Source organism: Thamnophis elegans, chromosome 8, assembly GCF_009769535.1.
Source record: "Thamnophis elegans isolate rThaEle1 chromosome 8, rThaEle1.pri, whole genome shotgun sequence".
In the NCBI taxonomy this organism is placed as follows: Eukaryota; Metazoa; Chordata; class Lepidosauria; order Squamata; family Colubridae; genus Thamnophis; species Thamnophis elegans.
In genome coordinates, this window is record NC_045548.1 from 64,894,570 (window position 1) to 65,022,135 (window position 127,566).

The 127,566-nt window shown below is 40.7% G+C and overlaps 3 protein-coding genes and 1 long non-coding RNA gene across 4 annotated transcripts in view; all 4 read right to left on the reverse strand.

Annotated features, from left to right (window-relative positions):
- The window catches only part of ENPP2 (ectonucleotide pyrophosphatase/phosphodiesterase 2), a 68,828-nt gene extending 68,021 nt beyond the window's left edge, over positions 1 to 807 (reverse strand). Inside the window, 1 exon segment of the mRNA XM_032223046.1 lies at positions 686 to 807. Coding sequence (XP_032078937.1) covers positions 686 to 751 — 66 coding nt within the window. The 5' untranslated portion in view covers positions 752 to 807.
- Positions 808 to 29,381: 28,574 nt separating this feature from the next.
- Positions 29,382 to 38,184, reverse strand: LOC116512514. The gene is made up of 3 exons (XR_004255890.1): positions 37,753 to 38,184; positions 34,937 to 34,977; positions 29,382 to 29,705 (listed from the first exon to the last, which is right to left on the reverse strand). It is a non-coding gene; the product is annotated as an uncharacterized LOC116512514 (long non-coding RNA).
- A 16,150-nt stretch (positions 38,185 to 54,334) lies between these two features.
- Positions 54,335 to 121,373, reverse strand: TAF2 (TATA-box binding protein associated factor 2). The gene is made up of 26 exons (XM_032222733.1): positions 120,046 to 121,373; positions 118,670 to 118,724; positions 116,920 to 117,080; positions 115,202 to 115,320; positions 114,330 to 114,471; positions 112,271 to 112,502; positions 111,588 to 111,772; positions 110,504 to 110,617; positions 109,729 to 109,828; positions 107,812 to 107,897; positions 106,494 to 106,629; positions 104,656 to 104,810; positions 102,974 to 103,088; positions 100,595 to 100,704; positions 99,869 to 99,934; positions 97,073 to 97,325; positions 90,577 to 90,717; positions 89,307 to 89,417; positions 87,521 to 87,714; positions 84,583 to 84,722; positions 83,492 to 83,561; positions 82,231 to 82,340; positions 73,700 to 73,929; positions 72,708 to 72,860; positions 71,573 to 71,678; positions 54,335 to 54,829 (listed from the first exon to the last, which is right to left on the reverse strand). The coding sequence occupies exons 1-26, from the start codon at positions 120,096 to 120,098 to the stop codon at positions 54,564 to 54,566; spliced, it is 3,603 nt and encodes a 1,200-aa protein (XP_032078624.1). The 5' UTR covers positions 120,099 to 121,373; the 3' UTR covers positions 54,335 to 54,563.
- A 2,265-nt stretch (positions 121,374 to 123,638) lies between these two features.
- Positions 123,639 to 127,566, reverse strand: part of DSCC1 (DNA replication and sister chromatid cohesion 1) — an 8,303-nt gene continuing 4,375 nt past the window's right edge. The window contains exons 6-9 of the mRNA XM_032222223.1: positions 126,226 to 126,278; positions 125,810 to 125,964; positions 124,961 to 125,109; positions 123,639 to 124,211 (exon numbers count right to left, since the gene is read on the reverse strand). Coding sequence (XP_032078114.1) covers positions 124,103 to 124,211; positions 124,961 to 125,109; positions 125,810 to 125,964; positions 126,226 to 126,278 — 466 coding nt within the window. The 3' untranslated portion in view covers positions 123,639 to 124,102. The remainder of the gene's footprint in view (positions 124,212 to 124,960; positions 125,110 to 125,809; positions 125,965 to 126,225; positions 126,279 to 127,566) is intronic.

The window sequence follows — 127,566 nt, forward strand, 5'->3', positions numbered from 1 at the left end:
TTTCTCTTTCCTTCCTTCCTTCTCTTCCTTTCATTCCTTCCTTCTTTTTCTCTTTCCTTCTTTCCTTCCTCCCTTCTTTCTTTTTCTTTCTTCCATTCCTTCTTCCTTCCTTTTTATTAAGGACTTTTCTACGATTTTGCAGCATAGGAAAACAGTGGTTCCAAACGGCACATCCCGTCTCCTCGCCGAAAGAGTAAAAAGCCACGCTAAGCGGGGGACCCATGAATCCGCCCCCAGCCTGGAGTTCTAACATCCGACCCCCATTTCTTGCCTCGCATCAGGGTGGGTCGGGGATGGGGGAAGAGCCCCGATCCCGTCTTCTTGGGGCACCGGCATCTCGCCCGCCTGCCATCCCGCTATCCCGGGCCGCCCAAAGCCCAAGGGGGCTCCTCCCGTACCTGACAGAGCCGCCACCCGCTTGCCTTGGCCATCCTCCTCTCGGTGCCCGGCCGAGGAGCCTCCTTGGGGCAGGAAACGGAGCGCGGCGCTCTTGTTTGCACAGACTATCGGCTACAACTAATCCCACCTGGGGAGGTCGATCCGCTTCCCCGTGATTTGTCCAGGGGGAGGTTTCATCACGTCCCGCTTCACAAATCGCAGCGCGCCAGGGCCCGAAGCCGCCTGCAAGGCATCGCCCGCCCGCCCGTTTGCCCTCCCACTCGCCCCCCTCCGACCTCTCACGCACCCGTTTCGGGGCTCCCGTCCGGGCCGGGCCGCCAGGAGCTCGCCTGGTGGGGGCCCCCGATGTCATGATCGCCCGGATCCTTCGTGCCAACGTGAAGCGGGATGGCGAGAGAGAGGGCGCCGGGGCTGTGCGCGCGCACTCCCATCGCTGCCCCTCCGAGCGGCGGCGGCGGCGGCGGCGGGAGGATGGTTTCCTCGGGCGCCGAGGGAAGGCGAGAGAGAGCGAGCGAGGCAGCCGCGGTGGGTTGAACGAGGGGGCGAGGGCCGCGCTTCGGCTGGGAGCGGACCCACCAGGACTAGGGGAGCGGGGGATAGGATAGAAAAGACTGGAAAGCCATGTAAGAAAAGACTGGTCGGCAACCTTAAACACTTAAAGAGCCATTTGGACCCGTTTCCCACACCGGGAGCCACAAAACCCTTCCCGTTCCTGACTATTTCCTGAGCAAAACTAGCATATGTCGTTGAATTAAACATTCTATTTTCTCCTGAAAGTTTTCTTTTCTTCGATTTATCCACGGTTGACCAACCGGGGGTCGAAAGGCTCAATAAATTGTGTGCCACATTAGTGATTGAGATGCATATTTTGAGCAACAGGGAGCTGCAGCGGATGAAAGAGCCACATGCAGCTCAAGAGCCACATGCGGCTCCAGAGCCCCGGGTTGCTGACCCCTAGACTGGATAGTCAGTTGTCTGAAATAGGATAGGGTCTCCTGCTTCAGCAGGGGGCTAGACTAGAAGACCTCCAGGGTCCCTTCCAGCTCTATTCTTATAGCAGTCTTACTAGTAAAGGAGAATATTTGTAGCTCAGGGTTGACATGAGTGTGGGCTTGGGGCTCTCTGAGCTTGCTTCTTTTCTTGAAGAGGTTTCATTACCCAAGCTGGGTAATACCACATCAGTGCTATTGGAAGATAGCAGTCTTGCAGTATCTGAGAGCCTCCACAAAGAAGAGGAGGGGACAAACCTGTTCTCCAAAACCCTTGAAGGCAGAACAACAGTGCTACTCATCCACGGAGCCCTACTTCTAGATGTGGGAGCACACATTTGTATTCTCTGTTGCAAGACAGCTGCCGCCTTCTTTTTTTAATCAAGTTTTTTTTTTAATTTTTTGTTACACATACATATTTATGAACAAAGTGTTGTCCGTTGTTTTTTTCTTTTCTTTTTACATCTTCCCATGTACATCATAATTCATTTTACATCATAATTCTGTTCCAATTTCAGCTCTATTGTTCTCTTTCCATATTTCCCATTTTGCCCTTATTTTCTTTTTAATATATCTACAATGTCATTAATATCCCCTTCAAAGTTAATTCAAATTATCATTCCCTATTTCATCTATTAGTCTATTTTACTCCAGTGAAAACCTCTAGCTGTTTTCCATTTTCCATCCCCCCCCCCCATATTCTTCTTCTTCAGTTAAACCCTGTATTATTCTCTTCTCTCCTATTCCCTGGTCTGAGTTATCCATCTATTTTTCTTATTTTCTTCTTGCCATTTAAGGTTTCACACACATTTGTAGTGTAATTCACTGTACATCCATGATCTCAATTTAACTAATTTAACATTTTTTAAAAATAACTTTTACGTTATATCACAATAATCTTTAAGACAGCTGCCTTCTGATTAAAGAAGCAACACACCACTTTTGACACAAGGGCTAGACAACAGACTCAGAGGTTGAATCTGGGACCTTGCAAAGATCCCCAAACTACAATGCCCAATGTCTCTATGGAGACTCTCAGTCATCCAGGTCATAGTTGACACAAAGGAGCTTCCCCCATCCCTTGCAAGACAACTGGATGGTTTATTATTTGAAGAGGAAGAAGATATTTTGCTTCTCACCCAAGAAGCTTCATCAGTTTTAACTACAACTCCTAATATCTCAAAGGTGTTAATGTCCCATCCCCCCCCAAAAAAATCCAGTTGCCTTTTGGGGGGGAAAATGACTGAGAATTTCTATAGATGCAACTCCTAAGGTCTCTCCTCATTGAGCGGGTAGCTGTGGGTGCTGCTGGAAGTTGTAGTTCCCCATCTCTGATTTACAAGTCCCCACTTTGAAATGTAACCTCTGTAAGGTACACAGCTGGAAGGTTAATATATGTTGTTGGTGCTGAGAAGTGAAACGCTTAATGAGATCTCAGGAGAAGAATCGAGGGTCTGTGGTGCTGACTTGGATTGAGTTCCCTATCTCCGTGATGGTGACTTTATGGCATGCGTGCCACAGGTGGCACATGGAGCTATTTCTAAGGGCACGCGAGGCGTTGCCCTATTGGCTCCAGCGTGCATGCGTGCACTTGCCAGCTGATTTTGGCCTTCATTTTCGGCTGTTTTTTGCCCTCCGGAGGCTTCTCTGAAACCTACGGAGGGCAAAGAACAACCCAATGTGTAAACCGGAAGTTCGGGAACAGACTTCCAGTTTGCGTGTTGAGCCACTTTCCGCCCTCCTGGAGGCTTCAGGAGGCTTCCCTGAAGCCTCCGGAGAGAGAGAAAAGGCCCTATGGGCAACCCGGAAGTTCATTCCCGAACTTCCTGTTTGCGTGTTGGGCCATTGTTTGCCCTCCAGAGGCGTCAGGGAAGCCTCCTGAAGCCTCTGGAGGACAAAAAACGGCTCAAGGCACAAAGTCAGAAAGCAGGCTGAAAGAGGGCCTCTCGGGGAGGCAGGGGAGGCCATTTTCACCCAGTCTCCAAGAAAGCCATGTGACCATGCATGGGGCAGCAGGGCGGGGGGGAGGGTGTTCATGCACACATGCACAGGGGTCACAGCACGGGTGAGATTAAGTTATGGTGTGGGCATCTGAGCAAGCACGATAGGGTGCATGCTCGTGGATTTGGCACCCGAGGTGAAAAAGGTTCGCCATCACTGCCCAATGTTTTAAATGTGTAGTGCTGAATGCTTTACATTTGGCCAAGAGAGAAATAGGTCGAAACAGGGCCTTCTCTACAGAGAAGTTCCCTGAAAAAGAGATCTCACATGAGTCCAGAAGCTCGGAAGATGAAACGTCTGGTCCTGGTGACCAACCCACATTGGATCCTGCAACATTATCTTGGGACACACATATTCACTTTCATCCGTGAAGGTCAAAACAATATATAATATAGGGGTCTATATTGGGTCCAAGATACGCGATGGCTCAGGGGATAAAACACTGAGCTTGTCTCTAAGAAAGGTCGGCAGTTCACCGGTTCGAATCCCTAGGGCCGCGTAATAGAGTGAGCGCCCGTGACTTGTCCCAGCTTCTGCCAACCTAGCAGTTTGAAAGCACGTAAAAATGCAAGTAGAAAAATAGGAACCACCTTTGGTGTTCCATGTGTCTTCAGCATTAGTCATGCTGGCCACATGACCAGGGAGACATCTTCAAACAGCGCTGGCTCCTCGGCTTTGAAACGGAGATGAGCACCACCCCCTAGAGTCGGGAACGACTAGCACATATGTGCTAGAGGAAACTTTACCTATATTGGGTCCAGATGCAACCATGCCTCATTGCAATCAATAAGATTTAAGTCTATAATGGCTAACTCAAGCATCCATCAGTTCAAGAGGCTCTGCTTTGAACCCAACTAAGTGCTCACAATCTAAGGTGAAAACTAATCCTTAGCATTTGTGATAAGGTGCATGTTTCATGCTCCAAGCTCGGTTTGCTATTCAGAGATGTCAGTTTTAGAAGTTGCTGGCTCCTCCTGAACTCTGTATCAGGGACAACATCTGTACCAACAAAACATTTGATTGCTACCCGCACCAGTCTGATTTGCAAAGCCACGTGGGTTGAAAATGATGGCTCCCCCTGAACTCTGTATCAGGGACAACATCTGTACCAACAAAACATTTGATTGCTACCCGCACCAGTCTGATTTGCAAAGCCATGTGGGTTGAAAATGATGGGTTGTAACTGGATAGTTGATCCCCTTCCAGGTACTCTGGAAGGCAGTCTTGATTATGGGGCTTAAGGCTAGAGATAAGCCTTGATTTTCAATCACTTATTTCACAACTGTCTGAAGGTACGGCAACACTGAAAAAGTGAGTTATGATTGTCACAGGGTTCCTAGAGTCTCTAATCAAAATTTAGGCCCTTGGGAACTGGCCAAGATTTATGAGCGTTGCAATATTCCAGGGTCATGTGATTGCTACTTGCAGCCTTCTCAGCCAGCTTCCGACAAGCAAAAACCAATAGGGGAAACCAGTTTTGCTTAATGACTCCATGCTTCATTTAATGAACATGGTGGTTCCTTAAAAAACCATGGCAGATGTCGTAAATGGGACAAGAGACACTTAACTACTGCATCACTCAAGCCCCCTTTTTGTTGTTGTTAGTTGCAAAGTTGTGTCCGAACCATCGTGACCCCATGGACAACATTACTCCAGGCCTTCCTGTCCTCTACCATCCCCTGGAGTCCATTTAAGCTCACGCCGACTGCTTCGGTGACTCCATCCAGCCAACTCATTCTCTGTCATCCCCTTCTTCTTTTGCCCTCAATATTTCCCAGCATTCGGCTATTCTCCAGTGAGTTCTTCCTTCTCATTAGGTGGCCAAAGTATTTGAGTTTCATCTTCAGGATATGGCCTTCTAAAGAGCAGTCAGGGTTGATCTCCTCTAGGACTGACTGGTTTGATAGCCTTGCAGTCCAAGAGACTAGCAGGAGTCTTCTCCAGCACCATACTTCAAAGGCCTCAATTCTTTAGCTCTCAACCTTTCTTATGGTCCATCCTTCACAGCATACATTGCAACTGGGAAAACCATAGCCTTGACTACATACACTTTTATACTTTAGTCTGTATTTAACTGACATAATTTTTATTTGCCTTTTTATTTAGGCTTTCACTGTAAGCTTCTCACAGTCGCTTTGGATGGTGAGATGGGCATCATAGAAATTAAATAACTAAAATAAACAGCCACCTCACTTAGCAATGGAATGGTTATGGTCTTAAGTTAAGGTCACCCCCTTGTACTTGGTAGCTATAGTTGGTCCAGAATGCCGAGGCTGAAAAAGCATGTTTCATTTTTCCTGGATAGCATCCCTAGTTTGGGAACTATATATTCTGACCGAGACTTTCCGAGAGCATGAAGCAAACTCCTTGTCCCGACAAAAAAAAACCTTTTATTAATTTACTGTGAATTCTGCTCATTCACATTCAGCAAAGTCTTTCAAGGGAGGATTTACAGCCACAGATCTTATCTGGCTTGGAGAGCTGCCAGGCCAATATCTGCAAAACTTGGCAAGGAGTCTCAGAGAGTCACAAACCAATTAAGTGAATTAATTGTCTCCTGCAAACTCCACTCCCCTTTCACTCCTCTTTTATTTCTTCTGGGAGGGGCCATTCATCATCCACCTGTGGCCTTACTCTCGAGTCGGCCCTTGTTCCTTAGCTGTTTCCTTTGTCTGGCAACTCTGTGCATGCGCACACTGGGAACAGGTTCCAGCTGTTCGTCTGCCTCACTGATATCTGACTCCGAAGGCAGCTCATATGGCTCTGGCCCCCTCTCTGCCTCCGACACAGAGGCCTCATCAGAGCCTTCCCCAGACTCCGGGACTGGCCCATGTTCCTTCCCAATCTCCTCACAGTCCGAATCTGCTGCCAGCTCTGCTTGCTGCTGGTGGGCCACAACACTATATTGGTTACAAGTTGACTTCTCAGCCCAATTTAAGGTATTGATTGTCACCTTTAAAGCCTTTTATGATTCAGGACTAGAGATCTTGCTCTCTGTTCATTCAAAAAGGTCTGTAAAGACAAGCTGCCTTTGAATTCCCACTCAGAGAGTGTTATCACTCAAAGGACCATGAAAACAGTCAAAGGACCTTTTTCAATGCCTGTTGGCTCATGATACGTAGAAGCAAAAACTCCAGCTTTTGATCAATCACTCTCATAATCTTGGGGGGGGGGAGAGAAACAGGGACCACCTTTGATAAATAGTCCTATTTACAGAGTAGATTATCATAGTGGAGAGAGTTATGGTTACAAACTGAGGGTTAAAATTTATTTGCTCAGGCAAATTATTTACTAAGGTGGTGGCCACTTTTTTCCCAGTCTAATGAAAGCACTTTACACTGAATATTTACCAACAGCCACCATTTGCCAACATCTTATTTTAAAAGGTAACAAATTTTTAGATCCTTCAATAATAATCTTAGATGTTATTATTATTAGATTTCAGCACTTCGTGCATCTACAGTTCACTTCAACGTCTCCAGCTTCCTGATATAAACTTCCTAAGACACCTTACTTCCAATGGTACGTTGATCATTATTGCAGACGCTCAAAATCAGGATGATATCATGTGGCTTCATTCAACTAGCTTCTCTTACTCAATTGACTGTCTTTCCTTATTAAATGATAAACTGCCTTCCCACGCAAAAGAGGAGATGGAATGGCACTATATATAAGAAATAACTACATCTCTACAGAAATAGAGCACAACAATGATGAAAACTATCTTGAATGCATTTGGGTCAATATTAAAGGTTGGGGGGGTGGGAATGACATTGCCATAGGTCTATACTACAGGCCACCCAACCAAGCAGAGGAAGTAGATGAACTTTTTGCTAGTCAACTAACTAAGGTATGTGGGAAGCACACCACAATAGTAATGGGGGATTTTAACTACCCTGACATCAACTGGGAAACAAACTCTGCACCAAGTGGAAGATCCAACAGGTTCCTAACGAACCTAGCAGACAACTTTGTTTCCTAAAAAGTAGAGAAGGGAACAAGGGGATCGGCCATATTAGACTTAATTCTCACTAATAGAGAGGAAATGATAGAAGGTGTTGAAGCCACAGGAACCCTGGGGGCAAGTGACCATGAAATATTGGAATTCAACATTATGCAAACACAAGTAGTAGAACAAAGTCAAACTAGAGTCTTGGATTTTAAGAGAGCTAATTTCAATAAACTTAGAGAGAGCTTGGGAAGAATTCCATGGATGAGAATCCTCAAGGGGAAAACAACTCAAGAAGCTTGGGAAATTTTGAAAAATGAGATTACAAAAGCTCAGTCTAGCACAATACCAATGAAGAAGAAAAATAACAGCTCCCAAAAGAAACTAGCATGGCTGCATAACGAACTCTCTGACAAATTGAAAGACAAAAAAGTTAAGTATAAAAAGTGGAAATGGGGGGGGGGGACATAACTAAGGCAGAATATCAGCAAATAGCCCGAGCCTGTAAAGATGAAGTAAGAAAAGCTAAGGCTCACAATGAAGAAAGGCTTGCCACTAAAGTAAAAAATAACAAAAAAAGCTTCTTCCAACATGTTAAAAACAAGAAAAGAGTCAAGGAAACAATTGGTCCATTGCTGGGAGAAGGTGACAAGCAATAGGGAGAAAGCAGAATTATTTAACTCATTTTTTGCATCTGTCTTTACACAAAGGTATAAAACAGTCCAACCTATCAAAAACAACATCACAAAAATCAGATTAGGAACACAAATTCAAATAGGGGAGACAATGGTAAGTGAGCATCTGTCTACCCTAGATGAGTTCAAATCACCAGGACCAGATGGATTACACCCCAGGGTTCTGAAGGAACTGGCAGATGAGATCTCAGAACCACTGAACTATATCTTTCAGAGATCCTGGAGCACCGGGGAACTGCCAGAGGACTGGAAAAGAGCTGATGTGGTTCTCATCTCCAAATAAAGAAAAAAAATAGATCCAGGAAACTATAGACCTATCAGCCTGACCTCAATACCAAGAAAGATTCTGGAAAAGATAATCAAGCAACAAATTAGCGAACACCTAGAAGTAAACAAAGTAATAGCCGAAAGCCAAGATGGGTTTGTCAAAAACAGATCATGCCAAACTAATCTTATTGCATTCTTTGACAAAGTGACAAAATTAGTGGACCAGAGGAATGCCATTGATGTAGTTTACTTGGACTTCATTAAGGCATTTGATAAGGTAGACCATAACCTACTACTAAATAAAGTAGAAGAATGTGGGTTGGTTAGCATCACCACCAGATAGATTTGTAACTGGCTGACCAACTGCACTTAACGTGTAGTCCTCAATGGAACTGCATCTACATGGAGGGAAGTATGCAGTTGAGTACCCCAAGGCTCTGTTTTAGGCCCAGTACTGTTCAACATCTTCATCAATGATTTGGAGAAGGGAATAAATGGGGAACTCATCAAATTTGCAGATGACACCAAGCTGGCAGAAATAGCCAACACTCCAGAAGACAGGCTTAAGAAACATACATATGAAGAACGGTTGCAGGACTGGGTATGTCTAGTTTAATGAAAAGAAGGACTGGGGAGACAGTAATCAACCATATTATACCACAAAGCAATGTGAATGCAATAACAAAAATGTTAGAAGATACTGTAAATTAAGGGTCATCTAGTCCAATCCTCATATTAGGAATTCAGTTTTCTCTTTTTAAAATTTATTTGTGTGTGTCTGTGTGTGTGTGTGTGTGTGTGAGTGTTTCTGTGTGTGGGTGTGTATGTGTGTTCCAGCATAACTCTGGAACGCCTTGAGCAATTTCAACCAGACTTGGTACATAAATGATTTACTCTCTGGAAGCAAATACTGGGGTGGGGGGGGGGGGAAGATACCCCTAACATCCCTTGGGGGATGTTCTGTTAAGATACAGTTTGTTGTGCCTTAAAATGGCTTCTACTGTACTGCCGTAAAATGGCTTCTACTGTACAGCGCAGTGGAGTTGCCATGGTAATGGCTTCACAGTACTCCACAAGGAGGCTCCCTCTGATAAGGGGGAAAATCCAACATTAGAAATTACGTTTGGTCTGGACTCCAGATATTTTTCCCCGTTATAAATAAATACCTGGGCAATGCCAGGTTATCAACTAGTAAAATATAAAGAAGAAAATAGGAAATTAAGAGAATTCACCATTTTCTTTTTAAAAAATTCCTCAGTATGTTTCTTCCACACAGCTGAGCACAACTTGAATGGGGAACACTTCTCAAATCTCAATTGGCATTATTAGAAGTTGCACCCTTTCGACAATTTTTCTAGGCATCTGATCTTTACACACACACACACACACACACACACACACTCACACACACACACACAGACACACACACACGTACCCTATCATGATGTTGTCCTTTCCTGCGGTTTACGTGGCAAAGCAATTCCATCTCAGCAGAAGCCTTGGTTTTTCAGCAAAATTATATGTTACATTCTCCAGAGAGATGCTCGGTTTAATTCTAAAGCAGAGCCCTATTTGCTTGCCCTGCACTGCATTGCCTGAAGAACATAGAACTGAGCATTTCTACAGAACTACAAAAATGTACAGGAACTACACAATGGCAAGGCATAAAATATTTTCACAAATCGCAGTGAAGCATTTCCTCTCTCTCTCTCTTTCTGCTGGGCTGTTTACACTTACTACCAGCCCTCAGAGCAAAAGGGAATCATATTAAAAATCAGTTTTGTGCTCTGGCTAATAATTTAATGTTTATTCCATGCTAGGAGGGCATGTAAAACAGTGTAAAGCCTACACACTTGAAATTTGGCATGTATGTTCCTCTTGCCTTTTAGGTGTTTACCAAGAAAGGATTTTTAAAAAAAATGACTATCAGATCATTAGTATTTCTTATATTATTAATAACAAGCTTGGATGTTAAGGAGTCAGATGGTCTATTCCCCCTCCCCACCTGAAAAGAACTCTATTCCAACTGCCACTTGGGTGTGGGCATGGCCAACGTGCAACTCATCCGGCCCGTGAGTTGGGAGTTTAGACATTCTATGCACACACACACCCGCTCCCTACCTGAAAGGGACAGAAGGGGATAAGATAGGAGAGGCCTCTGTGTGGCAAGCCTGAGGAAGAGAAGGGGATAGGAGAGGAACAATGGGGCCAGCCTGATGGAGAGAAGGGGATAGGAGAGGATCAATGGGGCCAGAAATTGGGTGACTATATGCATTTGACAAAAAGAAAGGAGGGAAGGGAGGGAGGGAGGGAGGGAGGGAGGGAGGAAGGAAGGAAGGAAGGAAGGAAGGAAGGAAGGAAGGAAGGAAGGAAGGAAGGGAGACATATTGCATGAATGCATAAGTAAGCAAGTAAGTAGAAATCCATATGAGATTATAAATCCATATGAGATTCCCAGGCTGATAAATGGGAATGAACAAATTACTTCCTTTATAAAGCATGGATGTCAAACCTTGACAACTTTATGACTGGTAGGCTTTAACTCTCCTGGAATTCTGGGAGTTGAAATCCACAAGTCTTAAAGTTGCCAAAGTAGAATGCCCTTGCTTTAAAGGGTATTAAACCAAAAGAACCTATCTGTGTAATAGTAAGGCTAAGCTTTAGAAAAGGTTTACCAACATCCTTCAGGTATGTTCCAAGTAATCATCACCATCATTCCAAGCAATAGGCAAACTCTCTACTACAGAAAGGGCGGCAGGAACGAGAGAGAAAGGCTGAAAGAGAAGTTATTAGTCTGTGTCTGTTGGAAGAGTTTGCAACCACGCAGAGCTTTGAAACGGGGCCTTCCAGATTTACCGCTCAAAGCCTTAGCTATTCCCCAGCCTTTTCCAACACTCAAAAGCGAGTCAAATGCCTGTTTGGCAAACTGATCATACATCGCTGCACCTTGGCAGAAAATGCTGTTTACTTTCAGATGTCTCATTACAGGCACTCTCGTGTTAAACAAAGGCCTTATTTCAGGATGAGACATGCTTTATGGGGCTGGCAGAGAGAAATCAAGGATGTTGTCATCGAGAATGGAGCTGGACTCATGGTCAGCTTTACCTTTGAGCAAGTTGCAAAAACTACAGCATTTGAAGCAGTGATGGGATTCAATTTTATTTCTACTACCCTTTCTGTGGGCATGACTGGGTGGGCATGGCGTGGTTGGGTGGGCGTGGCTTGGTGGGCATGGCAGGGGAAGGTTACTGAAAAATCCCCATTTCCTCCCAATCAGCTTGGACTCGGAAGGCAGAGAATAGATGGGGGCGGGGCCAGCCAGAGGTGGTATTTACCAGTTCTCTAAATGACCCAAAATTTCCGCTACCGGATCTCCAGAACTGGTCAGAACCTGTTGAATACCACCTCTGATTTGAATCCAGTAACAAATTTATGTGGGAGTTCAAAATCAGTGAAGAGGTTGCTAGGCCTGATGGTCTCATATGAACCAGACAATATAAGCATTAATAAAAAAGAAGTGGACATCAGTGGCTAGGATAATATGTGGGTCAATTTTTCTTGCCTTAGCTGAAAACAAGCCATTTTGACAGAAGGAGCTGGGGGGGGGGAACAACCCCACCTTCTTACAAACATCAGAAACTGTTTTTCAGCAATGGCATTCAACATTAGATAAAGCCACAATTTGCTTAACCAATTTGGATAAGGCACAGCTGGCTACCTTCATACATTATACTAGAGCTACCTCTACAAGGACATCTAACGGTGACCTTTGAAACAAGTGCATTTACCTGAAAATCAGGTAAATTCATGCTGAGGAATGTAGGCATTCCAGTAGATTAGCATTCAAGGATACATTTGGAAGCCTATCAGATTTATACCATAGGGGCTAATTCCAATGGCATGGAGACTAGACAACACATGCAGATCTCTATACAGACTAATCAGGCATGCGGATCTAAAGCAAAAGGGTCAAGAACAACAAGATCTAGACCTGAAGACATGATTTTGCCATCAGGCCAGAGACCCCAGGGTACTACGGAGCCCACCAAGTGGTTGGTCCGATTGTGTTAATTCCACTCTATAATCCCTTGGTAAGGCCACACTTGGAATACTGCATTCAGGTTTGGTCACCACGATGTAGAAAAGATGTGGAGACTCTAGAAAGAGTGCAGAGGAGAGCAACAGAGATGATTAGGAGACTGAAGAATGGTTGCAGGAACTGGGTATGTCTTAATGAAAAGAAGGACTAGGGGAGACATGATAGCAGTGTTCCAATATCTCAGGGGTTGCCACAAAGAAGAGGGAGTCAAGCTATTCTACAAGGCACCTGAGGGTAGCAATAGCAATAGCAGTTAGACTTATATACCACTTCATAGGGCTTTCAGCCCTCTCTAAGCAGTTTACAGAGTCAGCATATTGCCCCCAACAATCTGGGTCCTCATTTTACCCACCTCGGAAGGATGGAAGGCTGAGTCAACCTTGAGCCAGTGAGATTTGAACAGCCAAACTGCAGAACTGCAGTCAGCTGAAGTAGCCTGCAGTGCTGCATTTAACCACTGCGCCACCTCGGCTCTAGAACAAGGAGCAATGGGTGGAAACTAATCAAGGAGAGAAGCAACTCAGAACTGAGGAGAAATTTCCTGACAGTTAGAACAATTAATCAGTGGAACAACTTGCCTCCAGAAGTTGTGAATGCCCCAACATTGGAAGTCTTTAAGAAGATGTTGGATAGCCATTTATCTGAAATGGAATAGGGTTTTCTGCCTAGACAGGGGGTTGGACTAGAAGATCTCCAAGGTCCCTTCCAACTCTGCTATCATATTGTTGTCGTCAGGAGTATCATTATGCTTTGTCAACCATGAAAGACAGGGAAGGGCTTTTTACTATACTGGTAGTTCTCATTTAGTGACTTCTTGTTCATTCAAAGTTACAACAGTGCTCAACAAGACGACTTATGGCCGGTCCTTGAAGTTGTGGCTGTCACAGTGTCCCCACAGTCACAGGATCATGATTGGGGCGCTTGGCAATCGGCAGACAGTTACAATGGTCACAGCTTCCCATAGTCACATCATCACCACTTGTGATCTTCACTGCCAGCTTCCAATAAGTCAAGTCAATGGGGAAACCAGCCACAACCTGATGTTGCGCTTAATGACTCCACATCATTGCTTAACAACCACAACCTGAACTGTCATTGTACACTGAAGCTTGCATTTAATTTCATTGTGCAAGGTTCAATGACAATAAAGTATACTAAACTAAACTAAACTCTGTAACTTCCGGGAATGATCTCCCCATAAATTATGATCCCAGCCAAAAATCCATGCCATGTCAAAAATAGATTCAGCGATAGATTACCTAATGCTCTCTAGGTGTTTCAGACTGCCGTTTGCTCTAACCAGCTCCAGCACCATGGCTGACGATTAGGAATTTGGGACAATACAGTCGGCCACATCTGGATGATACTGTTCATTTTAGGAATGAGCAACCTGGTACCTGTGAGATAGAGCATGTGATCCATTGACCACCTGCTCGCAGCAACTCTGGCCATTCAGTACCTTGCGTGGATGAACTCCTGGAGGATAAAAGTGATCTACGAGTAGCAGCAAAAATATGAAGAGCTTTCCGGCCCTTTAAAGATGTTCTAAGGCAGTGATAGCAAACCTTTTTATTGTTGTGTGCCGAAAGCGTGCACACATGCGCAACAGTGTGCATGCCTACACCCAATATGCAATGCATATGTGACATCCCCGTGTGCCCCATGTGTGCAACCCCCTTGCACTTTCTCCACCCCACCCCGTGCATGCACATGCTCCCCCGTGCCCCAGCAGGACCCCATGAAGACTCCTGGGACCAAAAATGGGGTATGGGGGGCTGCACTCCTCAGCGCTTCCCTGCCCCCTGCACATGTGCACATGATCCCCCCCCACTCTTGTGCATGTACATGCATCTTTCGCATGTGCCCCGCTCACCCCTCACACGTGCGGCAGAGACTCAAAAATCAGCTGGCTGGTGAGAGGAAGGCATGCATGCACAGTGGAGCTGAACTGGGGCAACAGCTCGCGTGCCCACAGAGAGGGCTCCGTGTGCCATCTGTGGCACATATGTCATAGATTCACCATCACTGTTCTATGACATAACAATTGCCCTTTATGAGATGCCTAAGTAAACGGCCCAGTTTTGTTTCAGGTGGTATAGAATTATCTCAGTCCCGCAGGCAAGATTTAGATGGATTATCTAAATAGGATAATAATAAGCATGTCCAGATTAGTGACTCAGGCAGAACACAAAATATTTTGTTCTGACAGCCAAAGCGTCAGAAGTACGGCACTTCCCAAGAACGACCTTTTCAAGGGTGATTGCACATCTCTGGAATTCGTTCTCCCAGGGGTTGCTGATGGCCCCATCCTTGATGTTCCCTAGATTGGTTTGCAAAAGACATTTAGTTCTTTTCGGTTTACTGATAAATATGAGAGCTTGAGGTCTTAGGTGCTGCACTTTACTCTTTCTGAAAATAAAGCACTGTCCAGCTTTGCCTCATTAGAAATAAACCCAAGAACTACTGCAGCCAGAAACTCAAGAAGCGTGAAGCAAAACTAAGATGCTTAATTGTAATTAAGCTGGCTATGAGTCAACAGGGATCACATGGTTGCAAACAATGGCAAATAGCAACTCTAGACTGCATTGGTAGAAGAGTGCTACCCTTTGCTTCCCTAGTCATTGTCCAACGACGTGAGATGATATTTTTAAATGTTTAAGCAAAATGGGAGAAGGAAAGGAACAAAGATAATAGGGCCAAGAGAATTATCTATGAGGAAAGAAAGAAGAGGAGAGGAGGGAAGGGGAGGGGAGGGGAGGAGAGGAGAGGAGAGAAGTCAGTGTGGTTCAAAGTGATTCTGAGAAACTTACAAGATGATAAAACATATGGATGTAAAAACAATTATAAGTATAAAACAGTGGTGGGTTGCAGGCAGTACGCCCCGGTACGGGTGTACCGGTGCCTGCCCGGAGCACTGGGTACCATTCCGGTACAGTGCTCTAGAGGGCCCACCCACCTGCCCAAGCTTCTTACCTGTATTTGAGCTCTTTGGCGCTTCTGCACATGCGCATGGAGCAGAGCGCACGGTGCCTGCGCAACGCTCCCCTGAGCAGCTGGAGTGTCATGGAGACTTGTGGAGGCGTCACAAGAGGTAGGTATGAGTGTGCGCGTGCGCTGCATGCGTTCATGTGGTGCACGCTGGGCCCTGTTGCAACTGAACCAGTTGCAATGGGATCCGGAACCCACCACTGGTATAAAAGCATAGGAGCACAGTGGCTCACATGATTAGGAAGCTGGCTTGACAAGCAGCAAGCCCATGTTTGAAACCCGAGTGCTGCTGTGGGGTGGGGTGAGCTCCTGTCCTTTGCTCCAGCTCCTGCCGGGGACATTTATTGTTTGTTTGTTTGTTTGTTTGTTTGTTTGTTTGTTTGTTTATTTATTTATTTATTTATTTATTTATTTATTTATTTATTTATTTATTTATTTATTTATTTATTTATTTATTTATTTATTTGTTGAATTTATAGGCCGCCCAATTCCGAAGGACTCCGGGAGGCTTATAATGTGAAAGAAAGGAAAAAAAGAAAAGAAAAATAAAAAGAATAGTTTAAAATTCCCAACACTCATTCGATCTAATCGGGGCTGGACCTTTACAACAAGGTCAACATGAAAGGACAACGGTGATGTCACCAGTTAATCCTTTCAACTTGGAAGCTGGACAACTCCAGCCAACAGGTTCTCCTTCAGACGCCCATTCCAACCAGCATAACCAGGCTTTTCCAGAAGGCTAAAAGAGAGGGGGAAGATCTCAGCTCCTGTGGTAAGATATTCCGAAGGGTTGGGGCCATGGCAGAAAAGGCTCTTCTCATGGACCCTGCAAGCTGCAATGCCTTAGCTGATGGAGTTTACAGTAGGTTCCTTCTGCCAGCACAAGTGGGGTAGATCATGTACCATTCTAAGCAGAGGTGGTATTCAGCAGGTTCTGACCAGTTCCGTGGAACCGGTAGGGGAAATTTTGAATAGTTTGGAGAACCGGCAAATACCACCTCTGGCTGGCCTCACCCCCCATCTATTCTCTGCCTCCCAAGTCCCAGCTGATCGGGAGGAAATGAGGATTTTGCAGGATCCTTCCCCTGCCATGTCCACCAAACCACACCCGCCAAGTCATGCCACGCCTACCAAGCTGGGCCACACCTACCAAGCTAAGCCCACAGAACCTGTAGTAAAAAAGCTTGAATCCCACCACTGATTCTAAGCGACCTCAAAACTGTACACATTACTGCATTCTGAACCAAATGTAGCTTCTAAATACTCTTCAAGAGTAGCTCTATTTTTTACTATTTGCACTTCATAACTTGACGGGTCCCTGCAATAAAGCTCTCTAAATACAATTATTTCTGTTTGTGTAGTCAAAGAATCTGTTCAGATTAGATTCGTTAACTGACTTCAGGTTCCTTTTACAACGCTGTATTGTCAGCCTGAATGCAAAACTCTTTATTTTCTCTGTAATTTCTACATTTGATGAAAGGTTACTGGCAAAGCATGCCTTACTTCAGATGCAAGCTAGAAGTAGGTCACTGCTTGGGAATTTATTCTTTAAGAGTCCCACAACTACCAAGAACCTCACTCTATAGTAGAGAGATCTATAATTTTGACCAAATTCAAAATGACAGAGTAAGAAAGCTGACATTTGGGCTGATGGGTTTTTTATGTTGCCTGTTAGCATTGATTTTTTAAATATATATATATAACAAATGTTTGCAGAGCTGCATTTGTTTAACAAGTCAAAACTTTGCTGTATTTTTCTTTTTTATCTGTTGAGCCAGGTCATGTGTTGTTTTTGTTTTTGTTAGTTGTGAAGTTGTGTCTGACCCATTGCGACCCCATGGACAACGGTTTACGGTTTACGGTTTATTAGGATTTGTATGCTGCCCACTCCCTAGAGACTCTGGGCGGCTTACAGATAAAAACGGGGGGGAGGGGGCATATAAAAATTAAATATAAAAATTAAAAGAACAGACATTAAAAGAACAGCAACATTCCTCCAGGCCTCTCTGGAGTCCATTTAAGCTCACGCCTACTGCTTCAGTGACTCCATCCAGCCACCACATTCTCTGTCGTCGCCTTCTTCTTTTGCCCTCAATCTTTCCCAGCATTGGGCTCTTCTCCAGTGAGTCCTTCCTTCTCATTAGATGGCCAAAGTATTTGAGTTTCATCTTCAGGATCTGGCCTTCTAAAGAGCAGTCAGGGTTGATCTCCTCTAGGACTGACCGGTTTGATCGCCTTGCAGTCCAAGGGACTCGCAGGAGTCTTCTCCAGCACCATAGTTCAAAGGCCTCAATTCTTTGGCACTCAGCCTTTCTTATTGTCCAACTTTCACAGCCATACATTGCAACTGGGAAAACCATGGCCTGGTCATGTCATGTATAAGTCATGTGTAATGTCATGCTTCTTTTTTGTGAGATCATATTTTCAATCTGCTTGTGAACAATGCCATTATACAATGTATAATAGTCTGGAATTAATGAAATTTGAGTAAAGGACTTTATTTCCTGCTTTAAGATGCCATGTTGCCCCAAAATACAATCTATCCCCAAAATAAGTCCAAGCCTGTTTTTTATGTGGACACTTTTTATAAGCCCTACCTCAAAAATTAGCCCTAGTGAAGGAGGACGGGCGTGGCCAGCATAGGTAGTGGTGAGCACACCCAGGGCGACAGTGTCTGGCAGCAGCTGCAGCCAGCATAGTACAGGTGAGCTGAGTACCTGTGCAAGCAGAAGGCAGAGGAATTAAGCTCTTCTATTCTTAATTTCTTCTGTAAGAGATCTGTAATACTACATGAAACAAAATCAAATGCACTGAGATAGAATACAATAGCAGAGTTGGAAGGGACCTTGGATGTCTTCTGGTCCAACCCCATGCCTAGGCAGGAAACCCTATACCGTACCAGACAAATGGCTATCCAACATCTTCTTAAAGACTTCCAGTGTTGCACCATTCACAACTTATGGAGGCAAGTTTTTCCACTGGTTAATTGTTCCAACTGTCAGGAAATTTCTCCTCAGTTCTAAGTTGCTTCTCTACTTGACCACTTTCCACCCATTGTTTCTTGTTCTGCCCTCAGGTGCCTTGGAGAATAGCTTGACTCCCTCTTCTTTGTGGCAACCCCTGAGATATTGGAACACGGCTATCATGTCTCCCCTAGTCCTTCTTTTCATTAAACTAGACATACCCAGTTCCTGCAACTATTCTTCAGTCTCCTAATCATTTCTGTTGCTCTCCTCTGCATTCTTTCTAGAGTCTCGACATCTTTTTTACATCATGGCGACCAAAACTGAATAGAATATTCCAAGTGTGGCCTTACTCAGTCATTATAAAATAGTATTAATACTTCACGTGATCTTGATTCTATCCCTCTGTTTCGGTAGCCTAGAACTGTGTTGGCTTTTTTAGCAGCTGCTGCACACTGCTGGCTCATATTTAAATGGTTGTCCACTAGGAGTCCAAGATCCCTTTCACAGTTACTACTATTGAGCAAGGTACCACCTACACTGTACCTATGCATTTCGTTTTTCTTGCCTAAATGTAGAACCTTACTCTTTTTTACCATTGGATTTCATTGTATTAGATGTTCAAGTTTGTCAAGATCCTTCTGTATCTTAAGCCTGTCTTCTGGAGTGTTGGCTATTCCTGCCAGCTTTATGTCATCTGCAATCCAATCATAAAACCCAACAGGAAATACTGAAAACAGTAAAACATACAACTTGGTAGTAAGAACAGTACTTTCTGTTTCTTTCAGAGGGAAAAAAGAGGACAAATGCTGTTTCAACTAAAAACAATACATCACAATTTTTGTTTTTGTTATTCAGGTTCAAACCAAGTCGGTATCAGAGCCTCTACTATGTTGCATTTCAAATCCTACAGAAGAGCAACAGCCTGCATAGAAATTACTCAGAGGAAAAAGCCATGTGGTTTTTATCATAGCACACCCCCTTGGAGTTTACCCTCAAGGACATCAGAGATGGTTGAAATTAAGAAATTGTACTTGTTCAACATTGCGTAATCCCACCAATTAAAAAAACAAGACGTTCAGCTTTCTTGGGGGGGAAACTGAAAATTATTCCTCCAGCATCTGACTCAAATGCAGATTTATTTATACTATCGTGTTTCCTGAGCAGATATTTCTATTAGAGTCGGTGCCCCAAAACCACATCAGATGACAATATTCTAACCAGCACGGTAGCTAATAATAACCCAGCCTTAGGAACAGCAAATTTCATGTATCCAAATGTGCAGCCGAGAGTGCCATCATTCTATCCCTGTGTATTTTGGTGGTTCCAGAGGTCGGTGGTTGCTTGCCTGTGGCTGGCTCAAGGATACAGAGCACAACAGAGAAACACAAAATTAAAATAAACTCATGAATAAATGCTTATGGATCGTATTCAAACATGTGGGAATTTCGGCTGTGTTGCTGAAGGAGCAAATAACAAGTAGATGTTACTCCGATTATCCTGCCACACTTTACAGAGACTGATGGGAAAAGCTGTTTCTCATATTTATTTATTGTTTTAGCATATGGTGTATCATACATGGATTAGGAATATATATTAACATTCCATCTAGATTGGTAGACCCTAATAAAATGTAAATGTTAAAAAGATCTGCATTCAAATACCAATGTCTAGGCCAGAGGTTGGCAAGTTTAAACACTCAAAGAGCCACAAAGGTCCTAACCGGAAGCTCCCTGTTCAATTCTGGAGCCGACAGGAAGTCTGGTTCCCCCATCATAGAGTCTCCTCCTAGCACAGCGTCCTTTTTCCTCTACCTGTCCTACTGAAAGCCCTATCAACTGTGGAGCCAACTGGCAACAGGGAGCTGCAGCAGAGGGAAGAAAGAGCCACATGAGGCTCCAGAGCCACAAGTTGCCGATCCCTTGTCTAAGCCATCTAACCACCGAATTGCAGGATTGTTTATAGGGGGAAAAAACAGATGCTGGGCTGGTATATGCCCTCATCTTAAAGCCGGTCATGATATGATCTACAGTTTGATGTGGGACCCCACTGTTATACTGAGAGGAAGGTACCATGCCCCATTTATAGAGAGATCCTGGCAGACGGCGTGCGAGGTGCGAATCCTATTCAGGATTGCCCATTGCTGACATGGTAGTTCAAAGCCTGGTACCTTTTTGTGAGGACATTTTTATGTCTCTCTATGTCTGGGCGTTCAGCAACCCATTTGGCTTCCTATTGGAAATCAGTGTTAAAGTTGTTGGCCAGATGTTGTGCCAGTGCCAGTGGAAGTTTCCTGGATTTAAGACTTCCTGTTGATATGTTTCCCATAGTGCACTAGGCAATTCATACAAAGATTGGTGGCAATAGCTTCAACAGCAGACATTGGCCAAGGAGATAATGAATTTTCCTATGTGTAGTACCCTTTCTATTGGTCACCCATTTGGTTACTCTTGTCCCAAAAAGATTACTGGGACTGGGGGGGGGAATCAACCTCTCATTACCAAATCATTTATGTTAATTTTTAAAAGGAAAAAGTATTTAAGAATCACCATCATTTCGAAAGTTTTTTCCATTCTAGAAGTCAACCACATCAGCCACTGAGGTACAATGAGCTAAAGAATCTTGATCGTTAATGGCTAGAATGCAGGTTTACTCTGCCTACAGACGGGAATTCGATCCTGATGGGCTCAAGGTTGACTCAGTCTTCCATCCTTCCCAAGTCAGTAAAGTGAGGACTCAGATTGTTGGGGATAATATGTTGACAATGTAAGCCACCTAGAGAGTGCTGCAAAGCATTATGGGACAATATCAGTGGTGGGTTGCAGGCGGTACGCCCCAGTACAGGCGTACCAGTGCCTGCCGGGAGCACCGGGTACCACTCCGGTACGGTGTTCCAGAGGGCCCACCTGCCCAACTGCCATCCTTACCTATATTTGAGCTGTTTGGCACTTCCGTACACACGCACGTAGCGTATGGCACCCGCGTGATGCTCCGCCAAGCAGCTGGAGCGTGATGCAGGCATTGCGGAGCATTGCAGGAGGTAAGGATGTGTGCGCACATTTATGTAGGTGGGCGCCGGGCCCCGTGGCACTGTACCGGTTGCACGGGGATCCAGAACACTGGACAATATGTATAAGTCAAAGTACTATTACTATTGCTATTCTTATTGTAAATATTTCCTGACCGTCATCCATATGTAGATAGTCCTCATCTCATGACCACAATTGAGCCCAATATGTCCATTGCTCACCAAGACAGTTGTTGTGTGAGTTTCACCCCATTTTATAACCTTCCTTGCCACTGCGGTTAAGTAAATAGCTGCAGTTGTTAAGTTAGTAACACGGTCGTTAAGCGAATCTTGACTTTGCTTATTAGGTCAGAAAAGGTGAACACACAACCCCGGGACACTGCAACTGTCATAAATATATGACAGTCTCATCTTGAAAGTCTCAAGTGATGAAGCCCCCATAACTTCTGAAGTCATCGGTTGATTGTTCTCACTGTCAGAAAGTTCCTCCTTATTTCTAGCTTGAATCTCTCCTTGATTAGTTTCCATCCATTATTCCTTGCCTGGCCTTTAGGTGCTTTGGGAAATAGCTTGACACCCTCCTCTCTGTGGCAGCCCCTCAAATATTAGAACACTGCTATCATGTCTCCCCTGGTCCTTTTCTTCACTAGACTAGCCATGCCCAGTTCCTGTAACTATTCTTCATATGTTTTTGCCTCCAGTCCCCTAATCATCCTGGTTGCTCTATTCTGCACTTTTTCTAGAGTCTCAACATCTTTTTTTTTACAGTGTGGTGATCAAAACTGGATGCAGTACTCTAGGTGTGGTTTTACTAGGGCTTTATAGAGTGGTATTAGTGCCACTAATTGGGTCAAGTGGTATTAGTACCACTTGACCCAAGCTGCCATGAAGCAAGATGTGACATCACCCACTAAGGTTAATTGTTGGCTCTTTGTACAACTGCAAGTGATACCAAACCCAAAACTCAGCTTAATTTTGGCAGGTTAAAATCATTTGGAGTTTTGGTTCTTGCTCCAGGAAAAAGAAAAAGAAATCAGACAAGAATTAGTTTACTCAGTTGCAAAACTCCCTGGGTCAAAGAATATAGCTTTCTATTTGGTCTGGGTAAACACTATTCTTCAGTACTGGTAAGACTAAGAGAGAATTCCTTTTTTCAAAAATTAACAGATGCTTTAGGTTATTGAAATCTCAGTGTAACTAAATAATACATTTAAAATTTGAATTCTGGATGCCTGACTAGAAATAATATTTGCGGGGGGGGAGGGGGGAGTATTCATATTTAAATCCAAATTAAATTCTTAATTTGATCAAGAATTTAAATATTAAATCTTACTATGTTTTTTTAAAAATAAGCCATTTACCTTATCTCAATAAGAATAGGATATTCTTTTATCGAAACTTTAGTTTTCACTTTTAACTTGTAAATTTTTACTTTATTCTTAATTCTGGTTTTAACTGTGCTTTTAGTCATGCATTTATATTGTTTTTATTAAACTGTCCAGAGTCACTTTGGTGAGATGGGTCGTGTGGACATTTAATACGTAGATAAACGATTGTTTGTTTGTTTTTTTGCAAACTCAGCTAAATTGCAGCAAAACTTTATTTGAGCCAAGAAAGTGGCTAGTCTAATTAGTCAAAATAATTAGTCGAAAGAATCTGACCAGTTAGATGCACTAATAGCACATTAAATTTCCACTGAAAGTGTGGTCTCATAATGTTTGCTTTACCTTGCCCAGGTTTTACAAAAATTGGGTTCCCATCATATGGATCCTCCTGCAAAAAAGGATTCCTTCTGCCAACTCAGCTGCCACCTGAAAATTATCTAGTGCCGTGATGGCAAACCTATGGCACCTATGCCCTCTCTGGGGGCATGTGAGCCATCAACCCACTGCACATGAGCCTCCTGCTAGCCAGCTGGTTTTCAGGTCTCTACAGTGGGGCGCACACAGGGGGTCACATGTGCATGTGCAAGGGTTGCATGCACATGCATGGGGAGTGGGGCACATGTGGGTGGTGGTGGTGTCACAAGTGCATTGCATTATGGGTGCATGAGCACACACTTTGGGCATACAGTGACGAAAAGGTTACCCATCACTGGTGTAGTCTGTAGATGTTCCACCTGTCTCCCAAGGTCATTTGCACATACCATGATGGTATTAGTACTGGGGCTTGAACTCATAATCACGACCATGGGAAGGACTCTATTTGAATGAGTTCATAGTAAGTACAAGAAGGTGGATCCTTTTGCTGGCAGGAAGCTTTCAAATAATATAGAAAAGAAATTTCGAGGAGGTCCCAAAACATCACAACATTCCTTCCAATGTGGGAGCATCTGCCACACAGTTCTTACTATTGTCTATAAACCTCTCTGATCTTTTAAGTTTTACATAAACTCCCTTGTTAGTTGTTCCATGACTCACTGGAGTTCATTTAGGAATAGTGCAGATAAAGGGACTATATACTTAATGCTACAAGTATCGACAGCAGCGAGAATTGTATTCGCACAATATTGGAAAAATGAGAACACCCCACCAGATGAGAATATATTTTGGAAAATACTGGACTGTGCAGAAATTGATAGATTGACATTGAAAATAAAAGATAAAGGAGATACAGAGTACTACTCAACGTGGAATAAATTGTATCAATGATTAGAGAGATAAGAGATAGAAATTAGATGAAGAAAGATCATTGTTATGTGTAAGTAAAATATGAATGTTGTTTATAAGTATGCTAGTGTAATTAATATAATCATAAATAAGCTAACATAATTATAAATATGGCTATAATTATTATATGTATTATCATTATCACTACCAATATACTATCTTTTCTTTTTTTTATTCTGTAAAATGAAATGCCCGGACAATACACTGTCTTCAAAATACTTATATATAAATTAAAAACATGACTTAAAAAACCCAAAAGAATAGTGTGGAAAAAGCATTTCCAAGTACTCCATGTATAAACCATCTCTCTCTCCACTGAGATCAGCTGAGCTTCCAGAAATAGAGCATTTCTATTTTTAAAAGTGCTGTTTCACTAGGTAATCCTTGACTTATTATGACAGTTGAGCCCAAATTTCTGTTTGCTAAATGAGACGGTCGTTAAGGGAATGATGCCCATTTTATGACCTCCCTTGCCACCATTGTTAAGTGAAACAGTGCAGTTGTTAAGTTAGTAACATGGTCGTTAAATGAATCCGGCCAGCCCTTTGACTTTGCTTGCCAGAAGGTCACAAAAGGTGATTACGTGACCCAGGGACATTATAGCTGTCATAAATATGAGTCACTTGCAAAGCGTATGAATTTTGTTCACCTGACCATGGGAGTAATGCAACGGTTGTATGAAAAATGGTCATAAGTCACTTTTCAATGCCTTTGTAAGTTCAAATGGTCACTAAGTGAACTACCATAAGAGGGCTTCCTGTATTCACATTATCCACAGCTAGAAAACCCCAATATGTTACCGAGGTTTTTTTCCCCCTTTTTTATTGATGGATGTTTTAACCCCAGTAATAAGTAGATATCAACATGATCAGAGTGCCAATTTGGTGTTGTAATGATTAAGTCATCGGACTAGAAACCAGGAGACTGAATTTTAGCCCTGTTTAGGACCCAAAGCCATCGAGCTGACCTTGAACCAATCACTCACTCTTAGCCCTGGGAATCAGGCAAGGGCAAACCATTTCTGAAATCTTGCCAAGAAAACTACAGGGATTAGTCCAAGTAGTTGCCAGGAGTCAACAGTGACACTAAGGAACAGAGAAAAGAGAGGAGAGGAGAGGAGAGGTGAGGTGAAGAGAGGAGAGGAGACGAGAAGAGAGATGGGAGAGGAGAGGAGACGAGTCGAGAGGAGAGAGGAGAGGACCGACAAGAGAGGAGACAAGAGAAGAGGTGAGGAGAGGAGAGGAGAGATGGGAGAGGAGAGATGGGAGAGGAGAGGAGGGACAAGAGAGGAGAAGAGAGGAGAGGAGGGAGAGGAGAGGAAAGATGGGAGAGAAAAAGAAAGGAGACGAGGGATGTGAGAGGCGGGGAGAGGAGGGAGAGGAGAGGAGAGATGGGAGAGAAGAGGTGAGGAGAGGAGAGATGGGAGAGGAGAGATGGGAGAGGAGAGGAGGGACAAGAGAGGAGAAGAGAGGAGAGGAGGGAGAGGAGAGGAAAGATGGGAGAGAAAAAGAAAGGAGACGAGGGATGTGAGAGGCGGGGAGAGGAGGGAGAGGAGAGGAGAGATGGGAGAGAAGAGGTGAGGAGAGGAGAGATGGGAGAGGAGAGGAGAGATGGGAGAGGAGAGGAGGGACAAGAGAGGAGAAGAGAGGAGAGGAGGGAGAGGAGAGGAAAGATGGGAGAGAAAAAGAAAGGAGACGAGGGATGTGAGAGGCGGGGAGAGGAGGGAGAGGAGAGGAGAGATGGGAGAGAAGAGGTGAGGAGAGGAGAGATGGGAGAGGAGAGGAGGGACAAGAGAGGAGAAGAGAGGAGAGGAGGGAGAGGAGAGGAAAGATGGGAGAGGAAAAGAAAGGAGACGAGGGATGTGAGAGGCGGGGAGAGGAGGGAGAGGAGAGGAGAGATGGGAGAGAAGAGGTGAGGAGAGGAGAGATGGGAGAGGAGAGGAGAGATGGAAGAGGAGAGGAGGTACAAGAGAGGAGAAGAGAGGAGAGGAGGGAGAGGAGAGGAGAGGAAAGATGGGAGAGAAAAAGAAAGGAGATGAGGGATGTGAGAGGCGGGGAGAGGAGGGAGAGGAGAGGAGAGATGGGAGAGAAGAGGTGAGGAGAGGAGAGATGGGAGAGGAGAGGAGAGATGGGAGAGGAGAGGAGGGACAAGAGAGGAGAAGAGAGGAGAGGAGGGAGAGGAGAGGAAAGATGGGAGAGAAAAAGAAAGGAGACGAGGGATGTGAGAGGCGGGGAGAGGAGGGAGAGGAGGAAAGATAGGAGAGAAGAAAGGAGATGAGAGATGGGAGAGGAGAGGAGAGGAGAGGAAAGATAGGAGAGAAAAAGAAAGGAGACAAGAGATGGGAGAGGAGGGGGGAGGAGAGGAGGGAGAAGAAAGGAGAGGAAAATTAACATGATTAACAAACAAATGGACTAAAGGAGATTTCACTGAATCTATCTTGATAATCTGGTTGTTACTTCTGCTGCACTATAACACTGGACTGAAAGCCTGCAGCCTTGTACATCACATCTAAAATGCCAGCATTGCTTTTCAATGCGCTCTACATGGGGCAGCCCTTGAAGAGCATTTGGAGACTTCAGCTCATCCAGAATGCAGCCGCGCGAGCGATTGTGGGTGCACCTTGGTACACCCACGTTACACCAATTCTCCGCGAGCTGCACTGGTTACCGATTGGTCTCCCGATATGCTTCAAGGTGCTAGTCGTCACTTATAAAGCCCTTCATGGTATTGGACCTGGGTACTTGAGAGACCGCCTGCTGCCAATTACCTCCCAAAGACCCATTAGATCACACAGAGCAGGCCTCCTCCGGGTTCCATCTACCAGCCAATGTCATCTGGCTACTACCCGGGGGAGGGCCTTCTCTGTGGCGGCTCCGGCCCTTTGGAACTCCCGGCAGAGATTCGGACCCTCACCTCTCTCCAGGCCTTCCGAAAAGCCGTTAAAACCTGGCTGTGTTGGCAGGCCTGGGGTCGATGAGTTCCCTTCCCCTCTCGAATCGTGTGGCTATTGGTTGTTTTTAAATGCCCTGTATATTTGTAGTTTTTGTGTTTTCCCCTTCCCCTCCTTGGGTTTGTGCACCGCCCTGAGTCCCGCAGGGAATAGGGCGGCATATAAATAAAATGAAACTCGAACTCAAGTTGCCCAAATGAAAGGCTGCTGGTGCAGAGGTGTTCCAACCCTCGGATAGTTCTGAATACATGTCTGGTGTTGTTCTAAGAGAGCCATAAACACATATCTAACAAACTACACATCAGGATTGAGATGCTGGTGGCATGTTAGCTAGCTGATCTGGGGCATAAAGAAGGAATGAATGAGCCATTAAGGAAGACACTCTTGAGAAAGAGGAAGAAAGAAACTTAACCCGTGCACACAATTTTGTTGCAAAAAGGCGGAAAGCCATTTGGGCAACCTTTCAAGTTTCTCTTATTCTATATCACTGCAATAAATAGCATTCCTTGGATGCCTGACATACCTACTTCATGAACTACCTTACTTCAAAGAGATGTCATCAATTTGGAAATCCTCTCCAAGTCTCTCTCTGTGGCTGCTCCCTTCCTGCATTGGCTGCTCTTCAACAGGTGTCAAGCCCTTCAAACTTAGGAAACTAACTTTAGAGGTTGGGAAAAGGAAAGTCCTACACTAAGGTAAGAAAAGGACACATATTGACTGGGTGAAACCAGGCTCAATAGCAGTAACTCTGAGAGGGATCTTGGAGTCTTAGTGGACAACCAGCTAAATATGAGCCAGCAGTGTGCAGCGGCAGCCTAAAAAATCAATGCAATACTAAGTTGCATTAACAGAGGGATACAATCAAGATCAAGTGATGTACTAATACCACTCTATAAAGCCTTAGTAACACTACACCTAGACCCTGAGCTTGTTGATCAGAAAGGTTGACAGTTCAGTGGTTCGAATGCCTAGTGCCATTTAACGGAGTGAACTCCCGTTACTTGTCCCAGCTTCTGCCAACCTAGCAGTTTGAAAGCACGTAAAAAATGCAAGTAGAAAAATAGGAACCACCTTTGGTGGGAAGGTAACAGCATTCTATGTGCCTTCACCATTCAGTCATGCCGGCCACATGACCATGAAGATGTCTTTAGACAGTGCTGGTTCTTCAGCTTCATAATGGAGATCAGCACCACGCCCTAGAGTTGGGAACAACTAGCACATATCTGCGAGGGGAACCTTTACTTTTACCTTTAGAGTACTGCATCCAGTTTTGGTCACCACACTATAAAAAAGATGTTGAGCCTCCAGAAAAAGTGCAGTGGAGAGCAACCAGGATGATTAGGGGACTGGAGACTAAAACATATGAAGAAGTGTTACAGGAACTGGGCATGGCTAGTCTAGTGAAGAGAAGAACCAGGGGAGTCATGATAGCAGTGTTCCAATAGTTGAGGGGCTGCCACAGAGAGAAGGGGGTCAAGCTATTTTCCAAAGCACCCATAGGACAGACAAGGAATAATGGATGGAAACTGAACAAGGAGAGGTTCAACCTAGAAATAAGGAGAAATTTTCTGGCAGTGAGAGCAATCAACCAATGGGACAGATGTTACCTTCAGAAGTTGTGGGAGCTTCATCCCTGGAGGCTTTCAAGAGAAGACTGGACAGCCATCTGTCAGAAATGGTGCATGGTCTCCTTGGGCGGAGGGTTGAACTAGATGACCTGTAAGGTCCCTTCCACGTCTAATAATCTGCATCTATCTGTATTTCTGGAAATATCTTTATTGCTAATAAGCTAATGCAACAGAATTTTGAAAGCCTATCAAAGCCAGTCTCACATTCAAGTTGTACCTGCTGTGTCTTTCATTCTTCTGCAAGACTGATGAGAATGTGTGAATAAGAGCCTTTAAAACCTGATTTGCTCTTTCAAAAGTACCAACCATATGCTTGGCTCTTGAAGCCAGATATCATGGCAATCGAACAACAGAAATCAATTTTGGGAAGAAGGCAGGGCTTAGCAGTGAGAAGATGGAGTTTCAGGCTATTCCTGAAATTCCTCTATTCCGAAGGATTTTTGGATGGGTCGTTGGACCCTAGCTGTCCCGTAGAAGACAGTGAAAGGTGAGGGGAGATCCAGTGACCTCAGAGACGATCGCAAAGTCTCTGGGGGGCGTGGAATTAACCCCTCCTGCCAACTCCTTTCTGGATTAGCTGTATGCTAATCAAAACTGCAGGTTGCCCCTAAGAATGGTCTGAGTGGATTCACCTGGTAAGCTGATTTTATTACTCAAAGAGAGATGGTCCGCACTAAAATCTAAGCTAATTGAAACCAAAGAACAGAAGAATCCAGCGGCGAATTGGCTTTTTTTTTTTAATGGATTTATGGTTGGTGGTTACCCTATTTCTTAAATGTTTTGAATGCTGTTTACGTGGATAAAGAAAAATTTACTTTATTTCAACACCCCCTCGGGCTTCCCTTAAGTGGGCTGTAAACCAATCTACTATAATTTGGCTTCTTATAACTTGACACTTTTATTGCTTGGCTGTGTTGGTCTAAGATCAGATAAGATTGCATAGCTCTCAGCGTGTCTTCACTTGTGAATATCTTCTGCGTCACATCATGGCGTCTGTACTTGCTTCAAGTGATTCATTTCAAAAGATTTTTTCCACTTTTCAAAGGTTGCTTGATACGTATGAAAAATCTGAAAAAGAATCTGAAAAAAAAATAGACTATTTGTTGTTTTTAACACTAAAATATGAAGGAAAGAGTCAGAGCGTTGAATGTTTGAATGCTCCTGAAATTCAAATGAAGAATGGTAGAAAGGAAGTCTTTCAACTTGCTGACAAGCTGGGCGTCTGGTTCACTTCGGAGGCAGAAAGAGAAAGAGATGCAAGAGGGGGAGCCATACAGAAAATTTATTTCAAAAGACAGAGCGTAGAAGGAATGAGAAACATTAAAGAATCTGTACTTTATGAAACATTATCTGCAGAATTTTTGACACCACCCTTGAAGATTCAGGACAAATTGAGTGGAATAAACCAAGGACAACATTATTACATCAGAAGCATCCTAAGCAAAAAGGTGTGAAGATATTTCTGTTTGGACTTGCCTATAAAAACGTTTGGGGAACTTGTTTTAAGAATGGTAAGAGGACTTTGCTATTGGAGAGACATAGGCTGATAGATTGAAGAATACAATTGAAAATTAGCTAAATCTAATTACTCTTATTTGTAATAGATATAGCTGAATAATAATTGATATTGATAGTAATGTATATAATGTGGAGTTGATATGATAAATAATAATTGGATATGAGAAAGGAAGGTTGGAAATATTTTTGGATTATATATAAAGGGTTTTAATTACAATAATTATCACTATTATAAAATAAAATATATACAGTTAAATGTTAACTAATATGGGGAAAATGTTATGATATAACTATATAAAGAAGGGAGAATGATAATAAATTATACTGCATGGAAGATGGAATTTCTGGTATTAAATATTATGGATGTTCAGCTAAAATAGGATATGAGGATTTGATGTTAATAGAGGATTTTACAAACAAGTAATGAAATGTCAGCATGTGGCTATGGATTAATTCTTTGGCATAGTTAAGGATGAAGGATGTTTAAACAACTATAGTCAACTAAAAGTGGAGGTATAATGATGTTAATATGGTAAACATTTGAGTTAAGATATTTGAATTAATATGAAATAATGGAAGAGATGCACCAAAACATGTTGTAACCAGCTGATATACTTTTTCTTTTTGATAATATATACCTGTGTTCGTTTTTTCTTTTTTTTTTTTATTTCCTGCCTTGTCTTTTGTTCTTTTTGTCTTTTTTGCTCTTTTTTTTTGTGTTTTCTTTTCTTTTTTTTGTGATTTTTTTCTTTTCCCACTGGTGTGGGTATGTATTGTTTAAGAATATTATTATTATCAATATCTTTAAATAATAATTACAGTCAAATGAAAATGGATATATGATGATGGTGATATGTATGAATATCTGAGTTAAAATGCTTGAGTTATGTTTGTTGACTGTGGAAGAGATGTACCAAAGTTTATTTGTGACCGACTGATACACTTTTTATAGCATGTAAAGAAAGATGTTGTACTTGTTTCAAATTAAAAATTAAAAAATTTTAATAAAAAAAAAAGAAATCAATTTTGGAAGGAAATGCTCAGGGACTGGAGGGAAGAGGCTGTCACTGATGCAGCCTAAAGTAGCCAACAGATATTCAGAAGATCCCAAGCACATGGACCATGTCATCACTGCATTCAATGCTGAAGTGCCAAAAGTCACAACACTTGTGTTGGGAGAAAATGGAGAACACCACAGACTTTGAAACAGCTAGACGGAAGTCAGGCAGCCTCACATATAGGCGAAGGGGGGAAAGATAGCAACATTGCAAGCACATGTCCTTGAAGAATAGGATGTCCTGTCCATAATGTCCTTGATAAGACTATACAGTTGAGGATTGCATTCATTTAGTTGCCACAATATAAATAAAGATGTTGAGACTCTAGAAAGAGTGCAGGGAAAAGCAACAAAGATGATTAGGGGACTGGACGCTAAAATGTATGAAGAGTAAATATGTCTAGTCTAATGAAGAGAAGGACTAGGGATAACATGATAGCAGTGTTACAATATCTAAATGGGCTGCCACAAGGAAGGGGGGGGGTCAACCTATTCTCCAAAGCACCTGAAGGCATGACAAGAATCAATGGATGGGAATTAATCAAGGAGAGAAGCAACCTAGAACAAAGGAAAAATTTCCCGACAGTGAGAATAATTTATTTATTTATTTATTTATTTATTTATTTATTTATTAGACTTATATACCACTTTATAGGGCTTTCATAATTAATCTGTGGAACAACTTGCCTCCAGAAGTTATGGGTGCTCCATCACTGGAGATTTTTTAAGAAAAGACTGGACACCATTTGACTGAAGTGGTAAAGGGTTTCCTACTTGAGCAGAGGGTTGGACTAGAAGACCTCCAAGTTCCCTTCCAACTCTGTCATCCTGTTATTCCAAGCTGCAGTTAGGGGTATGGATGAGCCCAAGGTCTGCTTCATTCTCTTCCTTATCTAATCCAAAGCACCTGCTCTTCAAATTTCCAACATACATATCATGTAAGGGCTGCACAATGCAATAAATACTTCAAACTTCCCAAAAATGCATTTTTAAAGACGATCCTCCAATTAAAGCCGCAGCTGGTTTACAGTAGAATTTTTTAAATTACCCTTTGCGGATCTGACTTGTGTTTATTGTGAAACATAATCTGCTTTTGAGGGTAACTAGGAGTTTCCTGGGTATGAATCATAGCATTTCACTGAAAAGCTTACATTGCTCCCTTCTGGAAAGCCATTGTTCTCCAAAGGAATAATAGAGGAAACAATATTTGAGAGTGGGTACACATTCCACAAAGTGGAATTTCTCTTCTTATGCAAAATTCTAACTGTGTAGGGAAGAAAAGCATAAAAATGAGGGAAAATACATCAATTTGGCATCTTAAATGAAAAGGAACAACCAAGAAATTGTGAACATTAAAATGGAGAGTAATGCCAACTCTAGCCTTTCTCCCTGTTCTATTTTATTTTGCCTTCATTTTCCTTCCATTAAACCTCTGGGGTATGGTAGTGTTAGCAGGTCACACAAAACCATAAAATTCGTTTACCAAAACCAGGCAAGCATACTGGCATATAACCCTTCTTTGCTATGCATAATTATTTCATGGAAATATATGGTTTGTTGTATCTGAAATAGATGTCAGTCTGAGTCTGACATTGCAACAAATCTAGGCTAAAAAGTCCAATTGCCAGTGATTCAAAATAGGACCTACTTCAAGTCCAAGGTGAGACTTTAGATTGATATCATAAGCTGATGCTCAGGTGGCAAATTTGTTGGGAGGTAGCTTAGAATCATAGAATAGAATCATAGATTCATAGGGCTGGAAGCAGGGATGGGTTGCTGCTGGCATTACTGCTGGTTCGGTGCGCGCACATTTTTTGCGCACATTTTTGTGTGCACATGTGCATTTGCCCATAAATGCAATTACAATTGTTCTGTGCATGTGCAGAACTGAAAGACAAGATGGTGGCGCCCCCGGGGAACCAGTTCGGGGTATGGCATGCCTGGGTCGCTGCCGGTTCCAGCAACCCAGGCCACCAAACCACTACCGGTTCAGTTGAACCGGTCCAAACTGGTAAAACCCACCACTGGCTGGAAGGACCTTGCAGGTCTTCTAGTCTTGGCAGCGTATACTTGTTAACTGATCTTTACGACTTACAAATTGTTCTCAGACTAGACTTCTGGATGGGTTTACAGTGTAAATCAGAGGGTCCACAGATTTAATTTTGCTGCTTTCTCCTGGATCACAATAGGTAAGGTAAAGGTTCCCATCGCACATATGTGCTAGTTGTTACCGACTCTAGGGAGCCGTGCTCATCTCTGTTTCAAAGCCGAAGAGCCAGCGCTGTCCGAAGACGTCTCCATGGTCATGTGGCCGGCATGACTAAATGCTGAAGGCACAGGGAACGCTGTTACCTTCCCACCAAAGGTGGTTCCTATTCTCCTACTTGCATTTTTACATGCTTTCGAACTGCTAGGTTGGCAGAAGCTGGGGCAAGTAACAGGAGCTCACTCTGGTACGTGGCACTAGGGATTCGAACCGCTGAACTGCTAACCTTTCTGATCGACAAACTCAGCATCTTAGCCACTGAGTCACCACGTCCTTCATATTAGATTGATTCTTTGGTAGTATCAATCTAATATCTTCGAGGAAGGGCTATAATATTTGAAAGGGCTTGTTTTGGGATGGCAGCAAGTACATTTTGCTGGTTTAAGATCTTTGAGAATTTTATTCAATGTTCTGGTAGAAAGCTCTATAACAGTGGTTCTCAACCTGTGGGTCGGGACCCTTTTGGGAATGACCCTTTCACAGGGGCCGCCTAAGACCATTGGAAAACACATATTTTTGATGGTCTTAGGAACTGAGACACCAAGTTTATGGTTGGGGGTCATCACAACATGAGGAACTGTATTAAAGGGTCGCGGCATTGGGAAGGTTGAGAACCACTGCTCTATAAAGTCAAGCACAGTGGTGAGTTATCCGCAACCCTCTTCCATGTGTCATTATGCATTTGTAAATCCCAGTTTTCTAGATGTGATTCAAAAACATCCTTCCAGGAGAGAAAAGGAAGGAGAGAGGGTAGGAAGGGAAAGAGGAAGAGCAGGAGCAAAGGAGAGGTAAGGGAAGAAGGAAGGGGAAGGAGAGAAGGAAGGAAGGAAGTAGAGAAGGGAGAGAGGGTGAAAAGAAAGAGGTAAGGAGAGGAGGATGGAAAGGAGGAGGAGAGAGGGTAGGAAGGGGAAGAGGAAGAGCGGGAGTAGGAGAAAGGTACAAGAAGAAGGAAGGGAAAGGAGAGGAGGAAGGAAGGAAGGAAGTAGAGAAGGGAGGGAGGGAGAAAAGAAAGGGAAAATAAGGTGGTGTTACAACAGGAGGAAGGGATGACAAATAAAGCAACCCAAACAGTATATTATAACTTATTAAATGAAATAATAAATGTATAAGAATGATAAATGTTAAAACACCTGTAACCAAACAACATGCTGTATGTGATGATGGTTTTTTTTTGTCTGTGTGTGTGTGTGTGTGTGTGTTTTATTTTATTATTGTGTGTATGTGTGGTCTATGTAATAAAAAAAACATCCTTCCAGATGTTCAAAGTAACTCTCACAATGCCATTTCAGAACCACTCTATCTGGAATGACTGGAGCTGCAGTCCAAAGCATATGGAGGTCACCAGGATTATCTACTTAATTATCAAGGTTGTTATATATCTTTCTTGTCTACGTCTCTGATCTCAGGCTTCTGACCCACGCCCACTTCATTCAATTTAAGAGCTTTCTCTTTATTCTTTCTTTCATCTACCTGATGAAGATCACCAAAGCTTGTCTTCAATCTCATTGTCCCTGCCAAGACAATAAGAGAATGAACAATTTTTGTACGTCATCTTTCCTGTATTATCAACACAGACTGCTACTTAAATCTCTGGATAAAAAAGAACTAGCCATTATGCCTTCTTGCTTGCATCATGGATGGCATTCAGTAATACAAAGCAACTGATATGACAATACAAAGCAAGGTCATTTAGCAGGCCAGCTCAGAGTGTTGTTATGTATACAGTGAACAAAAGAAACTTCTGACAATATTTCTGAGGATTATGTTTCCTCCTGAGATGAAGCTGGACTCTGTTTATAGCTTTTTAACAGATTAGCTACTGCTGATGTTGCTCAAAGGGAAATAAGTATCCAGGGGTGTCTACAATAGTCAAAATGATGGCCACAGTCATGTGATCAAAGCCTTTCCCTTGTAATGTATGTAAAGAGAAAAGGCTAGTTCAATTTTGTAGTTATGGCCTCCATCTTGATGTTTTGACTCCCTCCCTCCACTCGCTTCTGGCAGCATCCATTCATTGTGAAAAGAACATTTGCTAAAACCTGCTAACAGAATCCATGAAATAGATTAGGTAAAGGTAAAGGTTCCCCTCGCACATATATGCTAGTTGTTCCCGACTCTAGGGGGCGGTGCTCATCTCCGTTTCAAAGCCAAAGAACCAGTGCTGTCCGAAGACGTCTCCGTGGTCATGTGATTAAATGCTGAAGGCACACGGAATACTATTACCTTCCCACCAAAGTGGTCCCTATTTTTCTACTTGCATTTTTACTTGCTTTCGAACTGCTAGGTTGGCAGAAGCCGGGACAAATAAAGGGAGCTCACTCCGTTATGCGGCGCTAGGGATTTGAACCACTGAACTGCTGTCCTTTCTGATCGACAAGACACTGAGCTACCACATCCCTATAGATTAGGTAGGCTCTGCTAAAGACTGAGTTAATGGTCAAGTCCTGGATGTCAGTATTTCTGGAGTACAACCAGTTTCACTTCAAAGAGCCCCAGATCTTTTGGGGATAATCTGCTGTTATTTGAGGAAAGAAAGGTGACATTACCCTATTTCTCCCTTCTGAGTGTGAATGGACAGTCACTTATGCTTTTTGGAAGGGAGGTTTTTTTGCAAAAAGAAAAGAGAAGGAAGGAATAGAATTAACTAGTTTGCAATAGTGCCTTCAGACAGAAAATAATAAGATCTGCTGAGTTTCTGACCACTATAATATCAGCATTTCTCATTTGTAAGCATCTATAAAGAAGCTTAGCAGTTCTTTGAAGGTATTATCATGGTGGGGGAAGAAATTCCTCCTCACCATAATAATACTTGGAAATTCCCAATTTCTCTTAGAACTTAAGTTTAACTGCTAGATGAATCCCGGTTCAGAAACTGGTAGGCCAACCACATCTCCAGATCTCTTTATCTCTTGTTGAGTGTGCCCAAGAAGCCTCTGTGCAGCTAAACAAATCTTATCAAAAAGTTGAGAATGAACCAATATTCTTGCTAATGTTAGATAGCCATTAAAATTGAACAGATCTTTTAGGGCATAGGGCTCAGAATTCTTAATCCATTGCTTGGGACTTACTGTCTAAGTAGCACGCATAGGTTGAGTTCATATTGTAGGACAGTGGTTCCCAAACTTGGCAACTTTAAGACTTGTGGACTTCAACTCCCAGAATTCTCCAGCCAGTCCACAAGTCTTAAAGTTGCCAAGTTTGGGAACCACTGCTGTAGGAAGTTAACCCCCACCCCCCTTCCTAGAAAAATGAAATGTCTTGGGAAATATTGAAAAGGCAGAATATTATATTTTCCTGGATCAGAAATGGAGAAATATGTTTTTAGGCAGGAAGGGGACTCACTCTTAATATAGCCCCCACCTTTGTCAATGGGCCATTAAAATGCCTGAGCCAGTCTATTCTACGTAACAAAGCCCCCCGCCTTCAGTTCAGGGTGATGGGATTAAGGTATGATAGTATTAGCCCTTTACCCATCTCACCACAGGGTACCTGGGAAGAAGCAATGCTCAACCAAAGTTGGATTCAAACACACCTTAAAGAGTTGCCCCCTTCATGGCCCTATGGGACAACCAATCAGAATACAAGTTCTGGTTCAAAACCCAGAGAAGGCATAAAACCAGGGACTTTCAGCATCTCTGCCTCTTTTTCTTCTTTACCAAACATCTGGAAGCATGTGATACCCCTTTTCGGTTCAAGAGCTCAAGCCATGTGATCCTGTCCACCATTAAACCATCTTTCCAAGCAGCCTCCATGTTTCCAATGTCTTTTTCCCCACTTGGAACGGAAGCCAGAAGGACATTTCTTCCAACAATACGACACCCTAATCCAGGAGTTTGGATTGCTTCTTCACCGCATTTTATTCATCCAACCTCAACTTTGGAGGTACAATGTCAGAAGCATTCAGGTGGCATTGCATTCACCCTTGCTGTTTTCCAGTGGTGTTACAACCAGAAAGGATTAGTGTTAAGCCATTGATGGAGCAGTAAAAAGTTCTCCCTGCTTTATATATGGTTGTCTTCAACCCGATTCTGATATTCTGGCTAGAGATGATAGATGATTAGTTGAAAGGAACTGAAGCTCCGTTGTGGGAGAATGATCTCCAAGCCAATACAGAAGCCTATTTCGTATTCAAACATTACTTAGAAAGCTAACTATTGAACGTACACTTCTGCCCCCGTTGTTCACAGTAAACAGACATACAAAAGAGCAATGAATAATAATAAAAATAAACTCAAGTGCAACACAGATAACAAATTAAAGAGGTAGGAGGCAGTGTGTTTTCTTACCAGCCAGCTTTTCTTATCCATGTTGTGGAAGGGTCTTCCAAGACCTTTTTAGCTTTCTGCTCTCCTGCAGAAGTGTTTTCCCTCCTTTCACATGGAATACACAATCTTTGTGTTGTTTTGTCCCCTGGGTTGTGTTTTTTTTGAGCGGGATCCAATGCAGCTGAAGTCCTGGTGCCAGCTGCGCTCAGAAGACAATGGTTCAATTGGAAGTTGTCTTCTAAACAAAGGAGCTCTTCCTAGGAACGACTGATTCTCCCCACCACAGAACATCAAGAACCTCAAGACCATATGCGACATATATCCTTTCCCTGAAATATATGATCACTTCCCCCAAATTCTGCCAGGCAAGCTTAATTAGTTTAACCTCCAGCCTCTATGCTTAGGGGAGCCTCTTCTGTCCCAAGGTAACCAAGCACTGTCAGCCAGAGTCCAGCAAAATGACCTTTGGAAGATTGCTCTAAACCAGTGTTTTTCAACCTTTTTTGTGCAAAGGCACACTTTTTTCATGAAAAAAATCACAAGGCACACCACCATTAGAAAATGTTAAAAAAATTTAACTCTGTGCCTATATTGACTATATATAAAGTAATTCTCTTGAATAGGAATCAAATAAACAAAAAGAAATTATTTTATAATTGTTCATATTTCTGTTTACTTACTCAGTGCGAAACCTGGGCCTGTTTTTCTGAACACAAAGCTCAGTACTTACTGCACTGTAGTTCCCCAACATTAGGTTGTAATTCCCTGTGTACTGCCCCACTTCGGTGCTCGGAACACCGAAGGAGACACGCCGCTGGTAACACTTACCAAGTTGACAGCGCGCGTTCTCCTCGCTGCTCCGGTCCTCCGCGATTGTTGCTATGGGCGCACACATGGGACGTCAGTGACGTCCCTGCGTGCGCTACCTCCCGGCAGTCCCCGCGTTTTTAAAGTAAACACGGGGCCGCAGGGACTTAATAGAGGCATCCCTGGGTCCCGAAAGCAACTTTCGGGACACAGAGATATCCTGAGGCAAAAACACCCGGTGGGTGTTTTTCCCACGGCACACCTTACACTATGTCACGGCACACTAGTGTGCCGCGGCACAGTGGTTGAAAAACACTGCTCTAAGCAATTGCCGAAACTCATCAACAGCCTCAACCGGAAAAAAAAGTGCAAATGCTACATTTCTGCATGTTTCAGCCTTACAACAAGCAAAGATGCCTCAGAGTCTCTAATCCAGTGTCTCTCAACCTTGCCCACCTGCAGAAGTGTGGACTTCAATTCCCAGAATTCCCCTGCCAGCATTGCTTGGTTGGGGAATTCTGGGGGTTGAAGTCCACACCTCTTGAGGTGGCCAAGGTTAAGAAACACAGCTGTAATCTAATTCATTGCACATTCATACATGTACTCCTTCAAATGCCAGCCTTATTTTTTTTGGAATGGCCTGTTTAAAACTGCAGACAATGTATACTTGCTGGAAGATCAATCACTCTCGATGAAATATGTGAGCTTTATTTAGTCCGCAAGCAGCACACAGAGTTATTACCCTGTGGCTGTTTTCATAAACATGTTAACTCATGGTTTATTGAATTAAATCAGTTGGCTAGACTTCTCCTACAGAGAAGGTTTGCATGCCTCACCGAATGTGCAATAGAGAGTCACAAAATAACCACATTTTAGCCTAGTGCAGTATGGGAATGTAACTTATAAATCAATGCTTGGGAGTTAGCTCTCGCAACACAGTGTCAAGCCCTCTGGCACCTAAAGCTGCATTAATGCTAGACCATGATCAAAATAAAAGGTGGTTTTATTTTATTTGAGGCTACCTCTACCTCCTGAGCACCAAGATCCCCCCCCCAAATAACATTTAGGAGTGATATAGGGCAACAAAGTGCTTCAGAGGAATTTCCTTGGACTGAACAGTTAGTGTGGAAAGTTAGTTGGAAAGAGGCATCTTCTTTAAGGAGATGTTAACAATGCAGAAGACATGCCACATCTGCTCCAAAATCCTTTTTCAGCTTCTGATGTCCAACAATGCAAACAATTCCGAAAACGGACACTGGTATGGGAGATTCTTGGGAGTTAAGGTTCCCCAGGGGAGTCAGTCATTCAGAGAACATCAACAAACAATTGTGGCTTAGCACGGATCATAAGCAAGATCATAATCCTAAAGCAAGAGTTTTCATGAAACGGAGGTAAAGGCAGGGGTGAAATCCAGCAGGTTCTGACAGGTTCCGGAGAATCGGTAGCAGAAAACGTGAGTAGTTCAGAGAACCAGCCAAGGCCACCTCTGGCTGGCCCCAGAGTGCAGAGGGAATGAAGATTTTGCAGTATCCTTCTCCTGCCACGCGCACCAAACCACGCCCATCAAGCCACGCCCACAGAACTGGTAGTTTAAAAAATTGAATTTCACCACTGGGTAAAGGTACCAAAAATTAAATTCAAGAGGTTGGATGGTACAACACTTTTTGACTTGAGATCTGCAGGACTGCACAACCCCTTCACAGGAGCCATGTGGTGTGGTATGAGAGCATCTATGGATTGTAGAAGACTGGGGGTTTCTGGCCGAGCATATTGTGTAGAGCCAGCTTCAATGGACTGGCAAGCTATGAGGTGTCCTTGGGGCTCTCTGAGCTTGGTTGTTTTCTTGGAGAAATTTTATCCCTACACTAGGCAACATTAGCAGTACCTACAGGTAGTTTAGATAATGAAATGCCTGCAAGAAAACAACCGAGTTCAGAGACCATCCCGTCATTTCAACGCTAAAGTACAAATAGTCTTCTTTGTTGATTGGCATAGCTGAACCTTAAGAGCAGTAGGTTGACTGTCTTGGTGGCGCAGTGGTTGGAGTGCAGTACTGCAGGCTACTTCTGCTGAGTGCCATCTGCCTGCAATTTGGCAGTTGAAATCTCATCAGGCTCAAAGTTGACTCAGCCTTTTGTTGTTCCGAGGTCAGTAAAATGAGGACCCAGATTGTTGTGGGCAATATGATGACTCTGTAAACCGCTTAGAGAGGGCTGTAAAGCATTGTGAAGCGGTATCTAAGTGCTATTGCTATTATTAGAACTCCATGTTGACATCCCAAAGCAAGGAAGGATCTCTATATCCTTTAGCAAAACGTCTATGTTCTGTCTGAGATTTGGGGTCTGTGCTGAAGTGCCGTATTGTGCTTTCTCAAGTCTGCAACTGATTGTAAGTGGTTGGGTGAGGTGCACAGTGCATGGTAGGTGGGACATGGGTGAAGAGTTCATGACATTGAGCAAATGTCCTTCATTTGTCATTGACAGTTACAGAGAATGTCTTGACTAAGAAACCATTGCAAACTCTGAATCAAGGGGACTCATATAGATTAGTTGAGAAACAAGGGAAAAGGTTAGATAAGACTGACTCTGTTTTTCCTGGAACTATCTGAAGCCAGTATTATTCCACTCTCTCTAGGTGGGCCTCCTCCTTCCTTGACCTGGGATGCACTGGCAAAATTTTGCACAATAAAACTCATACTTGAGATCCAGGCTGTGTAAGAAAATTCCAATCTAGAGAAGAGCCCTTAAGCTATAACTTGCCTTGAGGGCAGCTGTAATGCTTATGAGAAATGCATTCCTTGGCCCAAACCATAATTTCAGAATGTCCAGGGTTACCAACACAGTTTCCCCAGAATTCATGCTAACTCTGCAACAAGGACCTGTGAGATTATGGAAAGAAGAACAAGATTCTGTTTGCAGTTATATGCAAGGAAGAAACAATGAAATGAAATCATGGTTGCGTTTTTCATGCTAAGCTAAAAGAAAGAGAGAGAGGGAGAGAGAGAGGGAGGGAGGGAGGGAGGGAGGGAGGGAGAGAGAGAGGGAGAGAGAGAGAGAGCACAAAACAGAATCCTTCAACTGAACATGCCCAAGCCTTCTCATCCTTTAAACTGAACATAACTCTTCAACCAAGCTTAGCTGCAAAATATGATTGCCATGTGTAGTTTCTAGATTTGGGGCTCATAAAATAAGATAAAGTCTCTTTCAAGTCACGTTTCCTTTCTACCAATTCCCTTGTGCTGTGAACACAGCCAAAGAAAGCGAGCAATTAAAAGAATGAGTCACATTCAAGTGGGTCCCTCCCATGTTAATATTACTCTATAAGCATTATTGGAACCGTATGAGTAGGTTCTTCCAAGGCTGTCTAATTAGTATATAGAGCAGGACAACAATGTGAGACCTCTAGTAGATTAATGGAGAACCTATGACACATGGGTCAAACGGGACACACCACAATGCTTTGAGTGACACACAGGCATTCACCAACACTCAATAACAATTATTCTCAAAGTATGCCCTGTACTTGCACGATTTTCAGGGGCTGCAGAGGTCTATAGCCTCTGAAAATCACAAGGAAGCAGGTCCTGCTTTCGAATGGTTTTTTTAGAAGGTGCAGAGAGCATGGAAGAGCCAGGTGGCACCAGGCTACAAAGCGAGAATCCATAGATTCAAGTCCCACCTCAGGTATGAAAGACAGCTGGATGACTTTGGGCCAGGAGACTATGAGTTCTAGTCCTGCCTTAAGGCATGAAAAACCAGCTGGGTGACTTTGGGCCAGTCATTCTCTCTCTCTCTCTCTCTCTCTCTCTCTCTCTCTCTCTCTCTCTCTCTTTCTCTCTCTCTCTCTCTCTCTCTCTCTCTCTCTCCCTCCCTCCCTCCCTCCCTCTCTCTCTCTCTCTCTCTCTCAGCTCAACCCACCTCACAGGGTTGTTGTTTGGAGGAAAGTGTATTGGATATGTTCGCCATCTTGAGTTATTTTTAGAAATAAAAAAATGAGATATAAGTAAATAAAAATTAAAAGATAGCTAGCTAGCTATATAGATAGATAGATCAGTGGTGGGTTCCGGATCCTGGTGCAACCGGTACGGTGAAACTGGGCCTGGTGTCCTCCACATGAACACGTGCAGCGCAAGCATGAATCCTTACCCACTGCGACGCTTCCGAACACCTCCGTGATGCTCCAGCTGCTCAGCGGAGCATCACTCAGGCGCCTTACACTTCGTGCGCGTAAGCCCCGAAGAGCTCAAATACAGGTAAGGATAGCAGGCGGGCAGGTGGGCCCTCCAGAGCACCGTACCAGAACGGGGTGTACCTGTTAGATCGGGTAAAGGAGGCACAAAAGGCTAAGTAACAACAGCTCTTTATTGCAAGTCAAGTACACATCCGGCTGAAGAATGGTCGGGCAGCATCCCCTTTTAAAGGGATCTGTCAGACCTCTTAGCCAATGAGATTCAACCTTGTTCCTGTCGGAACAGAGGACCTTGGTAGAAACCTCTTGCAGTCTGTCAGCGGGGGGGAATATCTAACAGTACCAGTCATAGCCCACCACTGAGATAGATGGATGGATGGATGGATGGATGGATGGATAAAAAACGAAGGCCTCATGTGATCCAAAGCAGTTTTCTCTTTCTGGAGCTTTGAAGAATAGTTTGACTCCCTCTTCTTTGAGGCAGCCCCTGAGATATTGGAACACTGCTATCATGTCTCCCCTAGTCCTTCTTTCTATTAAACTAGACATACCCAGTTCCTGCAACTGTTCTTCATATGTTTTAGTCTCCAGTCCCCTAATCATCTTTGTTGCTCTTCTCTGCACTCTTTCTAGAGTCTCCACATCTTTTCTACATCGTGGCGACCAAAACTGAATGCCGTATTCCAAGTGTGGCCTTACGAAGGCATTATAAAGTGGTATTAACACTTCATGTGATCTTGATTCTGTTCCTCTGTTTATGCAGCCTAGAACTGGGTTGACTTTTTTGGCAGCTGATGCACACTGCTGGCTCATATTTTAATGGTTGTCCACTAGGACTCCAAGATCCCTTTCACAGTTACTACTGTTCAGCAAGATACCACCTATATTGTATCTGTGCATTTCATTTTTGTTGCCTAAATGTAGAACCTTACTCTTTTCACCATTGAATTTCATTTTATTAGATAGTGCCCAATGTTCAAGTTTCTCAAAATTCTTCTGTATCTTTAGTCTCTCTTCTGGAGTGTTGGCTATTCCTGCCAGCTTGGTGTCATCTGCAAATTTGATGAGTTCCCTATTTATTCCCTCATCCAAATCATTGATGAAGATGTTGAAGAGTACTGGGCCTTATAGGACCATGTTATTTTCTTAAATAAATCTTTGATGTTGGGGGCTTTAAAAAAAGAACTCCCTCAATTTGCAGTATAGCCATGTGTGTTTCTCTGGAAATAAGCCTCAATTAATTCAACGGGCTTACTTTCAAGTAAACAGAATTCTTGACAGGCCTGTACCTCAGTCCTAAGCAAAGCTGAAATAGATAGGAGTAAATGTACCTTAGTATAAGACTGGATGATCTTTAAGAATTATGAGCTAATTACATTTGATTTGATTTTTGATTTTACTTTATTTGTATGCCGCCCTTTTCCCTGGGGGGACTTAGGGCGGCTCACAATTCAAGGGAAGGGAGGAATAGACAAGTTACAAACATGAAGACAATACACCGTTAAAAAGCACAACAGTCATACCATTCGAGTATTATTAGGGCAACAAGAATGGTCTTTACCCAAAACTGGAAAAACACAGAAATTCCACAAGAGGAGGAAGTAATTAGGAAAATTCTGGTTTGTGCTGAAATGGATAAATTGACGTGGGAATTGAAGAACAATGATGAATCAGAATTTTATAAGATCTGGGATAAATTTAATCAATGGTTGGAACAAAAAAGGAAAGACCCAAAATAAGCAATGATTAGAATTATAGAATGAAGATTAGAATTACGTATGAAATCATAACAGTGAAAATGTATAAGACAAGAACAAAACAACATGGATGGAAATACGATATCCTTATATTTGTAAATGCTGAATAGACCAATTGTAAATAAGCATTGTGGTTATAATATTTAACTATATTCTAGTATGTATGGCAAAGACATTGTCAGGACGATTACACTGTGTCCAATATTTTAATGTGTGTTTAATAAAAAAAATGTTTTAATAATAATAAAAAAAGAATTACGAGCTAGAAGCAACTTTATTCTCTTGTTTTTCCCTTTTAACTTTCTTTGGCTGATGACCAAGAAAACTGTCAGGGGGGGGGAAATCAAGATGCTGCAGAGCTGATGATTAAAAATATGAAAAATAAAACATAGAAACAAAGGAAAACTCCATGTCTCCTGCAAGTGAACTTGGGAAAGCCATTCCCAGAAAGTTAAATTACAGATGTGGCTTAAAAGCTTGCCTCTGGATTGTGGAGATGAGTCCTCTCAAATACAGCTCGCAGTAAACTTTTTGGCTAATTGAACCTTTTAGACTCAGCAAGGATTACAGCAGGGCTCTGCAGTTCAAGCCACATTAATCTAAGGCAACAATCATCTAATGATGGGTTGGAAGCCATGTGAGTCACAAGTGGATGTCAGTAGCGAGTGTCTTAGGATTTCAGAGGTGGACAGGATAGGCCCAGAAAAGTTGATCTCACCTAGTTCAATGCATGAGCAACCCTTCCCTCGCTTTTGCAGAACTCATTTGGACAGGTAGGAACATTCTAAAATAGACTCGGGTCAGAAGAAAATAATATTAATAGTAAGACAAAGGCAGGGCAACAAAATAAATGAAATAAAAATGCAGAGTTCCATCCCAAATTTCAATTTCCATTCATGCAATTTATCGATGAGAATGCAAGCGAGATAGATACAAAGATCTAGCCCTCTGCTCTACTGTGTTCACTCAATAACATTTATCATTTATTTATATCCCACTTTTAGTATTTTTATGAAAAACTCAAGTGGCAAACATACCCAGCACACATCCCTCTTCTTTTCGCCCCCAACAACAACAACCATGTGAGATGGATTGGGCCGAGTGAGTGTGACTAGCCCAAGATCACAGTGGTGCAGTAGTTAGAGTGCAGTACTGAAGGCTACTTCTGCTGCCTGCCAGCTGCCTACAATTTGGCAGTTCGAATCTCACCAGGCTCAAGATTGACTCAGCCTTCCATCCTTCCAAGTAGGGTAAAATGAGGACCCGGATTGTTGAGGGCAATATGCTGACTCTGTAAACCAATTAGAGAGGGCTGTAAAGCAGCATATAAGTCAGAGGTGGGTTCCTACCAGTTCGCACCTATTCGGTAGAACCGGTTCGTCAAAATTACCAAACCGGTTAGAAGAGGTTCCACCAGTGGACCCGGAAAGCAGGCCACACCTGCAGAAGAGGTTCCAAAATTTTTTGAAACCTACCACTGACTATCATGCTCATATTTATAAAACTCCGTGCCTCTGTGAAAGGTAAGGATGACTACTGCGTTTGTGGTGCAATCAAAACATTGTGTGTGTTGAAGTTGTTTTAATGCAAACCAAAGATGCCTTTTAAAAAACAAGTTTACATCATATTCTTATGCATGCCAGTGCTGTGTGTGAGGTAATTTAAGGTGTGTGAGGTAATTTAAGGTGTCGTCGGCATCTTCATATCCGGTCACATGGGTGGCAAGCCACTCCCATCCGGCCACATGGGTGGTAAGCCACTCCCACAAAGGAGGCCACACCCATGGAGTAGGTTCAAACAATTTTTGAAACCCACCACTGATATAAGTCTAAGTACTATTGCTATTGCTATCACCCAGCTGGCTTTCATGGCTAAGGCAAACTTGAATGTACAGTTCTCTTGCTTTCTAGCATGATGCCTTAACCACTAAACTGGCTCTCCACAATAATTGTGGGCCCCTGTGGCAATTGTGGGCAGGACAGATACAAAGCGAGTGATATAATTGTCTCTTTCTGACACACCTATTTTCCCCTTCTCGTAACATCCTTTTCTCTTCCTTGAAATCTTCTTCACTCTTTCTGATTTCTTTCCTAAGTTAAAAGGTGGAGAAGGTTGCTCTGGTTCAACATTCAATTGCCAGGAGGAGTATTTGAGATGAAGGACTATAGAAAATAAAATGTTGAAGGAACACGGAGTAGGGCCAAGGAATTTGAGTAGCCTTAAGATTGTAGCTTGGGCATCCCAACCTAGCTTTCTTTTTAGACTTGGGGGAGAGAGGAATTATGAAGCTGTAGCAGAACATTTAACCGAATCCTTTAGCAAAAGTTCTGAGGAAAGAATTGTTAATGAGTGAGTGTGCCATTTTGATTCCTCTGCCAGATGAGTGAGAGTATGTTTATATGTAGATTTAACAACATAATGAGAAAGTGTTTCAACTGTGATTCACACTGATTTCACAGATGAAATATGGAATCATACCATAACAATGCAAATTTAAGTTGGAGCTTGTTAGTCATAATCCTTTGCTTGTTTCTTTTTTTTCTCTCTTTAAAACATCCACGTTTTTTGTTTGGTGTGATTTTGTTTTGTTTTATTTTAGAGTTTTTAAGTGACATCTTTCTGTTGCGTCCATTTTGATAGCAGGAGCCTTTAGGAGCAAAAGGGGAAATAATAAAAGTATTGCTCCAGTTTATATAAAGCTTCCATGGACATTTTGACTGATTCAAAACTCATCAATGAAGTTATTACTATTAGTATTATTACTAATAGTAATAATTGAAGAAATAAACTTCAAATTATTGAGGTCTACAAGTCATAAAGTTGCCAGGTTGGGCATCCCTGTTCTAGACAGAAAGTGATGGCTTTGTGCCAACAGCAAATTATTCATGTGCATTTTGGAAAAACTTACATGAACACTAAAAAGAATGCAAATTTTTAAAAATGATGTGTAATAGTTCCACTTCACGATGTTCACATATTCCTAAAAAAAATATTTTTTTCCCAAAGAGGGCTGTGACCCACATGGAGAATCCCAAATGAACTAAGCAAGTGTCATTTTATGGTTCTTTTCCAACTGTTGCACCATCAGCTGTATATTTATCAAATTCACTTGGGTTCAAAATACATGGCAATTATTCAGCATTTATTTCTCACAGTGTTTATCAGGAAAGAAATCTGGAACAGGAAGAACAGATCAAAGGTCTGCATTAGGGGTAACTGGAAAACTTTAGACATCAACAAAAGTGTGGTGCTTTTAAAATAAAAAATAAAAAAGCAGAAATGCTTAACAAATAGAACCTAAAACAATAAAAACTTTGTCATGCTACTTACAAATGACTTCAGGAAGTTTGCTACTGTTATTGATTTCACTTTATCAGACGCAAAAATAACTAGAATGCAGTTTGTATAATTTTTAATTGGACATGTATGTATAAGCCCATAGTTAGATGATATCTATCTATCTATCTATCTATCTATCTATCTATCTATCTATCTATCTATCTATCTATCTATCTATCTATCTAGATAGGTTTATTTTAATAGTTGATAAAGCTGAATCTTTTTATATATTCCATGTTTATTCTTACTTTGACTTGTAGATCTACAGAAATTGCAATCTGTCATACAAACACACACACACACCAGTTACAGCTCTAAGGTCTAATTAATGGTACCAAATGCAACACACTAAGCCAACAATGAGTAACTGGAAACTAATTTGATCAAGCAACATTATAAATATCTATTAGAATATGGTTTCAGATATTCCCTCGTTTTAAATTGCTGTCAAGATTGTTTTCGAAAGTTACGTTTTTATTGTATTTGACTCATTGACCATAATAAAATATGTGATGAACATGGAAATCTTTTGTTCTGCTATATTCAGTGACCTGAGGATCCCCAAAGACATATCCCACTCTTAGATCTTTTTTGAGAATTACCTATTAGCTCCACTGAAGACCTGGCATATCCCTAAAAGGAAAAAAAAATCTGACCTCACATGATGAATTAACCCATCTGACTGTCAGGAAGTGTAGTATAATGTGGAAGCATTCATGGTGAGAAAATTACCACAAGGTCATCAGACCAAGGTCCATCTAGGATACCTCCAAGAAATCTTTGAGAATTGAGAATTAATTCATGTTGGACCAGATTTTCCACTTACATCTTTTAGGGAACAAGTTGTGATTCTGAAGTGTTCTGTCTCTAAAATGGAATGAAAAGGAACATCTGATAACCATTTAAAAGATACAGGCTCCATTTAGATTTCAAGAATGCTGGAGTTGGGAAACCACCCAACCTTAAAACTATCCTGCCAATCCGGTGCGAGAATGCAAATGAAAACACTTCGAATAATTTATCATTACTTTGAAGCCAACATAAAAAGGAGATCTCACCTGCTTGGGTAATTGGTTCCAATAATCTTATGAAGAATTTTTCCTTAAATCAATAAAAACTGTCTTCTTGTAGCATAAATCCATTAATCCATATCTACACTTTGAAACAGCAGGGAACCAATTTTGATTTTCTTCTGTATGACAACCCTTGAGATATCTGGAAAGTATTACTGTATAGGTGATCCTCAACTTACCATCATTCATTTAGTGGCTATTCAAAGGTATTCCACTGAAGTTTATGACTGGTCCTCGCCCATATGACCATCACAAAGTCCCTGGTCCTGTGATCAAAATTTGGCTGCTTGGCGTAGATGTATTTACGATGGCTGTGCCAGGGCCATCTAATCACCATTTGTGACCTTCTCAGAGGGCTTCTGACAAGCTAAATCAATGGGTATGTTAGGTTTGCTTAATGACCATGGAATAAGCTTAACAATCACAGCAGAAATGGTAAAATCATGTAGCAACCAGATTTTAAAGGTCAGAGGTTCTAGTCCCAATTGTGGTCATAAGCCAAGGACTATCTTTATTAAGCATATCCAATCTCTCCTCAAAAAAACCTGGTTTCCATCTTGGTCATTTTGATTTTCTTGCAGTTGTTCGAGTCTCTAAATTGTTGATGAAATGCGGAACCATTTGCATAAAATTATACAGAAAGATGCCAATTTGGACATTATTACTGCTAATCCTACCCTCAAAACAACGCTATAGAGCACTGCACACCAGAACAACTAGACACAAGAAGAGTTTATTCACTCTTCTAAAATAATTCCCTCAACACTGTCAAACTATTTACTAAGTCTGCATTACTATTACTATTCATCTTCTCATCGTTCTTATCACCCATCTCCTCCCACTTATGACTCTATGACTGTAACTTTGTTGCTAGTATCATTATGATTTATAATGTTCCCTAGTATGATTTGATTGCTTATTTGTACCCTATGACTACCATTAAGTGCTGTACCTTATGATTCTTGACTAATGTATCTTTTCTTTTATGCACACTAAGAGCACATGCACCAAAGACAAATTCCTTGTTTGTTCAATCACACTTGGCCAATCAAGAATTCTATTCTACTCTATTCCCCATTCTGAGTAGCAATATATCCAGAGGTGGGTTCCTACCACTTTGACTGGTTTGGCAGAGTAAGCAGTAACTTGGCCTGCCACGCCCCCGAACCGTAGGCCAAACCATTGGCACCATCTTTTTTTTGCTTCTGCACATGCGCAGAAGCATTTTTTTTAGTACTGTGCATGCACACGTGTGCATCAAGCACACACATGCGTGCCCCTGAGCAAACCAGAAGTAGCAGCAACCAGAACCCACCCCTGAATATATCTCACCAGTTGGGAAGACTATGACCAATATAAGACATGCTCCATTTATAAAGTTATATGATGCATCATTTTAGTAGTTTCAAAGTCTTAAATGGTTTAAACCCAGGATATGTTGAAGACAGCTTATACAACAATTTAGAGCATCCTCAGAGGCCTTACGTTCTCCTGACACCTGACGGTGACTTGGGCTGGGGAAATTATGCGGTGACTATTATCCTTTTCTTCTTGTAAAACCGTTTCTTACCAGCTCTGAAATATAGCTGATTTTGAATTGGTAAAATTGTTGAGACACAATACATCCTTGTTCATCTGGTATAGGTAAAAGTTCCCCTTGCACATAAGTGCTAATCGTTCCTGACTCTAGGGGGCATGGCTCATCCCTGTTTAAAAGCCAAAGAGCCAGCGCTGTGCGAAGACGTCTCCGTGGTCATGTGGCCGGCATGACTAAACGCCGAAGGTGCACAAAACGCTGTTACCTTCCCACCAAAGGTGGTTTCTATTTTTCTACTTGCATTTTTACGTACTTTCGAACTGCTAGTTTGACAGAAGCTGGGACAAGTAACAGGAGCTCATTCAGTTATGCGGTACTAGGGATTCAAACTGCCTAACTGCTAACCTTTCTGATCGACAAGCTCAGCATCTTAGCCACTCAGTCATCTGGTATATTCACAGAATTAACATTAGTTTTACATGCCTGTTTACTTCTAGAACTATCTTTATTTTTGTTCCATATCAGTTTCCAGCACATCCTTTACACCCAATTGGTTAGAATTCAGTTCTGCTATTTTCATAAATTATTGCATTAATTCATATAGACATACATCCAGTTATATAGGTACTTTTTGCTCTGTCTCCATTAAATTCATTAGTGACTTAGGAACACATCTTTGTAATCCCTAAACTAGTTTGCAGATTTGAGACTTCCCACTGAAGTCTTAACTAGGACTGATCCTGCTTAGTCTTTGTGACCAGATTAAGGTGACTGGATATTGCCACCTGCAGTGACAAACAGATAAGTACATAATCCAAAGATCATCTGGAGCAATATTATCCTTATTTCAATGTCACCTGATATTGTGATATCTTTATGCAGCTTTATTTTAGTCTACTGCAATTGTTTTGATTTTAATTACCGTATATACTCGAGTATAGGCCGACCCGAATATAAGCCGAGGCACCTAATTTTACCACAAAAAACTGGAAAAGTTATTGACTCGAGTATAAGCCTAGGGTGGGAAATGCAGCAGCTACCGGTAAATTTCAAAAATAAAAATAGATACCAATAATGTTTTTGAATATTTATTTCAAAGAAAAACAGTAAACTAGCAGTGTATTCAATGAAATACTTCACTCACCTCATGATGCTGATGTCCCGCTGTGATGATGATGTCCCGTGCAGCCGCGGGAGCAATGTCCCGCCTCCTATGACACACGGCACAGTGATTCCTATCATTGGATCACTGTACCAGAGGAGGTGGGACATCGCTATGTGGCTGCTTGCCATAACAAGGAGGAGGTGGGACATCGTTGCAGAGCGGCAGGAGGGGGAGGAAGGGGAATCGTAAGACAGCCCTGCATTACATTAGAACGTGAGGAGGGGGGATGGTGCGGTGCGAGCTGCGCGGCAAACTGACACAGAGGGAAGGGAAACTCACAGGGGCGCCGGGCCATTCACAAGCGTCACCCAGCAGCATGGCCCCGCCCCTTTTTCTCCTCCATTTCGGGCAAATTTTTCACTGACTCGAGTATAAGCCGAGACGGCTTTTTTCAGCCCAAAAAGTGGGCTGAAAAACTTGGCTTATACTTGAGTATATACGGTAGATTTTTAAAACAATTTTCTCTTCAGGAAAGCGCCATGGGATGATGACTGAACAGTGATATATCTATTTTAATATCAAAGATTGCAATAATTTAAAATAACAACTGTCATGGAGATTATAACATCGCCAATCTTCTAATGAACCAGCATCTGGTCTGTATTTATTTTATGAGCCTCTTTTGGGGTTTTTATATCTTAAATGAACATATCCAAAGCTTGTGAGCTTTTAAGGATTTGAAGGTGTTGTTCCCTCATGTGCAGCTGTAACTTCAATGAGACCAGGGGAAGAAAATGGAATCCCTATTCTCACCCTAATTATGCTTCATCATAACATGAGTGCTTTGAAATAGGCAAGGTTGAGATTTGCCTTAATGAATGATTGAAGTAGGTTCTAGTCTGGAACAATCTATAAGATTATTCAAAATTTAAATTTACTTATACAACGCAGCAGGGGTGGGTTGCTCCCGGCATTACTGCCGGTTCGGTGCGCATGCACATTTGCACAAAAATAGGTCTGTGCATGTGCAAAATGTTAAAAAAAGGAAAACAAATTGTGCAATTACAATTGTTCTGCGCATGCACAGAACCGAAAATCAAGATGTTGGCCCTGTAGGAGAACCAGTTCAGTGGCATGGCAGGTCTGGGTCGCTGCCGGTTCCAGCGATCCAGGCCACCAAACCACTACCGGTTCAGCGGAACTGGTCCGAACCAGTAGGAACCAACCTCTGTAACACAGTACGAGGAGTTCTACTGAATCGATCAAAAGTGTACTTTGGCCAATAGCTATTGACTATAGTCAATGCCTAGGATAACCAATCAGATGCTACAGATTTGAAATTTACAGACAGGACAGTAGTTCACTCATTCCAATGTCAGTCTTGGAGTCATTTCCCCCCTTAGCACTTTCAGGGCTGTCACGAGTCAAGCTGTGGGAATGGGAGGGGAAAGAGATAACTGGGAGATTGTAGCCATAATAAAATTCTTTCTTCTGAGAAACAAGAACTTTCCAACCCAGTGCAAGAAGGTGGGATCTTAGGTCACACAACCCTTGGACTGTGACCTGATTGGACCATGTGACAGACTACATGGGCAGGAGAAAGAAAAGTTTGCTTTTAACTAGGGGGAAACCCGAGGGGGGGTTTAGCAGCAGGTTTCCCCAGATGTGCCAATATGACATGCCTAATATAGCAGCAGCAGGACAGAAAAAACCCTGGTTCCATGGTGGCACCCATTTTTCTTTTCCACATCTTAACTAAGTGCACAAAAACCAGAATTCAGAATATTCAATAGTGTATTGTACATTTTTTTAATTAATGAATGACCTTATTTTTTTAAAAAAATACAATCTCTTTGGCTACCTTATTTAATCATCTTTTATAGACCAGCAATGTCTATTGAAACAGATGTTAAATAACACCAAAGAAATGTACAGACAAAATTATAAAAATCCCCAAAGGAAAAAAAAAACACTGGACTAGCATGAAGACAACTCAAATTTTAGAAAATTAGGAACAGAGCGAAAGAGCACTAATATTACATAGAATTGAGTAAGTTAAAAAGCAGTCCTATTTTACACAATAATCAGTTTTCCAAGAGAGTATCTGGTGGGTGTTTTTATTACAATGAGTAAAACTCTTTAAATCGCAGCTGCATGCTTTATTTGCTATACATTTAAAAGTGTTTTGTTCGCGTACTTCCCATCAATTTGATTGGAAATTAGACATTTTTGCACTGTTGTTTCTCCCACAACTATATTCTAAATGTTGATACCTTAATCCAGGGGTCTCCAACCTTGGCAACTTTAAGCCTGAAGGACTTTAAAGCAAAGCTGGCTGGGGAATTCTGGGAGTTGAAGTCCGCTAGGCTTAAAGTTGCCAAGGTTGGAGACCCCTGCCTTAATCAGTATTCTAAGGTAGAGCTTCTGTTCCTAGTTTTGTCATTTTTGTTTAAATGCCGTTGCTCAGTTATGAGTCTAATTAGGGAGCGCAGTATAGATAGCAATTTTTTCCTGCCAAAGTAAACAATCCAACAGACTTGATTGTCAAAGGTTGCCATGTTCAAACAAGTTAAAATCATTTTTGAAAAAGGCTTAACATTAAAAACAGAAATCTTTTGAGTAAGCAACCATTCAAAGAGTTTAAAAAGCGATGGGACAGTTGAAACAGTTAAGGAATATAAAAGGGGGGGGGGAAGAATTCTATAAATGTTTCAGGAAGCTCAAATTATGTCCTACAAAGTTTTACCAAGCATTAAGAGCTTTTTGAGAAGGTTGGGCATCTGGTTTTCGTTTAATTCCTACTTAACATCATGACAGCCATTTGAAGTTCAACATACATAGATATTAATGAGAATATGGAGGAACATTTTGATAAGATTCCTAAACCTTCATTCCTTTCCCCCTGAGTGTGATCACTGTGACCAACAGAAGAGCAACTTGGGATCTCGTCTAAGTTCTGATCTCCTGTGGCATCTTGGTTTTGATCCTGAAGATCAAAGGCTCCCTCCATCCTAGGACCTTTTGCATCAGTCTGACAAAGAGGGCGAGTGAATGGACCGTCCACTGGCTGGGCTGTTGGAGAAAGTGAAAGGCTCCTTCTCTTTCTCCTTGTTGTCGTGCTTGTGTTTGTGCTTGTGTTTGTGCTTGTGCTTCTTCTTCTTCTTCTTGTGTTCATGGTGGTGGTGATGATGGTGCTCACCATGCCTGGAAGAGCCAGACTCTTTAGCAAAACCAGCCAGAGAAGGCAGAGGTGCTGGCAACATGTTCGCCTCCAAGGAAGACTGTTCTTTACCTGAAGTTAAAAAAGGAAGATAGGTTCATTAAAAAAAAAAACCCACTGAAAAGATTGAAAAGATGGAAGTTCTTCCCTCCCTGCTACAACAATTGCTTTAACAACATCTTTACTATAGATTTATTTATATCCATGGTTTTACTATTTCGAAGCTTTTGCTGCAATGCACTCTATCGATTTTTATAATGATTTTTAAACATCGATTTATACAAACATCATTATAGAGTTATTAAAACTTTCTGTAAAACATGCCTAATCAAGAGACAGACATGTCATGGGGAGGGCACAGCTTGATTCTTCTATATAGTCATTAGGCTTTTTGGCAATAAAAGCAACATGTTCTTTTGGGTTGCCTTCTTGACTTCCTAATCTACCTTGTAAACCTGGTAGTTTCTCCTAGTAGAGACTTCCTGGTGGTCTCCCCATCCAAGTAGAAGCCCTCTTAGCAATGTTCTTTCCAGTGGTGAAATTCAATTTTTTTTTGTTTACTACTGGTTCTGTGGGCGTGGCTTGGTGGGCGTGGCAGGGGAAGGATACTGCAAAATCTCCATTCCCTCCCGACGTCTGGGAGAGGGATATCGCAAAATCTCCATTCCCACCGCACTCTGGGGCCAGCCAGAGGTGGTATTTGCCGGTTCTCCAAACTACTCAAAATTTCCGCTACAGGTTCTCCTGTCACAACCTGCTGAATTTCACCCCTGGTTCTTTCTATGGTTACTAAACAGTAAGAGCCCAAATATAACATAATGTCTCCGTTTCAACATGACAGGAACCCATAATTTGACACTGTGTGTAACTGGGAGTAAGCAAGCATTTTACAATCTGGTAAAAGGTGCCCATCAGGTCCAAGCCACCAAACTAGAGGAAGAACTAGATAAACTTTGTCAGCAGCTTCTTCACCATTACATCAGAATCCCTGTCCTCTTTTTCCCTGAAGAAGACCGATTCAATAAGTCATAAACAAAACCTAATTTGCCAGTCTGAGAGAAACAAGGATGTTAATTTAGTGCTAAACAAACCATGAATGAAGGCCTCCTGGCTTATTCACTGAGTTCCTCTCATAGGTCAAGAGAAGTGTCAAGAGAAATAGCAACAAACTTGGTTTTTTTCCTGAAAAATTACAATTCCAATAAATCCAGACTATACCATTCACTATGACATCACATCAACTCTCTCGCAACCTGAAGCAAAAGCATTCAAATTCTGCAAGGATATGTACCCACACCACCAAGATTCGCTGGATAAATTAAAGTAATAAACATGATGCAGTAACTGAATAGCCAGCATAGAAAGGAACACCCAAAACACACAAGATGAATAGATGAGTAACAAATCATTTCCACTATATAACATGTTACGTGTCTACTGTAACATGTAAAAAGAGATGGGATAAAAGTCTCAATATTAATGTTGCGTTGCTTCTTGGAGTGTAAAACACGAATGGGGGAAGAGGCTGTGGAGAGAAAGATATACACAGCTGCTATTTCTTATACTCCATAAAGTTGCAGTCTACAGAAAGAGATAACCAAGTTATTTGGTAAACGCTGCAATGATTCAATTGTATCCCAAATCCTAAAACTTTGGACTATTATTATCGCCTAGTAAAATAAAGGTCAGTTGCAGCTGGGATTATGGGGATAAGATGTTCTTAAACTTCAACCTGGAAAGATTTAAGAGCCGACTCCTGAATATGCTTATCTCTACCACTACACTTCTGTAATCTTGACTACAAGCCAAGCTGCATTTAATATACTTAAATACCGAATCAGCTTCTTCTTTCTATTACATTGAAACTTTGGTGACAACTTCTGGAGGGCTCCAGGAATGTCCTCCAAGGCTTTTGAAGAAGACATGCAATTTGGGGCCTTTTCCATCATTGTATTTCCACCCCTCTCTAGATTTCAGAATTTGCTCTCATTTCTGATTAGTTTGGGGACATTTGCAGCAAGATTTTGCTCCACCGTGACCAGGGATGGTAATGTTTTTGCTATGGGGTTAGCGTAGATTAGATTAGCAATTCTCCCTGGGCATCCCATGGATATTGTTTCTTCATGTTGCCATTTCTATAATGTGCGGAATTTCTTGCCTTGTTCTATTCCCAGTCAAGCCTCTGACCACATAATTACAGCTTCTACATTACAGGCTTACGTTTTAATTACAAAGCTGTCCTCACTGGTGATTTGGGTACACACATCTGAGGCACGATAAACCATACCAGATTTTAGGCTCATTGCAAAACACAAGTATAGGACCAGATACAAAAGTACAAAATGAATTTTTCAGGCTGTCAAAACAGGAATGTAATGGAGTATACCAGAAAGGAAAAAAAAACAAGTAGATATACAATGTCAAATGCTCAAAGGTCTGTTAAATTTTTTAGCTGAAATTCAAGTTGTTGGAGAAATATTTGCGGTCCCTTTTTCTTTTGTCTGTCAGAAATATCTTGTGCATTTTTTTTAAAAAAGGTTGCGACTGTGAATGCAGAGATTTATTCAAAGAAAGTCTGCCTATATCCGCAGCCAAACTTAAACAAAATGTAGACCTACAAAACAGGACCATAATGGCTCTCAAACATCTTCTAAATCTATTAGAAGATAAATTTCTTGAGATTTGTAGGCTTTTTTTCTATCTCAGGAAAAAGAAAATAGGCAAAGTATCAAAATCAAAAACGTGGAATTTAAATCCTCACACGCCTAAACATCTTGTGCTCACCAAGTTATGAGAAATCAGAAGTGCTCAAATAGTATCTCTGCAAGTTCATTAAGCTCAACACAAATATTAGAAAGGAAGATGAAAGGCACTTGCTATAAAACACACAAACTCTCTTATTAATTCCAGATCCTGAATTCACTTGCCAGCAGATTTTTCCCCCCCAGATACCTCTACTAAAACTAACTCTCCATGTATGTTCTTTTTAGCTCTGGCTGTTTCCAGAATTTTATTGTTTGTTTCACTTGTTTACCTGTATGCTTGTATTCAGTTGATTTTTGTGACCTTGCTATGAAATATAATAAAAGAGAGGAAAAAAGTAGAAATACAATAACAGTATGGAACAGAATAGAATAGAATAACAGGCAACCTCATTTAAATGAGGCATTAGTAATTATTATTTTAGTTAATATTGATAAATGCTGGCTTTGAAAATTTGCTAGCAAGCAAATTTAGGGTTTGGATCAAATAAGAGTTAATCTTTAAGGCAGGTACCTTTTATCCTTCTTCTAATATTTGAACTTAATTACTGGGATTCTGAAAGTATGGTCCCAGTAACATAAAAGTTATTGTTCTGGTGAAGACTGAGTTAGCATCAGAGCGGTAATCACTGTTAAGCCAATCGCACCCATGATAAACGGGGACAATTGTCCTGGCTACAGATAGTCCTTGATTTACAACCACCCACTGTTCAAAGTTACAATGGCACTAGAAAAAGTCATTTATGACACCGCACTTATAAATATCACAGCATCCCTATGGTCACATGATCAAACTTTGGCTCTTGGCAACATGCACGTATGTACGATGGCTGCAATGTCCTTCAGTCATGTGATGGCCATTTCAACCTTCCTAGCCAACTTCTAACAAGTAAGGATAATGGGGGAAACAGTTCTGCTCAATGGCATGATTCATTCAACATCTGGAACAGTTTGCGTAACAACCATGGCTATATATATATATATATATATATATGAGACCCAACTCACGTAGCAACACTTAACATCTTGACTTAGCAATGGAAATTCTGGCTTCATCTGTGCTACCTGTACTTATCACTGTTTTCCCTTCATTTCCCACTCTCAAATATAGTTTGCTAAAGCATCAAATTTTAGCACCTAATTTTACAATATGTGTTGTGGCCTGCCAGCAGAGCTGGCAACAGATGCAGACAGTGAGGAAGTTGGGAAGGAGCATGGGCCAGTCCTGGAGTCTGGGGAAGGCTCTAATGAGGGCTCTGCGGCGGAGGCAGAGATGGGGCCAGGGCTGTTCTAACAGTTGTCAGCTGCTTTTGGAGTCAGACATCAGTGAGGCAGAAGAACAGCTGGAGCCTGTTCCCAGTGTGAGCATGCACAGAGTTGCTGGATGAAGGGAACAGCTAAGAAACAAGGATCGACTTGGGAGTAAGGCCACAGGGGGACGGTGAATGGCCCCTCCCATAGGGAATAAAAGGGGAGTGAAAAGGGAGTGGAGCTTGCAGGAGACAATGAGTTCATTCCTGCATTCTTGCCAAGTATTGCGGCGTCTGAAAGATATCGGCCTGGCCACTCTCCAAGCCTGATAAAGGTCAGTAATTGTGAAAGACTGTGAGCTAGGACTTTGCTGAAGAGGAATTCACTGTAAATTAAATAAAAGGGGTTTATCGGGATGAGGACTTGGCTTTGTGCTGCTGGGGAAGCCTAGGTCGGAACAATATAGATAGCCAGATCCGTAATTCTCTCTGGCTAAGGCGTGCTCTATGAGCTCTTCGTATTGTTGGGATAAAATGCATTGGCTGTGCTCATTCTGCAGACTCTCAAGCAACGTCCTTTTCCTTGAATAACCAAAACGTCTTCCTTGGTAACTGACTGGAAGAACCACAAAGGGTGAGGTACCCACATTTGCTTTTGAAGTGATTACTAATACCCTTTGGAACAGAACACACATTTTGCTAGCTCTTCACTTGGCACCTTCTGTGGTTTTAAGTGTTTAGAAGCCAACATCATTATTAGTTTCACTGCAAAACAGATGTTTGGAATCGAGAAAGATGAGCCTTACTGAGAAGCTCCAAAGCGTCGCCTGGGCCTGAATGTGGAAGTCACTACAAACTTCAACAAAAGAAAAGAAAAACGACGGAAGCTACCGTGTATCACACAGTGTCATAACTTATGGCTACTCTGCTTTAGCTCCCATCAGCCTTTCCACCCCAGCCAACAATTATTGGTGTTAATTGTAAAAAAAAAAAGGGGGGGGAGTTTTCATGGATTAAATACCCTTAAATCAGCCCTTATAGTTGATTTAACATGGTTCACCACTCCAGCTACATTTTATATGTAGGTGTACAATTTTAGATCACGAACTTTTCCTGATCTCTTCAATGATCTTATATAATTGGGAAGAGAACCAGCTTGGTGTAGTGGTGAAGGCATCAGGCTAGAAACAAGAGGACTGTGAATTCTAGTCCCGCTTTTAAGTGTAAGTCAAGGAGCCGAGGTGGTGCAGTGGTTAAATGCAGCATTGCAGGCTACTTCAGCTGACTGCAGTTCTGCAGTTCGGCTGTTCAAATCTCACCGACTCAGGGTTGACTCAGCCTTCCATCCTTCCGAGGTGGGTAAAATGAGGACCCGGATTGTTGTTGGGGGCAATATGCTGACTCTGTAAACCGCTTAGAGAGGGATGAAAGCCCTATGAAGCGGTATATAAGTCTAACTGCTATTGCTATTGCTATTTTAGTAGGAAGCCAACTGAGTGACCTTGGGCCAGTCATTCTCTCTCAGCCCTAGGAAGGAGGCAATGACAAACCACTTCTGAGAACCTTCCTAAGAAAGCTACAGGGCAGGCAGTCCAGGCAGGCTCCAAGAATCAGACACAACTGAATGGAAGGAAAGGAAAATTGATGAAGACAAATGCCTCTTGATGGCAACCACGATAATGTTAGAACAGCTTAAAAAAAAAGAATTCTCATAATGATTAGACTTTCTCTACCACTCCTTTTATTTAAAAAGACATTAATAATGGATTAAAAAACAAATATTAAGAAAGAGGCACTATGATACAATGGAATCTTGGATACAGATCCAAAGCAATGCAGATTCAGTCTGAATGGGCTGAGCTACAAAGCTTATTGCTCTATGTTTTATTTGCACACTTATCCTATCTTACAGAGTAGTTGCTAAATTGGGGAGGATGCACTCACAGGGAGGGGGAAAATGGAGTGAGTGAGAGAGAGAGAGACAGAAAGAGAGAGACAGACAGACAAGCTATTATTTCTTAAACCAAAAATTGTAATCATATGTTAGGTAATATACTTTACAAAAACCCTTCGCAAGAGCATACTCCATATTTTATCACATAGCACATTGTAAAGAAATGTTCCGATGTAATTGGAAAGCTAAACTTCAAACGAAGATGAGAATTCACTTCTGTTGTTTGGATTTTTCTGGTCTCTGCAAGAGGGTGAATGACCCTACTGTTTTGAAGATTGAATAACAAATACAGTCTGTTTTTCGTAGTGTAAGTCAAGTTTTGAATGACATCAGAGGGTGAAAAAGAGGCTGCATTGATGCTTTCAAAGCTACTATACTTAAGGCAAAAATATAATTAACATCTAACCGTGCTTATGTTTGTTTTTGAAGAATCGTAGATTTAGGTTGTGCAAAAAATTACTATTGTATACCAGATTATTTTTCCATTTTTTCCCCATTTTGTATACCAAGTCTTTTTTCCCCATTTTCAACTAACAAAAGTGAAAAGTTATGCTAATATATATTAATATTTCTGAAGACTATTTCCTCTGATTTAAAATTCTTTCTATGAATAAATTATAGAACAGTTTGGAAATCAATTAATACTGACAAACCTAAAATTGTTCAGAGAACCTCACCCAATAATTCCAAACATTTTAACTTGAAATAAAATTATTAAATAACCAGCGTTTAGTTGAAATAACACTAGATCAAGGCCTATACACCTCATTTTAAAAAGAATAAACTTTTTGATTCAACCAATTAAGCTACTAGTTTATATTAATTCGCATATGAATAATACGTCTAAAGAAATGACTTTCTTTATATGGTGTAATAAGGCCTCTTAAAAGATGCATTTCTCCACATTAGGAGTGAAAATGCTACTGACACACTCCATATCCGTGTGCTTATCAATTAAGTATCAATAAATTAATTATTTAAAAACCAATTTGTTGAATTGATTAAGAGAACATTAGGCTTCAAACAGATATCCCAACGAAAGTCAAATAAGAAACGTCTGTTCTGATGGTTGTTCCAAAGTTGCTGTTCTGAAAGGCAACTTAACTTTCTTGGTTTTTTTCTTTGAAAATGTTTCACTTCTTACCAAGAAGCTTCTTCGGTTCCTCTTCGGCTTTTGGGTTGAGAAGCAAAATGTTTTCATAGAAAAAAAAACCCAGGAAAGTCCAGTTGTCTTTTGGAAAAAAGCATCTTTGGGACAGCCATGACCTGGATGCTTGAGAATCTCCATGCCTGATGCTTGTTTCTCATAGAATTAGTGACCATTCCTTCAGCGACCATTTGAAATTATCCCAGTGTTTGAACTTAGGGCTGTTGCAAAGCTCCTGTGGTCACCTAATTACAATCTGGGTGCTTGGCAACCTGCAATAATGGCCCATTGCCAAGTGCCTCATGATGTGAACACCATGTGCAATCTTCCCTGCCAAATACTACTTTATAAGGCCTTGGTAAGGCCACACTTGGAATATTTGCATTCAGTTTTGGTCACCACGATGTAGAAAAGATGTGGAGACTCTAGAAAGAGTGCAGAGAAGAGCAAGAAAGAGGATTAGGGGACTGGAGGCTAAAACATATGAAGAACAGTTGCAGGAACTGGATATGTCTAGTTTAATGAAAAGAAGGACCAGGGGAGACATGGTAAGGCCACACTTGGAATATTTGCATTCAGTTTTGGTCACCACGATGTAGAAAAGATGTGGAGACTCTAGAAAGAGTGCAGAGAAGAGCAAGAAAGAGGATTAGGGGACTGGAGGCTAAAACATATGAAGAACAGTTGCAGGAACTGGATATGTCTAGTTTAATGAAAAGAAGGACCAGGGGAGACATGGTAAGGCCACACTTGGAATATTTGCATTCAGTTTTGGTCACCACGATGTAGAAAAGATGTGGAGACTCTAGAAAGAGTGCAGAGAAGAGCAAGAAAGAGGATTAGGGGACTGGAGGCTAAAACATATGAAGAACAGTTGCAGGAACTGGATATGTCTAGTTTAATGAAAAGAAGGACCAGGGGAGACATGGTAAGGCCACACTTGGAATATTTGCATTCAGTTTTGGTCACCACGATGTAGAAAAGATGTGGAGACTCTAGAAAGAGTGCAGAGAAGAGCAAGAAAGAGGATTAGGGGACTGGAGGATAAAACAGATGAAGAACAGTTGCAGGAACTGGGCATGCCTAGTTTAATGAAAAGAAGGACTAGGGGAGACGTGATAGCAGTCTTCCAATATCTCAGGGGCTGCCCCAAAGAAGAGGGAATCAAGCTATTCTCCAAAGCACCCGAGGGCAGAACAAGAAGCAATGGGTGGAAACTAATCAAGGAGAGAAGCAACTTAGAACTGAGGAGGAATTTCCTGACAGTGAGAACAATTAATCAGTGGAACAGAAGTTGCCTCCAGAAGTTGTGAATGCCCCAACACTGGAAGTTTTTAAGAACATGTTGGATAGCCATTTGGTATAGGTTTCCTGCCTAGGTAGGGGGTTGGACTAGAAGACCTCCAAGGTCCCTTCCAACTCTGTTATTCTATATTCTAATTATGAAAGAAAGTCAGAAAGTCAATGGGGAAGCCAGCAGGAAAGATTGGAGGCAACTGCCAGCTGTCCAAAAGACTCTCCCTGGTTCCTGGGGGCTGCGAAAAAGAACTGTTGTTAAAATCAAACAGAACATCCAATGAGATGTTCCGAACTTTCAAATGCAAAGTTTCCAATTATATCTTTAGTTATTCTTCTAAGGGTAGTACACCAGTTTCTAGCTCCTTTTTGTAGGTCTGAAAACAAGACACAGTTGGAAGCTTCTCCAATATCCAGTTGTGACTGAACAGCAACCAGAGGTAATTAACTGGTATAATTAAGGACTACTTATGAATGTAGGAGTTTCATGTACTTATCCCCAAATTTCTATAGATGATAGATAGATAGATAGATAGATAGATAGATAGATAGATAGATAGATAGATAGATAGATAGATAGATAGATAGATAGATTGAATCAAAGTATTCCAGAAGGTACAATATCCTATTTTAGAGAAAGGTCTTATTTTTAGAAGCAAAAAGTTATGTTGCAGAATTCAGTGATTGTTTAGAACAGATGTGATAGATTATTTTCCTGCTGTAGGTTTCTACCATAAGAGCCAAGTAGACTGAAAGATATAGAGGGGCAGCCATTTGCATCCCAATTCATTTGACACCAAACAATTCAGAGTGTGCAGCTGTTTCCTAGGATGGTCCCGGAGGTAACATCTGTTTATTTTCTGGCACAAATCTCCAGGAACTCTTGTTTATTACTTTATACCCCCCATTGGGCAGTATAAGAATAGCACAAAACAAGTATTATGAAATGCTAATAAACTGCTATAAATACCGATTGTATTCATAAGCCAACTTGATCCCCAGATAATACTTGTCATAAATAATTATCTGATGTTCTTCAGAATCTTTAATTTTTAGCAAATGTATTCTTTGGTCAAAATTCTTCAGGAAATAGCTATCAAAACTCCATTTTTAGCTCATATGCATTCTCTGTCCTTTTTTAGTTTCGTGTCCTATTTTTTGATTTGCAATAATCTATTTTCTGTGAACACAATAAGAAAATTGTCCCAACTCTACAAATTAACTGCTTCAATGATTTGGGCCAACATTTCTCAAACTATGACATTTATCCTCCCCATCACCTAGGAAAGCACAAAATGTCTGAAAGAGGAAATAATCACAAGGATTGGCTGATCCCTGTCGGGTCACAACATCCGAAGCCACAACACAGCCCCAAATTTTTGTTGCTAAGTGAGACATTTGTTAAGTGCTTTTTGCCCCATTTTATGACTTTTACTGCCACATTTGTTAAGTGAATCACTGCAGTTGTGACACCATTGTTACATGAATTTGGCTTTTCCGTTGATTTTGCTTGTCAAAAGATCACATGACCCTGGTATGCTGCAACCGTGATAAATATGAACCAGTTGGCACGTGCCTGAATTTTGATCATGTGACCATGGGGATGCTACAATAGTCGTACATTGAAAAACAGCCATAACCCATTTCTTTCAGTGCCATTGTAACTTTCAATGGTCACTACACGAACTATTTTAAGTCAAGGACTACCTGTAGTACATATTCTCTAGGAGTTTGTCTGCCCAAAGGACTTGTGATAACTAGCTCCTATAGGCCTTCTCCTCTTTCATTGAGCCCATAACTCAATAGATGTGCATAGGAAGAGGCTGAATTGTCTTCACTTTTACAGATGTTTGCTATTGAGGTAGAGGTAGAGAGGGAGAGGGAGAGGGGGGGGGAGAGAGAGAGAGAGAGTGAGTGTATATGCATCTATTGAAGACTGGAAACCCCTTTTTGAGTTTTTGTGTAAAAAAAATAAACAAATAAACATGGTTTATGTTTTTGATGATTGGACACGATAGATTATAGAAAGAAGAGATGGTTGAAACATAGAAAGATTAAAATGTAAGTACGTAAGCAAAATGGTTTGATTTGAGCTTGGCATATACTTATTTAAACTTATCATATTTTATTTATCTATATTTCAAGTTATTGTATTTTATTCCAATTCCATTTTAAATTGTTTCTATCAAATTTTAGTAATCATTTGTGTCTGGAACTCTGCACTTTGATATGGGTCAAGGGCTAATCAATAAAGTAAAGTAAGGTTAAAATGTAATTATACTTGTATCTATGGTGAAATCAAAAGTCACTTCTTTTTAGCTTGTTTCATATCTTTTTTCCTTTTTTTCTTTCTAAACGTTTAGCTTTTTCTTTTTTCTTCCTTTCCTTTTTTAAGTTTGTATTAGTTCTTACTATTGCTAAAGCTTACAATAAAGATAGATGATAGATAGATAGATAGATGGATGGATGGATGGATGGATGGATGATAGGAAAAATGAAATAAAAAGCTGTTTTACAGCCTTGCTGATCCTGCAAGATTATTTTCTTGATAGTAGTAGAAAATGACAGAGATAATTTCAAAAGAACTGCCACAAGCATATAGTAATTAAACCTGTCTGTTGGATTACAGATAGCACTTCAGTGACTTTTCCACATTACAAGTTCTAAGACAATTTTCAAGTCTTGTCAAGGCAACTTAACATCATAAATGCCCAAGTTTAGGAACATTTATCTCCATTTGCAAGTATGGACCTATTGGTACAAGAACTGCATTGAATTATCCTTTATGATGCTAACGATACTTCAATAAATTCCCCCCCCCCCAAAAAAAACCCCACAAGCGGAGTTTGCCTTGTCTGTTAGGTTTTCAAACTCTTCCCGCTTCATCCCAATACAAGTTCCAGAACTTTAGCCCAAATGTTTCTTTGAACTTTCACTTTCTGGAAATCTGCCATAAAGTTGCCATTTAGCAAGATGTAGAGTTTATGGACTTTGAGGATATTTGCCATGCAAATATAAAATTAAGATCTAAATCTCAGATGACAGAAAGGCTGAAAATTAAATGGCCATTGTATTATAAAGATCTCACATGGCTACAACCTACGGGTGACAAAAAAAAAAAAGAGTTGTCCATGTACCTTGTTTTCCTGAAAATAAGACCTCCCCAGATAATAAGCGCAATCGGGCTTTTGAGTGCATGCACTAAAACAACCCCTCCCCTAAAATATTTAAACGCATGCGCAGCTGGTCCCCGCCATTTCCTGGAGGCAGAAAAGGGGGAACATGTCCCATGCACCCTGCATGCACCTGCTATCCATGTGGAACGGCCTTGCGGAGGCTCCTCCTGCAAACCCTAGCCACTGCGCCCATTGTGTTAGTGGTGGCAGCAAAAAGAGCGGTAGTCCCAGTGACGCTAGGGCTGGCTAGAGTGTGCCAGAAACAGAGACAGAACTTCCAGCCTTCTCTGGATCAGCTGATCCACGTGCCTAGTTTAAGGGGCCTCTTGCATCTCAAAAATAATAATGCCTCCCTGAAAATAAGGCCAAGCCCTTATTTCAGGGGGTCAAAAGAAAATAAGACCCTGTCTTATTTTCAGGGAAACACGGTACAGAGCTGTGCCTTAGACTTTCCAGAAGAAATCTGCTAAGTATCCCCAGCAAAATAAAACATCAATTGTTTTAAAAGAACCAAGTGAAGACAGTACATGACTATGTTAGAAAACTGGCTTCAGAACAGGAAAAACTCTAGTCATAGTTGGAAACATGTCAAATTTAAAGAAGTCATAAATATTCTAGAGGCCACTTTTGGGTCTTCAAATCTTAACTCAATCCATTTGCAGATTATTCAGATGAGCTGCTGTCCTCTTTGTTATTTAAAAAAAAAAAGAAACTGAAATAACAGCTTCCGTCATCTTTGCAACCAAACAGTGCTGTGCCTGTACTAAAGCTACCAGATTTTGTTCTCAGCAAGGGGCTCAAAAATTATCCCTTTGTTATTTGAAAAATGGGAACGGTGCTTTAGAAGAATATGTCCAAGCAGTCCTTTGATTTTAATAAATGCCATATGGAAGCCATACAGCCATTCAAATAAAAAAAGCCATGATACAGCAAGCCAAAATATTGGCCCACCCAGTTTGGTACTGCTTTGTCTTATCCGACATAGGTTCATTCGAGATTTTAAACAATGGCTGTTGTTTCCAGTCCAGCTGACTTGCATTCTCTCTTCTGAGTTCATAGGATGTACCCTACCACCATTGATCAGTTATGGCCTGAGAAAGGGTCTCTGTCTGAAATACAGCATCAGTTTGATCTAGTGGCTAAGACTCCAGGCTAGAAATCAGAAGACTGCGAGTTCTAGTCCTGCCTTAGATATGAAAGGCAGTTGAATGACTTTGGGCCAATCACAAGGAGACTGTGAGTTCTAGTCTGGCTTTAGGCATGAAAGATGGCTGGGTGATTTTGGGTCAATCACGCTGTCTCATCCCAACCCACCTCAAAGTGTTGTTGTTGTTGTGGGAAAAATAGGAGAAGGGGGAGCCTAAGGTATGTTTCCCACTTTGAGTTATTATGAAAAATAATAAAAGAAGGATCCTAAACAAAGATAATTAGAGGACTGGAGGCTAAAACATGAAGAATGGGCACAGGAACTGGGCATGTCTAGTTTAATGAAAAAAAGGACCAGGGGTGACATGATAGCAGTGTTCCAGTATCTCAGGGGCTGCCACAAAGAAGGAGTCAAGCTATTCTCCAAAGCACCTGAGGGTAGGACAAGAAGCAATGGGTGGAAACTAATCACGGAGAGAAGCAACCTAGATCTAATGATTCATAAGTTGGGAAGCTCCAACATTGGAAGTTTTTAAGAAGAGATTTAATAGCCATTTGTCTGAAACGGTATAGGGTTTCCTGCCTAAGCAGTGGGTTGAACTTTAAGATCTCCAAGGTCCCTTCCAACTTTGTTATTCTGTTCTGTTCTGTTCTTTGTTCTATTCTAATGGGATTAAAAACAAACCATTTATTATTTTCTGTTTGTATTTACAGCTTACAATTAAAAACAAAACATTACAGAAAAGATTATGTTAACCCATATTGAAACCCTCTTATGGCATTCTCGCTTATAAAATGGTCTGCCCATAGAAATGATTGGATCTGACAGATTTCCAACTTACTGTTTGAAATATGATCTCTGCTTTGGTCAACTCATGTCAATTTTGAAATCCTGAATCAACCACATTTGTTAAATAATGCTCCTCTCCCACAAGGAAGAGTTTCCCAGTTGAGTGAAAACAGTGGGAGATTTGGGACAAATTTTCTACATCTGTTACAATAGCCATTTGAAATGGGAGGCTTTTATTTTTATTTTTTTTAAGGCACAAGCTATTTTCCAGTACTGTGCTTTCTAAGGGCTATTCAGGAATGGCCTGAAGATATGGCTCACTGAGAAAAACTGCAGCCTATTTGAAGTACATTTTAAGAAGGGAGATGCTCACATCTAATTAACTTTTCCTTCATGGTAAAGTCTGCCCTGAAAACCCTTAATACCGGCTATTAGATTTATTTACCTTACGTCTGATTTGCTTAAGGATGCACACAAAGCAGTTTAATCAGTTCATTATTTAGCTGGGCGCTGCTCTTATATTCTTCCTGACTACTAAAACTTTACTAATATGGTACTCAACAAATCCTTTTCAGAAGATCTATTACAGACAGTTGAAGGAGTTGATTGCTCTGCTTTTCCTTTAAACAATAGGATTTGCTGCCTTGGGGATCTAATTATCAGTATTCTACTTGGACCACAGGACCAAGGTCATACTGGTCAGATATACCATATTTTTCAGAGTATAAGACCCACCTTTTCCTCCCCAAAAAGAGGATCAACATCTGTGTGTGTCTTATACATTGAATACAGCATTTTTGGCCTCCCAAAACCCTGCCCCATGCATTCCATTTTTCGCAAAAAATGAATGCACAGAGGGTTTGGGAGGCCTGTAGAGTGCCCCTGGGGGCTGGGGAGGGCAAAAACAAGTGAAAAGGGGCCTGTTTTTTACAAAAACGGGGGTGTTTTTGCCCTCCCAAGCTCCCAGGAACTCTCTATAGGCCTCCCAAATTCTCTGCATACCCAGTGTTTTGCAAAAAACGGGCCTGTTTTTGCAAAAAAAAAACGGCCTGTTTTTTGCTCATTTTTGCCCTCCCAAGCCCCCAGGAGCATTCAACAGGCCTTCCACATCCTCTGCACAGCCCATTTTTGTGAAAAACAGGCCTGTTTTGCTTCTCAAACCCCTCATGCGTTGCATTTTTGCCCTCCCCGGCCCCCAGGAGCACTTTCACACAAAAAAGGGGGGCGTGCAGAGAGTTTAGGAGGCCTACAGAGTGTTCCTGGAGGTCGCAGAGGGCAAAAACTTTTAAAAAAAATTTTACCTCTTCAAAATGTTGGGTGTGTCTTATACGCCGGTGTGTCTTATACTCCAAAAAATACAGTACTTAAAAGAAGCCAATTATGGCCTATGCATCCTTAAAAAGTACCTAAATTTTCCACCAGTAGCATGTATTTGTATGTTAGAAGATGTCTGAAATGCTTTTCAGTTTGTAAGGTGCCAAGTGTCTAATGAGTAGGAAGTACACAAATATTTGTTTATTTTTCACCAATGAAGGCGTGTCCCAGGATAATGTTGCAGGATCCAATCTGGGTCGGTCACCGGGACTGGAGGTTTTGTCTTCCGAGCTTTCAGATTCGTGCTGGAGCCCATCTTCAGGGAACTTCTCTCTAGCAGAGTGTGTACTGTTCTTTGTGTGGTATTTATAGTGCTTGTTGTAAGTTGCTTTTTAGATGTTGATTGGAGTGTGTTGATGGCTGGCTTTTAAGTCAAGAGCTGTGGTTTGCTTGTGCTGTCCAGCACCCGCCTTCTAAGTAGTTGATAGGCTGGTGGTATTGACTAACAAGGGGCCTGTTTCTCAGGTTTCAATAATTTCCCTGGCTGTTTTACGCCTGCTTGTCCAACAATCTTACTAGCTTCAAAAATGTGTTCTTGTTCATTGCAGTTGTGAGGCTACCGATGAGTCTGGGTCTCCTCATCTGACTGCTCTCTTGTGTTCTTGCAATGCTTATTTTTATTCATCAAATTTAGGTACAACCCACCTCATTACCTAAGCGACTCTTAATTGTAAGCAAAAAGGCAACTGGACTTTGTTTTTTCCTTGAAGAGATTTCACTTCTCATCCAAGAAGCTTCTTTGGTTCTGACTGAATGGTGGAGAATGGAAGGATTTAAACTCCTTGCAACCATCTGGTCATTAGCACTCTTTCTGAGAGTCATTGAGGCCACTTGGAGATGTATTTCTGTCCTCAGGGTCACCTGAATAGTGCAAATGGATGTGGAGTCTTCTTGGAACTGCTGAAAGGACTGTGTTGTAAACAGGAGTAACTGGTGTTGTATCCCTCCCTCTCTGTTGAGAGAGGGCTGTTTAATCTTAATGTAAATGGCCTCTGACCCCCCTCAAACTAGAGGTCCTCTCTGTCCAGAAAATGGACTCTGCTCTCTTCAAAAGAGTGACTTTTGTCTTTCAAATGCAGATGGACTGCTGAATCTTGTCTTAATGGGTTTGTTCTCCTATGTTGTCCCATGCATTTGTGATATGGTTCCCCCCCCCCCCCCAAATGTACAAAAGTCCAACTAACTTTTCAAAAACCACTTTTGGGACAACCAAGACCTGGATGACTGAGAATTTCCACAGACAAGTAAATAAAGTGTACTTCTGCTGCACTGTAGATTCCAGAGGAGTACATTATAAATATCCTTTTAACCCAACTAGGACTAGTTTCATCATCATCTAAGCACAGGAAACACTTCCATCAATGTTCTTTCTTTATACATATGAAATGGACATTTAAAAGCATGATCAGGAAAGGCTGAAATGAATGACCATGTGAATATACTATATATATGAGCATGACCAAACCAGGGGTGGGATTCAATTTTTTTTTACTACCTGTTCTGTGGATGTGGCTTGGGGCTTGGTGGGCATGGCAGGGGAAGGATACTGTAAAATCTCCATTCCCACTCGACTCCAGGGGAAGGATACTGCAAAATCCCCTTTCCCTCCTGATCAGCTGAGACTTGGGAAGCAGAGAATAGATGGGGTCAGGGCCAGTCAGAGGGGGCATTTACCGGTTCTCTGAACTACTCAAAATTTCCACTACCAGTTCACCAGAACACCACCTCTGGACCAAACCAATACATTTTTTTAAATACAGTTTTTGCATGTTTTTGTGAGTGACTAATAAACACTTTTTTACATTTTGGTAAACAAGAAATTACTGCCTTTTAAAATTAAAAATCAGAGTTTGGTAAATTTAAACATTAGAATTGTTTTTTTTTATTATTATTATTGACTTTTATCCACCCAACACTAACCTGGTGTTGATGGTCTTTCCAGCATATTTAAATGATGGTAGATAAAAGCTTGACTGTCATGAACGGTGTCCATATCAATCTCTTCTTCTTCTTGGGAATTTGAAAACTGCAATATTAGGGGGAAAAAACCAAACATAGATTAAAAGTACTAATCAGCAGCTAAAATATTTTTTTCCCTTTTCCACATCTATGGAAAATAATTATAATAAACAAGCTGATTTAAAAAAACAAAAATCTTGGGTTTTTCCCCAAACAACCTAATTTCATTTACTGTCAATTTCTCCTAGAATGAGAACTATTTGTTTATGCTCCTGAAGATATGGCTATTAATACAAATGTAAAAATGCAGCAGATAATGGGTTACTCAGACCCTCTTGGTATTAGCAATTTCTTACTACTATGGGACAGATGAAGATATTAAACATAGTAGTGTCAAAAGCTAAAGCTCTTTCACTCTCTCCCTTGTTTTTGGGGTATCTTATGTATGTAGTCCATAAGTCAAAGAATCTTCTATATAACACCCCTAGGGTTGTATGTTCCATTAAGATACAGCCTGTTGTGCCTTAAAATGACCTTTGGCTTAACTGAATGGTCATTCTCTGGGCGCTGCTTGGAAAATCCAAGCATGGGGTTAAATTCAGTTAAATTCATGGGCTTCTACTGTACTGCTGTAACTCTGGAATGCCTCGAGCAATTTCAACCAAACCTGGTACACAGATGATTTACTCTCTGGAGAAAAATACTGTGGGGGTAAGACATCCCTAACACCCCTGTGTTCTGTTAAGATGTAGCCTGCTGTGCCTTTCAAAGGCTTCTACTATACTACCATAAAATGGATTCTACTGTACAGCACAGTGGAGCTGCCATGGTAACGGCTTAATAGTACTCCACAAGGGGGCCCCCACGAGCAAGGGGGAAACCCCAACATTAGAAATTACGTTTGGTCTGGACATTTTCCTCCAATAAATAAATATCGGGGCAATGCTGGACTATCAGCTAGTCATATGATAAGATACAAGCCATCTTTCAAAAGGGGCTGGATTTTTCTCCCCAGGCCAGTACAGAACCGTATAGTGATAGGTGATATTTAAGATTGGAGTATGCACGGTTCTCCTGCTATCTACCATTGACTTACCCTTATTTTGAGCTTAACTTTGCTGTCTTCGGTCTTCTCAAGTATCTGTCCAGGTTCCAGTGGAGACCCAAGAGGTGTATCAGCTTTCCTCTTCAACCCCTGCTGATGTGGAAGGGGAAGGATGGACGTTTCCTTAATAAGGTGATCATCTTCCTTGAGAAGCAATTTAAAAAATAAATAAATTTGTAAATATTAAGAGTGGTATAGCAAGAACATAAGCAACAATTCTAATCTATTGGGAACTGAACACAATACATTTGGGATCCTTCACAATATCAGCTGTAGGAGTCATTCTTGAGAACGCAAATGCAATTATTCCTACTGGATACAATGGAATGAGCTGTCATCCTCCCAAACCAGCCAAATCATAAATATGTTACTAAACAATGACAGACATTCCTTATTTTTTTAAAAAAATGGGCTATTAGGCCCCTAGGTGTACAAGATTACTAAGAGAATAGTGGGGGAAGAGAGCATGTTATTAATCATAAATTAATTATGACCAATGCCAAAACAAAGCTACCTTTATAAGTTGAGCCGTACAAGTAAGATTCTTAATACAGCCTGAAAGGACATGTTTTGCTAATAAAAAAAAGGGATTTCAGCCTAGAGGAAAAAGCCAAAGCCACATTTGTTTACGCTTGTCAGAACTTGTCATGTGGCAATTTATCACCCAGGTTGATACCCTAAAATCTGTGCCATTGTTCATGGAGGCTTCCCTCTCCATGAGAGTCAAGCCTTCTATGCTCAGGATGTAGGCACGGTGTTCACTTTTTCAAGCAACGCGGATGAGAAAAATTACAGCCTGATTAAATAAATGGCCTAAGGGGGAGAGTGGAGACAACCTTTGGCCAAGGGAAGCAGGCTGCAGTGAAATCAGGAGGAACAAGGGTTAAAAACAGAGACCACTGAAGGAAACTGAGCTGCTGAGCTGGTGAAGAAGGGAGTTCAGGGTGTGCAAGGAATGGGAGAGGGGGGGCGGATTTGCTTACTGTGCTTTGGAAGCCAACTATTTGACCCAGAGAGTTTGGATTGTTAGGAGGTTCCAGGCCATTTGCTCCGGGTTCAGGGATTATCGTCGGGTTCAGCACAGCTTTCTTTTCTTTGAGGTTAAGGACTAAGCCGAGCTCCGGCAGGGGCAAACAGGAAGGTCTGCTAAGACCAAACAGGGTGAAGTACAGGTCGACGGCACCACAGCGCAGCCTCCAGTCATGGCACGTACCTTGAGAAGCAGAGAGAGAGAGAGAGAACAAAGAGTCATCTTTACACATATGATTGTTGCGGCCCGCCAGCAGAGCTTTGCGGCAGACTCAGATTGTGAGGAAGTTGGGGAGGAACATGGGCCAGTCCTGGAGTCTAGGGAAGGCTCTGATGAGGGCTCTGCGTCGGAGGCAGAGATGAAGTCAGGGCCGTCTGACAGTTATCAGCTGCCTTTGGAGTCGGAGATCAGTGTGGCAGAAGAACAGCTGGAGCCTGTTCCCGATGTCTGCATGTGCAGAGCTGCCAGGAGAAGGAAACAGCTAAGGAACAAGGGCCGACTTGCGAGTAAAGGCACAGGTGGACGGTGAATGGCCTTTCCAATAGGGCAAAAAAGATGAGCAAAAGGGGAGTGGAGTTTGCAGGAGACAATTAGTTCCTTTCGTGAATGTGAAGATTTGTTTGTGACTCTCAGAGATTCCTTGCCAAGTATTTTCTGGTACAGCATTGGAGTTTGGAAGATATCGGCTTGGCAGCTCTCCAACCTTGATAAGGTCTGTGGTTGTAAATTTACTCTTTGAAGACTGTTTGCCGGGACTGTGCTGGTTGCGAATGAGTGGAATTCACATTAGCCTAATAAAAAGGGGTTTTGTCAAGACAAGGAGTCTGCTTCCTGATTTTGGGAAGCCTATAGCAATAGCAATTAGACTTATATACCGCTTCATAGGGCTTTCAGCCCTCTCTAAGCGGTTTACAGAGTCAGCATATTGCCCCCAACAACAATCCGGGTCCTCATTTTACCCACCTCGGAAGGATGGAAGGCTGAGTCAACCCTGAGCCGGTGAGATTTGAACAGCCGAATTGCAGAACTGCAGTCAGCTGAAGTAGCCTGCAGTGCTGCATTTAACCACTGCGCCACCTCGGCTCCTAGGCCCGCCTAGGTCAGAACAATGATGCCTTCCGCTACAACATCCGCAGCAAGGCTAAAAAGCTCTCAGAACGGTATCAACTTCTCAGAAAGGTATCAACTAGAGGTGACTCTACAGGTAGTCCTGGGTTTATGACAGCCATTGGGACTGGGACTGCCATTGCTAAGCAGGAGGCTGTAAGGCGCAATTTTTTCCCCATTTTTTTTTATTTTTTTGAATAAAAAACAAAAAAAAATCATCCTCTATTACAAATTGTAGAAAGTGTCAATTGGTTACAAAGAGTTTTTGTGCATCTCTTCCACAGTCATCGCCTCTGATTCATATAAAATTATCTATTTTATATCACATATATTTATAAATATTGTTATCATCATACCTCATCCTTCATATGGCTATAGTTGTTTTAACGTCCCTTTATAACAAACATTCCAAAATTTAAAACAAAACCACATAGTGGCATTCCCTTATCTATTTTCAATATCATCTAACCACATTATACCTTTATAACACATTCAAAATAAAAAATTAATTATGTTCAGTAACAAATTTTTTAAAACCTTTTCTTAATCATTGTTTACAATTTATATACAATTTCCCTTTTATCCTGTCAATATAAATTATTACATTGTTATCATTATCAGTCATTTATTTAGCGATAGTTTGACTATGTTTAAGTTACTTTTCCCCCTTTTCCCCCCTTTTAAAAATTTATACCAAATTTCTTCTTGTCAAACCAATATATATGTGTACATTGTTATCATTATCAATTATTTACCTAACTTTATCATCACTACATTTTTAACATAATGCTCTAATTTTAACTAAATTTAACTAGTGTTTTATTATTAATTTTCATATCTCAACCTGTGTCTTTCCAGTAATAGTGTAGTCCTATTTCTTTTGCCATTTCCTTAATCAAATTTGTTTGGACTTCTCTTCGCAGCTTGTTCCTTATTACATATCTTGTAACATCTCAAAACCCTCCATCAGCTTTCTTAAACAGTTTATCTTTGGTTATCAGTAGTGCTTTGGTCAAAATTTCTCTCCTTAAACCCATCCATTCTTCTCTTTTTTCTTCTTCTATATCTTGAAATCTGTAGTAAAATACCTTTCCATCTATCTTCCCTTTCCTTATTCCACTATTTCCATCTGCAATCACACTCAGTTCACTGTCAATATCCACGGTTATCTTGCCTCTTTGTTCATTTTTCCCCTTGGGTTTTTAGGACTCCAGCCTTCACTTTTTCCATTTGCTGAATATCTTCTATTGGCTGAGTATCTTCCATTTTTCCATCAGGTTTTGCCACATTAAAGTTTATATTTTCAATATTTTCCAATCTCTTCTCAATTCTCTCTGTTGTTTCCAATAATTTTTGAATTCCAGACATAATCTGTTGCAATGTTATGGTTTCTTTTTGAATTCGTGCCATCCTTCCAATTAATAAACACAGCCACTGTGGTTTAAAAACAAATCTTTGTTTTCACTTCTTTCTAGCTAGCAACAAACATCCAAAGGGCACCTGCGTAAGCAATCCATGCCCTTCTTTATAAGCAAGCTGAATCCTTTGAAGTGCAAGGTCAAAATGATCAAAGGGGAAAAAAGAAAAAGCAATGTTTCCAGGTCTCAACCTCCAACCTCCAAGTGGTAGTGTAACTTCTTTTCCCTCTCAGGATACTACCCTCTTTATATACCTTTTAAATCTTCTTTATGTTTCAAGCTTAGAAGAAATAAAGTTCTTAAATGAAACCAAATAAAAAGAAAAAATCCATCCCAACCAATATTGTAGAAGTAAAAAGTTTAATCCATAGATAAAAAAAGAAATAGGAGAAAATCCAAAACTTTCACTTTAAAAAGTAAAAAATATTCGCAAAACTTCTATCAATAGAAAAGAAATAAAAAAAGATAACACACTATCGAATTATGCTAATTCCGCCGCTTATTTCCTTTTCTTTACCAATTTGATTTAACTTCAATCTTTTTGGGGCAGTCTTTTATAAAAATAAAATTTCCTCAGCAAATGGACAGTTTCTCTTTTCGCTTTTCCTCCCATTTCGGAGCTGTCCCAACTTCAACAGCTTGAGGCTGTGCTTTTTGTCACCAGCTAAAAAAGATTCTCTTGGATCAATTGGGAATTTTGCGATGTCCCTGAGATCAGCAAGACATACTCTTCCCTGTCACCGTCTCTTCGGGATGGTTTAGGTCCAGATGGACTGTCCAGAAGCAAAAGTATTGACTGCGATCTCAGAGCCCGAAGATTGCACGTCGTGTCGTTGCGACGTCAGTTCCTTTCTTTCCCTTGTAAGGCGCAATTTTGACTGACTGCACTGCTTGGCAATGATGATCCAACAAGTCATAACTCCAGGTTTTGGGCCATTTAAGGAAGCAGCAGAGGGAGTCCTACTCTGTAAGGAAAGAACGTAGGGGTACTGCAGAGGAGTGGGAGAAGCCCAGTACTGACCGCATATAAGATGGGAGAGGGGGGGTGCTGCGGTGTGGCACAAGCTCAGGAAGGCCAGTGAAGGAGGACACAGGATGCTTACAAGAGGAGAAACGTGACCCGTCAAAAGCGCGGAGGACAAAATCGCGCTCGATGAAAGCGCGCATGTGACGTCATCACAGCGCGACGAAAAAAATTAAAAATTGAAATAAAATTAAAATTAAAGCAAGCCGATTCACATAAAGGTAAGGGTTAGGTTAAGGGTTAGGGTTAGGGTTAGGTTAAGGGTTAGGGTCAGGTTTAGAGCGTTAGCGTTAGGTTTAGCGTTAGGTTAAGGGTTAGCGTTAGGTTTTTCGTTACGTTAACGGTTAGGTTTAGGGTTAGATTTAGGGTTAGGTTAAGGGTTAGGTTTAGGGTTAGGTTTGGGGGGGTTAGGGGAAGGTTTTAGCTTTATTTTTACATTTTTCGATCACAGCGCGATGTTTTTGTCGCGCTGTGATGACGTCAAATGCGCGCTTTCGTCGAGCGCGATTTTGTCCTCCGCGATTTTGTGGTGGAACCGCGGAGAAAGACTGGGAAGAGAGGGCATGGATGCTGGCAAACGCAGACGGGCCTAGGAAGGAGGGCACTGGTGGGTGCCTGCATGTATGAGAGTGCACAGAGGCCTAAGAAGGAGGGCACTGGTGGGTGCCTGCAAGCGCAGTGAAGGCCAGGAAATAGGGTGGTGTGTGTGCACTTGCGTGTGTTTGAGCACAGGGAGGTCCAGGTTGGCATTCTTGGGTGCAGTCACATTCACATTAGCAAAGGATGGAAGAAGAGTGAGGTGCATTTAAGTGACCAGAGGGGAGGGAGGAGAGTGCTGAACAAGTACATAGAGATCGGGTAAGGACATAGCTAGTGGGTGCATGCATGTAGCAAGTGTGGTCTGTCCCAGCAAAGAAAGATGTGTGTGTGTGTGTGTGTGTGTGTGTGTGTGTTATCCAAGCAAATTGCAACTTCCCTGTTTGGTTTCCCCACTGTGGTAAGCCGGCAAAGGTTGCAAACAGTGATCACATGATTGTGGAACAACTGCAACTGGGCATAAGTGAAAACTAGTTGACAAATGCTAGTATTTTGTTCATGGGACTGCGGGGAAACTGAAATGGCTGGAACTTCCAAGACTTACTACCAGACGCCTTTCATTCAGCACCCATTGCAACTTCAAACCGTTGCTGAACAAATAGCTGTAACTCAAGGACTGATACCATTTTGCAACAATAGGAATTCTGAGCAAACATCACCAAGAAATAACAATTAGCAACGTTGTTTTTACTTCTTACATTTAACTGATAAAAAGATTCATTGTATTTTTATTAAATACTTCCAACAAATGAACATTAAATGTATCAGCTACGGGTTACCAACTGCAGTTAGGATTGGTGAATCTGCGGTCATAAAGTGAAATGCCATATGACTGCACCTGACTTATGCCAGCTCCAGTTGCAGTTGTTAAGTGAATCACTGTGAGTCTTCAAGCACATCATGTGACAGTGGCTTGCAATTTCCCACTGGCTTCCCCACTAACACCTGCTTGTTGAAAGCCATAGGCTATCAGGGGCACAAATGACACCCTTGTGATCACTGGGAATTGCGACTATCCTAAATGCACCCGGCTGCCAAGAGCACAAATCGTGTTCACATGACAGCAGGGATGCTGCAATAATTGCAGCTTTGAGGACCAATCACAAGTCTCTCATTTTCGACAACATTGTAACTTCAAACAGTCGCTGAACAAGTGTTCAGTAAGGGAGGACTATATGTACAGTCTTACAACTTACACTGAAACAAGTTGAGATTTTAAAAGGTCAATTCCTCTATATACCGTGTGTGGGTGTGTGTGTGTGCACGCAGGCAGGCACAATTGTATGTGTGTGTATAATATTATAGATGTAAACCTATAGACATATATTTATTAGTCATTAGCTTTAATGATTATAGATTTAGCAGCGTGCAAGGCCAAGAAAAGATATATTTATAGTATGGGAAGCAACAATATTTTGAAATATACAGTATATTTTAGCAAACAGTTCCCAGAAAAGAAGAAAAATAGCCAGTAAATGAAATTAAATGGGTGTGTCTCAAGCACAATTCAGCAAAGAGGAAAATTACAAGATAGTCTATTTATTTATTTATTTATATAGATACACACACACACACAACTGTCACAAGATCCTGCAGCATATGATACTGTATGGACCCAAAGACCTTTTTGCCCTGATAAGAAAGCTAAAAACACAATGAAATGGAGCTCAACAGTTCTTGCCATCCAAAATTGAACCCATCTTCCAAAAGATAATAAACCAGAGGTTATTTCCTTTTGCTTTTCTTTCCAATTTATGATTCTACTGATTTCAACAGAGACAGAGAGGGGGGGGGGGGGGAACACAGCTCAAGTATTATTTATTCATTCAGATATGGTAACAATAAAAAGTATGCCATCTGAACTTTAAAACCAGTTGTGGAATATACTGATTGCCTTGGAAGCAGATATTTCAAGTATGAATATTCATTTAAGAACTTTAAAGTAATTCATTAGTTCTAGCTTTATTCTGGGAGGCAGTTTACATTCCCCTTAATATGGAATAACATGGTAAAGATCTGATTATTTCCAGAGGCCTTTCAAGAGAGTTTATCTTAATATAAAATTCTTACTGGTAATCTGGGACTTCACAATTGTTCTTTACAGAAAGTACAATTCAAATCCAAGGTCCACATGACTCACAGAGATTTGCTGCTAACTCTTCAAAAAAAAATAATCAAGAATCTCTCTTCCATTATAACTCCTTTTGTTACAATAAGGTCAATATGTTGAAAGACTAACTTTATGAGACAAATTTGCTTTGGTAGTTTTTTTTTAATGCAAGAGAAAATCCAAACTGTTTTACTTCTTGAATTCGACTTTTAGCAAAGCCTTCCAAAAATTGCCACCCCAATTACTTAAGCTGCTACACAGCTGTAAACTTGCAAAAGGAAAAAGGTCACACAAGATTCAAGTCGTATATAAATGTTTTGAAAATTGTTATAAACAATTGGTCAGGTGAAAATCAATTTTTACCCTCTTGGTAAGACAGGATCTGCTACATGAAAAAAAGAAAGAAAGGAAACCAGTGATAGAACTCTGGTGCAACATTTTTCTTCCCTAGAGTAGAGTAAAAAGAGCATCTTACAAGGAAAAGAATATCAATATTCCACTCAATGTTTTGCTTGCAAAAACTCTTATTTTTTTTAAAAAAATCCAGAGCCTATATTTATATGTATGATTAATCTGAGGTTAAAAACCCCAAGGAGTTGTTATGTGAATAAATAGTGCTACTGAACACCACTTCCTGGGTGGGATGAGTGTCAGGAAAAGACAGCCTTCATCATCAGAAGTATGTTTGGCCTCTATGGGAAGCAGGATGTTAGACCTCTGAAACCAGACGTGCTGTATAAACAGAAGGACCAACACCATCAATTTATCTAACTTTCATGAATTTCTTAAACCCATTTAAAAGGCATCTAAGGAAGTAGCCATCAGTACAATTTGGGACAACAAATTAATATGCACTGTTAGATTCCTCCTGCTGCCAGACTCAATTCTATTCAAATTAATTTGAAACAAAGAGCATGTGTGTTAATGTGTAGGATGTAAATCCACAGACAACATGTGTGAAGGGCTGAAAAGAACAGCTTGCCCTCTGATGTTGTGGGAGCTTCATCACTTGAGACTTTCAAGAAGAGATTGGACTGCCATTTGTCAGAAATGGTGTAGGGTCTCCTGCTTGGGCGGGGGGTTGGACTAGATGACCTACAAGGTCTCTTCCAATTCTGTTAATCTGAAAAGGGGAGAACAGCCTCCTTCAGTTCTGCTGATGAACTGCGGTTCTATCATGAGAAAGTCTTAAGTGCATGAAAACTAACTTCCACGGCATCCTCAATTTGAACAAATTTGCTGAATATTATTTTCATGAATTTTCCCTCATTATATAAGAAGGATTCAGCATTTGATCACCTCGGGCACTGTCAATTACTGAAATTCTTATGTTAAGTCTTCCTAGGGAAATCAGTAGATTTTATTGATGTGACATTTGTTTTCCAAAGTCAGCTGATTTTTGAAGAAGTCTATCCTAAGGATCAAAACTGAGCCACTAAGTTCATTAATACAAAAGGAAACCCAGCATACGACGGTGGTGATTTCTATTTATAGTATACTTAGAATAATGTTTTTTGCAGAACTGACTAAAAGACAAAGTCTATGTTGGAGGAAATTGTGCAGAACTTAAGTCCAAATAAATTCCATTTGTGTGCTTTAGACTATAATGGCATACGGTAAATTCTGAACATACCGTATTTTTCAGACTATAAGATGCACCAGTGTATAAGACGCACTAGGATTTCGAAGAAGTAAGTAAGAAAACATAGTTTTTGTCCTCTCCAGCTCGCAGGAGCACTCTGCAGACTTCAGCAGGGCTGGGGGAAGGCAAAAATGCCCCCATTTTTGCAAAAAACGGGTGGAAAATGGGCTGTTTTTTGCAAAAACGGGATGCAGGGACAGAGCTACGAGAGGCCAAAAAATGGTTATATTTGGTGTATAAGATGCACCAACATTTCCACACACTTTTTGGGGGGGCGGGGGGAAGGTGTGTCTTATACTCTGAAAAATACGGTATATAGGTCTGTATATCAATAGAGAATACCTGGGAAACATAAGGTATACATACAGTAAATATAGGCAGTAAAAATACAGTACACATTGCCTTGAGTGCCATGCTAGAAAAGAAGAATATGAATTTAATAAAAGAAGGCCTTCTAAAATCAGTAAGACTTAGGGATAAGCAAATTCAAGTGTAGGGATAGCCATCTAGTATACATAATGTACCAAAATAAATAATTTATGTTCTCTATAATAAAGATTGTAAGTAATTAAGGAAAATATTTCACCTGAATTCATAAGCTTCCAGAGTTGATCGACCAAAGCTTCATTGCATAAAGGAGATTCCATGTTCTTGGTAAATGGTGGATTCTTTGTCAACATGTTTAATATTTTATGTCTAAAAGAAGACAAAAATCAACTTTCAATCCACACGAATTCTAACTTTTTTTTATTTCTTGCACTTTCTCAAATTTTAGAGGAAGTCCTTAACTTTAATATTAGAGTCAAACTCACTCATTTGCATTCACAAAGCTTAGGAAATTACACCCTGTAAATTTGCCTAATCTTTAAAAAAAGAATACACACACACACACACACAGTATATATATATATTCTTTATATATATATATATATATATATATATATATATATATATATATATATATGTGAGAAACTGAAACCAATAATCTAAACTTAATGACTCAAGCAGTAATAATCTGAATACTACGGCTATAAGCTATATTCTTACAACAGATGTGAATATAACTTCACATAAGACATAGAACTTTGTTTCATACAAATTGATCAATATAATTTAGTCTGGCATGTTGTATGAACTGAATCATGACCCGAGAATAATTCCCATGTCTTGAGAAACTAAGATCCCTTTACCCCTGAAAATGGGACTATGCTAATAGGATCCTGTATTCCCCCCCCCCCCTCCAAGGAAAGAGAATAGAGCAGCACACTATATTTTTTATAAATAGAAAAGGCAAAATCATTTGAGATATATAAACCAAAATGTTCTTTTCTAACCAGGTGGCTAAAAATGAGCTATTGGAAAAGGAAATTTTACATTTACGATATTATTTATATATAAAACTAGCTGATAATCCAGCGCTGCCAGAGTATTTATTTATCCCAAACCTCCTTCCATGAACGTTGCCGCAATTTCTAATGTTGGATTTTCTCCCTTACAAGAGGGACCCCTTGAGGAGTACTGTGAAGCCGTTACCATGGCAAATCCACAGCGCTGTACAGTAGAAGCCATTTTAAGGAACAACAAGCTGTATCTTAACAGAACATTCCCCTCCCCCAAGGGGTGTTCGTTCTGTCTGTCTGTCTGTCTGTCTGTCTGTCTGTCTGTCTGTCTCTATCTATCTATCTATCTATCTATCTATCTATCTATCTATCTATCTATCTATCTTCCATCCATCCATCCATCCATCCATCCATCCATCCATCCATCCATCTATCTATCTATCTATCTATCATCAAATAGAAGATAAGCTGAAATCCTGCAATGTTGAGGGAAAAAAGGAGGCTAACCTGACATAGGGCACTGGATCAGTCTGGACCATGTTTAGCAGCCACTGCAGTTCCTCGTAACTTCGGTCAACTATAAGAATAAAAATACAGCCTATTAAACACAATGGTCCGTCTCACTCATCAGAAGAAATTAGAAAAACTTCCTTGGGGAAGAGGAAAGCAGCAGCTTACAATTTATTTATTTATTCCACAGACTGGGGTTTGGGGACCCCTGTTCTAGATCGTATTTATGCAGAAAGACTGAAAATTCAAGAGTTCACAAATGTCTATGGAGATTCTTAGTCATCCAGGTCATAGTTCTCCCAAAGGTGCTTTTTTCAAGAGGCAACCGGACTTTCTTATTTTTTCTTTGAAGACGTTTCGCTTCTCAACCAAGAAGCTTCTTCAGCTCTGACTGGATTCTTCCCATTCCCCACCATCCAGTGAGAGCTGAAGAAGCTTCTTGGCTGAGAAACGAAACGTCTTCAAAGAAAAAAAAAACCAAGAAAGTCCAATTGCCTCTTGAAAAAAGCACCTTTGGGACAAGAGTTCACAAACTTTTAAGCACCACTGTGCCACTTGTCTGATCTAGGAATATTGGCAGAAATGTTTAAGTTACAGACACAGATATTGTTGTCACATCCATAACAGCAGTGAAATCTATAAAATTGCAGGAAGAGGTGATTTTCTCCATAGGCTGCCTGATTAACCTAGGGCAGTGATGGCTAACCTTTTTGCCGCATGCTGAAAGCGTGTACGCATCCAACAGCATGCATACCCATAATGCAATGCGCGCGTGACCCCACCCCTCGTGTGCTCCACCCCATGCATGCGTGTGACCCCCCCCCCCGCATGCTCCCACATGCACCCTGTTCCCTGCATGGGGAGAGGGCTCTGCATACCACCTGCACGCCATCAAGGACCCAGGGAATAGGATAAAAGAGACATCCTTCCCTGACTGCAGAGTCACAAAATTCCTGAAGGGTGGATGGGCTCCCTGTGTGCTTTAAAATACGATATGTGGTCAAAAGAACATGAAAGAAAACTGGGAACTGCTTTTGTTCTCTCTCTCTCTCTCTCACACACACACACACACACACTACCCTCCCTACCTTTTGTATAGTCAACAACCGCTTCCAAAGCCGCTATTCGAATATCTACAAAATGCCCATATTCTGCATAAGATTTAAAGACAGCAGGATCGCTTGGAACATGCCCATTCTTCTGCAGGATCCGAATTGCATTCAAACAGCTGTGAAGGAAAGATACAGGGGTGGGGTGGGGGGAAGAATCCAAATTTAAATGTAAAATCCAAATATATAGCCACTGGAAGTAAAAAAAGCAAAAACGTATTTTGGTCTGATCAAAACAAACTGAAGAGTATCATAATTTCTGAACTATGGAAAATTCACTGTAGGTAGTCCTCAGTTTACAATGGCAGACGGTACCGGAAATTTTGTGTCTAAGTGGTATGTTAATGAAGCACAACTGCATTGCTTAGCTTAGCGGTGGCAACGCCTGCAGTCCTGGTTGTTGTCATTAAGCAAATCCCACAATCATTAAGCGAGGCAGCTTTCTGCCGGCTTCCTATAACCAAAGTCAATGGGGAACCTGTCAGGAAGTTGCAAGTGCCAGACTAGCAGGGAATGTAAGCAGGGAAGTAAGAGGTTGCTACCAAAGGAGCAAGGGGTTATTCAGAAGGGGAGGACTGGCAGGGTGGCACAAGTCAGGGTATGAGAGGTAGAGGGGGCTCATGGGTATAAGGAGGCGGAATGGATTGGGTGTGCACAAGAAGTGCAGAACATGACAGGCGTATAAAGAGATGTGCAAGAGGCATGGCATGGATTGAGTGGGTGGGTGGGTGTATGAAAGGCCAGTGTAGTATGAGTGCCAAGAGACTGGGGGAGAATGCACAGATGGGGAAGACTTATCCCAGTAACTTTCAATCTACTGTATTTTTCGGAGTATAAGACACACCTTTTTTTTCTCAAGAAAAAAAAAAAGGGGGCTGAAAATCTGGGTGCGTCTTATACATTGAATACAACATTTTTTTGCCTCCCAAAGCCCTGCCCCTTTACCAAAATGTCCGTGCATAGCCTTATGGAGGCTTTCAGAGAGCTGCTGGGGGCTGGAGAGGACAGAAATGAGCAAAAAATGGGCCTTTTTGCCCCCCCCTCACCCCCAGCAGCACTCTATAAGCCTCCATAAGGCTATGCATGCAAATTTTTTGACAAAAAAACGGGCTGTTTTTTGCTCATTTCCCCCACCATCAACACTCTGCAAGCCCCCCCCCCCCAAGGCTATTCATGCCTTTTATTTTTTTTAAAAATGGGCCCATTTTCACAAAAAAACCGGGCCATTTTTGGGAGGTTTGCAGAGTGCAAAAACTCCCCCCCCCTTTTGGAAGGCTCTTTAGTTAGAGTGATTGATGAGAATTACATTGATCAAGTGCTGTGCCAGCAGAAACAAAGTCTTAGGTGCTGCAGGTTGTCAGTGATTTCCTTCTCCAGCACAGGGATAAATACACCTGGACACGTCTACCTACCTACCTACCTACTCTCTCTCTCTCTCCCTACCTACTGTATTTCTCTCTCTCTCTCCCTCTACCTATCTACCAACCTACTCTCTCTCTCTCCCTATCTACCTATTGTATTTCTCTCTCTCTCTCTCTCTCTCTCTCCCTATCTTCCTACCTACTGCCTCTCTCTCCCTACCTACCTACTGTATTTCTCTCTCTCTCTCTCCCCCTATCTTCCTACCTACTGCCTCTCTCTCCCTACCTACCTACTGTATTTCTCTCTCTCTCTCTCTCTCTCTCTCTCTCTCTCTCTATCCCTCTATCTACCTACCTACTCTTTCTCTCTCTCTACCTACCTACTCTATTTCTCTCTCTCCATCTACCTACCTACCTTTTCTCTCTCTCCCTATCTACTTACTCTATTTCTCTCTCTATCCCTCTATCTACCTACCTACCTATTCTCTCCCTCTACCTACCTACTGTATTTCTCTCTATAGCCCTCTATCTACCTACCTGCTTTTTAAAACTTTGCCTCTTCAAAACCTTGGTGCATCTTACATTCCGGTGCATCTTATATTCCGGTGCATCTTATACTCCGAAAAATATGGTACTTTCCCTTTAGATTTCTGGGGAAGGCAGCAGGAAAGGTTGCAAATAGTGATCAGATCACCAGGGAGGCTAAAACTGGTCGTAAGTGTAATCTGGCAATCGCGCAGATCCCAATTACATGACCACAGGGGGGGGGGGGGTGCTGGTATAGCCAGAACTCCCAGGACCAATCATAACTAACATTCGTTTAGCGCCATTGTAACTTGAAAAAGTTGAGAAATGGTCATAGGTCGATGACTACCTATAATTTATTCTTCAAGTTTTCTCTAGTATAATGTTATAGAAGTGTGATGTTAATAAAAAGACTTATTAAGAAACATAAAATTTAATATTTTCACTGTGTTATCCAATGCAGCATAGACTCATTTATAGTATGAAACACCTTGTAAACAAATGATGGAAATAACCGTATATGAAGAATCTTAGCTACTGTAGCTTTTTATTTTTATCTTTCTTCTTTGTGTCCCCATGCGTGAGATTCCCCTCCTGATCTAAGCTTGTCAAGAGACTGTTTTGTGTCACAAACAGCTTGGACTGAAATGTGTTTTACAACTGTGCAGATCTCTGCTCAAAACACCCTTAACTGACTGTCATAAATTGTAATCTTTAGCTTCTACCACACCTTATGTAGAAAATAATCTTAAAGAGCTACAGTACAAATGTTTTTAATAATGCTTGTTGGTTATTTTTCTCAAGAAAGTTTTTTTCCCCTGAAAAAAAAATTCTAGTTACCTATTAAATCTCTTCTTTGGCTTGTGCATTTACTGATAAAAATCAGAACATTGTTAAAAGTGCCTTAGTGCAAGATCTGAGTGACTGAATCAAGATTACAAAGTTAAAGGGAGGGAGGGAGAAAGAGGGAATTCATCTAACTTTCTTTCATATTTAGATTTTCAGAAAATCATAATATTTCTGTATCATACCTGACTGTAATTGTGTGTCTGTAACTGGGGAGCAGTTTTTCCATGTTTAAGAATCGGGTGATCTCTTCAAGAATAAGGCGTACATCAGGATTTAAATTGTCCAAAGTCCGAGCTTCATTGTTCACACTGACTGCAGGAGTTACAGAGTTTGCTAGGGCATCAATCAGTTCCGCACGGTAATAGTTGTCTGAAAACTAAAGTCAAAGAGTGAAATTTATTAAGAGGCAATGCAGAGTATTATAAAGAAAAGCATCTGCCGGACACATTCCATTAAACTGGCTGCTCTAATCAAGGAAACGAAGCATCAGCAGAGATTAAACCCCAATGTCCAAATTGGATTTATGCACAAAGAAACTGCTTGTGGGCTGAACCCAAAGAACTTACTTATTTGTTTTATACCCTATATCCTTGAAATTGGCTGATACTAAAAATGCACGCAATAAAAAGCTGGAACAATTTTATGGCAACAATAAATTGCAATAGTAATGCTATACGATAATGTGCAATAGTAACACTAGATCATTTGAACTCGCAGTTACAAAGATAAAAGGAAACCCCAAAGCTTTACAAATAGGAAAGGCCGTTGCAGCCAAGCCTAGAGCAGGAGGATATCACAAAGGTAACTCAGTACCTGGTTGGATTAGTGAAATGCATCTACAAAAAGTCACTTTTAAAGAACACTCAGAAAGAGAACAATTAACTGGTATTAGGCACCAAGAGCTCCATACCACCTATGCCAGTGATGGCTAAACTTTTCTGGACCGAGTGCCCAAAGCATGTGCATGCCCGAACCCCCCAAAATGCAATGCATGTGACCCCGTGCATGTGCCCCATGCATGTGCTCCCGTCTCCCAGACATGCACTCAGTCCCCCACGCATGCGTGCACGTGCCCTGGTCTGGCACAGCAGAGACCCAAAGGCTAGCTGGCCACCGGGAGGCATGTGCGCATACATGGCAGAGCTGAGCTGGGGCGATAGCTGGAGTGCCCACAGAGAGGGCGCTGCATGCCACCTGTGGCACGCGTGCCATAGGTTTGCCATCACGGACCTATGCTATGGGTCCTGCACTGGATGCTAACTCAAAGTGTTAATGGCCTTACTTCTTGATTGCTTGTTGCTACTTGGAAATTACCGGGCCATTTATGACCTTTTAACTCTGAACTTTGGCTAAACGTATTTCCCCTCCTAGAGGTATCTACGTTCTCATTTTCTTGAAGCTCGACATTCCATCTACCCCATGCATCCCACACCTGTGCAAAAGATCCTGTTGTTCCTGAATTCAATGTTATGTGTATACAAAATCTGTGCGCCCCTGCGCATATATTATACTGTAAATAACTTTCTCTTCCAATCAAATTCTGCCTATCTTGCATTCCATCCTGAAAGGAGGTGAGGAACATCCCCAACCTATATGAGATGAAGGGAATGAGGACCAAAAAAGGCTCTCCTTGATGGTAGCCTTCACGTTATGAAGCAACTTTACCCTTTGGGGGCCCCCAATCTACTAGACTTTTGTAAAACAGTTAAGATAAGCTTGGTCGCTAATGGGAGTTATGAACTGCCTTTCTGTCATGATCTATTTTTATGACTTTGTGTTTTATTTACTGCATTTCTATTTGTTGATGTCTGAGAATAGATTTGATATACAGTGGATAAGAATTGTATACATTTTTTCATAAATAAATAGGTCATGGTCACTTATATGTTCCACAAAAATAAGCATTCGTCTGCCTTGTAATTGTCCTGTAACATAAAATCAAGAGAGTCATGAGGTAAAACTTCTTACCTTGTTTTTTCTGTTGTCATTGTATTTGATCAGGTCTAAAATGAACATTAAAACCTCCTTAGGACACAGATTGTGAACATCTCTCAGCAAGGCCATTGCAACTGGCATTGTCTGTGGGGAGGGGGAAGTAATTGTTACAGTTCAAATTTTAGTTAAATCATAAGATTGTACAACTTCATTCTGCCTTCCACATGGTATTCGTTATTTGATTTCCCTCTCCAATAGTAAGATTAGTGTCATACAAAATCCCCAAATAAAATTACTCCTGTCTCATAGTCCCCATTCTGAAGAAGCATAGGTGTGAGACTACATTTAAAAGCAGATTCTTCCTTGAGTACACTATTTACCGATATTGGCCAGGCAGATGGATTACTATTTCCTGATAAACAAAATATTTTCAGAAACAGAAGTTTTGTACACCTATTATAGCTTTTTTTCTGGTATTTGTCCAATTGTACAATTGCTATTGCTAAATGAAATGTATTAACTAAATTGTCCATGGTACAAATATAGCAATATATTCCATCCCTGCTTCCCAGTTTACAGCAGGAAATGATAAAGAACACAAACCATGCAATTAAACAGCTATGAGAATGTACCAAATTAAAGATAAAGGTTCCCCTCACATATATGTGTTAATTGTTCTTGATTCTAGGGGGAGGTGCTCATCTCTGTTTCAAAGCTGAAGAACCAGCACTGTCTGAAGACGTCTCCGTGGTCATGTGGCCGGCATGACTAAATGCCAAAGGTGCACGGAACGCTGTTACCTTCCCACCCAAAAGGTGTTTCCTATTTTTCTACTTGCATTTTTACATGCTTTCGAACTGCTAGGTTGGCAGAAGCTGGGACAAGTATTGGGAGCTCACTCCGTTATGTGGTGCTAGGGATTCAAACCGCCGAACTGCTGATCTTTCTGATCGACAAGTTCAGTGTCTTAGCCACTGAGCCACTCTTATCAAATTAGCCAAGTACCAAAACGTCGGATACAAACCACAAACAAGTTGTCCAAACGTATCTAATTAAATGTATTTCTGCTTACCTTTGGGCAGACAATTTAATAAATCAATAATTACCATTTTTCCCAAAGGATATTTTGCTTTTCATTGCAAAGGAATGCTATCCCTTATGATGATAACAAATGTATCACAAATAACAGCAATTGCTTTTCTTTCTCCCCTCATGTTATTCAAATCCACTCTTGAACCAAACTCTACAGTGGAAAGCTGCTGTGATCAGAAAATCAAGTAAGATGACAAATTCCTTTTTTTACCTTTTGCAGAAAGTAGCTCTGAAAGTTCATGAAGTTATTGGTTTTCACAATATTTGGACAACTTTTACAACAGAACATTCGAGTGAAGAGAGACTTCATGGCTGGTGGTCCTGTCCATGTACTCACCATGAAATTTGCAATCTGTATAATTAAGAGAGAGAAAAAGAAGCCACATTACTAACAACGTTGCAAAGCTTGGTCTATTGCTAGCTCTGAGTGCCAACTTCTCTTTTCATCGTATTTTATTTCCAGCTTGTGGGGAAAATAAAATATAAGAGGTTTTTGTAAATGAATATTCCTTATTGTTTGATGGGTGAATAGCCTTTCAATTAGCATTTTTCGTATCTTCCCACTCTCACATTTGCCAGCTAAATAATTCATGTGTATCCGACATGGAATCCTTGAACGTGAAGGCACAGGGAGGAGAGCGAGATTATACCATTAGTTAAAAGCACTGATGTCCCAATGGTGCTTTTTCAAGAGGCAACTGGACTTTCTGGTTTTTCTTTGAAGACGTTTCGTTTCTCATCCAATAAGCTTCTTCAGCTCTGACTCCCCGCCATCCAGAGCTGAAGAAGCTTCTTGGATGAGAAGCAAAAGATCTTCAAAGAAAAACCAGAAAGGCCCGTTGCCGCTTTAAAAAGTAACATTGGGACAACCATGACCTGGATGACTGAGAATCTCCATAGACCTAAAGCCTTTCAATGCATGCAAAAGGTTTTGCATTTATGTATGCAATCATCAAGGATGTAGTAGTCTCAAAGGTGCTTTTTCAAATCGCAAAAGCTGAGCCCGGGACACTGCAACCATGATAAATACATGCAAGTTGCCAAGATTTTGATCACGTGACTATGGGGATGATGCCACGGTCGCTAAGTATGAAAAACGGTCATAAATCCCTTTTTTCAGTGCCGTTGTAACTTTGAACAGTCACTAAATGAATGTTGTAAGTCGAAGACTACCCACAGAGGGGTGAGAAACTATCCATGCATTAGGTAGTGTATTTATAGATTTGGTTTACAAATTATGTTCAGACCCCAAGGATAATATTGGAAATGACAAAGAAACTGCCAGCCATGTGCTGCCTGATATATTTTGGGGGGGCTAGGTCACGCCATGTCTTGTGGGATAAATATTGAGCTGCTTCATTCTTGTCTGTGCCAATTTTCAGCCATCCAGGTCATGGTTGTCTCAAAGGTGCTTTTTTCAAAAGGCAACTGGACTATTTTTTTTCCCTTGAGGAAGAAGACGTCTTGCTTCTCATCCAAGAAGCTTCATCGGTTCTGGCAGGATAGTGGTGGGCTATGGAAGGATTAGTTTTGACAGGATTGGGGGAGGGTGGTTTTCACAGAGCTAATCCCTCCATAGCCCCCTCCATCCTGCTAGAAAGAATGAAGCTTCTTAGATGAGAAGTGAAACGTCTTCTTCTTCTTCCTCAAGGAAAAATACAGTCCAAGTTGCCTTTTGAAAAAGCACCCTTGAGACATGATGACCTAGATGACTGAGAATCTCCACAGACAAAAATAAAACAGCTCAAAATTTATTCCACATGACATGGCATGACCAGCAAAAAAATACCGTACTTTTCCTAGTATAAGATGCACCTTAGTTATTGGGGAGAAAAATAGGGGGAAAAAATTCTGCCTACCAGGTATTCATCTCGCTAGCATCCTTTAGTCTGGTCAGCTTCAGCACATACGTTTGCTGGTTTTGAGCACACGTGCGCACGCTTTATATCCCCTGGTTAGGGATAAAAAACAGCTTCTAAAGCACAGCTGATGTTTCAAGAGAGAAGCAATGAGAAAAGCAGGAGAAGCACAGAAGATGGCTTCACTCGCTAGCGCCTCATTAGGACAGAAAAACAGCTTCTAAAGCACAGCTGATCATTGGAGAGAGAAACAATAAGAAAAGCAGGGGAAGCGTGGAAGATCGCTTCACTCACTAGCGCCTCATTAGGACTGAAAAACAGCTTCGAAAGCACAGCTGATCATTGGAGAGAGAAGCAATAAGAAAAGCAGGGGAAGCATGGAAGATCGCTTCACTCACTAGCGCCTCATTAGGACTGAAAAACAGCTTCGAAAGCACAGCTGATCATTGGAGAAAGAAGCAATAAGAAAAGCAGGGGAAGCATGGAAGATTGCTTCACTCACTAGCACCTCATTAGGGCTGAAAAACAGCTTCGAAAGCACAGCTGATCATTGGAGAGAGAAGCAATAAGAAAAGCAGGGGTAGCATGGAAGATTGCTTCACTCGCTAGTGCCTCATTAGGGCTGAAAAACAGCTTTGAAAGCACAGCTGATCATTGGAGAGAGAAGCAATAAGAAAAGCAGGGGAAGCATGGAAGATCGCTTCACTCGCTAGCACCTCATTAGGTTTAGGTTTAGGTTTAATTTTATTTGTATAACGCCCTTTTCCCTGAAGGGACTCAGGGTGGCTCACAACTCAAAAAGGGAGGGGAAATACAAACAGAATAACAAAAACATAAAAAACCATACATAGTTAAAAGCACAACAATCATATCATTCGAAGTGGGGCAGCGAGTCTTTAGCCCCAGGCCTTTCGGAACAGCCAAGTTTTAAGGGCTATGCGGAAGGCCTGGAGGGTGGTGAGGGTACGAATCTCCACGGGGAGTTCGTTCCAGAGGGTCGGAGCAGCCACAGAGAAGGCTCTCCTCCGGGTAGTTGCCAGTCGACACTGGCCGGCTGATGGAATTCGGAGGAGGCCTAGTCTGTGGGATCTAATTGGTCTAGTGGAGGTAATTGGCAGTAGGCGGTCTCTCAAGTACCCAGGTCCAATACCATGAAGGGCTTTGTAGGTGACAACTAGCACCTCAACAGGCAGCCAGTGCAGCTCGCGGAGGATAGGTGTTACGTGGGTGAACCGAGGCGCACCCACAATCGCTCGCTGAAAAAAAGCTTCCAAAAAGAAAAGCTACATTTGGAGTATAAGACGCACCAAAATTTTCAGTCTCTTTTTTTTTGGGGGGGGGGGGAGTCAGGGGGGGGAGTGCATCTTATACTCCAAAAAATACAGTATATATATCAAGCAACACATGGCTGGCAGCTTCTTTGTCATTTCAAATATTGTCACTGAGTAATCCTTGGGGTTTGAACATAATTTGTAAACCAAATCTATAAATACGCTCCTTAAAGCATGGATAGTTTCTCATCCCTCTGTGGGTAGTTTTCAACCTACAACCGTTCACTTAGTGACTGTTCAAAGTTACAACGGCACTGAAAAAAGCGATTTATGACTGTTTTTCACACGTAACAACCGTTGCAGCATCCCCATAGTCAAGTGATCAAAAAATTGGCAACTGGCCTGTATTTATGACGGTTGCAGTGTCCCAGGATCATGTGATCAGCTTTTGCAATCTGCTCACAAGCAAAGTTAATAGGAGAGCCAGATTCACTTAACAACCATGTTATGAAATTAAGAACTGCAGTGATTCACTTAACAACTATGGCAAGATGGGCTCCATTATGGTCATAAGGCGAGGACTGCCTGTAATGTAAATACATTATAATCTCGGTCAATACTTCAATCAAGGAGAGAGTTTCTACCTGTGGATCATGTGCCACTGATCATTTCCCACAATCAATGTCTGGATTTAATTATTTTCCTCCCATCTATGTTTCAGTAATGCCTTCCCCACTTTACAAAAGGCACATATTCAATCTTGAATATGAAAAGAATATCAAAAGAAGCTAGTCATGGAAGAGGCATCAGCATTACTGATTTCCTCAACGTATCCTGCCAATAACCTCAGCGAAAATTTCAACCATGCCTCTGCCACCCGGAAAGTACAAGATCACCCACGGAGAAAGACAATGCGGAATTCAGAATCCTGCCAGTTCCAGCTGGAAAACAGACATGGCAGTAAAGCACAGCTAACGGCTGGTCTATTTGCCCCACCTTCTGAACCAGGACAACTATTTTAGCGGCTAGTAAATGACTGAACTCTACTCTATTTGTGAACACAGTACCCAATGCAAAAGGATGCTTTTCTTTAAGCAAAACCTTATCAAAAAAGGTAGCAAAATAGTTCTCTTTTACCTAATGATTAGAACAGGGATTGGCAACCTTAAACACTCAAAAATCCACTTGGACCCATTTCCCACAGAAAACACCGGAAGCCACAAAGGTCCTAATGAGAAGGCCCCCCCCCCCCATTCAATTCTAAAGCCGACAGGAAGTCCTGTTCCCCCACTATAGAGTCTCCTCCTATACAGTGTACTTTTTCCTCTACCTGTCCTAACCGATAGCCCTATCAATTGTGGAGCCAACTGGAAAACCCACCCCTTGCCATAGAGTCTCCTCCTGGTGTGCTGTGCTTCCCCCCTCCTAACTGGAAGCTCCTCTCAAAATTGTGGCACCAACAGGCAACAGGGAGCCACAGCAGAGGGATGAAAGAGCCACATGTGGCTCCAGAGCTGTGGGTTGCTGACCCTTGGATGTTACAGCCAGACAGTTGTGTTAAAGTACCTTTTTCCACTTGGTCATGTTGGCAGGAATGTATGCCAGGATAAACTTCACTGCCTATTCCTATTGTACCCTCGTAGCACATCAGATAGTGGTGCTGTCCTTTGTGTTTTAGTGCCAGTCAAAAGATGGGTCAATGGATGTTAAATCAGTGGTTGTTAAATTTAGGACTACTTGTAGAATCAACTTTAACAGTAGCCAATGGTTCCAAAAAAGTTAACGCCAAAGTAGTTTGTTCTCAGAAGCTTCGTATGAAGTGATAAGGTGAGGTACAGAATATTATAGAAACATGCAAGTATTGCATTAAACAAAAATACAGGAGACCATAGAACGTGCCTGGGTACTTCATATTCACCTTTGCTCCAATTTCAGCTAACTAGCGGGCATTTTATATGTACTCAAAGCCATAACGTGGCCACTTTTGAAACTAAGCATTTTTAATTAAAAAAAAAACTTTCAAAAATTTAGAATAGCTGATATCTTGCAAAATGATGCAGGAGAATGTACAAATTTTCTCTAATTTCTCTATCTCACGAGAGTTGGCCTTTTCTTTTCTTTTCTTTTGACGAGGAGCTGATGCCATCTAGTGGTGTTTGAATACATCAGTAGCTAGGGACCTTACATGAAACCCTGACCTATGTATAGTTTTCAAAGTATCGATAGATGTCTTCTTCTATTAACTTGAGCAGAAATGGATAGACTAATGTTAGAATTTAAAAAAATAAAAAACAAAGGAGAGACAGAATATTATGACACGTGGAACAGATTTTTATCAATGGTTGGAAATACAAGGTGGGAGTCGGAACACGACAAAATTAGGCTAAGTAGACCTGGAATGAGATATTTTATATGTATTAGAATGAATACGTTGGTCAAAAATAATTGTACAAGACTAGCACTGTGTAAGTATATATATATATATATATATATATATATATATATGTATGTATGTATGTATGTATGTATGTATGTATGTATGTATGTATGTATGTATAGATAGATAGATAGATAGATGGATGATAGATAGAGATAGAGGTATATGTATACGTATATGTGTATATGTATATGTATATGTGTATATGTGTATATGTATATATGTATGTATGTCTTTGGTTATTCGGGTTTTCTTCCGCGTAAAATTGGAAGTGTCTTGGCGACGTTTCGACGAAGTCTCATTTGTCATCTTCAGGCTTGTTTGCTCGGCTTCATACTTCAGGAGCAAACCTGAAGATGATGAATGAGACTTCATCGAAACGCCGGCAAGACACTTCCAATTTTATGCGGGAGAAAACCCGAATAACCAAAGACCTATATACTAACACCCGCGAAAACCTCAGAAAACAAACAAATATATATACATACATACATACATACATACATACACACACACACACACACACACACACACACACGTTAGTAGTATATATGTTATTTGTCTTTCACTTTAGTTTCTAAGGGGGATGAAATGCCAGGATGGTCAAACTGCGTTCAATATGTACCGTATTTTTCGGAGTATAAGACGCACCTTTTTCCTCAAAAAAAGAGGGTGAAAATCTGGGTGCGTCTTATACACTGAATACAGCATTTTTGGCCTCCCAAAACCCTGCCCCCTTCACCAAAATGGCCGTGCAGAACCTTTAGGAAGCTCCCAGTGTGCTCCTGGGGCTGGGGAGGACAGAAATGAGCAAAGAATGGCCTGTTTGTAGCTCGTTTTTGCCCCCCTCCCCCCAGGAGACTCTATAAGCCTCCTAAAGGCTGTGCATGCCTTTTTTTGACAAAAAAAAACCCGGGCCCGTTTTCGTGAAAAACGAGCCGTTTTTGGGAGGTCTGCAGAGTGCAAAACTTTTTTTTTTTAATTTGCCTCTTCAAAATCTTGGTGCATTTTATATTCCAGTGCATCTTATACTCTATAAAGTACTTAATAAAAATATATATATTTTAAAAAAACCCAAAGCAGGCTGCTCAGACTTAAACCTGCATTAGTGTCTGACAGAACCAGGTGGCCACTTCTTACCTTTGCAAGACAGAAGCAAGCCATTATCCTCACTCGGTAGAAGCACTGCTCTTGTTCGAGAATATCAGTCAGCGCAAGCCGAGATGCCGGCGTGGGGAACTTCTGAAGAGCCAAAATGGATTCCTCTTGCGCAACCACGTCTCTCTCGTAGCGCAGTTGATATTGCCACATGAAGTCTGCCTGTTCAAATTCCACCTTCCTCAAAACTGACATATCTGGATCTATTCTTATCCAGAGTAAAGGGGAATCGGCACTGGGAGAAAAGGATCAAAACTTAGGTCAGGACAGCAACTAAATTCAATAAACATTATTTTTTCTTCTTTTTCTCGATTGTGGCATCTCTGATATTTTCAGCATGAAAATTGGTAACCCATTCAGGATAGTGAGTTCTGTGCTTAATAAATCATTACCTGGAACACAAATTTTAGTGCAAAGAACATTGCAACTCCACAATCAATATACTTGAAAATAATCTCAAGCAAACACAGTAGAAAAATTCTATATTGTCTCATCCCAGTTCCTACTGATTGCTTGGTGAATTATATGGCATCAAATTTTCTCAATGTGAGCTCTCTGGAGGGTAACAAAGAAACTAAGTCACAACTTCATAAACAGATTTTGGGGCTATCATAATTCAAGTATACAATATTAGGATTTGGCAACTGAGGAACAGCTTATGACTTACACATCTTATTACCTGGGTACTTGAGAGACCGCCTGCTGCCAATTACCTCCACTAGACCGATTAGATCCCACAGATTAGGCCTCCTCCGAATTCCATCCGCCGGCCAGTGTCGACTGGCGACTACCCGGAGGAGAGCCTTCTCTGTGGCTGCTCCAACCCTCTGGAACGAACTCCCCGTGGAGATTCGAACCCTCACCACCCTCCAGGCCTTCCGCATAGCCCTTAAAACCTGGCTGTTCCGACAGGCCTGGGGCTAAAGAGCTGTTGCCCCCGTCTCGAATGGTATGACTGTCGTGTGTTTTAAATTATGCCTTGTTATGTGTCGTTTTTTAATTTTTGTCTGTATCCCCCTTCCCTGGTTTGAGTTGTGAGCCGCCCTGAGTCCCCTTCGGGGGGAAAGGGCGACATATAAATATAATAAACAAACAAACAAACAAAACAATTACACATTATACCTCTCTCACATGTTTTCTTCTTTATATTCTGGTTTTCTAGTACCTACTGATTGTCATGAGATGGAAATTAACAAGGTACAATTTAACTTTTTAAACTTTTAAGCCATGCTTTACAAATCCACTTAAAATACTGTGTAGAAGTTTAAGTTTGCTAATTCGAGGGTCATACAAAATTTAGTTAATAAAAACTAAGATCATGCACAACACTAAATTGTGATTTTAAAAATATTACTGAGCAATTTCTCTCCCTCTCTGCCAAATAATAAAGGGTATTAATTTTATAAAATAGGAAAGGGTATGCATTTAATATATTTCACATGGCTGCTTCAATCTCTTTATACTTCAAGTAAGAAAGAATGCAGTAATAGGCCTGTTCCGGCTGCTGCTACTGCCAGTTTGCTCAAGGAGGCGCATTGCGCGAGCACGCACTTGATGAGCTCTCTGCACGCATGCCCAGTGTTTTAAAAAACCAAGATGGCAGTGCCTACAGCGCCAATAGAATCGGTTCAGGGACATGGCAGGCTGAGTTACTACCTACTTGTCCGAACTGGTCCGAACGGGTAGGAACCCACCTCTGCTCTTAAGTTATTATATGAAAATGTTTGGTGAGGTAATTATTTCATGCCACATAACAAAATTCAACGGAGTTCCTAGACATTTTGAACACCTCCATTTCTACTTATGTAAGCACTGTTATAAAACAGTTCCTGGCCTTCCAAACCAGGGTGGATAAAAATCTATGGCTTTAAAAAAAAATCAAAATAATTGGATTTTTTAAAATTTTTATTAAATTTATTTTAATAAAAAGCTTTTGGAGTAAAGATTTATCTAAAGATAGTTTTCTATTTGAGATATATTGATAATTTAGTTTACTCAGTATGAAATGGAGCTTAGTTACGTAGCATGAGGCGGTATATTCTGCCATATTTACATCTTTGGTAAACTCAATTCAATGAATCCAAGCTCTGCAAGCTGAGATAACATGCACTGCATTGATGCATTCACACAATTTCACAGTAAGATTTTATGAGATAAATTATAAAACAAAGTTCAGGAATATCCCTTTATCCTATTGTTTTGCAAATCTATGTACACTACAAAACTGTACGATTGTTTGAAGAGAAATGCATCTGTACCACCAGGCTCTAAATGTGAGGAGGAAAGGCAAGCAGTAAAAATGAAAGTGAAACTTTCTATGCAGCTTATAAATATATTAAAGAGCACCTGTCATTTCAGTTCCATCATGACAGCGCCTGTTAGGGGGCAGCCACTCACCTGCTGCCTGCCACGTCCCTCACCTTATTGTGTCATTGCCACATCACCAGCCGTCCCAATAAAGTGAATGGGACTGTTGGTGAGCCAACAGTGTGTCAGAGGAACCGATGTGGGACAGAGATGACAGTTGCTCTTTAAAAATTATGATTTAAATCAAGCCTTTTTACTAGTGACTTAAATCATGATTTAAATCATTAAATCGTTCCAAAAGTGCCTGTACTCTGAACACTCCCTTCAATCCAGAGGTGTCAGAATGCACAATCATAGAAAGGAAAAGTCCCTGCACAAGTGATTAGTACCTCCTCTTTTTGATATATATATTTGAAAATGCTGTATGGAGAAGATTTTCAAATACTCTGTGTCTTTCATAAGTTTACTTACTCCATGGCAGAAAGATCCATGTCCACTTCCTCTCCATTCATCAATGGGATTTTTTTCTTCTTATTGCTGCATAAAAACCAGCAAGAGATGCATAGTAAAGTCAGATTTTCTTTGGTTAAAAAAAAGAATAAATCATGGTTAAACAAAGGATAGAGGAGCTTATGATTAGCTTGTTCATCAAGCTGGGCATTCTGACATATTTTTGCTGATTCTTATTTCTGTGGCAATTATTTTTTCTCCCGCCTACTTGATTGTATAGTTGCTATATATATTTTTTGCAATAGTTTTAATTGGCTGCAAATAGTTCATAATGTCTGGATACCCAGAATACTGTTTTATAACCTTTTGATCTTTAAAAGGGAGACAGAAATACGTATTAGTGACCAACACCTTCTTACAACTAAAATTCTTTGAGTTATTAAGTGTGGAAGAGTGGATTGTATTTATCCTGCTGACCCAGATCAAACTGGAGACATCAATGCTGTGTTAACCGTTTATGGCAAAATATTAATATAAATATTTTAATAATGTTAATATAAATAATATTAACATTTGTGTTTCCCACGTGAAGCGTTTTCATATTGCCATGTTTATACTGGACAATGTAGCATCGCCACGGTTTTGTGACTTTTGATAAATAATAACAAAAATTATTAAAAACAATTTATGGTAGTCACTTCAGGTAGGCATTTTATAAGGAAGCTCCATAGGTGGTAAAAGCCCTACCGTCTGCTCTTTGAATGACAGGGTATATCATGCTTGAGGCTGTTTTCTTCTATTTGAAGTGTGTGGTTGAAAGATCCGTCAAGCTCCTGGACTGTCACTTTAAGAGGGCCCTTGAAAAAGATGCATGGTTATCAAGTACCAGCAGTCATAATGATCTATGAAAGCCTCAGTTGCATTTCCACTGATACCCTCCTCACCTTCACAGAGGAGGCTGAAGAAACAGACTCGGACATTGTCACTTAAGTGGGCTTTAAAGATAAGCAGAAGTTTGAACTTGAACATGTTTACTGCTGAATCCCATATTTTATATGACAGCTATTTCTTGCTGAAAAAAGCTTTATTATTTTACCCACGAACTCCATTATTTTACATATTAAAAAGCAGCCTCATATTTTTACATTCAAAACATACACGACATAGCCAGAAGTTAAATGAATTCAACATTTACGCCTACGTTTTACTTCAGTATTGAGCAAAAATTTAGCTGAAGGGAACTGAAATAGTTATATTTCAAATTTTATTTGCAGCCAAAAGGTCTAAAAGCAAATTACAAATAAATCTAAACTTGGCGTTAGATAAAACACCTAAATAAGTAAAATCCAAATGAGGAAAAAATATGCAAAAAATTTACTTGCAGATAAAAATCCCAAGACTGCAGTGCCCAGATTTTTAACTATGGCTATAAAATTGAGAGTTTTAGTAACAAATCAATGAGTTGTGATTTTATTTATTGACTATTTTACTTGTAAAAACGTTTTATCTAATACCAAGTTTAGATTATATTTGTAACTTGCCTTTGGGCCCCTAGGCCATAAATAAAATTGGAAGCATTATATAAAACCTGGATAAAATCCAACGTAACACATGCAGCATTCTTCTCATGCAAAGAAACATTCAATTGTCTCTTTTTTTCCCTTGTTCCCTAAACCAGGGGTCACCCAACTCCAGAACTGTACACCAGCACTGGTTTGCCAGCCACCAGGAACTAGGCCATGTGAGTGAAGCCCCATCTACGCATGCATGAGATCTAGGCAGCACACGAAACCACGCCCCCCACACCCCTGTCTATGGAAAAAATGCCCTCCACAGAACCAGTCCCTGGTGCTGAAAAGATTGGGGGCCACTGTAGTAAGCAATGTGTCCTCAGCTTTCACCCATTCATTCAGCGATTGTTCAAAATTATGATGGCACTAAAAAAACTGGACACACGACTAGTCCTCAAGGTTCTGGCCATCGCAGCAAACCACAGACATCTGACTACCATTTGTAATCTTCCCTGCCAGCTTTCCACAAGCAAAGTCAATGGGGAAGCCAGCAGAGAAGGTCTCATGTCACCGTGGCACGACAAAACCGCGCTCAACTAAAGCGCGCCCGATTAAACCGCGTCGCTGACGTCATCAGCAGGGCGACAACAGCGAGCACGGAGAAAAAAGGGCGCTTTAAATAGCGCTTTGAAAGCAAGCCGATTCAAGTTAAGGTAAGGGTTAGGTTTAGGGTTAGGTTAAGGGTTAGGTTTAGGGTTAGGTTAAGGGTTATGGTTAAGTTTAGGGTTAGGTTAAGGGTTAGGATTAGGTTTAGCGTTAGGTTAAGGGTTAGGTTTAGGGTTAGGTTTAGGGTTAGGTGAAGAGTTAGGTTTAGGGTTAGGTTTAGGATTAGGTTTAGGGGGGTTAGGTTTAGGTGTTAATTTTAGCTTTAGTGTTTACAGCGTGCTTTTTTCTCCGCATTGTTGTCGCGCTGTGATGACGTCAGCTACGCGGTTTCGTCGAGCGCGCTTTAGTCGAACGCGGTTTTGTGGTGGAACCCATGTCACGACTAGTACTCCCCACTGGCCCTCCCAAGTCCTCTCCACCCCCCCCATCCCCACACTCTCTTCATGGCATTCTTGCATTCCTTACTTGGAATTCCTCTTTTTTCCTTCTTTAACAACCCACTTATCCAGAGTTTATGGCAGCCACCGGGACTGCCGAGACTGTCATCGCTACCTCAATTCACATGGCATCACATTTTACGATCACATTATTTAGTGTCAACAATCAACAGTCCCAACCGCTGTCATAAGCCAAGGATTACCTGTATCCTTGACTCTGGAGCATATCTGGAATGGTGATATAGAGAAGAAAGTGAAAGTATTTCACAGGAAATAGGATATCAAGGATATAGGCTAAGAGCTTAATAAATGAAAATGATACTCAACTTTCATTAACAAGAGAGGATAGAAGCATTCAAATTAAGTGGGGGCCATGATTCTGCAGAGGGTTCAGGATAATAAAATAGCCGCTTAATTTAATAAAAGTAGCTTAATATAAAATGAACTATAATGCAATATTTAACTATTTTGACAGATTTTTAAGGGGGGAAATGGACAAAAAGTAAACTTACCACATATTTCTGCGTCCCAGGGGAGGTATAGTCTTGCTTTATTTCCAATTCGAGTACATTTCGTTTTCGATTAAACGCAAAACTGCCATAAAATTTGACCACACTGTTTTGATCTCTGCAAAAACTCAATAGGAAAAAAAAATCTGGTCCCCTATATATTTTTCAAGTTTCCAGAATCAACTGCAATGCACAAGTTTCGCTTATTTAGAGCTTGAAAGGGTTGGTCTTCCCTGATGAACAGGTCAATAATAATAATAGCAATATATACCACTTCACAGTGCTTTACAGTCCTCACTAAGTGGTTTACAGTTAGCATCTTGCCCCTCAACAAACTGGGTCCTCATTTTACTGACCTCAGAAGGAGGGAAGGCTGAATCAACCTTGATAAAGGCGAGTTAGTTACATGTACAGGGGAGTCCTTGGTGAACAGCAGCAATTAGGACCAGAATGTCTGCCGCTAAGTGATGTGATTGTGAAGAGTGATATTATGTGATCATGGACACTTAATGACAGTGATTCCAGCACTTCCAATTGCCACATTTAAAAAAATAATAATCATGCTATTATTCAGTGTGATGTCATATGGTTACCATTTGTGGATTCCCTGCCAGCCTCCTTATTGATTTGGCTTGTGCAAAGCGGGCAGAACAGGTTGCAAATCAAAATCACATGACTGGACAATACTGTGAAAAACGGGCCATTTTTTGCTCATTTCTGCCCTCCCCAGTCCCCAGGAGCACTCTGGGAGCCTCCTAAAGGCTATGAACAGCCATTTTAGTGAAGGGGGCAGGGTTTTGGGAAGCCAAAAATACATTCAGTGTATTCAGTGTATGATGCACCCAGATTTTCACCCTCTTTTTTGAAGAAAAAGGTACGTCTTATACTCCGAAATATACGGTACATATTGAACACAGTGTGACCGTCCTGGCATTTCATCCCCCTTAGAAACCAAGGTGAAAGACAAATAACTTACATAGAACTATCATTGAATGAACGGTTGTTAGTTGAAGACTACTTGAACTTGTGAGCTGTTGCTAAAAAAGGAGTCACTAAACAAGGAGTGAATGGACTGAAATTGACAGAAATTCCGCATTTTAATGACCAAAGATGCTATTTTAGCAAAAACTATCTGTGGTAACAAGAATGTTGTTGCATTTAATTTTGTGAACCTCATTGTACTCACTAGGTAAAAACTCCAAAGTAGAACTACCAAATAGATTTGCAAGTTTCAAGATCTGTACCAATCATTCCATGCAATTAACTTGCATAGCGATTTAAAGTACTACTATGCATTGCCACAAGTGCTTTGGTGTTATGGATAACACCAAAAAATAAACATTAAATGTACCCTGAAGATGGCATTTGATTTTGTTGTACGTGTGCAATGACAATGAAGTAAATTAATCTGAAATGAAGATTTACAAGAATCCTTGGCTAATGTTGTCTTGAATTTTACTAGAGTTCCTCTGTTTTTCAGAGATGTCATGCTCCTTCCAGAGTTCCACCACTACCATAAAACATTTAAGCATGAAATGGGATTGGTCCTTGCAAAAAGAGATAACGGTTTGAACAATATTACCAAAGGTAGTTTTTCATATCTTAGGCTATTTGTTTAGATTGTCCTAAGAACAGTTGTTCTTCACCTTCAAGTAAGTAGCCCAAAGCAAAATAGAAAAGGATACACCCATTGCTTAATTAAAGGTTGAATGTCTTTGCCGGACACATTGGAAATGGATTTCAAAAACCCAGATGTAGACACCAGCATCTGACTCCACATATGAGATTGGAACTTCTGAGAAGAAGCAGTGCTAGCTAGACTCAACAATTTGTTGAAAACCTATGGTGAAATTAAGTCAGATTCAGAAAATTGGTCAGTTTCATACATCTAAACAGATTTTTTAACCTTGAGAAATGCTAATGACAGTAATACAACTGTGTACCTTTTAACAAAAGGGATACTTTTTCAGTTTCAGTTTGGAAACTGAAGATCACATTTGACTCTTCAACATAGAACCAGACCATAAAAATTGGTTTAATTTAATGAATGAAGAATAACTAGCAGGAACGTTTTCCCGATATTTAATTATTTCTGCCTTCTGTCAGTTTCTGCTTTCTGTTATTTAAAAAGTAAACATCTGCAGTAAACTTTGATTCTTTTACTTTGTATTGATAAAAAAATAACCAAGGTTAGTACTGCTTTTAAACATTCTATGAAGAACAAAGTCAAGCAGAGAGCATCAGAAACACCAAGTTTCAATATTTCATGAAAACAAAGTTGGCTTATTTTTTGAACTAAGCATATCGTGTGAATTCAGCTATTGTAAATTATATATTTTATGGTTTAATGTTGTGAAAATACAGCCAGTAAGCTTATTGAACACAGAGTTCAATTAAACCCTTGTTCAAGACACAAATGAAATCCAAGCTTCAAACCACATCGATTGCATACAATCTCATTATGCCAGCAACTACTTGTTGACATAAAGATAATTCTGAAGACAGATTAGTTTAAAATGCATCCTGTTTACAAATCAAAGATAAATAGTGTCATGCTGGATCAGCCTAATGGGAATGTTCCAGCAGCAGCAAACTTCCTGTCTCTGACAACATGCAAGAGCCCTTCCTAACTGTTTATCACAATTTCTCATTTTTAGATTAATGCAGTCTATATTCCAGAATTCCTTTTAGTACATTACTGTTTATACATTCAGAGTCCAATATAAAATAAGAAAAACATGCTTCTAAAAGCCTTCAATTTATTCTAAAACTGTTTCCATGGGAAAATAGAATAGACTCCGTTGTTTACATCAACAGGGAGCGCAACAGTTTTGTAAGAGGAGATCTGATTCCAGGCTTTGCTACTCTAGACAGAAAGAGCCCATTTGGATGTGTGTACAAAACAACCTATTAAAGGGGCAGTCATGCAAAGAAATGATCTTGGTATCTAGATTCAGAGAAAGATGCCAAGGCAACCAAATACAGAGCTGGGCTAATGACCTATTTTATCTGTAAGAAATAGAACAACTATTCAAACAAATATCAATATGGCAAGTATTTTTCAAGATTTAAGTTTTCTCCTGAGCAAACATTATAAAATGACGAAATTGTTCTCCCACATTCTGTTCCCAAAGACAATTTTCATCAATTTGTTTAAATTACAATTACAATGCTTATGTTAGTGCAATTTTTCACTCTATACACACACACACACACACACACACAGAAATTTTAGCCAACATCATCTGTGGTTGTAGATTAATCCTTCTTCTTAGCTTTATAACCAACTTCAAACCCTGATTACGGGTCTTATTTAAACAAAGAATCTCAATGTTTTCTTGACTGACAATGTGTCATAATCTCTCAGCATTAATGGGGAGTATATGTTTGTATAGAATAGAAACAATTTTACAAATTACAAAGAACTGAAATAAATCATTTTAGCACATTGTAAGTAGAAAAGAAACAAAAAATGAATTTTAAAGGAATTAAATATATTTCAACAGAAGAGCCAAATACTTACTTGTAACATAAACTCCATGCTTATTCTGTTTTCTATCAGTCTCATAACTAGGTGGGCCTTGCATTGAAACATGGTATAGTATTCCCAGGATATCGTGTGAGGATGTTTTATAGAAAAGTGTAAATGGGATGCAGGGCTGGAAAAGTAAAGCAAGGTAATTTTTCATTCATGGTATATTTTATATGAAAACTATATATTGCAGCTGAGACTACAAGAGAAACAAAAAGGCAGATATTTTCTACTAATTCATGAATTACATTGAATTAACTGTAAACATCTGACTTAAAAACAGTATTCATGTTATTGCAAATTTTATTCACTTCTGAAGAAGTTCTAAGGTAAATGTAGGATGTAAAATGAAAATAATAAACAAAACATTCACATCTGTTTTTGAGAAAAACAGTAATTTGCTTGTATATGAATATTATTAGCATAATGATATATGAAAAGTTTTAAAAAGTGTATTGTTATTTCTCTTTATCATCATGCTAAAAATAATGGCTATTCCATCATAATTCATCTCCAAGTATTTTATGGAAAGTAACATTTGGAAAAAGGATTCTTCTCAAGAAGAGGGAAACTGTTAAGATGACTGTATAAAAGCACTTCAGAGATAGCAATCTTATTGCTGACTTTTACAGCGGTATATAAACAAATCACTAGAATTGTAAAATGTTTAAAACAGCGAACTAATTGTAAAAAGCTAGAACAAAAAACACCAAAGATATAATATACATCAAATGTATAAGTAGCCTTTAAATCTCAAATCTGATTCTCTGACAAGGGTACTAAAGGACATCAACAATTTTCAGAGGGGCAACTATGTTAATATTTTTCAACTAAAATATGAAGCATCTTGTGGAAGCATAAAAATCCAAAAATTATAGAATAAGCCTTTGTGGATCACAAGTTTACATCTGAACTAAAGCATAACTTAAAAGAAACTTACAAAAAATGTGTCTTAAGCATTACAAGACCCTTGTTTACCTGCCACAAAACAACACATTCAACTTTCCCCTAATGCTCTAATTAACAAAATAATATTAAGTTATAAAATAAGTCAAATGTTATTTTCATTTCACCACTGAACCTGTTTCTTTTCACTGGAAAGGTTTTTGAACATATATTCCATTAATACAGTACAGTGCAGTACAATACAATTTCACACACAGAGAGACACTAGAGATGTTTACCAAATAGGCCCTTTCCAAGGATTCGTCAATAGAAATAATTTAAGCTTAGGATCAATTTCTCATTACTATTCTAATAGGCATATATTAATTGCCCCGTAACTCTATCCATTATTTACTAAACGTACTTGTCCTTCTCTTTCCCTCCACCAAAGATCGGATGCAGTAAGACACCACCGGTCTTTAATTCGTACGCCACTATTTTGTCTAGTTCCTGAAATGCAAAAACATATTATATTCTTGAGCATGTAGTCACAGTAGTTTTTAAAAAACAACTAGATATAGACAAGATCTTAGCTGGTGTCACAACATGCACATCATGCTACCGTATTTTTCGGAGTATGACACTCACTTCCCCCCCCCCCAAAAAAGAGGGTCAAAATTTGGGTGCCTCTTATACACCAAATGTAGGCCTGCCCACCCACTGCCCCCCACCCTTTGGCCTCTGCCTCCCAGCAATTTATCTCCTTGCAGCAAACCTGGAAAATGGGGCTTGCAGAGGCGGCAATAGGCTATGGCAATTCCTGCAGCCTGAAACAGCTGATCATCGGGAGGCCCTTGCTGAAACTGAAATTGAAATGACTGTTGGCTGCAAGGGGCAAATTGCTGGGAGGCAGAGGCAGTTTTTCCCCCTCTTCTAATCAGGCTGAATTGAAACAGGTTGTTTGCTGTAAGGAGGTAAGTCAATAACTATAAATGCCTATCGAATGTTCAAATTATTACTTATTTTTTAAAGACTGCTTTATTATTGTTCTAGACAACTTAACAAAATGAAGAAGCTTTTTAAAATAAATGCTTGATCTGAAGAGGCCCAGTGCTATTGTATCTTCTTTTAAATAGCAGAGAATAATGTATACTTACAGAAAGCCACATCAATTTTAACAGCATCTGTATAAGTATAGTCTGAAATGTAATACCACAGTGTATTTCGTCTGTACTGTTTACTGTTTGCTGCAAGGAGGCAAATTGCTGGGAGGCGGAGGCAGATTTCCCCCCCCTTGTTTTCCTCCCCAAAAGCTAGGTGCATCTTATACTTTGGAGCATCTTATACTCTGAAAAATACAGTATGTGGGGATGAAAAGCATATTCTTTGAACCTAGCGATCTTTTTGCTTGCTGAAGTGGTGAATATGAACCACAAGGACATACTTATGCTAAACCACATCTGTCCACTAACAGCTGCATTCCAAAATTTAATCTACCTTTATGGCATGGATCCAGGCTACTTGAGAAAACCCACTTACTCTAGCAGAAGGGACATGCTGCGGACCCGTTGGCCAAGAACTGTGGCTGATAGGATCCAGGAAAAGAATCTTTTGTGTCATGGCATCCACACTTTGGAAGATCATGCCCCTTAAAGTGAACTCCACCCCTACCCACCTGGCCTTCCGAAAGAGTCTGAAAACCTGGCTCAGCCAACTGACTTGGGCACAGATGGGGACGTCCCATTTGGGAAGTGGCCAGTAGACTAGTAGAAGATCCCACCTCCACCCCATTATACCCGTTGGTTATTTTATTCATTTTGTTGTTAATTGTAATGTTTTACTCAATGCTTGATATTGTAATGTTTTTAATCTTTTACTTTATATCATTATTTATGTCATTGTAAGCTGCCCAGAGTCGGTCACAGCAAGATGGGTGGCATCCAGGAAGCTTCTTCAGCTCTGACTGGATGGTGGATCCTTCCATTCCCCACCATCCAGTCAGAGCTGAAGAAGCTTCTTGGATGAGAAGCGAAACATCTTCAAAGAAAAATCAGAAAGTCCAGTTGCTTCTTGAAAAAGCACCTTTGGGATAGATTATGTTAATGTTTCAGAAAGTTGTATGTTTGATTCATGGACCACCCAGGCCTTTAATCCTTTTTTTTCCCCCCAGAATAATTCCAAACTGGCACATACTGTACATGTTATTTGTTTCTTGGTTTATGTCCCTCTATTTGTGATAACTTTGCTTTAAATATATGAAGACAACCAACAGCTTTGTTGAATTTATCCTCTGGAGATTTAGAGATGCTTCCAAAAGTTCTATCCATCGGGATGTATTTACCTCCTTAATCCAGTGACGATATTCATTAACACCAAAGGTTTTCTTCATCCAAAGTCCATAAATATAGCCAGAGATTCCCTTTAATACCCACTCATCTGACCTGCAAGTAAAAATGAAAAGACAAGCTATCTTTTGCTTCAGAATAGTCTAAAACTGCTGCTGCTGATACTATGTGACATTTCACTTTACCACACTACTTAATGATGAAGCTGTCAATCCCAATTGCAGTCAGTAAATGAGGACTACCTGTATTTTCAATTTATCCTTTCAGAAATGCTTTCCGTTTCTGCTAATTTACCAGCCATGTTTTGGGCTGCTCCTTGAGTATTTATTTGTTGGGGACTTTATTCATTCAAAATGTGTTCCAGGATAAGGCAAGAAATGTCTAAGTAAATTCAGCAGAGCTATCAATCATGGCTTTCAGAATTATTTGTGAAATCCATGATGGTACTAATACCAATCTCCTTTATGTTTAGCATTAGAGCTGCGGTGGTACAGTGGTTAGAGTGCAGTACTTATTTCTGACTGCCTGCTGCCTGCAATTTGGCAGTTCAAATCTCACTAGGCTCAAGGTTGACTCAGCCTTCCATCCCTCCAAGGTTGGTAAAAACGAGGCCCCAAATTGTTGGGGGCAATGTGCTGATTCTGTAAAACCGCTTAGGGAGGGCTGTAAAGCACTGTAAAGCGGTATATAAGTCTAAGTGCTATTGCTATCATGCTAATTCTTCATATACTCAAATGCAAAATTCTTTTTCCGAGGTATCCGTTTACTCACCAAGACATTCTAGATATAAAGCAGCCGAAGAACTGCTGGGCTAGAGCTTCAGCCAAGAACCTCCTGGTTAGAGGAGTCTCATCTATTATCATGGCACTGTGCAAAAGGTTCGTGCTAGTTTAAAAACATAACAAAGTAAATATCAAATGGGGAAAAATTAGAAAAGCAAGCAGTTCTTATACAAATATAAACAAACTATTTTATTAGTGGTTTTATATATTTAATAGCAGTGATATATAATTGATATCCAGGTATTTCTTACAAAAAACTTATCTGTTTACATAACTGCTGCTGGGACCATCCCAACTCTCAATCTCTTCTAGATGGACCCCTGGAACATGATCTGTTGGACTCCATAGGGAAATCAGAATCTATCTGAAGGCCAACGAAGGAGAATATTTGTAGCCCAGTTTCAAATGAGGGGTCCTTGGTGCTTTCTCAGCTTGGCTGTATTCCTGCTGTTTTTTTATTATTCAAACTAGGGTAATATCACACTGATGTTACCTAGTTGGGTAATGTCTACAAGGAAGCAACCAAGCTCAGAGAGCACCAAGACCTCTCTTTCTGAAGAAGGCAGTTAGACAGGTAACAGTACTTTATAGATAATCAAGACAAGATCCGTGGTTGTGCAGTGGTTAGAATGCAGTACTGCAGACTACTTCTGCTGACTGCCAGCTGCCAGCAGTTCTATTCTCAATGGCTGAAGTTGACTCAGCTTTCCATCCTTCCAAAGCTGTAAAATGAGGACTCAGATTGTTGGGGGCAATATGCTGAGTCTGTAAACTGCTTAGGGAGGGCTGTAAAGCACTGTGATGTGGTATATAAGTCTAAGTGGTATTCTTATTGCTATCAGCACCTTAAACTGGACCTGGAAACGTACTGGCAACCAATTTGTTCCAAAACCATTACAAACAGGTTATTTTACTGAATCGACTAATGCCGACTAGCAAGCAAACAGCTGCATTCAGTGTCACCTACAGTTTTGAAATCATCTTTAAGGACAGCCCAACTTAAGCAAACCATGATCATTTTTGTTCAGACAGGGTTAGGGTTACAATGGGTTACTGTTATAATAAAGACCAACCTAAAGAGGCTCATAGACGCGTAAGCAGCTACTTCGACATAGGCCTCATCTACAAAAACTGTTTTGAAGCAGGAGTAAGGGTAACGACAAGTAAGTATCTCTTCATAGAATTCAAATACTTCATGGAGGTATGACGTAGTATGTTTGAGCAGGGGAAGAAGTTGGGGTAAACAAAAATGGGTGACCTAGAATAAAAAATAGAAAGAAAGGAACATGTAATTGAACAATTAGATGGTAATTAGAGCAAGAATGGGAAAAACTTTTAACTCAGCAATGTTTGGCAAGTCCTACTGAACATAATATTAGAGTACTTTGGAAAGCCAGTGAAAGATTAATGATAGCCCTCAATAAATGATCTTGGCAAACAGGTTGCGTATAGTCAAAACTACACTAATGCTGGGAAATTGTATGGAATCAGGTAAATAAAAATTAATGTTTTCTGCAAAAACAGCAAAGGACAAAGGGCAGAAGAAATTTGTTATCAGTTTCCTTTGCCTTTTTATTCAACTCAAGCTTTGAAAATTAAGAGTTGCCAACAACCATGTATTATATGAAAACTAATTATCTTAAAATTTGTATATGAATAATACAACAAAAAGGATATCTAATTGCACTATCCAAACATTACACTAACATAAATCTACTTCAATATTAAATCAAATAAACTTGTCCAAGTGCGTTACCTCGTGCATATATGGATCGACAAGAATTTCAAATGGTCCAATAGCCAAAGAGATGTTAGATGCAGCAGTGGGGATTGGCAGCATATAATGGAAAGTCTTCTTTCTCATATCATGAGTATACACAGTTTCCACTAAATCACCATTTGAGATTGCCACCATTGTGGCATCAACAGTATATTCTAGTTTCCATGTGCAGAGTTCTGAATACGAATCAACACAAGGAAACCAGAACCTAGAAAGTTGGAAAAAATAGAAATAATTAATCTTTGCCCAATAAAGAGAAGCCACAGTTGCATTAATAGATGCAGTAAAATCATTAAAGTCCACAGCTAAGGGATAGTATAATTTGGACCAACAAAAATCTTAAAAACTTGCACCCAGCAAGGGATTTTGTATTTCTTTCCCTAATGTTAGGCTAATTTCTTAAAATATTGTGAAACGTCTTAAGTTTACCCAAAGTATATAACTGCATTAAATGTAATTTATTGTGTATGCCATGGGCAGCCAAAATCATTTAAAACCAGACATATTACCAGAGGCTAAAATGAGTGGTGTGGTGGCCTAAAGGTGGAGCTCTTGCCTCAGAGTCAGGAGGGTATAAGTTCGATCCTAGCTAGAGGCAGATATTTCTCTCTCTGGGCATAATGTGAATATATCTGCTGAACAAAACTCTGCATTGGCGACTGGAAGGGCATCTGGCCAGTAAACACTCTGCAAGCACATTCAGTTCTTAGGCTACTCTGTGCATATTACGTGAAGCATTAGCTGTCTGGTGAGGACACTACTGTTGGGAAAGATGGAAGGATGACCAGCAGCAAGGTGGATGGACTCAGGTGGAAGACCTCAAAGACCAGGTAAAGGACAGACTGTCATGGCAGAAAATCTATGTGATTGCTAAGAGTTGATAGCTACTTGATGGTGCACCATCAAATGAAAAGAAATAAATATAAAAGAAAAATAAATGTATTTAGTTACGTACGCAAGAACTACCGTGTTTCCCCGAAAATACGACCTGTCTTAAAACTAAGGCCTTGCCACATTTTTCTGGTGGGCAAAAATATAAGTCCTCCCCCGCAAATAAGCCCCCTGGACAACCCCCCACCTCCAGCCAGGCAGAGCGCCACTCACCAACCTAGCGGTATCCTGAAGGTGCCAAGCCGCGGGAACCGGGGGGGGGGCAAAGGTGATCACGTTGCTTGACACCTTCGGGATACCCTAGGTTGGTGAGCGGCGCTGTACCCAGCCTCGGGGCAAATGGCTGTGTTGCACTGTCATGGCAGCGCAACACAGCAGCCATGAAGCAACCACACTCAGGAGCAGCCACCCGGCAAACCCCCTTTCCAGCCGGGTACATTCACTGACCTAGGGGTATCGCCAAGCCACATGAGTGCCTGTTCGCCACCACCCGGCTCTTGCAGCTTGGCGCTCTGTGAGTATGCTATGCCGGCAACCAACTCACAACCATAGAGCATATGCCCAGAGCGGCCACTGCCGGAAGACTCGGTTTGGAAGCTGCCGAAAAAGCCATGCTGAGATGGCAGCGGCGGCGGCGGCAGAGGTGCTCTGGCTCTGCGGGGAGAGCTGGGCCAGGGCATCATGAGGCTGGGAGGCGCGGGAGCTCCTGAGTGTGTCTGCTTCATGGCTGCTGTGTTGCACTGCCATGACAGCGCAACACAGCTGTTCGCCCCAAGGTTGTGCCCGGCTTTTTGGGAGCCCGCTCACAAGAGAGCAGCCACCCGGCAACCCCAAAACAATAAGCACTCCCCTAATAATAAGGCCCAAGCCATATTTTGTGTGTAAAAAGAAAATAATACCCTGTCTTATTTTTGGGGAAACACAGTATATAATGCTACTGTATCTACCATTGTTTTGAAAAATTGCAGTAAAAAGAATATTCCTTGTCGATATATTCTTTTTTCTCGTGGCTCAGAAATCCTTAAATAAGCAAAATGGGAGCAAAATGGGCTTGTTTCAACACTTTCCCACATACACAACAGAGACAAATGCACACATCGGGAAAACTACTTCTACCAGGAAAATAAGACTGCCCAAATCTCACCTTGTAGAGTTTTGATATCCACAAGAGAAAACGTGGGCGCCTCTTTCTGCCAAGCTGCCTTCCACATTAGGTACCACAAAATGCAGTCCTCCTTTTGGCTGATCCAAAGAGAAGTTGATGTGTATCTTTAACACTTTTAATTCTGAAGAAAAAAAAAAAAAGATCACTGCTTTAGAATATGTATATACGTATTGCTTTCACATTGCTTTCAAGAGAATTCTGCATTTGTGTTAACATAATTGGAAAGAGAAAAATAGGATGCTGAAAGGAGGAATCCTAACTACATCCTAAATCTATACAGGTAGTCCTCATCTTACAATCATTCATTTAGCGATCATTCAAACTTACAATGGTACTAAAAAAAAAAAAAAGGAAAAACATGCCGGTTGCCAGGTGCCCAGATTTTGATCACGATTGTGGGGATGACGGCCATTTGTTTAGTGACTGTTCGAAGTTATGACAGCACTGGAAAAAAGGGACTGATGACCAGTTTTCACACTTACAAACACTGCAATATCCCCATGGTCACATGATCAAAATTCACACGCTTGACAACTGGCTTGTATTTATGACAGTTGCACTATCCTGGGGTCATGTGATTACCATTTCTAACCTTCCGACAAGCAAAGTCAATGGAGGGAGCCAGATTCACTTAACACCTGCAGTGATTCGCTTAACAACTGTGGCAAATAAATCCTAATTGGGGGAAAACTCACTTAACAATAGAAATATTGGGCTCAATTGTGGTCATAAATCAAGGACTACCTGTGTTTACCTGGTTGAGAGTTGGGTGTCTATAGAAACTGAATGAAGAAATAAATCTAAATAAAACAGATATTTATTTCACAAAACTGTAGGAGCTTGTACTGTACCATCAGCATGCTTCCAAAGCTCTGATGGCACTTTAATACACAACTCTCCATTTCCAGCGTCTGGATCCACAGCACTGACTGCAGCAGCATAGGCATTGGAAAAATAGTTGAGATTTCGCCTGCAACGTGAATGAGTAAATTATTTCAACTTTCAGCAAAAACTGGATTAAAGAAAGGCAATCCACGTTTGGAAGCAGCTCCTCCCAAAAATAACAAAACAGCACTCCAAAGTAATAAATCCTCCAGGAATTACTATATTTCTAAAACAATACATTCTTCTAACACCCTGGAAAAGCCATTCAATCACCATAGAACATGTGAAGTGTTTTAAGAAAACCCGGAGAAAAGAATCACATGTTGTATATTCTCATAATATGGATTCAGCACATGGAGCAAGGCCTGTCATCTGTCCGTCCATCCATCCATCCCTCTGACTTACAGGTATTCAATCAAAATGCACAATAAAACATTAAAATCAATAAAGATCATAAGTTTAAAATTCCACAAAAATAAAACTAACCAGGATGGAAATGAAGAAAGCAAAGTTTACACAGAAAAGAAATGGGATGCCTTCTAGTCTATTAGCAACCTCCAAAGTGCCACACACCCCATTGCGGTCCCAGACTAGATGGCAGAGCCACATTTTCAAGGCCTTTCGGAAGGCCAGAAAGCTAGGTGTGCAGGCATGAAATGCTCTAATCTTCGCTACTGGTTCAGAACTGGGAGTGCGTGCGGCGCTTCCGCGCATAGCGTCTGTGATGACATCTGGGTGGGCGGGCGGAGCCTCCTGCCACCGACACTACAATCCGGCAGAATACCACCTCTGGTGTGGATATCATTTTGGCAGGCATGATATTTCAAAGGATGGGAGCCACTGCAGTAAAGGCTCTTCTTCTGGACAGCTGAAAAGGGCTTAATCCCATCAGGGTGAGCTGGTTTCTCAGATGGCCTGAACCCACACACCATTTTTTTTACAAATACCTCAAGGTGGCAAACATATTCATCACATCTTCCTCCTCCTATTTTCCCCACAATAGCAACCCTGTGAGGTGGGTTGAACTGAGAGAGAATGACTGATCCAAAGTCACCCAGCTGGCTTTCACAGTTAAGGCAAGCAGAACTAGTCTTCTAAATTCTTCATTATTATTTTTGCTTTAGTTTTTTATTGCTTATTTTCACCTTGTCTTTTCCCCTCAAAAAAAACCCCATAAGCTTTAAGTCTCAGCAGCCTCACGCACTAGAAACAGCAATTCTATAGCATTTGGAGAGCAAAAAATTCCTCCACTTTGTATTCAACAAAACCTGATTCAGAAAAGCTAGGTAGACATTAATAACAATACAAGTAATAAAATGGGAGAATCCTATTAAACATTCTCTATAATTTTTAAATATTTCTACTACATGACATGAAATGTATGCTCATAATAACCAAATGGTCCAATTAATGCTTTCTCTATAGCAAGTAATGAACTGCACCTAATGAACAAAAAGTATTAAGAGACCTTGAATTTAAATGAGTTCAGTGATGCTGTTTCAACTTTCCTAAAATATGATACAGTACAAGAAGTTTCTATTGGTCATTATTATTACCAAACAACTGCATTCCAAAACATCTCTTTTTAAAAGGCATCTGTAGTTCTGAAATGCAATTTATATTCTGCCGTGAAAATCACTGATAATGACCGCAAGGACATTAACCAGTGTGACCTGTTACTTACTGTTTTGACTCACTGTGACAAACTTCCAATGTTGGATCATTATATATAAAAGCTGCTTCCAAATCATTGACTCTAACTCTATATATCCTGCATTGCTTACTGCTCAGTTTAATTCTATTCAGGTTTGCAACTGTTGGAAATATTGTCAGCTCCACATAGCCCTACAAAAAAACAAAAAGAAACCCCAATGTCAGATATACTTTATATAATTAGCACAAAAAGCTTATAATCAAAATTGTGTGCTTTTTATAAAACCAAGATATGCACAAATGAGTCTGTACAAGGAACAGCTGGTTTGGATTATCTGAACCTAAACAAAACTTATATTTATGCAATGCTGATACATTTGCATCTGAGGTGAAATAGAGGCGGGAGGGATAAGAAGATATTAGGAAAATTGAGGCCAGGTAGAAGCAAGAGAGAATTTCAGTCTTGCCCCAACTTGCTCTGCCTGTTCACCCTGGCATCCCTCTGAATTTTGTTTCATAGCTAAAACTCAATTCAACTTTTCTGGATTTTCTTTCTTTCGTATCATATGAGATCCAAAACGGTTGGCAGAACTTCTAGAATGCAATGGTTTGCTTCAGGGTCAAAGCCAAACATATTTTCTATTTCATGTGGACTTTTAATTATAGCATAAAAAAAGAGTTCTCTATCATCCGATTCACTTCCGTTTTCTCACTGACACTTCTAATATTACTTTCTGGAATTGCATTCTCCTTTTCAAAAATAAAACACAATCATTAGAATTGTAGTACACTTTTGATCCATGATGTCATATTGGCCACATGACCGTGGAAATGTCTTCAGACAACTTTGGCTCAATGCGCCTTGAAATGAAAATGAGCACCATCCCCCTATAGACCAGGGATCTCCAACCTTGGCAACTTTAAGACTTGTGAACTTCACAAGTCTTAAAGTTGCCAAGGATGGAGACCCCTGCTCTAGTCAGCAATGACTATTGAAGCAAGATCCACAGGGACTCCTTTTTTTATCAATAAAAGAATTCCAACCTTTAAATATTAAAACCCATGTATTGTTTCATAAATCTCAGTCTTAGAAGGAAAAGCATATGCTGCTTCTCTTTTCAATTAATTTGCAAAATGAGTTTAGCTCACAAAAAAAAATCTACATGAAAAATATTCAAACTAAGATCTGGATTACTGCTATCAAAAAAATCAAAAACCAAACAATTAATGCAAATAGACAACGTGAAATGAAATTATTTTTTTCCATATGTTCTCTCTGAAGATGATAAATAAATTGAATGGCAAAACAGTGATTTGAAATAAGATCTTATAGAATATCAGACTATGACTTTGATTTATTGTTCTAAATCCTCTAATAATTTATTTATTTTAAAATATTTGTATGGTGCCTATTTAAAGGTAAAACTCTGGGAAACAGAATAAAACCACTAAACCACAAAAATGTTAATGCTCACTGTTTTGGGCCAAATCAATGGGGTTTGTAATGCCATCTTATAGCCTAGCATGATTTCTGAATCAGCTAATTGTGATTAAATCAAGAAAAATCATTAACATGCCACATGTGAAGCCAGTATAGCCATCTATCTGAAGTCTATGCCAAAGGGCATTAATTCAGAGATGTTTCCCTTTGATCTGTTTTTTAACTGAGCCTATCTGAGATGAAGAAATTAAATTCCTCTCAATAGTGAAATAAGGAAGGGAGGGTAGGTGAGTTTGGTACCCATTAGTAACCTATAATGCTTTCTTCTTAACATACTTACAACAACAGATTTTCTCTGAAAATTTATGCTGTTGATGCAAATCACCTGATGGGTTGTGCTGGGGAAAAAAGAAAATTCAAAATAAATATTTTGATAAATCTAGGTTTACATAACATTTGGTAATAAGGACAAATGCATAGTTCATCTTTTTGAGTGCACTGTACATAACCTAATATTTTAAGCAACCGGTAAAACATTTCCTTGGAATGTTTCAATTCAAGAGCGTCTATGGTTAAGTCTAGACAAAAAGTATTTTCATTATGCCTTATTTCACATTTAATGAAAGAGATCTATACTAGGTGTAAATGTAAAACACATTCATACTGAAATTTCATTTTCATTCACTAAAAACAGTTCAGAAATGTATGTTTCTTAATATATGTTTTGAACTAGGATGGTAAATTGTTTCCCTGACACTAAACGCTTTCCTTTCTTACCAAATTTCAGATAATTATCAGAATGTTAGTGAAAGATTTCCAGATTTCAACTGTCCAGTTCACTATAAGCATACATGTCATCTTATTTCTCCCCAAATTCTTAACTGTCTCATCTTTCTTGACTGATCAGAATAACCATACATAGCAATAAATAATCCAAGTACAGCCCTATGCTGAAATCAATGCAATACCTTATAGAGAACTGGTGTGAAACAAAGAAACCTGTTAAATGTACAGATAGTCTTCAACTTACAATCACAATTGAGCTCCAAATTTCTGTTGTTAAGTGAGGCACCTGTCAAGTTAATTTTACTCCATTTTACCCCCTTTCTTGCCAGTTTTTCAGTGAACCACTCCAGTCAACAACATGGTTGTTAAGTGAATCTGGCTTTCCCATTCACTTTGCTTGTCAAAAGATAACAAAAATTGATCACATGTCCCCCCAGAACACTGCAACCGTCAGGAGTCAATTGCCAAGCATCTGAATTTTGATCACATAACCATGGGGATGCTACAAAGGTTTTAAGTGTGAAAAATTGTCATAGGTAACTTTTATAGTGCCGTTGTAACTTTGAATGGTCACTAAATTAACTGTTGTAAGTCAAGGACTATCTGTATTTATGTTCAGACTACATTAGTCTAAGTAATTCATAAAATTCATACTAAAAATTGAGTTCAAATTGTTTGCGGGAACATGCTGCATATTGACTCTAGACACAAAGTTATTTTTAACAAATAAAAAGCTATATCCCAGACATAGCACTGGTCCCTCCCACAAAGATGAATTCCATCTTATATGAAATTGACATCTATTCATTAAAATATGTTCAACCATTTTTTAAATTATTGCTTATACCAGTCTTCAACAAATAAGATATTGGACATTTCAATGATACTTCATGATACTTTAAAAAAGAAACTATAGTTAAGTATACTTATAATTTATAAGGTCTTGGGCTCTCAAACCCTTTGTCTCCTTTCTTTCTGTTCATGATGAAGAGAAGCACTAAATTTTGGTGAAAATCAAACACATATCATCATCCTCTTTAGCAGTCTTTACAAAAGTACTTTCAATTCTTCCTTTTTTTGAAAAGTTTTTTGTAAGAAAGCATTTTTGGCAGTAAATCTCAAAACAACCAGAAACATCCAGAGGCACCATCACCCATTTAAAAATAGAAAAATAAATTTAAAAAATGTGTATGATCAACTTAAGGAGTTATTTAAACTTTTTTTTAAATCAGAAACTTAGTAACACTGATTCCTAAGACTTGGATATTTACACCTCATATTCAAGATTCTAATGTGATGTAATTATATGTTACAAAGCAAGAAAGAATTTCTTCTTTAAAAAACTTTCTCTTGTAGTTACAGAATGGCAGATTTATATTGTTGGCTTAAAAAGATTCATCTTATAAGTAGTAACTTTTAGCATCCAAATTAAAACGTTTTCTACAGCCATTTAGTTATGCAGTGCAGAGGCTTCTCAGATTCCTCTTTATAATAGCAAGTTGTATCTATCACCAACTATTTCTAGGCTGAATTGTTACATATCAATGTTCACTTTTAGAGAAAAAGACACCAAAATAATCCTCATAACTGAATTTATGTTCCAGATACAGATCCGGTCGGAATCACTTGCAGGTAATCTTACAGTATTTCCAGACTTATTGAGTGGAGACTTTCTATTATCATCTTTTGAACCTTAGCAACCATTTGGATTTGATTACCAAGGGAGCACCTGACTTAAGTAAAGGGAATGTCCAGCTGCCTAGTCTTCTCAAAAGGCGTATCTCTTAGGGTCTCCAAGACACTTTCCTGGGGGTTCAAAGCAAGTTTGGAGATTTCAATTCGCAGCAAATTAGCCTGGTGGGGGCAAAAAAGGAGTTCAGCGAAACGGGGCTCCAGCTGCACCGGAGAAGGAGCGGCGGCGGAGGGTCTCCGACAGACAAGGAAGCTTGTTCGGAGAGGAAACGGCGGCCCGTTAATGAGAAGCACTGAGAAAAGCGAGCGGTATTCCTGGAAGCCACGGGCGACTTCCGAAAGCAGCGGCGTTTTAACCTTCCTGGAGAAAGTCGGAGGGACGTTTCCTGTCGGGCAGCCGGCCGGCGGGAGAGGTCTCCACGTACGCAACTCCACGGAGATGAGCGATGCTTGGCGGCTCTCCTTAAGCCGCTTAAGCCTCACAGCCGATCGGCACCTTCCTTTCGTTAGACATATTGGGCGCCATATTCCCTGCGACTTTTGATCTTTCACCCCGGGTCATAGGTCAAACCCTCGTTCTATTAGACTGCCTCTGCAGCGATCGCCCTCTTGCTTTCAGTTCCGGAATCACAGTGGCTGAAGGTAAGCGAGATGGGAAGAAAGGGAAACCGAAGGGAATGACCCATGCGCTGTTTCAAAGGAAGGCAATGCGCATGCGTCCCGCATTAGGGAGCCCATTGGTAGAGTGGGTTAGGCTGCCGTGGTTCGCGATTGGCTGGGCGAAGCCAATCGCGCTCAGCGTTGGCGGGGAATTATTTCGCGCGTATTTTTGACGGCGGGGAATGTTGCTCATTTCATTTTACGTGTAACAAAACACTCAAGTTGCTTCTCAAGACACTTTGAGTTCAATTAAATTAGAAGGTGGTATTTTAGGGACGGGATTTAGTGACATACAGTAAATACTACAAGGTTTATAATATACATGGAAAAGTGCTAATAAGCACAGGTAGTCTTTGACTTACAACACTTCATTTAATGACGGAGGGAAGATACAACTGGCACTGAAAGAAGTGGCTAATTATGGTTTTTCACACTTATGACCATTGCAGCATCCCCATGGTCACGTGATCCTAATTCAGAAGCTTGGCAACTGGTTCATACTTATGATGGATGCAGTATCTTGAGATACATGATCAGCTTTTGCTACCTTCTGACAAGCAGTCAATTCACCTAACTAGATTCACCTAGCTAGATTCACCTAACAGCCGTGTTACTAACTTAACTGTAGAGATTCACTGAACAATTGGCAAGAAAAGTCATTAACGGGGGCAAAACTCACTTTATAGCAATAGCAGTTAGACTTATATACCGCTCCATAGGGCTTTCAGCCCTCTCTAAGCGGTTTACAGAGTCAGCATATTGCCCCCAACAACAATCCGGGTCCTCATTTTACCCACCTCGGAAGGATGGAAGGCTGAGTCAACCCTGAGCCGGTGAGATTTGAACAGCCGAACTGCAGAACTGCAGTCAGCTGAAGTAGCCTGCAGCGCTGCATTTAACCACTGCGCCACCTCGGCTCTATTAACAAGTGTCTCTCTTAGCAGCAGAAATTTTGGGTTCAATTGTGGTCGCAAGGTGAGGATTCTCTGTATTGTACCAGAATAAGAGTTGGAAGAGTCCTTGGAAGTCTTCTAATCCAATCTCTCAACTCCCACAGTCCTCAGCACTAGCTATGCTGCTTGAGCATTTTAGGTGTTGACGTTCAGCATGACTGAAAAGCTACAAGTTGGACAGTGCGGAAAAAAGATTCAGCAACTGTGCTTGCACAGGGCAAAGCCATGGTCTTTGGTATTAGGGAAGACTCCTGAATAGATCACGAATAGACAAAAAAAACCCACCCCAAACCAATGGATCCCTGAACAAATCAGCTTTAATTTCTCACTTGAGGCACAAATGACCAAGCTCAAATAATAATATTTCAGACACAGCAATGTGTCTGTCATGACAGGCATATAATGCCAGGAAAAGTGGAAGGAAAGACCACCAGCTGGATGGATTTAGTTACAATGCCAATGGCTGCGTCATTGAATAACCTGAGAGAGGGACACATTGTCTTGCAGAAAATCTAAAAGAATAACAGCCCCACAAACTCAGTACATTGATTCCAAGGTTAATAGCCGGATAACCTCTGAGATGTTCACAGGCAAAGTAACATGTATCCAAGCAACTAATATTCAGTACACTACCTACAAATCTGATGATTTCAGGTAGAAATTACCATATTTTTTGGAGTATAAGACACACCTTTTTCCCTCAAAAGAAGGTGAAAATCTGGGTGCGTCTTATACACTGAATACAGGATTTTTGGCCTCCAGAAACCCTGCCCCCTTCACCAAAATGGCCATGCATTGCCTTTAGGAGGCTTCCAGAGTGCTCCTGGGAGCCAGGGGGGGGCAGAAATGAGTGAAAAATGGGCCATTTTTTGCTCTTTTTTGCCCCCCCTCAGCCCCCAGGAGCACTCTACAAGCCTCCTAAAGGCTATGCATGCTCTTTTTTTTTTTTTGACAAAAAACATGCCCATTTTGGGGAGGTCTGCAGAATGCAAAACCTTTTTTAAAAAATTTGCCTCTTCAAAATCTTGGTGCGTCTTATACTCTGGTGCATCTTATACTCTGAAAAATACGATCTGATTATCACTGACTCAGGTTTATTCATCATTTTACCTAATTTGCTTAAGACTCTTAAGTAAGATTCTTCGAAAAGAAAAGCAAAACAAAAAGCTGATGTTATAAAATTTTATTTCAGAAAAGGAAATAAAGCAAAGGCAGAGATATGCTCCAACTGTATATATCGGGATATCAACTGGAAGTTAGAATGTCTGGAAGGTCTGCAAGCTAGAAACAAAGTAGCAGATTGTGTCCAGATAGACTGATTTAGTTCTTCCAAGGAAACGTTAATTAATATAAAGGAAAGGTTAAAGAAAACCATCCTCTATCTATCTTAAACTGATCTTCTTTACAATGTGTGCTTTAAGCTATACAATTTTTTAAATTTTAATACAGATTTAATTTAAACAAAATACAGAAAGGAGTTGAATGAAATACTCAGATATTGGTATTTACATTTTTCTAGAAATATCAGTTTTAACAATAAAGAACTCTCAAGAAATGCTAATATTATTAGATGCCTCAGAGAAAACTGTGGGTCTTAAACTATGTGGCAAAACCACAAAAAATTGATCTACAAGTTGACAGTCTTTAGAACATTTTCAGTCCCTACTTAGTTGAAATAATTCTTATGAAATGGGTCTTCTTGAATTATAAACTTTGAGTCCATTCTGCACTGAGGAACGAGCATATTTTGTTAGAAGTGTGCCAGTCGTTTGCTTCTCTGAGCATAAATCCCTGTAAAATAGAAGGGTTTTTTAAAAATGTAATCTCCAAAACCATTTTAACAATTTCAATATTCTAAGGCAAATTACAAAACTGTCAATACCACATTGTATTTCAATACAGGTAGTCCTCAAATTATGACAATTGAGCCAAAAAATTATGTTGCTAAGTCAGACATTTTGCCCCATTTTACGACCTTTCTTGCCACAGTTGTTAACTGTGAATCACTGCAGTTGATGTTGGTAACACGGTGGTTAAGTGAATCTGGTTTCCCCACTTACTTTGCCTGTCAGGATGTCACAAATGGGGATCACAGTAACGGCCATAAGTATGAGCCAGTTGCCAAACATCTGAATTTTGATCAAATGATCATGGGGATGCTACAAAGGTTATAAGTGTGAAAAATGGTCATCAGTCACTTTTTTCAATGCCGTTGTAACTTTGAACAGTCACTAAATGAACTATTGTAAGTCGAGGACTACCTGTACACAGTGTCAACTAGCAGTAGCATACAATCTTGACTTAGAGGAAAATTGGAAATAATGTGCAATGATTGCAAGGAAGAATGCAAAAGGAAACGAGGAAGCTATTGGTTAACAGACAGATACTCACAATGGGTTGAAAATATCTCAGTTCTAATAGTGAACAAAAGCAAGAATTAGATGTGTTTGAGGAGCTGCCAAATTCAGCATATGAATTTGGAAATTCAGCATATGAAGATGGCTTTTGAACTGCTATAGGACTGCAGTTATACCACTTACTCTATATATGGAGCTATATCAGCTTCTGTCCATTTCTCCCGAATAGAGAACAAGCGTTTAAATCTTTCATTATCATCTTCTGGTAAATCTTCAACAGTCAGCAGGAAAATAATCTCTGGTTTAGAAGATCTATCCACAAGAGCCAATCCCTTGAATAAATAAAATCAAAATTGGAATATGTGCGGGAAACCTTTATTGAATAATTAAAATATAAACTTAATAAACATTTAAAAAATGCACAGGTTGCTATGTTTATGTATTGTTCTTTCTTTCAATGTGAGAACTTCTTAAAGTTTCAGCCTTACATCAATCAACCTCATGATGTATTTAAGGCTAAAAGATGAAAATAACTTGAGAGCATCCAATCAGCTTTAAGGGAAACGTAATTGGGATTTTTCCCCCCAGAATTCTTAATCTGACCCTATTAGTTGTAGATTTTCAAATTCATGCTCCAGATTGAGCACATTTCTGAAAGTGGCATTTCTTATAGACTGGAATGGAATGGAATAGAACAGAATTCTTTATTGGCCAGGTGTGATTGGACACACAAGGAATTTGTCTTTGGTATATATGGTCTCAGTGTACATAAGGAGAATAAAATACATTCATCAAGAATAAAATATACAACACTTAGTGATAGTCAAGGTTACTAATAAGCCATCAAATTGTACTAGGAAACAATTACAAACAATATAGATTGAAAGATACAAGCAACATGGTTATAGTAATAGGTTGGAAGAGATAGATACTAGTAAGGAATAGAAGAATAGTAATACAGTCTTAGTAAATTATTTGACAGTGTTTTGGGAATTAGTTGTTAAGCAGAGTGATGGCATTATATCACATTACCTTTAACTGATCCAGTCTAGTTGTCATTCCTTCAGGGACACTCTGCTGCCACACTTCTTGAAATTCCGAGAGGTTGAATTTGACAGCATTTTGTAAGAGCATTTGTGCAATTGCTCTACACACCTTCTCTTCATTCATTTCAAAGTAAGCCTCACCTGGGAAGGAGCATTAAAAACCACAAGTAATTAAGGAAGATGTCACATGCACTTCAGTGTATCTTTAAAAAAACTCCCATCAACATCAAAACAACATTACATTCTGTAATGAACCAGAATTAATTCAATAGTTTAATCTTGAATCTGGCATTCATATGCATTCATTCATTCAGTTTTATCCTGCCATTCTGATCTATTGAATATTCAAACCAGGTGTGTCATCTTCATTATTAAAAATAAGCAGTTATGAAGGCTACCTACCTTCATCCATGTATTTTTCCCCATAACTTTCCAGGATGTGTTCTATCATTTCCCTGAAATAGAAATGTGCCTAATTTCAGTATAAAGTATAATAAAGTCCTCTACAGTTCTCTACAGAATTTGATTTAGCCATCCAGGTTATCCTTACATTATTTATTAATACATTTTCTTTGAATGTATAAATACAATACAATAATACAATAGCAGAGTTGGAAGGGACCTTGGAGGTCTTCTAGTCCAACCCCCTGCCTAGGCAGGAAACCCTATACCATTCCAGACAAATGGCTATCCAACATCTTCTTAAAGACTTCCAGTGTTGGGGCCTTCACAACTTCTGGAGCAAGCTGTTCCACTGATTAATTGTTCTAACTGTCAGGAAATTTCTCCTCAGTTCTAAGTTGCTTCTTTCCTTGATTAATTTCCACCCATTGCTTCTTGCTCTACCCTCAGGTGCTTTGGAGAATAGCTTGACTTCCTCTTCTTTGTGGCAACCCCTGAGATATCGGAACACTGCTATCATGTCTCCCCTAGTCCTTCTTTTCCTTAAACTAGACATACCCAGTTCCTGAAACCGTTCTTCATATGTTTTAGCCTCCAGTCCCGTAATGATCTTTGTTGCTCTTCTTTGCGCACTTTCTAGATAAAATATTTAACTGCACTTATATAACACCACTTAGAGGTTGTTTATCAGCCATGTGAAGACTAATGCACTCCCTTGCACCAGAGGTAACCTGACAACGGTTTCTTCCCCATTTCACTAGAGCAGGGGTCCCCAACCCCTGGGCCGCAGTCTGCTCATAACGAGCCATGCAGGTAGCGGGTGAGCATGTGCACGTAGTTCCCCGCACACGAACAGTAGCCATCATGCACTCGCGCATGATGCTCCCCTTGCCTGAGCAGCAGCCACTGGCACTCAGGCACAAAACTTTATGTGACCGGTGGGTGCACTAGCCCACCTGCCGGTCACACAAATGAAGCAAGGCACACTCGCACACGCCTGCCACTCACACACTGCTATCCACTCTCCCCCCCCCTACCGGTGGGCCATTAAGCCAGAGAGGTTGGGGATCCCTGCACTAGAAGCAGGGGTCCCCACCCTCCAGGCTATGGACAGGCACTGGTCTGCAGCATGCCAGAAACCAGTCCATGCAAACAAATGAAGCCCCACCTGTGGGATGTAAGCAGCACGCGAAACCATGTTTCTTTTAGTCTGCGGAAAAACCTCTCTCCACGGAACACGTTCAGGCTGCCCAAAAGGTTGGGGGCTGCTGTCCTAGAGCATCCCTCTCGAACCACTATCTGTCCTGGGATTAAAACCTACAGAATTATCAGCCAAAAGAC

Coding starts and splice junctions, on each gene's coding strand:
- TAF2 (XM_032222733.1), bottom strand. CDS start 120,098: ATGAACAGAAAGAAAGGAGACAAAGGGTTTGAGAGCCCAAGACCTTAT. Junction 112,503..114,329: donor GGATATCAAAACTCTACAAG/GTGAGATTTGGG, acceptor CCAACTTTCTAG/GTTCTGGTTTCCTTGTGTTG. Junction 103,089..104,655: donor CCTTTAATTAAGCAATGGGT/GTATCCTTTTCT, acceptor GAGTTTTTGCAG/AGATCAAAACAGTGTGGTCA.